A 144179-nucleotide genomic window follows, 5' to 3' on the forward strand; every position below is an offset into this window, starting at 1 on the left:
TACATTTTTTGAGAGCTGCTTGTTAAACATTTACCAGCACACCCCTCTGAGCACACCCACAGTTAGTGGGCATTGATATGAATGAAGAACCAGCAATGAAAGCTGAGAAGGAACAACAGATAGGAAGAAAGCCAAGAAAGAACAGTGTCCTGAAAATCCATAGAGGAGAGGATATTCAGGAAGAGGGAGTGGTCAACAATATTAAATGCCACAGAGAAGTCAAGGTAGGATCAAAGTTGAGAAAAGGCTAACAGACTGGACAATTAGGAGATCATTTTGGAGAATGTGGCTTGTTGAATGATGAGGGTGGGAACCAAATTGAAGAGGGTTTAGGGGGAAAGTGAGAGGAAAAGAAGGGGAGGCAACAAGAGAGAAGTTTTTCAAGAAATGTGGCTGAGTTGGGAACAACTAGGTGGATAGAACATCGGCCCTGAAGTCAGGAAGACCTAAATTTAAATCTGACCTCAGACACTTAATGAGTATGTGACCCTGGGCAAGTCATTTAATTCTGATTACCTACAAAAGCAAAAAACACACAAACAAAAACCAACCAAACAACAACAACAAAAGTTTGGCTGAGAAAGGAAGGAGACATATAAGGTTCTAACTAGAGGAGATGGTCAGATCAAGTGTGAGTATTTGAACAATGGAGGAGATATGAGTAGGAGCATATTTGCAGTCTATGGCAGGAGCTAATAGACAAGTAGAAATTGGAGGAGAGAATGAAGATGATAGTTGTAGCAACTTGCTGGAGAAATCAGAAGGGTAAATATCACATGGGGAGGATGTTTGTCTTAGCAAGAAGGGCCATGTCTTCATATGAGACCAGTATGAAGAAAGAGACAGTAAAGAGGGGCATTTGAATGATGTCAGCTGAGTGGCAGGAAAGAAAGGGGTGCTCTCAGTGAATGGTCTCAATTTTTTCCCCCAAAGAAGTAGGACTCAGAGATGAGAAAGCAGAGCATTCTGGACATGGAGAATGATCAATGCTGAGGCAGAGATGGGAGATAGAGACTCACGCATGACAAATAACAAGCAAGAAGACTGTTTTGGCTGGAACATAGAGTGCAGGAAAGGGAGTAATGTATAATAAAGGTGGAAAGGTAGGTTGTGAAGGTCTCTAAATGCTAAATAGAGGAGTTTGTACTTGATCCCAGAGGGACTAGGGAGCCATTGTAGTTTATTGAGGAGGGGAGTGACATTGTCATATTTGCACTTTAGGAAAATCGCTTCGGCAACTAATCAATTGGAGTGAGAGAGATTGCAGGAAGACAGGTGAATTTGGACTAATTAAGGCAGAGACCATATTATTTTGTCTTTATATTCTCTAACAACTAGTTCTATGTCCTATGCAAAGTAGTTCTTAATAATGTTTGTTGAATTGTATTAAAAATATCTCCTATAGCGTATGGATTTGATTTAGCAAATTCTTGTATTTTTGTTCTGTTGCATTGGTGAGTATTTCCCAACCAGTACATACCTACTATGAGTAGCAAAGACTTAATTGGTCCATTACAGTGAGTTAGGCTTTTCCTCATTGCTTCAGTAGTGGCTGCACACCCAAAAACCAATTTTTGTCAGTTGGCCTGAGATAAAGGCTTCTTCCTCCACTAAAATGCATGGATGTGGTAAATTGGTTGTTGTTGAGCCATTTCAATTGTGTCCAACTCTTTGTGACCCTGTTTGGGGTTTTCTGGGCAGAGATACTGGAGTGGTTTGCCATTTCCTTCTCCGGCTCATTTGACAGATTTTAGAAACAGGGTTAAATGACTTGTGCAGAGTTCCACAGCTAGCAAGTATCTGAGGCTGGATTTGAACTCAAGAAGATGAGTCTTTCTGATTCTAAGACTGGCGCTCTATTCACTGTGCCACTTAGCTGCCCTTCCCTCCCCCAAAAAGTACAGCAATGGCTTACTTTTTCGAAGAGAAGGGAGTGGATGATCACTTCAAGTTTTTCACCCTTCTTGGACTATAGAGTCATTTGATACTGGGTTTTTGTTTTTTAGAAATCAAAAGAGGCCAAGGAATATGTCTCTTAAAGTTGAATTATTAGCTCTATAGTCAAGAACCTTGGTGAGGGGATCAGACAACAGGAATCAGTAAAGCAAATCCTGGAAAACTTGATGTGTTCAAGGAAAGTGACTTGAAATGATTTAATCATAAAAGTCTTTTTGTCCATTAGTGCTCCCCATTATAAATCTTCCTATTCCATTTACATAACCTATTCGTTCTTCTGGGGACCCTAGCATAGCACCAAATATTTCCTGTGCTCCCCCCTTTTCCCCACCTGCTTTGATCATGATCTCGCTTGTTAGTGTGAAACATCTGGTTGAGTTAATGAGGAAGTCTCAATAAAATGGAGGTCAAATAGGGAATACATGTTGACAAGAAGTGAGGCTCAAGAGGGCCTTTGAAGGCTATGGAAATCAAAAAATGGTCAGCTAGGTGGTCCCATGGATAGAGCACAGGTCCTAGAGTCAGAAGGACCTGAGTTCAAATGTGACCTCAGATGCTTACCAGCTGTGTGACCCTGGCAAGTCACTTTAACCCCATTGCCTCAAAAAAAAAAAATCAAAAAGAAAGTAATGGAGGGTTTCAGAAGCATAGTAAGATGCAAAGGATAGGTAGGGAGGAGTAGGAAAGATGACTGGCACTTACAAGCTAATTTATTTAGAGTCTTGAGAAAAATCAGGGAAAGAGGAAGAACCCAGAGCATAAGATTATCAATTACTCCCCATGCTGACCTCTCCTGACAGAACTCCTGTAACAATTATTGACTATCACTCATAAAAGTTTCATGGTTTCATGAGCTGAAGGAGAACTTATAGGTCATCTAGTTCAGCCCCTTCCTTTTACACAGTGGGAAACTGAGACCAAGAGAGGAGAAATGTCTTTTGTAAGGGGCTGATTTGGTTTCTGCATCCAGGTAATCTGGATTCAAACATTCATTTCCTTGAACCGCACTGTCTCACTCCTTTGAACCCTAGCTTAGGTACCATCTCTCCTACACAGCCACCTCCCCATCTCCTGCCCAGTTTCTCCCTCTTCAGAGTACCCTATATTGTATTTCTCTATCTACCTGTTGTACCCTCCAATAGGAAGTAAACTCCTTGAGAGTAGGGACTATTTCCTCCTTGCCTTTGTCTTCTTTCCCTCCCCCCACTTCTCTAGCACCATGCCTCGTCCTTATTGTTTAATAAACATTTGTTGAATTGAACTCTCTCAGCTTATAGATGAAGTACATGGGTCCAAAAGACATCAAGTAAATTGCCCAAGTTTTTACGTGGCGGTAACAGAGTTAGGATTTAAGTCCAGGTCCTCTGACTCCAGATCTGGTCTTCTTTCCATGACACCACACTTGCCTCAACTTTGATACTTAGCATGCTGAATTGTTATTTATATATATTTTTTATTCCCAGTCTCTATGACTAGACTATAACCCCTTAGTACAGGAACTGGTCTTACACTTTTTTATAGGCTGAATGCCTAGCATATAGTGGATACTTAAATTCCATTGGATTCAATCCAAACTTGTATTAAATATCTACTAGATGATGGGAAGATAAAAAGTTTGGATAAACCATGGTTGGGCTCTAAGATATTACACATTGATATAAATATGACATAAAATAGTATAAAAGCGCTCTAAAGTAAAAACCAAACCACTATAAATATCAGTAAATCTTTGATGGTCATTATAAAATCCTGCAGTTTGAAAAGATCTTGGAGGTCACCTAGACTGGCTTCTACCTGAAGCATGAATCCTTTAGATTATAGCCAGTTCAGTTATAGCAGATGGCTCTGCTCCTGTGTTGAACTGGGCTGCTGAAGTAGTAGTACTGGACTTTTTCAGAAGGGACAGAGATCCTGAGCATGGGATTTACTTTTCCAGTTCTGCTTGCCTGACTAGGCTCTGAGGGATTCCAATCTCCCAGGCAGCAGGTGGTAATGCAGAGAGAGAAGGGTAAAACTTCCTTCTCACAAGTCAGTACGTCACAAGGCAACAGGTGGCAGCTTCTGCCAGTTACCTCTTCAAGACAGCACAAATGTTGTCTATCTTCTTTTTATTTATTTTGGTTTTCAATTAGCAAATATTTATTTTTTAAAAAGAAAAACCAAATCTATATAACTACAGTTAAGCAAAACAAATTTTCACATCAGACATGTAAAAACCTATGCCTAATTCTATGTCTTCAGTTCATCACCTCTCTGAAAGGAGGTGAGCAGCAGGCTTCATCATGGCTCTTCTGGAATCATGGGTAGTCACTGTGTTGGGCAAAGTTTTTAAATCTTTCAAAATTGTTTTTCTTTACAATGTTGATATTATTGTCTAAATTTCTCTCCTTGGTTCTCTTTACTTCACTGTGCACCAGTTCATAAAGTCTTCCCAGATTTCTCTGAAACTATGCCTTTTATAATTTTTAGAACATAATTGTGTTTAATTACATTTATATGCGATAACTTACTCAGCAATTCCCCATTTGATGTGTACCCCTTTAGTTTCCAGTCTTCGCCACTACAAAAAAATGCTTGCTGCTACAAATATTTTTATACATATGAGTTATTTTTCTCTTTCTTTGATCTCTTTGAGGGTATTATTCTTATAGTGGTATCATTAGATCAAAGAAAATGCAAAATAAGTACTTTCTTTTGCTAATCAGCCCTTCTAGGCAGCAGATGGTAGTGCCTTCCTTCCACACTGCTGAGGTATGTTTTTGGAGCAACCTTCCTAGGCCAAAGCAGGTTTCCTTTAGTTAGAGACCTTCCTTCTAGCTAGCTAATGCTGTTTAACCAAATACTCATTTCTGCTGGCTTATCAATAACTGGCAATATACATTTGTCCAATAATCTCTAAACGGTTCAGGGGTCCCCAGCTTTCAACTCTAAGTTCTCCTGCTGGTCATATGAGATTTAGATGTTAAAAAATAGAACACTATATTCATTTTATTACAATGAGCAAGTCCCTTTCTCTTCAGGCTGCTTTAGTAGGCTTTTTGGTATTCAGATTTCATATTTGTATTTGTTCTTGCTTCTTTCATTTAGCAAAACTGATCAAAATTAAAAGAGACACCTTCCCCTTTACATTAGATTCACACCTTTTCAGTACTATGGTTTCATAATGGGCCAAAAATAAAGAAGACTGCTTTCATTATTTAATTTATTCTCCTCTTGTATGATAAAAGTAGTGTTGTATAGTGGAGAAAGTAATAGTTTTGGAGCCAGAAAGACCTGGGTTCAAATTCTGCCTCTGATACACTCCCTTTTCTAGGCCCTCTTCTCTTTTTTTCCCATATTTTCTTTCTTAGTAACCTCATCAGTTCTCATTTGTTTAGTTACCATCCATATGAAGATGACTTCCAGAACAATCAATCAGCAAGCATTTATTAAGCATTTACTATTTGCCAGGTACTGACTGGAAATACGGAGACTAAAGTACACTCAAGAAACTTACATTTTAGTGGGAGAGACAATGCTGATATATACAGATACATGCAAATTTTATACAAAATGAATATAAGATAGTTTGAGGAAATGCAGAAGAAGTTGGGAGGGGAAGTGGACAAGAAAGACTTCATGAGAATGACATTTGATCTGAATTATGAAAGAAACCAAGGATTCTAAGAGGTAGAGAGGTGAGGAGGGAGTGAATTTCAGACGTGGCGTACAGCTAATGCAAAGGTATGAAGTTGGGAGATGGAATATTGTCATTAGATTTGACTATTGGAAGAGCATTGGTAGCTTTGGAGAGAGCAATTTTATTTGAATGATGAAATGTGAAGCCAGATTGCAGGGGATTAAGAAGAGAAAGAGAGGAGATAAAGTGCAGGCACCAAGTGCCAATATTTTTTTTCAAGACACTGATCTATGTATTTAACGCTGAATCTGAAGTCTCCCATCACCAAATACCTATTGGACATTTGGAACTGGGTTTCCAAGACATCTCAGACTCTAGAATAGAATTCTATAATAGAAGATGATCTTTCCTCCCAGACCTAATCCTCTTCCTAACTTCTTTTCTATCAAAGGCACTATCTTCCTTACAATAACTTAGGTTTGCAACTTTGGAGATGACTTAAACTCCTCCCTTTCCCTTCCCCTCCCTTCCTCCGCATAATTAATTAGTTGCCAAATCTTGTCAATTCTACCTTTGTGACATATTGCTTCTGCATAGCTAGCCTCACTAGCTCACCACCCCTCACTTGGTCTATCTTGATAGCTTTCTAATTAGTCTCTATGCCTCAAATCTCTCTCCAGTCCAAACCAGCTGCCTGTGTGATATTCCTTGATTACAGGTCTAACTTATAACATGTCTCTCTCCTGCTCAATAAATTTTAGTGTCTCTGTATTATCTCTGGGTTTTCTTTGATTAGTGCTATGTGTGCTTGTTGTGGAACTCGCATGTGGAGAAAGGGAGTCAAACCTTGGTTGGATAAAAAGTTAAGGGTTCTCCTTCTCTCTGAATATTGAAACAGAGATCAAAAGTTAGCTTGTTTTTGATCACATTCCTTAGGCTAACAATATTTAAGAGAGCAGATAGATATATTTTGAACCTGTTACTTCCTCTCCAAGCATTGCAGATTGGTGACATTTGGTCCCAACCTCTTGCTTCTTCTGACAGGAATTAAAGTCTTCTTTGGAGGGGGTGGGTGGGAAAGAAGAACTGAAGATGTTTAATTTGCTTCCCTTCCATGCATACAATGATACACCTATGCTACTTATGGGAGACAGGCCCTTGCTACACATGTGCTTGCTACACAGTAGTAGAGATAATAAGTGGCAATCCTCTAAGCATCTGGACTGGGGCACTAGCCATAGACCTGAGCCTCTTCTGTGATTCAAGTTCTTTGGTTGGGACATTTCTTGAAGTCAGGCTTATTTTCTGGCCACTTCCTTAGAAAATTGCTTTGATTCAGCACTGAAGGAATTGTACTTTGGGATGATACAGAGACCCCTTGTTGGCCCCCTAAGTCCCTAGAATGGGAAGGGGGGGGAACTGTGCTAAAGAAAATTGACTCCTGAGCCAGGAAGAGGCACTCACTCACTCACTCACTCAATCACTTCAGAGTCTTTAAAAGAAGTTACTCTGTCCTCTTAGACTCTCTCTCTTCCCATCTGTTGAACCTGTCAGTACTCTTTGAACTCTCCCTTAGATTTCTGGGGGGGTTGGGCACAGAAGCTATCCCTCCCTTGCTCCTATTTTGGCAACTGTGGCTGCTACTTACACAAGCCAGAGAACATATCCTTATCTAGGTGAGCCTGAGACTGGAGTTCAAATCCTGACCTGACTCTTTTGTTTTTTGTTTCTTTGAGCACAGGTGACTAAACAGCCATCCTGAGATGGATGTTCCTAGCCTTGATGGTCACTTTATAAATTCAAGGGATTAGGTACTTCTGGGTCAAGTGGAAGTGATCTCTGAAACAAGTTCTCAGAGGAGATGTAATGACCACTTCTAGGAGGTTGCTGTAGGTCAAAGAGCTGAGAAAGCCCAAGGTCAGTAAATATGGAGCTTGAGTGACTTTTTGGGAGAGTGCAGATCCCAGGTGAAAGTGAAATGATTATTCATCAGTAACATATAGAGTTTTAAGTACTAGTATCAACTTCCTGGTTGTAAGACTGTATTACAATCTTCCTCCTGGAAGACTATATAGTATGTGAAGGGTTACTGTATCATGTTTTAAGTGCCAATGCTTGCTAATAAGTCTTTTGTGTTGGTTAGAAGCATTTCCTTTGTGATGAAGGAAATAAATAGCTATCTTATACCTGATCTATTTTATACATAGACTACCTTTCTAGATGGAACCCTGTTAACCACTTTTGGGGAGTGTCTCAACATGAAATATTCCTAAGCTTTTCTAAAAGAGATTTTCTACACGAGGTGATATCTTGACTCAGGGAAACTGGATATAAGTGGGACAGAGTTGCCCAAAGCTATCATCAGTCTACTTTATCTTCCAGAATTATCAATGTAGAGTTGTACAGTGGGAATAATGAGCTAGAAAAGTTGGAGAAAAAACCTGATTTCTACTTTTTGTAGGTCAGGCTCTCCTAGGACCAAACCTGGTCTGCATTAGGTCAGATTGGTGTCCCTTGGTGGGAAGAGAGTACTTTCTCTCCCCAGGCTGTGTGACTGTGAGTACACATATTCTTGTCTGATAAAAATGGAAGCTTCTTTTGTTTTTGCATCTGTAGCACAAACTAGACAATTAATAATTGCCTGGTGATTGACAGTTTCTGAGTGATCACTTAACCTCTTTGAGGCACAGAAAACATTTTATACTCCTTTATTAAGTTATACATGGGTTTCGATATGCTACAGAGGAGGTAGTTTCCTCATGAAATCAGAGACCCTTGACATAACTGATACATGTGACAGTTGAAAAGGCAATTTAAAGAATTATGATCTAAATTTATTGAAGAGAGGGGATGGAAGGCAGGACAACATAGCAATAAAAAGTAACCTAAGAAGAGGAAGTTTTAAGGCATGCTCTGGTAGGCATTTTTATTTAAAGAAAAACAAACCAAGGGAAATAGGGAAGTATGAAAAAATCAACAGATATATGTAATGCTGATTTAGTCACAGGGATCAATGGCTTCTTTGTCCACGAGTGCCAAGGAAAGGACTGCATGTACTTACGTTTATATAGCGCTTTAAAGTCTGCACAACACTTCCTCATACCAGCCTGGGAGGTGAGTTGGGTCATATTATTACTACTATTTTACAGCTAGGTGACACAGTAGATAGAGCACCAAGAATCAGGAAGGCCTGAGTTCAAATCCAGCCTTTGATACTTACTAGCTGTGTGACCTTGAGCAAGTCACTTAACTCTGCCTTAGTTTTCTTATCTGTGAAAAAAAATGAACTGAAGAAGGAAATGACAAACCACTCCAGTATCTTTGTCAAGAAAACCCCAAATGGGTTTGACAAAGAGTCAGACGTAACTGGAAGATGACTGAACGGCAACATAAGTGAAAAGCTGAGGCTTGGAGAGGTTGTGACTTGCTAGTTTGAACCTGGGTCTAGCTGACTCCTTGTTCAGTTTTTTCTCCACTATATCATTCTGTCTTTCAGTCTGTGTGCAAATGTTGTCTCTGTCAAATTTAAGGCCTGAGCAGGGGAGGAGGAAAAAAGAAGAAAAATGAAGGGAAGAGGTAAGAGAAAGAGTGAAAAAAGAGAAAGAGGAGAGAAAAGGAGTGGGGTTGGTGGAGAGTGTGGAAGTACCACTAATTATTATGCCAGGGATCACAGGGCTGCCTATCCTTAATCTAACCCAACTGGTGCTCAGTCACTGCTCAGAAAGTGAAGCCCAGCTCACGACAAATTGTGGTTCATGAATGTAGTAGAATTTGACTGTGCTTTAAGAAATGATGAATATGGGGGAGGAGGGCAGAACCAAGATGGTGGAGTAGATGGATGGACTTGCACTAGCTCTCCCCCCATAACCTATAAAATACCTGTAAAAAATGACTCTAAACAAATTCTAGAGCAGCAGAAGCCATAAAATGACAGAGTGAAACATATTTCCAGCCCAAAACAACCTGGAACACTGACAGGAAAGGTCTATTGCACTGGGCTCAGAATGGAGCATAGCTCAGCCTGGGCCACAAGGCATAAACAGGACTGGAGCAGGTTTCAAGGCATGGAATCATGGGTAGCAGCTGCAATTCCCAGATTTCTCAACCTTCAAACACCAAAGACAGCTTCAAAGGTCAGTAAGAAAGCTCTTTCACTTGAGTAAAACGAGGGTCTGGCCTCAACTCTGGCCCCAGGGCTGCAGCGGCATCCACCTTTGGAGCCCTTACCTAAAGACCCTGGGGGAATTGAGCAGCTGCTCTGAGTCTCAGTCCTGTCTTAGAGTGAGGAGGAATGCTGGCCTGGTAGAGTTGGTGGTAGCTGTGGAGAGGGAATCCTACTCACAAATCCTGAGCAGAAAAGACTGCTTGTGATTGCTCACAGACAAGAGCACACGCCAGGAAAGGAGGAAATTTCTCTCCCTTGATTGTGCCACCTTGGAGGAACTGAGAATTTACAGGTCCCTAGAGTCCTCTCTACTTGACAAAGGACTCAAAAGTCAAGTAATTGGCTGGGGAAATGCCCAAAAAGGGGAAAAAATAAGACTACAGAAGATTACTTTCTTGGTGAAAAGCTATTTTCTTCCATCCTTTTGGATGAGGAAGAACAAAGCATACCATCAGAGGAAGACATCAAAGTCAAAGCTCCTACATCCAAAACCTCCAAAAAAAAAAAAAAAACCCCATGCAATGGTCTCGGGCCATGGAAGAACTCAAAAAAGATTTTGAAAATCAAGTAAGAGAGGTGGAGGAAAAACTGGGAACAGAAATGAGAACAATGCAAGAAAATCATGAAAAGTGAGTCAACAGATTGCTAAAGGAGACCCAAAAAAATGCTGAAGAAAATAACACCTTGAAAAATAGACTAATCCAAATAGCAAGAGAGGTCCAAAAAGCCAATGAGAAGAATGCTTTAAAAAGCAGAATGGGCCAAATGGAAAAGGAGGTTCAAAAACTCACTGAAGAAAATAGTTCTTTAAAAATTGGAATGGAGAAGATGGAAGCTAATGACTTTATGAGAAACAAAGAAATTATAAAACAAAACCAAAAGAATGAAAAAATAGAAGACAATGTGAAATATCTCGTTGGAAAAACAACTGACCTGGAAAATAGATCCAGGAGAGATTATTTAAAAATTATTGGTCCACCTGAAAACCATTATCAAAAAAAGAGCCTACACATTATCTTCCAAGAAATTATCAAGGAAAACTGCCCTGATATTCTAGAATCAGAGAGTAAAATAGAAATGGAAAAAATTCACTGATCACCTTCTGAAAGAGATCTCAAAAGGAAAACTCCTAGGAATATTGTAGCCAAATTCCAGAGTTCCCAGGTTGAGAAAATATTACAAGCTGCCAGAAAGAAACAATTCAAGTATTGTGGAAATGCAATCAGGATAACACGGGATTTAGCAACTTCTACACTAAGGAATCAAAGGACTTGGAGTATGATATCCCAGAGGTCAAAGGAGATAGGATTAAAACCAAGAATCACCTACCCAGAAAAACTGAGTATAATACTTCAGGAGAAAAAAATGGAATTTCAATGAAACAGAGGACTTTCAAGCATTCTTGTTGAAAAGACCAGAACTGAATAGAAAATTTGACTTTCAAATACAAGAATCAAGAGAAATATGAAAAGGTAAACAGGAAAGAGAAGACTTAAGGAACTCATTAAAATCAAACTGTTTACATTCCTACATGGAAAGATGTTATTTGTAACTCATGAGACCTTTTTCAGTATTAGGGTAGTTAGAGGTAATATGTATATGTAGGTGTGTATGGGTATGTATATATGTGTATGTAAGTATGTAAGTATATATGTACATGAGTATACATGTGTGTATGTATGTATGTGTATACACACACATAGAGAGCACAGGGTGAGCTGAATATGAAGGAAAATATCTAAAAAAAATAAAATTTACTGTTGAATGGAATATACTAGGAGTAAGAGAAAGGGAGAAGTAGAATGTAGCAAATCATCTCACATAAAAGAGGGAAGAAAGAGTTTTTCCAATGGAGGGAAAGAGGGGGGAGATGAAAGGAAATAAGTGAGCCTTACTGTCATGGAATTTGGCTTAAGGAGGGAATAACATTCAATTGGGTATGGAAATATATTTTACCCTGCAAGAAGGCAAGGAAGAAGGGGTTAGGAGAGGGATGATAATAGAAAGGACAGCAAACTGGGGAAAGGGATAATCAGAAGCCAACAATATTGTGGGAGGACAGGTCTAGGGAGAGAATGGAATAAATGGAAGGCATGATAGAACAGAGGGAAATAACATAAATATTGTGGAAGTGCTTTGCATTGTTACACATGCATGACCTATATTGAGTTGCTTATTTTCTCAATGAGGATGGGTGGGGAGGGAGGAGAGATTATGGAACTCAAAGCTTTATGAATGAATGTTAAAAATTGTTTTAGCATGCAATTGGAAGTTAAGCTATACAGGCAATGGAGTATAGAAATCTATTTTGCCCTATAGGAAAATAGAGGGGAAAGGGGATGGAAGAAGGGTGGGTAATACAAGGGAGGACAGACTGGAGGAAGGGGTGGATTGGGTGCATGCTGTCCTGGGGTAGGGATGGGGAGAGATGGGGAGAAAATTTTGAATTCAAATTCTTGTGGAAGTGAATGTTGAGAACTGAAAAATAAATAAATTATATATTTGAAAAAATAAAAAAGAAGAAAAGATAAACATGAAGAATACAGAAAACATGGGAAGACTTATATGGACTGACACAAAGTGAAGGAAACAGAACCAGGAAAACAATTTAAACAATGATTGCAACAATTTAAGTGGAAAGAAAACCCCCTACAAAACTGAAGACTTTGTAATTATAATGATTATGTTTGGCCCAAAGAGGAAATGCATTATTTTGTTTCATTTTCTTCTTTGAGGAGGCTGGGAAGTCTAAGCAAAGAAAATCACATACACTATTGTACTTGGTTGATTAGTTTTGCTGAACTGCTTTTTCTTACTCCTCTCCTTCCCTCTCTCTATCCTTCCCTTCCTATTTCTCTTGGTTTTTCCTTCCTTCCTTCTTCCCTCCCTCCTTTCCTCCATCCCTTCCTTCCTCTCTTCCTTCCTCCTTTCTGCCTTTTCTCTTTGTCCTTCCCTCCTTTCCTTTTCTTCTTCTTTCTTCCTTCTTCCTCCCTCCATTCCTCCCATATAATTTCCTCTCTCACTCTCTTCCTTTTTTCTTCCTTCCTTCCTTCTTTTTCCTCCCTCCCTTCCTTCCTTCTCTTCCTTTCTTCCCTTTTGTTCTTTGTTATAGGGAATGGCTTCTTGAGGAGAAGAAGAGAGAAGTAATGTATTTAGAGTGAGTTGACATAAAAACAAAAGTTATTGATACTTTTTTAACAAAGAAAAAAAGTGAAACTCTAAAAAGGCAATAAGGAGACTAAGGATGGCCTACAATCACTGCTTAACATCCATCTATGGACTACCTTCCACATATGTTCCCTAACATTGCTGCAGTTTCCCACAAGAATAGTCATAATATACAAGGCCTCTTCTTTTATCTAATCAAAAGTGAACTAAAGAGGAATTTTGGCAGCAGCTCTCTCTGTGCATTAATAGGATTATGAAATAATAACTGTCAGCGGTGTCCTTTCTTAGAAAGCTTCGAATAACTCTCCACTTACTATCCGTTTCTTTCTTCCCATTTCCCCAGAGTGACAGTTAAAAGGTAGATTGCATTCATTTCTATTACTTACTTAGGTTGTGATGAGGGAAAAATCTGCCTCCCTTACTCTCCACCATTAGATAGTGATTAAATAGCCACCTGGTGAACAATGAAGGTTGGAGGTGGGGAGAACAGAAAGACCCCTGCTGGTCTCAGGTCTTTGAAAGCAAGAACTTTATAATTTTTCGTTTTTGAACCCCCAATGTTTAGCGTTGTACACAATGCCTGGGAGCTGTTTGTGGTACTGAATAGGGTTAAGTGATTTCAGCTCAGCTACTTTCTACACAAGGCAGTTTGGCAGTGCAGTGGTTAGAGTGCCCAGTCTGGAGTCAGGAAGACTAAAATAGACCCAAATAGAAACATGAAGAGTTAGACAGGACTGAAAAAATGAACACACTCTGTATTTGTGTGACCCAGAGCAAGTCAATAATTCTTGAGTTCACAGAATTACTGAACCTCAGAGGCCATCTAATCTGACCTGTGAGACAAGACTCCCTTCAGCAACATACCTGACAAATAGTCGTCTAGCTCTCTGCTTGAAGAACTCCAGTTATGAAGAATCTGCCATCTCTCAAGTCAGTTCATTTCACTTTTGAACAATTCAAATAATTAGAACTATGACTCTATGCAACTGCAACCCTATTGCTCTAAGTTCTGCCCCCTAGAGGCAAGATGGAATACTTTTCTCCATGGTAACCTTTCAAATCTTTGGAGACTACCCCACCATGGTAAAGAAGTTGGGGCTGGTTTTTCAGCATTACAACCTTTGTATTTATTCATAATTCATCTATAGTTATTAGCAATACTATGTTTTTTGTTCAATTGTTCCCGTTTTATCCAACTCTTCATGAACCCATTTGGGATTTTCTTGGCAAAGGTCCTAGAGTGATTTGCCATTTCCTTTTCATCTCATTTTACAGATGAGGAAACTGAGGCAAACAAGGTGAAGTGACTTCCCCAGGGTCACACAGCTAGTAGTCTGAGGCCAAATTTGAACTCAGGAAGATTATTTCACGGCCAGCACTCTATCCACTGCACCACCTAGATATCTGGTAACAACTTTATGAAATTCAGTAACCCCAGAAGCAAGATTATATTGAACCAAGAGCTTGAAGACATGGGTTTTACCCCATTATTTTACAGAAAACTGAGGCTGAGATAGGTTAAATGATTTGCTTAGGGTCACACAGATAGTAGGTGTCTAAGATGGGATTTGAACTTGGGTCTTTCTGATTTCAAGCCCAGGGCTCTGGTCACTATGCTACCTTGCTGCCTCCTCTATACCATGCTCAGTAAACATTTATTAGGCACTTACTGTGGTGCTGGGGATACCAAGAGAGAAATGAAATAGTCTCTGACCTTAAGGAGATTACATCCTATTGTGTGGATAAGGCATGTACACAGATGGGTAAATACAAAGTATGCATATATGTGTGTTTACATAGGGCAGTTCGGTGAAATAGTGAATAGAGTGCCTGAAGTCAGGCATAACCTGAGTTAAATTAAAATCCAGCCTCAAGTTACTCACTAGCTGTGTGACCCTGGGCAAGTCACTTAACTCTGTTTGCCTCGGTTTCCTTATCTGTAAAGTGAGCTGGAGAAGGAAATGGCAAACCTTTTCAGTATCTTTGCCAAGAAAACTCCAAATGGGGTCACAGAGAGTCAGACATGACTGAGGACTAACATATATATGGAGAGAGAAACAGACAGATAGAGACAGAAGAGAAAGAGAGAAGTAATACAAAGTAATTTCAACAGGAAGAAAGCACAAACAAATGGGTAGGGAAATATGAGAAAAGGTTTCATGTAAAAGGTAGCACTTGAGCTGTATTCTAGGAAAAGCTTGGAATTCTAGGAAGCTGAGGTGAGGTGAGGAAGTATACAGAAATGAAGGAACCTTAGGAGGGAGGAACAAGAGGGGGCCACTGATATATGAGTAAAAGAAGGGGTTGTACTAGATGGTCACTAAAGTTCCTTCCAGTTCTAGTAGAACCCTATGATTTTAAGCAAGGTGAACTGAACTGTGGTGTATTAGGAAGGATATGGATTCTGAAGACACATTCTCTTTCCAACCCTTATTACCAATGAAGCCTATGTAATCTTTGGCAAGTTGCTTAATCCCTGGGCTTGTTTCCCCTCTTGTAAAATGAAGGAACTGGGCTAGATCTAGCTCAAAATCCACCATACTAAAATTTAAACCTATTTCCAGTTTCGAGTGGGCTGCTTACTACTTTACAAGGCCACCAGAGGGCTCCCTATCCTCTCTTTTGGCCTTTGTCTAGATCAGATGTTAAATCTTTACTTTCCCTTTTTGTCCCACCCCAGGTTTGCACTTGCCAAGGTGCTGATGATGGTGGTCAAGCTCCATTGCAAAGATTTGAAATGGTAGATGCCTGTTGGAACTTTCAGTCTAGGGAGGTTCTATTGCTCAAGAAACTCCTTTAACCACAGGATTAGAGGGAGACTTTGGAAGGATGAATTAACTAACTTGATGATTTCTTATGCAAGGGGAAATCACCTGATTAATAGGAAGAGAAAACGCCACCTTTCTAATAGCCTGATTCCAGGCTCTACACTTCATGTATCATTGTAAGATGAGAAAATCGGGTTAGTCAATCAATCATTCGTTCAAACAATTGTTGTGCATAGACTGCAGAGATTCAAGGCTTTAAAACTTGGAGATATAATATTATTTCTCCTATTTCTTCTAACCTAGCAGACAAGGTAAGTGTGGCCTAGCTATAAGACAGGTAGTTTGGGTGTAAATTCATTTACTTTTTTAAATTAACAAAATGCTATTTTCTTTCCTTTCCCCTTCTCCTTGTGAGAGAGACAAAGAAGGAGAAAGGGAGGGGGGCAGGAAGAACTTTGTAAGCTATATGCATAGTCAACCAAAATAAATGTCCACTTTGGCCAAGGCCAAAAAGTTGTATCTGCTTCTGTACCCTGAAGTGACTACATTTTTGTTAGGAAGTGGTTCACATGTACCATTACCTGTCCTCTGGAACTGTGACAGATCATCGAATTGCTCAACATTTTTAAGACTTTCAAAATTGTTGAGTTGATTTCCTTCACATGCCACATCATTACCCCAGCTCCTGTACTTGAAAACATTGGACAAACATATGTGCCCCCTTCATTTTCCCCTACCTGAATTTTGAATTTGTTAGCATCTTGCAACTGTTTCTGGTAGGATGCCTACAAGATGATCAGTGGGTATTATTCAGAGGGTCAGTGATCAGGAAGAATTTGAAGAGAATGGAGCCAGCTTTTAAATGTCTAGTTTAAATAGCATTCTCATGGCACTGGAAAGGAGCCCAGCCCTCTATGGGGCCCACAATACACAGTCCCTTTGCTGTCAGGCAAGAGACTCCTGCTCTAGAAATTACCAGAGCACTTGTGCTCTGACCCATCAGTCAGTGAAGCTGGTGAGCTCAAAGCAAAAGAGATGGTCAGCTCAGCTGTGCTGACAGTTAGTGATGCTATCCTGTGACCAAAGGAGATGAATCTAGTTCAGTTTTTTTTAAGAGGGAAGAATCCAGCAGAGGAAGGGAGGGAAGCAGAAAATACCACAAAGGAGGCAATAGCAGGCTGTGGGGTTATTTAACACTGCCACAGGAAGAGACTAGGGCAGTCTAGAGATTACTCTGAGTCTTATATGCTAAATTCTTTTTTCATGGACTTTTTTTTTCTATCCTGTGATCTTTTCATGGAACTGAATGGTTTTTATTTATTGCCTAGGCTGGTGGGTCAGCCTTCCATAACCATCTTTGAACAATTTGCTGATAAACTTGAGTGTGCAAAAAGTTAAATCACAGAAAAGGTTGTTGAACACAGACAGTCTCAGCTGCTGACAAAAGGGGTGCTAATATTTGCAATACCTATGTCAGAATGTTGCTGTCAAGAAAGAGAGGCAATTAATCAGCTGATTCCATGTTACCAATTCCTGGTGATCAGTGACTACATTTCATAGGTAGAAAGTGCCCTTCATCTCAGAAAAGACTAGAGATTACTATCACAGAGGTGACAATAAGAAGAATTAATGATAGTAATTAATATTTATATAGCATATCAGGGTATGCAAAGCACTTTGCAAATACCAGGTGTCCCAGAAGTCTTAGTGTAGTTGTAAGCTTTTTTAAAATCTCATTTTATCCTCACAACCACCCTGGGATATAGGTGCCATTATTATCTCCATTTTACAGATGAGAAAACTGAGGCAAACAGAAGTTGTCATTTGTCCAAGGTCACTCAGCTGCGGTAAGTGCCCAAGGTCAAAGCTGAACACAGTCTTCTTGGCTGCAGGTCCAGCACTCTATTCACTGGACCACATAGCTGCTTCTCAGCTTCTTGGCTGATCATGGAACATAGTGCGAGGCAGCAAATTTTGAACATTAGGTCATAGGAGAATGTATAAGCTATTTGGTTGGAGGGGAATTTTGTTATAATGAGTATATTACACATATGTTCTCTGAAGTGAAAGAAAGGATCTGAACCCAATGGAACAAGAGGAAAGAGGTGTCATCCACATCCCTTCCCACCCCTGTCCTCCTGGTTCCTGCCTCCTTTCTTGTGACATGCTTGGTTGGCAAGGTAGTATAGGAATTTAGGTAGGTTTTTCTGGAGGATGTGATGAAGCTGTTTAAGAAGTTGAGGAGGAAATTACAGTTTGATGATAAAATGTTAATGGTGTTAAACCACAGCACAAGTCACAGCCCAATTTAACTAATTACTCCTGATTTTTCACTCCTAATGGAAAAAGCCCAGAATCAGGTGCTTTTTACTACTTGAGTAAATAGAAGAAGTATTGTCATAAAGGATGATTCATTGTAATCAGATAAATGAAACCCCAGGACCCATAAATTTTAGGTGTAGAACTGGATTTCTTTGTCTTACCTCTCCAGGAATTTATATGGCTCTCTAGTTTTATAATATTAGCCTGAGTGTTCCCTGCCCCCCAAGTAAAAAGCACTTGGCATTTCTATAATAATAATATCTAGTACTTACATAGCATTTTAGGGTTTACAAAGTGCTTTATATATATTATCCTATTTTATCATCATAACAACCCTGGAAAATATATGTTATAATTATCTTCATTTTACAGATGAGAAAACTGAGGATGAGAGCAGTTAAGTGACTTGACCAGGCTCACACAGCTGAGTAAGTATCTGAGGCTGAATTTGAACTTGTTTTACTAATTCCAGATACAATGCTTTATCCTTTTTACCCCAGCTGCCTGTTAAAAGAGATGATTCCTCCTCTTCTTACCTGCTTTGTTGTTGTCAAGTCATTTGTTCAGTCCTGTCCCACTCTCCATGACCCCATTTGGGATTTTCTTGGCAGAGATACTGGAGTGGTTTGCCATTTCCTTCTCCAGCTCATGTTATAGATGAGGAAACTGAGAGACAGTGGGTTAAGTGACTTGCCCAGGGTCACACAGCTAGTAAGTGTCTGAGGCCAGATTTGAACTCAGGAAGATTCAGCTTTCTGATTGGCATTCCATCTACTATGCCACCTAGCTGCCACTTTCTCCCCTGCACAGTCCAAGTAATTTGTAGCAGCAAAGGAGATTTGCTCCCTTTGGTCCTTCCAGGCATCTCCCATACTCCTCTCACAAATGAAACTTACCTTGTAACAAAGAAAAAGAGTGAAAAGAAACACACAAATATACAGAAACCTTTAGCATCCGTAGTGCTCTGCTGTAGTAGCTCACTACCTCTCTGACCTGTGTGGGAGGAGATATTTTAAATTTCTTTCAAATTCTTTTCTCTAGGAAGTTCAATGGCATTTCTCTTGTTCAGAATTCAACTTCCTCTTAGTGACTTAAAAAAACCACTTCATTATTGAAGTCCTACAGTATATTGTTCTCCTCTGGCTTTGGCTTTTGCTGCTTCCCATATTTCAACTTCCAATTATCCTAAGACCAGTCTGTGGGTGCAAGAAGCTTGGTTCAAGAATTCTTCTACTTATTTAGGAAATTCTCTGTCATTCTGCCACTGCTTCCTCAAGGTCAAACTAGAGCTCTGGCCATGGCTGGGAGTTCCTCATCACTCTTTCACTACTTCCAACTTCTATCTCTGGTGCCATATAATTTTCTGCAGGCCTCTCCAGGAAACTAAATACAAATTTCTGTGAATTGCTCCTCTCTTTCTACTATGCTCTAACCTCTGATTCTTTCTGGCTATAGTCTAAACATGAACTGGTCTAAAATCAATACTCAATTTTAGACTAGTCCTAGTGAACATGGAATGTGGTCTACTTTGGCCACCACACCCCTCTTTGTGTGCTCATTGCCAATTCAAATGTAAGCTCTTTGAGAATAGGCACTATCTGGCTTTTGTCACCCAGCCCTCCAATTTAGTGAGATGAGTTTGTTGTTCAATCGTGTCAGACTCTTCATGACTCCATTTAGGGTTTTCTTTGCAAAGATACTGGAGTGGTTTTCCTTCTTCAGTTCATTTGACAGATGAGGAAACTGAGGGAAACAGGGTTAAGTGATTTGCCCAGAGTCACACAGCTAGCAAGTATCTGAGGTCAGATTTGAACCCAGGAAGATAAGTTCTCCTGACTCCAGCACTCTACTGCACCACCTAACTGCCCCACCAAGAGAAGTTTAAAACATACGTATAAATGCTTAATCCTTCATGTATGCAGTAACAATATCAAAAGTTAACTTACTTAAAAGTTCCTCTTTTCAAGGGACTCACATCTCTTTTGAGAGATTCAATAAGGTCTTTTTACAAAGTTCTTCTTGGACACATTCTACACCTACAAGACCTTTCTTTGGGTTAGGAAAAGCATTGTATATAGATAGGAATTTACCTTCTATCTCTATCTCCCCTCCCCCCAGTTTCCTTCCAGTTTTTAATTCTGACAGGGAAATTCCATTATAATACAGCTTCCCTTTCTGAATTTTAGGCTGTGTGTAAGGGCTAGGATGTTCTTGTTGGTTGCAGGTTTAGCAGAGAGAACTTTGGTTTTATAGCTAGGACATATGAATTAGTATTCTGGCTTTGCCACTTCTTAGCCCTTAGATTCATAACTTCTTCCAGTCTCAGTTTCCCTATCTGCAAAATAATAGTTAATAATAATAGCTAATACTTACAAAGTGCCTACTACGTGTCAGGCAGTGTGCTAAGTGCTTTATTGTTAATATGTCGTTTGATCCTCACAACAACCCTGGGAGATAAGTGAAGATAATAATATTTGTCCATAATAACAATGTAGTTAAAGCACCATATAAGGGTGAAATAATGTAATTCTTTGTCAAGCAGATAGAAAGCAGAGTGAAGCCAAAAGCTATCTTGAAGATTAAGGTGTAATGAATTTATACCCAAAAGTCATGGCCCTAGAGAAACTCCCTCCCAGCAACAGGTCTTTGATTTACTAGATAAGCCCTAAGGAGTTGTCTGAGGAACCTAGAGGTTAAATGACTTAACCAAGCCCACAGAAAATACTTGATTGATCATCAAAGAGTAAAGTGGTACTCTCATTCAATTACAATCAAGGAGGGAAGCGATAGATCACTGAGAGTTTGGGAAGAACTGATTGAATTTTAATTGAATTGATTGGATCAACAAGCATTTATTAAGCACCTACTGTATGCCCTAGGGACACTAAGAAAGAACTGAAACTGTACCTGCCCTGTGAAATTTACATTCTAATGGAGGAGACAACAATTTATTTCTGTTAAGTATATACAGAGTGTTGTTCATCCTTATTTTTGAAGAGGACTGATGCCATCATGGGTGATGCCTTGATTTGCATTTAATTGGATTTAAGTGAGTTGTACAAGGGCCTCAGTCTTACTCTCTCTTCCAGAGTTATCAAAATCCAGTGGCAGGACAAAAGTCAGGATGACTGGCCAAGACTTAGGATGCAATGGATGACCATGATGTCTGACCAAGCTCTAACCACTGGCCATTCAAACAGTTCTGTTCTACGTGCATGCAGGGGAAGTCTTCACATGTTTGGGGTAGATATCCCCCTAACTTACCAATAGGTTAGAGGCCTGTTGCTTACCCTTAAACTGGTTTAGTTCATCTACAAAGGCAAAATTACAGGGATGTGGCCCACTGCACATGCTACAGCTTCCTGGTGCCCTGGGTGAGGATTGGGAGAAGGTGGACATCAAAGGTGGATGAGCAGCCCTGATAAGGGCTCAGTAAACCCTCACACCAGAAGTGCCAGTCCTTTCTGAATAGCCCGCACATCCCATAAACAGAATAAACATTTTAAAAAATAGATAATATTTTGGGGGAGGGAGGGCACTAGCAACTGGAGGGAGCTAGAAAGTCTTCTGATAGAACTAGGGTTTAAAACTTTTTTGTGGGTCATGAATCCCTTGGCAATTGTCTGGTGAAGGCTATGGATAACTTCTCAGAATTTTTTTTTAATGCACAAAATATGTAGGGATTATAAGAAAAACCAATTATATTGAAATATGGTTATCAAAATGTTTTTCAAAACAAATTCATGGATCCTAGATTTAGAATCCCTAAGAGAAGGTGGTACTTGAGCTGAGTTTTGAAAGAAGCTAGGGATTTATTTCTAAGAGGAAGAGGTGAGGAAGGAGGTAGAATCTGGAGCTTAGAGACTAGTTTTATGGGTGAGGAGACATAGACCCAGAGAGGAGAATTGATTTCTGAAACATCACACAGAGAGCAGAGATAATTCAAACATACTTCTTTTGATTCCAGATGCATTAGCAATAGCCTGTCTTAGATTACCTTGAGAATTAAACAATATAGATTAAAGCTTTCCAATTTTTCTTTGACATATCTTAATACAGTCATCAAACATTAAATATTTCTCAATCCAGTCACTGGATAAACACTGGGGATACAAATATGAAAAAAGCAAGATGGTCCCTGCCCTTAGTGGGTTTATATTCTAATGGGGAAGACAGCACATAAAAGAAAGCTGAAAAAGTGAAGGTGAAGGTACAGTAACTGACTAGGGTGTTTGGGGAAGTCTGAGGTGTCCCAGAGTAGTGCATCCAGGTGAGAAATGAGATGTTCGGAACTGAACTCTCCACTTAAATGGAGTTTTGACATTTGGTTATAGTAGGTAGTTTATGTCTGATCCTAAATTTCCTTGCTTTACAGCTTGCTCTATTATTCTAGAAACTTCTCTAATTTAACACAATAGGCTTTTCTCCTTTTAATATAGCCTCTGCTTCTTCCTTATTGCAACCTCTACTGTGCTTGGCACCCGGTAGGTTCTTAATAGCTGAATATATAGAATATACATAATAGACAGGGTGGGTCCCAAAAAAGTGATAATATGCCCAGTAAAGCAGTTCATTCTTAGGCCTTGGATTAAGTTGGCAGAAGGTCTTCTTCAAACTGGACCAGACAAGATGAAGGTCTATAAAGAGCTTTACTTGAATTAGCTCAGTTGACTCTTACAACAGCTCTGAGATAAGTGCTGTTACCCTCATTTTACAGTGGAAACAAGCCTGGAATAACACAACTAGGAAAAGTCTGAGTAGGGATCTGAACCCAGGTGTTCTTTCTACCCCTAGTTAATAGCATTTTATTTTTTCTAATTACTATAATTTTCTAATTAAAATACATATAATATATATAATCTAATCTAATTATTATAATTTTATAATTACATGTGAAGATAGTTTTCAACTTTTATAAGATTTTGAGTTCCAAATTTTTCTCCCTCCTTCACTTCCCTTTCCCCTCCCCAAGATGGTAATCTGATATAGTATACACATACAGTCATGTTAAACATTTTTTCATAGTAGTCACATTGTGAAAGAAGAATCAGAACAAAAAGGAAAAACCATGAGAGAGAAAAAACAACAAAAACAAAAAAGAGAAAATAGTATGCTTCTATCTGCTTTCAAACTCCATAGTTCTTTCTCTGGGTTTGGGCAGCATTTTCCATCATGAATCTTTTGGAGTTGTCTCAAATCACTGCGTTACTGAGAACAGCTAAGTCTATCAAAGTTGGTCATCGAGCAATGTTGCCGTTACTGTGTACAGTGGTCTCCTGGTTCTGCTCACTTCACTCAGCATCAGTTTACGTAAATCTTTCCAGGTTTTTCTGAAATCCTTTGGCTCACCATTTTTTGTGGAACAATAGCATTCATTACATTCATATACCACAACTTGTTCAGGCATTCCCAACTGATGGGCATCCCCTCCAATTTCCAATTCTTGGCCACCACAAAAAATACTGCTATAAATATTTTTATACATGTTGGTCCTTTCCCCTTTTTTATGCTCTCTTTGAAATCGAGGTTTCGAGTTCAATACTCTTATCCATTATGTCATGCTACCTTTGCATAAATTTGTAACGCATCACTGTTTGTAAAAAGCCAGTGAACGATTTGAACTTTATTGTTTACTTCCTATGTGGACCTTGGACAAGTCACTTCCCTTCCCCTGGTTACAGTTTCATTCTTTATAAAACAGATTTGAACTAGATCTCTAAGATCCTCTTTGTGTGCTGCAGTTTTCTTCTGGCCCTTTAGGGTTACCTTCCAAGGATACACCAGGACAGACCAGCAGGGGCCCTCAGATTTCACTTTGAGAACTGGGACCCATTCTCTTAGCTCTTACCCTTTTATTTAAACAGAAACAGTAGTAACCAATGTTGTTACATAACCAGCCAGTATCATAAAGTGTTAAACTAATATGTGTCAGATGCAAATCGGTTACGTGTCACTTCACTTTAAAAGTATTCCTGAAACCTTGTAACAAGTGGGGATGATGGCCCCATTACATCTGCTTAGACCAGTGCTCATTATCACCCTTTTCTGGTTTAGGATTCTTTCTTGCCTGAAGCCATCACTGATAAATCAGATTTGGTTATTTGGCTCTTAGGATGCATCTGGGAATTTTGTTCATTTTTAGAGTTTCTCCATCCGAAATATGTTACCAATTAGGTGATGATTTCTACTTGGATAGATGCAGGTGGAAGGTGCAGATGGATGAACGGCAAACATTAATTCAACACACTTGTTAAACACCTACTATGTGCAAGCCACTGGGATAGGTGCTGGGAGCACAAAGATTTAAAAAAAAAATCAGTTCTTTTCCTTAAAGAATTTGCAATCTCCTAGAAGGGGAAAGAAGGAAGGACCATGTTATATAAGTTAGAATGACTGAACCTCCTATATATACTGATGCATTTTCCTCTAACCAAAATGATGATACTTATTTCATTGTTACTGAGAGAATGCCTTTTGGATTTTTCCAGTACTAGGGTTGGATTCTGTACGGATCTACCCACACTCTTCCCTGGACTCCTTCTGACCAACTACACATTTATGAGAAAGTAGAGCTGAGTTTTTATGACCTCATTTGTGCATACTGGGCCTAAGGAAATAAGAAGAGTATATAGTAGTAGAAAGAACACATTGGTCAGTGAAACTAGCGAGCTCAAAGCACCTAAGTCTGAACCCTGGCTTTGCTACTTCTGTGACTTTAAGTAAGAAATTTTATCTTACCTCTCTCTGGGCCCATTTTTCCCTTCTGTAAAATGAAGGCGTTGGACTAGGTGGTCTCTGCCAGCTCTAAATCCTACAATACTCTTTGAGTTAGGGGGTACACTTTGCAACATGTCACATAGGGATCTAACCCCAAAGGATATCATAGATAACAGAGCTAAGCAACCATATAGGTAACCCATATGTATGTCTGGTGCTGCAGCTATGTGCCCTGAAGTATCTAATACAGTTAGATTCATAGGCTGTTTGAATGTGATAGGACCTTAGTTATCATTTAGTTCAACTCTCCCATCTTAGAGATGAGAGAACTAAGATCTAAAGAAATGAATTGATGCGTATGAGAACACAGCAAATTAGTGGCAGAAGCATACTTGACTCTGAATCTCAGTCCCATGTTCTTTTTTTTAACCACTTAATCTCTGTGTCTTTTTAAACACAAAAATTACAAGGGCTTTGCAAGTAGGGCTTGCTATCCAAAGTTTCCAGGTTCTCTATGAATTTGTGGAATCTGAAACAAATCCCAAAGCTCTCTTTCTTACTCAGCCTTCTTCTAGCTTCCCTATTCCATGGGATCTATGGATTGCCCCCCTACAACATAACCCAGAACATCTGGTTTGCTCAGTCACAAGTCTTGTGACATTTCTTGGCTACAGGGGGTAAACTCTGGCTTATTGTTTCTTTACTTTCTTCCCCTTCCTAGGAAGGTAAATGAGAGACAATGAACAACATACTCCCAAAGCACAGATTTTATTAGCAGGACCGTTTTTGTATCATGAGAAGCTGCAATGCTTAAGACTTCCCTGTTATCTTGCTCCAATCTCCTTCATGACCTTCATCCTTCTCTTTCATCCAGTGTGGAGAAGGTAGACTGTGAGCTTGGGGAAAATATCTTCTTTCCAGAAAGAGTAAACTTAGAGGTCAAAGAAAGAGCTACGGATCAAGGTGGGAGGAATGAGGACTTCAGCAAGGACAGCCAATCCATCCCTCAGTGTCTTGCAAAGAGAGGGTTTGGAGTCCCTGACACGTGTTGCACCTTCTCACAGCCTCCTCTCTCTAAAATCTCTCTCTTTCCTCATCCCTCCCACCCATAAATTCCCAAAGAGGCAGTAGGGATGCCTCTCAGCAAAGCTGGGAGATTATGGCTACATCTATTGCTTCTGAAGGGCAGCATTCTGAGCCCTGCATCTGGGAGATATTTCTTCATAATGTTTTCCTCGGGATCATGGTCCTGAGAAAATTTTTACTTGGGACCTGGGCACCAACTAGGTTATTTTAGGGGTAGAGGAGGGACTGGGTGGGAATTAAGACTCAAGGGTGAAGGCCATTCTAGCTTGGCCTTAACTCCTACTATATTGAAAAGTCCACTGTTTCCTAATAGATGCATTTCACATACCCTTTCCTTCCCCCACTTCCCACCCCATACCCCTGAAAGTGCAGCTCTCCAGTGGCTGAATGAACTGGCACAGACTGGGGGTGCCTACACCGTGGATGTCTATTTCGCCTCTTCTCTAAAAAGTCTTGTCTTTGTAAACAAAAGTCATCCGCCGGTCAAGAAGGCCAGGGTATATACCCCAAATCTAAATAAACAATCTCCTATATGACGCTGAAGGCACACCCCAGCCTGATCACCTCTTTCGTCTGACACCTACCACCACCCTTCCCTGGGCCTTGATTCAAAGAGGCTGAGCCTCCCCGGCCACGCAGGACTCGGCCAGGACCCAGGGCCCAGGCTGTGTGGTCCTTAACTCAGTCCACTCTCCGCAACCCAACTGGCACGAGCTGTGGGGGCAGGGAAGAAGGGGGGGGCGGAGCTCCTTCTACAGCTGATTGGCTCTGCGCGGAAGGGCTGCGGCCACCCCCAGCCAACCGGCTGCGTGTTGCTATGTGCCGAGCAGAGGGGATAGGCGCGGGGGCGCGTCCGTCACCTGGCAGCCCCCGGCCCGGTCCGGGAGGGATGCGGAGCGGCGGCGGCAGTGGAGGCGACTGTGGCTTTAAGAGGGGAGCGCGAGCGGAGCCCGGGATCCGAGCCGGGCCGCCTCCTCCTCCTGCCGCGCAGCGGAGCCAGGCGAGCTGAGCAGAGCAGAGCTGAGCCAAACCGAGTTGTGGCCGGAGCCGAATCATCTGGTCAAAGCTGGGTGAGTGCTGGGACTGGGGCTCCCGGAGGGAGGCCCGGGCATCGGGGGCGGCGGCGGGAGCTGGAGCAGGGGTGGGCACGGCTCCGGACCCGGGCGTGGGTGTGGGCGTGGGGAGCGCTCTGGCCGCCGCCGCCTGCAGTGCTCCCCATCTCCGGACTTGCCCCGCTTGGGGCGCCAGGCGCGGGGGTCGAGGCCATCGGTGCCTCATCTTGCCTGGCTGGCTCCCGCACCTCCGGGTTCCGGAGCTGGGCTCGGGGCACTGAGCTCCGGGGGTTGGGGGGAACCGGTAGCCCGGGGCGCCACGTGACCAGTTTGTTTACAAACACAGCCGGCGGGACCCGAGAATTGCTCCTGCTGGCGCCGGGTCGCAGGGGACTGGGGTCCGGGCTGCGGGGTCCGGGAATGTCCCCGGCGGCCGGTCTGGACGCGGCCAATCTTTTGCGTCTCTTGGCCCGCTTCCTCCGGCGCCTAGAACCTTGCCAAGGTCCCCAGAGCGCGGCTCCGGGGCCAATAGCCCCGAAGTGGCCCGGGGAGGTTGGGGACCCAGAGAGCGAGCCCCCTTGGACTTGCCAGAAACCCCACTGCCTTGGCGAGCGATCGGAGCTCCGTCCTAGGTCTGATTTGCTGAGCTGAGATCATCCACCGGCCCCCGTGACTAGACTTGGGAGTAGTCGGGGAAAAGGGAGTAGGTGGGGAAGGTCTGGGCACCCTGCTGAGCTCTCTCCCTACTTTGGATGACTCTTGCCCTGGGCAGCTTCTGGGTCACCGTAGTAGCCGCACGCTCCTAGGGGGCGCTGGTATGTGGTGTTGCCTTTTCCCGTGGTGTAGAAGAGCTCCCAGGATGCAGGGACCTGGTCCACCTTCTTGGGACAGGGCTCACCAGCCTCTCCTTTTTTAGGCTACTAGTGGGAAAGGTAACTGCCACTGAGCCCCAGTTATTCTCCTATCCACAAAAGTGGATGAGGAAGAGAAGAGGGATGCTTTTGTCCCCTTTCCTCACCCAGCCCTAATACAGCTGGTGACCCCTGCTCCTCACCAGTGGTCAACCACCACCATCTCCCCTCCCGACAAGGATAGCACCTCAAGCTACCCTGGGAATCTTCAAAGGTAAAGTGGGGGGGAGGGGGCAGAGCAGGTCCTTGACTTTCTTTGGATCCCAGTCCTCTTGTTTGGACTTTAGCACTTTGTTTATCCCCCTTTCCCTTTCTGTTTGTTTTTCTCGAAGCTAGCCTGTTAACACTGTTTACTTCCTGATCACTGCGTCTGTGTTCTGGTATCTGAGGGACAAATGCCCCGGTTTGCCGATGATAAAGGGGCTCTTTAAAATCAAGGTGTTTCTCTCTTGGTTATTTAAACCATATTCCACAGCCAGTTTTATGCTTTCAGAAAGAGCATAGCTGCCAGGATCTTTTGGTTGAAAGAGGAAAGATTCTTCTGTGCATTAATTTCTTTTAGATATTTTGTCTTCTTTCTTTACCTGTTTAGATGATCTATATACCTTGATTTCCCCATAGGGTCCTCTCTGAATTACTTTCTGAAAAGTTAGTGAGTAGGGAAGCAGCTGTCTTCTCAGCTAAGTTGGATCACAGTCAGGCTGAGGGCGAGGGCGAGGGTGAGGGTGAGAGCTGTCTGGATATCTGGCCCAGAGAAGGTCTGGTGAAAAATCAGCGATTTGCTTCTTTCCTTCTCATAAATACATTAGAACTGGGTAGGACCTTAAACATCATCCAGTTCTATCTCTTCTTGTTGATTGTGGAGGAAACTGAGTCTCTGTATAGGGCAGTGAATTGCCTAAGATGAGGTATCTAGGCAGAAAGAACCTCTAGGCCAAGTTCTTTGTGTTTCTTGTTTATGGGAGTGGGGACTCTATTTTTATCTTATCTTTCACTGATATTGCTTCTGAGACCCTCTTAGAGAACTCTCAACTCCTTTCTCCTCCCTTCTCTGTTTCCCTCCACTTAAGCCAAATCTTGCTTCTCTGAAGTTTTTCTTTCCATTTTCTTCACTTTGTGACTATGATGTGAGTGGGCAGCCTTGGAGCCTGACAGCCCTGGAGGCTGAATTTCCATCCCTGAAGAACTGGTCCAGCCTGAGGAGCAATTGTGTAAGCATTCTCTCTGGGTACTATCCTCTGGCCCAAAGGGACTGAGTGTCTCTTGGTTAGAAAAGGTATAAGAGTATAAAGCAGCTCATTCCCTGCCTCACCTCGCCTTGGCTTTTGCTTGTCAGAATTCTTGAGTACAAGTCTCTCAAGTTTTTGTTTTTTAGCATGTTGATAAGTGTATTTCAGTATTAGTGGGTCCCTAGGTAATTCCATGTATTTCTTTTGTGCATTTAAAAACATTTATTCTGAGAAAAGCTAAGTGGGCTTTGGTTTCTCAAAGGGGTTAATGACACAGAAGTTAAAGAACCCTTGCTGTAGGTTATGAGAGATGTGCTTTGGGGTTTGCAAAGCATTTTACGGATATTATTTCATTTACTCCTCACTGTCCTTAAAGACAGGAGCAGTATTATTATCCCTATTTTACAGATAGGGAAACTCAGGTTCAGACAGGTTGAGTGACTTGCCCAGAGTCACAGAGCTAATAGGTAAATACAGTGGAAGTACCCCTGAAATGAATGTCTTGTTTCATCTCAGGGGTACTTCCATAGTATCTGTGACAGGATTTGAACCAGATTCTTTTGGATTGTCTTCAGTGCTATCCACTGTACTATGCTTCTGTTTAGAAGCCAGACTCCAGAAGGCCTCTCCTGAATGCAATACTTGACCTAGAACAGGGTAAATACTCCCAGTATCAGGGAGGCAACCTGTGGGGAGCTTTCTCCCTGAATGATAGTCAGACTGTCAGATAAGGATTAGCTCACCATGCTCTTATAATAGGACAGGGGTCCATGAGCAGATTTCAAGGGAGTCAGAACTTGGATGGGAGAACTTTTCCATCTTTATTCTACTAACCTTTAATTAAAATCTACCGTTTTCTTTAGTCATGAATGTAAGCAACAAAACTTTCTTTTTTTTTTTCAGGTATCTTTATTTTTTTTTTAATTTTTTTTTTAATTTTTTAATGTTTAACAATCACTGCCATACAATTGTGATTTTATCCCCCCCACCTACCCCCCACTCCCCCCCTCCCTCCCCACAACTGCATACAATTCTGTATAGATTCTACATATACTTTCCTATTGAGTATATTTTCACTATAGTCATGCTCTGTAGTCAGACTAAGATAAATGAAAGAAATCGTATAACAAATCAGAACATGATACACAGACACATACACATACACAAACATGATCTGTTACATTATGTGAGTGACTTCCATATTTCTCTCTCTGAGTGTGGAAGGCATTTTGCCTTGAGAACCACCATTGGGATTTTTTTTTTTGTAAGAAGTTCTTGTGTTATTACAAAAATCTAAGTCTACCAGAAAAAACTCTCGCACACTGTGGTTGTTGCTGTGCATAAAGTTCTCCTGGTTCTGCTCCTTTCACTCAGCATCAGGTCATATAAGTCCTTCCAGGCCTCTCTGAAGTCTTCTTGTTCATCATTTCTTATGGCACAATAGTACTCCATTACGTTCATATACCATAATTTATTCAGCCATTCCCCAATTGATGGACATCCCCTTGACTTCCAGTTTTTGGCAACTACATAGAGTGCTGATATAAATATTTTTGTACATGTGGGACCCTTTCCCATTTTTATGATCTCTTGGGGATATAGTCCTAGTAGCGATATTGCTGGGTCAAAAGGTATGCACATTTTTGTAGCCCTTTGGGCATAGTTCCAAATTGCTCTCCAGAATGGTTGGATGCGCTCGCAGCTCCACCAACAATGAATTAGTGTTCCAACTCTCCCACATCCTCTCCAGCATTTATCATTTTCTTGTTCTGTCATGTTTGCCAATCTTATAGGTGTGATGTGGTACCTCAGAGCAACAAAACTTTCTTGAGAAAGGGTCCATGTAACCATGACAAAAGGGGTCCTTTACACACAAAAAGGACTAAAAACTCCTGTACTAGAGTGTTGAGATGATGAAAAAAGTGAAGGGTCCTAGAAATGTGAGGCTCACACAGGGAGGGGAGAACTCCATTGTCAGCTTGGCTACCAAGCCAAGTATCAGGCTGGTGATGACCTAGGTCATGGTCAATGTGAGTGCAAAACATTGCCTTTTCCTTTTGTCTCCTGGGCTCAGGTGGTTGTGAAGGAAGCATGACTTCTTGCTTCTGAGCTGCAAGCAAGTCCTGAATTATAACATAGCATTTGTGTCAGGATTGGGGTGAGGAGTAGAGAGAAAGAATGGAGTCCTGCTGGCTGTGGTTATTGTTGTTATGTTTCTTGTGTCCTAGTGGCTTTTAGGGGGTTGTCCAGGCATGTGCTTGAGGCCATTAACAATTCCTGGCAGCCCAAAGTAGAAAATGTTGATTATGCTTATTTCAAAATCTCCCCTCTCCCGGGCTGTATAGCCTGGGGAAAGGGCAGACTCATAATAACTTTTTTGTTGGGGGGGAGGGTTGCATTGGAGGGGCAGGGAGGGTGACCTTTGTTTATCTACAAGCCTGTGTTAAAAAGCAGAGCAGAGGTTCTTGTTTTTCTCTCTGTGCCCCAGTCTCAGTTCTTGGACAGCTTGGTGTACCTGATTGTGTTAGAGTTCTTACCCTGCTGTCTTATCCCTTGTCTCTGAGGCTCTCTAACCCCTGGGGCTCAGTGTAAACCCCCTCCCTACACTTGATTTATCCATATATCTGCTTTTCCCATTGGTTACTGTGGTCTAGACACTTGTGTGTGGGGAAGTCTCTGGATTATCATTCCATTGTGAGCTCTTTGAAGGCAAGGATTGTCTTTTGTTTTTCTTTGTATCATTTGGTGCTTACCACAGAGTCTTGACTTGACTTAAATTAATCAAAGCTGCCATTCCCTTTTAGAAAGGACCTAAATGACAAAACTAGAATTCAAGTGAAATGTGCTTTATATGGGAACATTAAGTACAGTAGCTCTTCTCCCCCCCCCTTTTATCTTTCTGAGAAATTAGCTTTGGAAAACTTTGGATTAACTTTGGAAACTTATCAGTGTAGAAATGTCCTTCACCTAATTGGCCAAGAATCTCACTTGCTTAGGGTTGAGTTTTTGTTATTTTGTATCTTGGAGAAAAGACTTAAGGATAAAGGCAAGAGTGAGAATGTTCAAATGGTCTAGGCCAGTATAACACCTGCTTGGGTAGTGAGCTCCTTCTAGTGTGTGAGCCTCCCATTTCCAGTGCCCTCCACATCCTTTTTCATCATTCCAACCCCTTCCTAGATGGGATTTGTTAGTCTGATGGTATCAGACTCAGCCTGACCATGTCTTTATAAGGCCTGTCACCAAAGTCACTAGGTGCAGTTGACAGAGATCTGTTTCCTTAAGATGAAATGATGTAAAAGGCAAAGATGATTCTTCTTGGACTTCAGGTCCCTTGCATTTAGACTAATAGCTGGTAGTGGATGAGCCATGTGCTCACAGTAATGGTCCTCCAAGATGTGCTACTAAATCCTAGTCTAGTGAGTGGTTTGTGTTCTGTCATTTTTGGTCATGTTTGACTCTTGGTAACCCTATTTAGGGATTTCTTGGCAAAGATACTAGAGTGTCTTTTCCTTCTCTACCTCATTTTACAGATAAAGAAACTGAGGCAAACAGGGTTAAGTGACTTGCTCAGGGTCAAGTCAGGCATTTTCCAGTTGTGTCCCCATTTGTGGTTTTCTTAGTAAAGATACTAGAATGGTTTGCCATTTACTTTTCCAGTTCATTTTACAGATAGGAAATTTGAGGGAAACAAGCAAGTTAATTGACTTGTCCAAGGTCACACAGCTTACTTAAGTGTCTGAAGCCTGATTTGAATTCAGGGAGACAGTCTTCCAAGCCCAGTGCTCTATCCACTGTGCTACCTAAGAAAAGTCAACGAGGACTCAGGCAGGACCTGCTGTAGCCAGTTATTCTCAGTGGGAATAGTTGACCAAAAGCCAGAAGAGATAATAAACCTGGATTCTGGGTTCTGGGATGGAAGAGATTTTCCCCTTGCCTCCTTTTTTAAGGGCAGGAATTATTATTATGTATCATTATTAGATTATGAAGTGCTTGAGGCTGAGGACTCTTGCTTTCCTTGTGTCCCTGGTGCACCATGGCAATGGGGGTGGGGCAGTAACTGACCAAGAAGCAGAGCTCTCTTAAGCTTTTCCTGCTTTTCTTCCTTTCTATTTCTGAACCTTCCAAGCTTAAAAGGTTTGCAAATACATATATTTTACATATATTATCTCATTTGAGCCTTGAAACAATCCTGGGAGTGTTGTTGTTATAAGCACTCTCCCTTTTATAAATGAGGAAACTGAGGCTGAGAGGTTAAGGAACTTGACCTAGTCTCACACCCTCCTAATTTTTGAATTAGAGTTTACTTCACCACAGTTCCAGTGCCCTCTCTCAACAGAGGCTGAATTTTCTAGGTCATCTTCTGACAAACATTAGGGTAACCACAGGTAATTACACTTTTGGGTCAGAGGCTGAAATACAAAGAGATTCCTAATTTTAGGGTGAGGAGGTGGCCTTATCAGTAGAAAAGTACCCTCCCCCCTCAAATTAGAGGAGTCATGCCACTTAGAGCTGGAAGGGACCTTGGAGGTCAACTTTCAACCCCTTCATTTTTTAGACTCACTTCCAATTCTAGTATTTTCTGACTCTTTAATTTAGTGATTTGCCCAAGGTCAACACAGCTTGTTAGTGGCAATCTGGGACTAAAACCCAGGTCATCTGGCTTTCCAGCCCAGGGCTCTTAACTACATCACAGCCTGAAAAGATGCCAACTCCTGACCTAATTAAGTCTTGGTCATCCAATACAATTTCCTGCAACCAATGAAAAGCCAAAGCAGAGGGATGGGTCTCACTCTTCTGTGATGTGGCAGAGAGAGGAGAGTTCCATAAAGGGGCACCACCCAAATTCTGCAGCCAGATCATCCAGTTGGGTCAGGAACACCTTGGGGTCCACCCTGTGTGTCCTAAGCATTGGGGAGATTGAGAAAGATACTAGAGGCATTTAGGGCTCCTCTGTGGTTTCCCAGATCCCTAGTCTAGGATGGCTGTGTGGCTAGAGGGCCAGGATGTAATTCCTTCCTAGATGCTAAAGTTTCCCTAATATTTAAGTCTTTCTTCTTTTTGGGTGGTAAAGGCAGGTTAGAAGCCCATATGATAGAGGTATGGCGCTGAGGCTGAATAGATTGAAGTTCTGAAATGAATGTTACCATTGACTGAGTCACATTGTATATCCTGATAGAATGACATCTTGTATGTCCTGATAGAATGTGTTTGTTATATCCTGCCTCAATTAATGTTCTTCAAGAAGTCCAGGTAGGAGGGTTGAGATAAGGGTTCTCTATTAGGTGTATGAATAAGGGTGAGGATGATTCTTCTGGAGTCTTGGGCTGATGATATGCATATTTTAATTCAGATGGGGAACCACTCTCTTGTAGGCTGATCTGGCACTTGGCTTTGTATAACCTTAGGTATTGTGGCCACTGCTGCTGCTACTTCAGAGCCAGTGAAGAGCTGGAAAGAATAGTTAATTAGCATTGATAACTTACTAATGTCCACTAGCAAGGCAAGCTAATTGTTTACCTTATTAATATTTATCCTGGAACTTCCTAAGGTTTTTTTCCCCTTCCTTTCTCTACTTTTGGCTCTTCTTTTTTCCTGTGTGTGTGTGTGTGTGTGTGTCTTGTATTGTGAGCTTGGGTGTTAGCACATATGTGCATGTGTTCATAGAATTTCAGGATTGTCAGGGGCCTTGATTTCCCTCTGCCTATATCTCTTCCTCTGTGAATATAATTGTCTACTCCCCATCACTCCCTTTGCCTTTGTCTTTTTCTGTCTTTTCCCTTTCCTCTGTTTCATCTTCTCCCCCGATACAAACTATCCGTAATCTAGAACTAAAGCCCTCTTATTAGTCATTTGTTCTGTTAATTCAGTACAAAAGTTGGTAAATCATACTCTTTGCGAAGTTTCAAAAAAACTAAACATTTTTTATCAGTTCTTGATTAATTTCCCTTTCCCTCTTCTCCCTTCCCCTGGTGCATTAATGGGAAAAAAAAAAAAAAGATCCCTCCTTCCAAAATAGAGACCTCATTTAGGTTTTTTAGAAACAGGAAGGGGTTGTGAGGGAAAATGCCATTTCCTTGCGTCCAGACTTTGAATGGCCTTTCTCTTTCCCAGTCGAAAATGAAAACTTTCCCCTCTTTTGCTGTGATGGTGTTTTAAGAGAATATATACCTTTTGTTCTGCAGTTAGAACATAGTTTACTGCTATTCATAGTGCTTGCAGTTGAAGGAGGGAGCCCCTGGAGCAAGGATGGATGTTAATACATGCTTAACCAAAATCCTAGCTCCTACTGATGGTGTGGTCTGGGATCTTTGAGTCTGGCTGGTAAATCTCAAGCCAAAATGTGACTCCAAAGTTGCAGTGACTTCATACAAAAGTGTTAGGGCCCTTATGATTCTCAGATGCCATAACAAGAAAACCCTACCCATTTGCTTTCATTTAGGTTTTGTGGACTTCTTTTGTTTTTACATCTCATTTTCAAATATACTGCTCCTACCTTCCTCTGCCTCCACACCAAACCTTTACTTGGAAGAAAGACATGAGAAGAAAACAGTGAAACCAAACCACCCACTGAGCCTGACAGTGTATGGAAGTCTCCACCTGTAGTCTCCCATCCCTTAACAAATGGAGGAAGGTGCATTTTCTTATCTCTTCGCATTGTAATTACATAGCATCTGGTTTAAAGTGTCCTTTTCATGTGTATTATCATGTCCATTGTTTATATTTTTGCTTCTTTCAATCTGTTTCAATTCATGTGTCTTACTGTGTTTCTTAGAATTCCTTATTAGACTGCCTCACTTGTATGAAAAGCTGGCACACAAGAGGCTAAGACCTGGGCTCCAATCCTGACATTTACCAGCTATCTGACTTTGGGCAAGTCAGTTCACCTCTGAGCCTCAGTTTCCTCATAAAATGGTTATAAGTAGTACCTTCCTCACAAGGTTGATATAAGGCTCCTGTGAGATACTACTGTATAGGCAGAGCACTTTGTTCACCGTAAATAATAAAAATAGCCACATGATTCACCTTTTGATCCCTACCCTCCAACCCCATTCTGTCTACAGTGTACCGGCTCTGGAAGAGAAGAGGTTTTCAGCTTGAAAAATTGCCCTCTCATTGTTCACATGCAGAGGAGAAACTCAGAAATTTGCTGCATATGTGGGCTTTTTTCCCCCTTCTGTAAACAGTTTCTTAATAGTTTTTTGAGATGAAATTCATTTACCTCTGGCATTAGGGACAGCTGGAAAACCATAGCATCAGGGGAATTTGAGGCTAAAAAGGATCTTAAATATCATATAATTGAGTTCCTTCATTTTACATATGAGGAAACTGAGAGCCAGAGTCACACAGATAAGAAGTAGCAGGTCTGTGATCAGAACCCAGGATTTCTCCCCACCCAAATCCATACTTTTTCTCCCTTATACTAGATTGGCTACAAAGGCATCCTTTTTTTGAAAGAATCTTGTTTCTCTTTGTCTAGTTTTTACATTTACACATTCAACTTAATCTCCAGATTCTGTGTACAAAAAGGCAAGGATCCCAGCAACAGATGGAAGGGTCTGGAGTTTTGAAAACTTAATTTGAAATTGGAAGGTTAAAGTGGGACAGACTGAGGCAGTTGAGGACTGAATTGTATTTGCAGGTTATAAGATTGGTGATATGGTTGCCTTTGGCCTTGAGCTTTCTTCCTCTTCTTTTATGGGCTTATGGGAATCTCAATTGGAGCTTCTTGGGACTGGTGATATTGCCTGCTTTGTCAATAAGCACCAAAGAGGACAAGTCTGCATGATGAATTTACCTTGTTATTCTCCACAGAGGTAACATGGGGGATAAAGTGAATGAAGGCTCTGTTCTCTTGCTCTTTCTCTGAAATCAGCTGCTATTCTGTTATAGGTTTTTAGATAAGAAGCTATTTCTAAGGCTGACCTAGCAGGTGTCTGCTAGACCAGATATCTTAATTGATGTTCCACCTGTGCTTAACGATGAAAAGAAATGAAGCTCATGGACCCTATAGCTCAAAGAAACACCCAGGAAAATGGGCTATATTTCTTATTCTACTTGTGGCCTCTCTTGGGGAGGGTCTGTTTTTCATTTTAGGTCAAGAGTGGGCCTGATTACAGTGGAATGGATTAGATAGTCTCAGGCAACTTCAGAAATTTATTGTCACTTACCCCAAATGATGGACATCCTTTGGGGATGGAGGATGGGGAGAAAGTTAGAATAACATTTCAGAACTGGCAGGAAGCTCTCTACATTTTACAAATGAGACCCAGAGAAATGCTTGGGGTCACATAGCAAGTTGGTGGTAGAGCTAATTGCCACTCAAAAATAATAACTTGTATTCCTATTGTCTTTTAAAAGTTTGCTGTGAGGTAGATAGTACCTATCATGGCCAAGTTCAGAAAGAGCTGGGGTCCCAGGGAACTGGGAGCATTAAGCACAATAATTTTCCTTGTGATACTGGGGCCGCTCAAACAAGATTGAATAAGGCATGAAGCATCCCTTAACAGTCAATGTGACAGGCACGGTGCAAAGTGCTGGGGATACAAAAAGACGAAAGAAAAGTCCCTTTCCTCAAGGAGCTTACAATCCAATTACTGGAACTAATACCTAATAATTATCTAAACTATAAGCAGTAGCTTATACCACTACATGCAGGACATCTCTTTCAGTAGCAAATTGAGAGAGATGAATGCCTAGATCCAACTAAACTAGCTTACTTGCTGTTAAAAATATCACATCTCCATCTCTGTCTGTGCACAAGCTGTCCCTCATGCCAGAAATGCCCTCTCTCTTCACCTCAGCCTTTTTTTCTATTTCAGTCTAGTTTTCTTCAAAGCTTAGCTCAAATGCCACTTGAGAGGTAGAGGCAATGTGAACATGTAATGGATGAGCCATAGAACTTAGACACAGGAAGATCTGGGACCTCCAACTTAGGATCTTGTGTGGGTAGTTAATCCTTCATCTCTTCAAAGAGGTTTAGACAAGATGGTCTCTAGAATCCCTTCTACCTCTAAATCCTATTAAATTCTCATGAATCTTCATGTGATTTTCCCAGCTACTAGTGCCTTTTACCTTATCTTTATTTTATATACTGCGTAAATGTAAATGTTATTTTCTCTTCCCCTAGTCCCCCCTGAATGTAAGTTCCTTGAGATTAGAGACTGTTTCACTATATTTCCAGTGCCTAGCACAAAGTAGGTATTTAATAAATACTTATTGATGGAGTTCACATGTAGAAGAGAAATCTGAGGGACTTGAAGTTTTCTTCAGTGGCCCAACCAGTGCCCACTCAGCCTTACCAGAGGATCAAGTCTTAGAGGAAATTCAGGAAGATGCCCTGAGCACTTTATGAAGCAATAGAATGTATGTGGTCTAGAAGACAAGATGTAGCTACTTTGCTTGATGGGCAGTATGGTTCTAATGAAAAATTTCCATAAGTAATGGCAGATCAGAGACATAATTTTACCCCTATAGCTCTGAGGCTTAATATTAAATCTACCAGTACAGGGGATTCAGGCTCAGTTGCCCCCATGAGGCAGAATCTGCTGGCAGGAGATAGTTTGCCATTTAACCTAAATGCTAAACCAAGCCAAAAATGGTCTGTTGTAAAATATCAACCAATCAATTATGGATTTATTAAGCACCTACTACTGCTACGAGGCAATGGGGATAAATGAAATAGCTGAACAGAACCTATTTATTTATGTAAAGAGATTAAAAAGACTGGCCCAGAAGTGCTATTCAATTGCAGGGTCCTAACAACACATCTTTATAAAACCAGTTTTCTCTCTGTACCTGTTTTAGAGTAGGAGTTAAAACAACATCAATGGAAAAATCTAAGGTAGTCTTTTCACCTGATAAGACAACCAACCAGTGACCTCTAAACACCACAGAACTCCAGCTACCAGTTAATTAGATGCAAACAGTCTGGATGCTCCAGGAGAATTGCCTCTTCTCCATGCAGATGTTGTGACAGCTGTAAGTCCCACATGCCACTCCCCCCACCTCCCAGCCCCCAGCAAAGCCATGAATGAATGAATAGCCATGTAGTGAATACATTTACTTTGCTAACAGATGTTTCAAAGGCCTAAACCAGCATCCCCAAGCAAAACTCTTTGCTAGAGGACTACTCCTAGATCCTGCCCTTGGCCCATGCCACATACCAGACTGGTACATTTCATGATCTTTGAATTCAAGGTTTCTCCAAAGTGGAACCTGTTAGCTTGAGTGCCTGCTTTAGGGAAGGACTTGAATTTCACAGTCCTTAGAGTCTTCATCAGCTTCTTAACATATCTGTGAAATCAGTGCTGTCCTTTTAATCAGAGGTGGAGGGGAGGTCCATTTGATTTATGAAGGAGAATGTTTCCTCCATTGTGATTGTGATTTCTTGGGTGTTCAGATTAAAAGACTGGGTTAGTTTTCAGCCTCTTCTGGACCTGATACTAAATGATGTATCATTTTTTTTAAGTCAAAAGATAAGAACTTATATAATACTTCTAATTAAGTATTGTCCTCTTCAAAGCATTGTTTGGACAAAACATTGTTTCAAAGAACGATTTGGATTTTGTAAACTTTAGACAAGAGCTAGTATTTACCAAGAACCTATCTGGTTCTCTTGAACTTCCAAAATTGTCTTCAGAGTCTGCAACATATTCTTTGAACAATAAAGGGTTGATTTTTGGAAGGCTTCATGTTCAGTCAGAGCGAAGCTTGGCACATCATATGGGTGATCAAGCTTGCAATAATACCATTTTGTATATACCTATAATGCCAGGAGGTTGACTTTCTTGTGTAGTCTGGGCTCTGGTAGTTCTCGTAACAACATGCCAAGCATGTTCCGTTGATATTAATGGAATAAGTATTTAGCCTTGCTGGGTGACAACTAAGGAAAAGCAGCCTTTATTCAGATCTTTAGGTTTGGGTCTGTCTATCTTGAATATAACTCTAAAAATAACTTTTTTTAAATGATTGTTTGCCTTGTACATAATTAAAGAAAACTTGGGGATTTGCTTTTTCAGGGTGACAGTATGATATGTGTGCTTTGGAACCATAATTTCTTTCGGATGAGATTATTAGAATCATGGGATCATAGAGTTAGAGATGGAAAGAACCTTAGAGATCATTTAATCCAAACCCCTTTTGACTACTTTCTTTGGAAGAAAGCCACTTTGCTGCTTCTTGTCCGGAGAAAAAACAATAGCTTACCTTCACATTACCTTTAAAGTGATAAGTTTGCAAAGTGCTTTTGCGTTAGTTATCTTTTTATTTGATCACAGCAAAAAAGTAGATGCTAGATTTTGTTTCGAAAGTAGGAAAGAAAGGATCGTTATAGGTGTCTAACTTGCTGGGAGAACTCCTTTTAAGGAGAAAGATTGGAGCTCATGTTTTAGAGACAACATCTCTAAGGTGATAGTTTGGGGGAGGGATTGTGTATAGCAAAGCTCTGACTTGTACTCATGAGCTCCTTCCCCTAACCTCAACCCCTTCCTTATCAATAAAGCATTTAAGGAAGTCTCAAAAGGGAATTGTCACAAAGGTCTATATGCTCCCTGGGGAGTACTGCTGTCCTATGAGATGGATGGACCCACCCTGGTGTCTTCTGGACCCTTTAAGTGCTGATTACATTATCTATAAGGATCACTGCTAGGGGTTTAATCTCTTTCTTTCTGTCTTGTAGTTAAAACTAGCTTAGTCTCTGCAGGAGGCAAAGATGGGAGTTAGAGGGGAGAAGTGTTTTGTTTATTTTTGTTCATTTTTTTTTTAAATCCCTCTCTTTTCCTTTCCCCCACCCCCAATCCAAAAACTTGAATATTCAGGGAATGAGTCTGGATGTCTTATGGCTTAGTGTCATTAGCTTTTTCACCACCAGATCAAATCCTCCCAATCCTGCCACCTCTATCATGATGAAGGTTTGCTGGGGAACATTCACACAATTCCAACCTGGTGGCTCATGTGAATAATGAGCTCGGTTTTGGGCCTGGTAGTGTGAGGCTTTGCACTAGCCCATAAAGCCCTGGGCCTGCCAAAGTAAAATGGTCCTTCTCGGTTGAGATTATTGGGATTTTCCTGTTTTGGTTGTGGCTCATTCAGGAAAAGGCATCTGTCTGGGTGAAGGAGTTTTGGCCACACATGCTGGCAAGGTCTAGGGTGTGCTGCTGGTGGACTTTACCCTTGATAGGGTGTTGCCAAGTTCCTTGTTTTTAATAATAATATTTCACATCTTTATTTCTCTCTCCTTTGCTGATAGGAGGGAGCCAGCTGCTGGTGGTAGCAAATCTTTCTTTAATTTTCACAGTGATAGGTTATTACTTCATTTAAAATGGTGTTTAATTTGTACATGTGCCCTGAGGCTTTTAAATATTGAGCCTATTTGATTAGTTGGAAATCAATCAGGACTACACCAAAGCCCATGCCTCTCATTTGCAGAGGATGAAACAAAAGGCCCAGATGGTTGAAAGCTTACAGTGAGTTAGAAGCAGACTTTGCCCAAGGAGCGTTCTGAGCCCTTAACCTCATTCTTCTTTTATTTCCCCCTTCTGTCCGTCAAACATATTTACTCCTGTTTTTCACCTGAGAATCCAAAGACACAGAAAGGAGTAGTCTGGTTCCCCTTCCCCCTCTGCATATGGTAGGTAGTAGTTTCCTACTTAAAGCTTGTGTTTTTCATCTAATCCCTTCTTTCATCTTAGCCTTGCAGGCCTTCCCTGAGTCCTCTTGTGCTAGTCTCTCCTTTCCCCTTCCTCTCTTCTTTCTCACACACCTGAGACAGTGGCTTTCTTTTCTTTCAACAAGCTACCTTCCCCCCTTCCCCCAAGAGGAGTATGAACAAGATGGCAGCCAGCCAAGTTGAGATTCTTACTCAGCCTCTTAAAGGAGGTTCTCCAGCTTCTGTGTCTGAGGAGGGCTCCCTGAGTGCCTTTGGCCCTTGGTTGTTTTTTTTGTTCAATACTGCAATGAGGAGATTGTGTAGTTGTGTGTATGTGTGTATGCGTATGTGTATGTGTGTATGTGTCCATCTGCCAGCATATGCACGTTCCCATCTCTGAGAGAAGATATTAAGTCTTGGAACCCAGGGTTGAGCAAAACCAGAACCTCTCATCCTTTTTGATTTTCCTCCTCTTTCTGAAGAACAGAAGTGAAAGAAGAAATAATCCTGCTCCTGGTAAATGCATAATTTAGAATCTGCCCTGTATGGATAAGAAAACAGACTCTGCAGCTGCTGTACAAACCCAGACTGGCAGCCAGGGGCTTGTTTTCTTTTCCTCCCACAGTGTTTGCACAGGATGGGGGGTGGATGGGGTCAGAGCTTGTCCTCCCTTCCGCCCTGCCTTCCCTGTCCAGCCATCAAGACTGTGCTTCAGAAGCATTTGATCCAAAGGGAAACTGCTTGTCTTCTCTCCTCCTGCTCTTTCCAGTCTTCTGCAGACTTCTGGGAGCTCATCCTTCCAAGCTGCTGCATTTTCAGGATTTCTTGGGTCAGGGAATGAGGGAGGAGCTCAGGAAACCCCAAGTAGGTTATCAGGTTCTTTTCTACCAGGGACATTTCACATTTTCGTAATAACTGACCCACAGTGGTTCAATTTTAGCCCCCAAAGATGACCCATTTATCGACGGTGAGCTTACAGCTGTTAGGGTATGGCTCACTGGAGTGACTCTCCTGGGCTCTGTGTTTTGGGGAGGAGGTGTTGGGGAGGGTCACATAGAAAATGAAGGGAAGGTCTTCTGCTGGTCAATGACTGGGCAGTGACTTATATAGGACATTACCATCAGAAAATGTGGCATAATGTTAAGAACATTAGTCAGAAGACCTGAGTTGAGAATCTCAGTCTATGTGACTGTAGTAGACAAATCACCTTCTATAAAATGAGAGGGTTAGACTATATAGATCACTAAAATCTCAATCTAATGATTCTATACTCAATGGGACCTCATCATGATGAGGACACATAAAAGCATAAAATAAGAAGTTTCCACCATTGTCATTGACTGGCTGAGTTGGCATTAACCCAACCTTAAATTTTAAGACGGTATCATGCTGATTTGCCGTAATGCTGATTGACAGCTCAATCAGTGACAGGGAGGTTGGGAGTTCTTAGAGGGCCTTCTCTCACATAAAATCATGCCCCAAGATGGTTCTGAGGCAGCGCCTGAGGAGAAAACATTGTTAGCAGCCCTGGCTACTGGATACTACTGAGTCCTCTGGTTGCCCCCAGTCCCTTCTGCCTTCTTCCCAGGCATCCTCAAATGAACCTCTGCTTTGGTCCTGCCACCAAAATAAGGCCAATAAGACTGCCCCTTCTCCCTTCTCTCCCTCCATGCTTCAAGCTGCACACTATCCATTTGTGACAACTTTTCCTCTTCCATCTTCATTTCAACTTGATTTCACCCTTGATTAAAAATATGGAGGGGGGAAGGAGAGTACAGCCTGTGCCCTGGGCCCTGTCATGTAGCCATGCCTTCTCTAGGTCCATTTGGCAAGAGCTGGTTGTCTCAGCTTTAACCTTGTCAGACCAAAGGATTTTCTGGCTCAGTGCCCATGGAAGAGGAATACTCTTGAGCTCAGAATATTGGTACCTCAAGCCTGAGTGTTAATTCAACTGACATCTGTCTAGTTAAATCTTAAAAGAAGCATGTGGGAATTGGATGAGACTTATGTTTGAATCCTACCCCTAATACCAACTAGCTGTGTGACCTTGGGAAAGTCATTTGACATCTCTGATCCTCCATTTTGAGTTAAGCATATTTGTAGTACCCACATTACAAAGTTGTATGAAGGTACAACCGAGGTAATGTGTGTAAAATACTATGAAAGTCTTTATGTGCATTATTATCATCTGGGCATATATGGGGACTTTTGGTGACTGGTTACCTCTAGGGCTCTGGGGTAGGACAAGTGGCAGAACTGGAAGGACTCTCTTAGAAGATTCACCACAAAAGTGGTGGGCCTGGTAAAAAGGGGAAGGTGTTTTGTATGCTCTCTGCAAAGCCAGATGGATCCCAGATATAATCCAGTAAGAGAAGACTCGATTTTGTTTGTCTTTGTCTTCCTCCCCCATCTCTCTAAATAATTTTATCTTCAAAGCATGATGCAAGTGTTAATTAACACTCACAGCTCTCCTGGGAGGTGGGTGAGTGGGAGCACCCCCAATGAAAGGAGCCCAGGAAATAAACAAGACTCCAGAATAGCTGAGTGGGCCTGAGGGTGGGCTTAGAACCTGTGGATCTCCCCTTCTCCCTCTTGCCTCTGCTTAGCCCCTGGCTATTATCACCCAGTGTCACAAGCTGCCTTGTAAAGAACACACAGTCTTGGTGTAGAAAACTCCCATTGGAAGAGTTAACAGTTTCATGAGGATAGATGTTTGACCTCTCTATTATGTCCCCAGTGACCAGGGAGGGCAGAGAAGAAATTCTACTTCAGAAGCTGCCCCAAACAGGAGGGGTCTGGTATGGCAGAAATGTTTATTGAGCTTTTCCTCTCTGTAGGGCCTAGTGCTGCTTCATGGGAAATGCTTTTCTTCTGAATTAACTTCCACTCACAGTGGAGAACTTCCATTCGCAGTGGAAAATGCCAGGCCTGGAGTCAGGAAGACTCATCCTTCTGAGTTCATAACTGGCCTCAAGAGACTAGCTGTGTGACCCCAGTTGTCTGTTTCCTCATCTATAAAATGATCCAGAGAAGGAAATGGCAAACCACTCCAGTACCTTTGCCAAGAAAACCCCAAAGACTGAGTAATAATGCTGTATATATCTTATATGTACATAAAATGAGTGCCTTCAGGGTAGTGACTGTTTTTTGCCTTTCTTTGTGTCTCTAGGGCTTAGCATAGTGCCCTTTGCTAAATAAATAGATGCTTAATAAATACTTGTTGACTGACTGACTTCCTTGAAAGAAGTTGGCCAGCCAGGCTCCTGCTGAGGTTTAAAGCTATCCTGCTCTGCCCAATTCAATTTAATAAAGACCTATTAAAATAATAGTCTAATAAAGACTTGCCATGGTCAGTGTGTACTATACAGTGTGTAATGAGCTGGGGATGTGAGGATGAAAAAATGGCATGGTTCTTGTCCTCAAGAAATTTATGGTTCAACAGTTCCCCCGGCCCAATTTTAGGTTGATATCACTGCCTCTGTGATGATAGTCACTTTGGGGCTCTTAGAGGATTCTGGAGGTGTCATTTGAGGGATTAAATTCTTCTAGCAAGTGTTGGGAATCAGTGGTTCTAACCTTGGGGTAGGGCAAAGGCAAGGAAGGGGATTCCCTTAAAGACTTTTCTCCCGTGTGCTCTGGTCCAGCACATTTTGGAGTCTGACCTTTCCCAGCCCAAAGGGGTAAATTTGACTGGGATCCAGCTTTCTGAATTAAAAACAATTTTTGTTTCAGTTAACAAAAATCTGTTCTCCCATTTCTACCTCTCTTTCATAATAAATATGCATAGTAAAGAATAACAAAGTCCTGCACTGGCCAGGTCCAAAAGTGTCTCATCCTGCACCCTGAGCCCCCATCCATCACCTCTCTCTCAGTGTGTAGGTAGCATGTAGCTTGCTGGGTTTTAATGGACACTGGGTAGCTGTCAAATACACTTCCAGCTTGGGGGTTACAGTAGGAGGAGTGTCTGTCGCCATTCAGTCAAAGTGGTGGTATTGGGTCTTATACAATACTTCACTCTTCCATCTAATTTTCTTTTGGAGATATGACAAAGAAGAACATTTAAGAGACAAGACCTTTTGGTCCTAGAGAAGTACTTTGGGCTCTCCTTGTCTCCTGACTTACTTCATAGGCAGCATCTCTGACAGCTTTTGGGCTATGAGTCAGAAGCTTTGGTCCCATGGCTAATTATTTTTCCCTCTCTTGGCGCTGCAGGCTGCTGACAACGTGCCGCAGACCTCTGCCTGCAAGTTAGTCCTTCCTCTGAAGCCATCGCCAGTGTGTGGAGCCTGCCCCACACCTGCCACCTGCCAAAACCACGGCATTTACCTGCGTCTTTCGGTGTTTCCCCTGCGACCCGTCCTGTGGGAGCACCTCCTGGGCCACCCCTGAGTTTGGGCAGCATTCAGCGGCAGCTCCAATGGTGAAGATGACAAGGTCCAAGACTTTTCAGGCATATCTGCCTTCTTGCCACCGGACCTACAGCTGCATTCATTGTAGGGCTCACTTGGCCAACCATGATGAACTCATTTCCAAGGTAGGTGTCCTGCCTTGAGCTTCCCCTTTCTATGTGCCCCTTTTTGGAAGCACCTTCCCTCATTCATAAGCTCTTCCAGGATGACCGATGCACTGGTTCACTAAGGGACAGATCTCTCACTGGTGAGGCCAACTTCCCTTCTCACCCCAGTCACCTCCATTTTGATGGTTATAGACAGCCAAGAAGACATTTGGGGGATGGCGGGGACTTGGTGTAATTTACTTAAGTCTAAGGAAGTTGGACATCAACCAGCCTACACATGCCAATTGGGGTTATGTGCCAGTAAAAATAAACGTGGCCTGGACATATCATTGTATTCTTTTTAGAGCTAGTTTGGTATGTCAGATAAGGTCGAGGATAATCGCTTACATTTAAGGTTAGCTCAACTATCCTGAAAACTATTTTGTGTCACATACTTAGTGTGGTAAATCCTTGGACCCTTTCAGGGTATTGTTTTAAAATATGTAAAATGTACAGGATTACAAAGGAAACCAATTCTACTGAAATGTAGTTGTGTGTGTATTTCTGTCTGTTTCTGTCTGTGTCTATGTAACAAGTTCACAGGGCCCTTCCCCCAACTTAAGAACCCCACCTAAGTCAGATGATCTGCTGAAGTGGCCATTCTAAAGGGAGAGTCAAAAGGAAGTTAGTTGAAGAGCTGATTGACGGCACATGGGATCTTAAGATCATAGGAACATGGATACAGAGCCAGAAGGGATTATTCTAGTTCAAACTTTTTTGTTTTATGGATGAGGAACCTTGGTTTCAGGGGAAGTTAAATGACTCACCCAAGATGTTCCATAGATATTAAGAATCTGAAGTAGAGTTTGAGCCTATATCCTCTGATTCTGGACTAGGCATCCAGGCCACTTGCCCCTGGCCATCCAGGACAAAAATGGTGCTGTTTTTGGTCATATACAAAAGCAATGGCATCCAACTTTACTTCTCAGCCAGAACCCCACTCCCATAAGATCCACCCAGAAGGCTGTCCTCTCCTTTTCTTTGTCTCCTCCCACCCCCACACCAATTCCTGCTTGTCCTTTCTTAGGCCATAGGCAGACCCTGGCCCCTTAAGGGCTCTCCAGGTAGTTTCCTGGATTTTGGAATAAGAAGTACAGGGGTCATCATAGAAAGCAAAATAGTTTCCTTCTTTTTTTATTTAAATATTTAATTATTTATTTTCAGTTTTCAACATTTACTTCCATAAGTTTTAAATTCCCCCCAACCTTCTTCCCCCTGAATAGTTTCCTTCTAAAAGCATCTCATGCTATTAGAGGAGAAAAACCTCATTTAAGCCCTGGTTACATTGGGAAGTGGTCAGTATTGCTGGGAAAAAAAAAAAATCTACCCAGTCACATGGTTTTCCTGGTGTGTCAATGGGAAATCCCCTGAATCCCCTGAATTCATCTGGAATGCTCAGGAGGCAAGGACTGGGAAGGGAACTGTGGAGGAACTGTGTGTGCTCAGTCTTGAGCCACAGGTCTGAGGAGTCACAGCACAGATGGATTTGTGGTTTGCCTTGACCAGGAGCCATCTGGGATAAGCTGCTGGGGCAAGGGGACCTTGAACTTCAAGTGTAGTCCCAAGTCTGTACTTGACCCATTGCAGAACACCACAGGATAAAGACACAATTATCAGCTTACTAAACTGAGCTGCACTGGGGGAGTTGGTTAATCCTGGCAGAGTAGGGAAGAGCTTCCCAACTGACTGACTTTCTAGCATGGTCCATGAAAAAGGCTACTGGAGTAGGGGAAATGATGGGATATTGAACATGGGTTCTTAAACTGGCCCTAGATAGAATTCAGCAAGTTTATGAACTTGGATGGGAAAAAAATGACATCTTTATTGTAACTGACCTCTAACTGAAATTTAACTTTTCCTTCAGTTATGGATTTTTAAAGAAACATTCTTCTGAAAAGAGGTCCAGTCACTAGATTGCCAAAGGAGGGGGGCAGGGTCCGTGATCCCCGAAAGGTCAAGAATATCTAGGAAAGTGGAATCTCAGAAGAGCAGAACCAGAGGAAATAGACAGAGCCTCCTCTGCCTTCTGGGCCTGAGCCAAGGGTTTCCAGTTACCAGTGAGCTTGATCTAAGTTTCTCCCCTGCTTGGAAAGGCTCCCATCTAGCCTAGGAGGTTTAGTTTTTGGTGCTGCCATGGAAGGAAAAGATGACCCTGATGGATTCGTGTAGCCCTTAGTTAGCTTGGTCTACCTCAGTTTTCAGTGAGAAAGGGTATCTGGCTACAGGGTCTCTTGTAGCACCTACATAGGATTCTCATCTAAATAGGAGGGAGGCAAGAGTTTACTGGTAACTCCTGTTCTTTTGGTCTGCTTTCTTTGGTCTGCTTCCTTTCCATTTCCTCTACTTGTTCTCCATAATGCTCCTTCATTTGTTTAGATGACCTTTAGATCCAAGTCAATTCAACCGGCATTTATTAAGGGCCTTGCAGTGTGCACATCAGTGGACAGATGTAGAGTCCCTGTCCTTAGGAAGACTAATCTGCTGGAGCCTCCTCCTCTGACTTGTCTTGGCTCCTCTTTGGATTTTCTTGTAATCCCTTGGCCCTTAAAACCCTTTCATGAAAAAGTAGGGGGAGTTCTGTTTTCTTCCCCCTCTCCAGCTGAGAACAGCAGTTTTAGCCAGAGAGGAGGAGAATGACTGAGAAGGTAACAGTGATCAGGAGGGAAAGCAACATGTCAAAAAGTTGTGAGATTTCAGTATTTTTCATAGTGCCCTTGTCCTTTAGTTGTCTCAATTCCAATCTCTTAATATTAGCCCAGTATTCAGATTTCTTAGGATCTTGCTTTTTTCAATTTTCCCCTATACCTTAGGATAAGGCAGGGGTAGTGGTGAAAGACAGTTGGTTTTTCTGATAAAGCATTAGAAGAGGGGACTGATGTGGGAATGGCTCCTTCCCTCTGGGAATCTCATTACTACCAAGAAGGGTGCTATTAGTCATGTTAATGGTGATGTGATTATCAGTCACATAAGATCTGATTGGTTAAAGTTGAAAGCTTTTTTTTTTTTTGGCACCTCTTCCACCTCTATTCATGCCCTGAACAAAGTAGGGGACAGTTATTGCTGTGTTATCACACTCATATCAGTCTGAGCAGGAGACAATAGGGAGCTTACACTGTAGCTCTCATTAAACTTGGGTTGAAAGAGCATCTAGTGTTAAATGAACCACAGCAAAGGGGCAAAATGTTTCCATGTTTTTCCTCCAACTCCCAGTTTTTTTGGGCTTACAACAACAATTCATGTGAAATAAATTAATGCTTTATGTACATTATCTTATCTGATATTCATAACCACTCTTTGAGGGTATGGATTATTATCCCCATTTTATAAATGAAGAGACTAAGGCTCAGATATGAAGAATAACTTGCCAGTAGAGAGAGAGAGAGAAAGAGAGAGAGAGAGTGTGTGTGTGTGTGTGTGTGTGTGTGTGTGTGTGTGTGTGTGTGTGTTTGTGTTTGTGTGTGTGTGTGTGGTGACAGACATTCAAAGGTAGGGCTCCTGAGTATGAGCCCATTTCTTTTTCCATTATACTGTAGTGCTTCTCCAAGGTGCAGTGTAAGACACTTTCCTTGAAATGTACCATAGGTCATATTTTATAGATGGGACCCCCAGTAAAGTCCTTCTCTAATGCCTACTCCTCATGACATGTAAGTGAACATGAGTTTTCTAAAGCTATGCCCACAGAGTACAAATTCACTTACAAGGTCCTATTGAGTCGGAAAGCCTTTGGGTATAGGCCTAGTGGGAGACCATGGCTTTTGTGTAAGGACTACCCTTGAAAGGAAGCTCAGGTTGGCTATAGGCTGAATATAGTAACTCTTAAAGACCAAAAGAGGTTGTGTTGGTGGAGGGAGTATCCACCCTAACAAAATTATAAATCTTTGAAGTAACAGTAACCTTAAACAAGGTTTACAAAGTCTATCCTTCTGAGGTAGGTGTTGTCATAACCCCCATTTTTACAAATAAAAAAATCTGAGGTTCAGAAACATTAAGTGATTTGGTCACAGTCACCTAACTAATAATTTTTTTAAAAAATTATTTATTTTCACACTCTTTTTAAGCTGAGTTCTAAAATCTCTCTTACCCCTTTCCATCTCCACTATAAAGGCAAACAAGATAATATTAATTATACGTGTGAAATCATGTAGTTTTATTTCCATAGGTGATAAGTTTTTAAGACGGGGGTTTGAATTCAGGTGTTCTTGGTTTTAAAGTCCATTGTTCTGAAGCACAGATGGTGAAATTGAGGTTCAGCATCCTAGGCTTGTCTGTGGGTCATGTAATAAATATCAGAACCAGGATTTAAACATAGGTCTGATACTATAAGTTCTTTAACTGAATGGGAATCTACTCTCCTAGTCTTTAGCTCTAGGCCAGACCAGAAACATTGGAGGGGAATGGTGGGAATATGTAAGGCTTTTCTCCACCACCCAATCCCTTCCTGCCCATTGGTTGTAAGAATTTCTTCCAGAGTTCCCAATTTTGGGGGCATGTGTTGGGATGACATGAACCTGGAGGGATTGTGGATTGCTTCCCTGCCTCCACCTCCCTCCCACACCCACCTACCCCTGCCCCCACCACACTGAGGACATTTAGGAAGAGAGAAGTCTTCAAATGGCTTGTCCTAGTAGGTCCAGAATTATCTTCTTTCCAGTCTTTTTCTCTTCCTTAGGTGAAGAAGGCTGCTAAAAGAGGTTATTTTAGATTTGTGAGAGAAAGCTAAATCTTAATTAAAAAAAAAAATCTTGGATACATTCTCTGGCAGTGACCTTGAGACTTGGGGATGAGAAGGCTGAATGCTGAATGAATGAGTCTGGGTGGAGTACATAGATCACCTTACCCTAATGCTGTTCCAGCCCCTTCTACTCTTGGAACCCAGACTTTGCTGGCTTCAGGTCCTCCTTCCTCTCTCTTTTTCCTGCAGAGAGAGTTCTATTCACAAGCACAGGCCAAATTTAGCATAAGCTTCAGTTTCCTTGCTTTTCCAGTGCTAGGATAGATGGGTAGACAGATGGGGGGGGGGGGGAGCATTATAAAGCTCTGTATTTTAGAAAATTGAGTAGAACTGGCTGTTGTGAGAATGAGGAAACTGGCTGGCATTGTACAAAGATTCCTTTATTTTGTTCCTTGGGCAGCCCCAGCAAAAAATAATCCATAGGTTCTTTTGGAGGTTTAGTTAATGGAAAGAATAGTTTCTCCCCAGCCACCTTCTTGGTAAACAGACTGTCTTTATTTTCATTGTTTTTATCCCTCCTTTCCTCTCTTCCATTTAAGAAAGCCCCACTGGAGATATGTCTCTCTTTTCCCAGTCTTGACTTCATCTCCTTGGTTTTGAAGTAATGTCCTGGGGGGCATGGGAGTTGAAACTGATAGATTGAAGCTGGGGTAGTTAAGTGATACTTTGTATTCTTAATAGAGCCTTTATCTGCAGATTGGAAATTGTTACACTAACTTTTTATTATTATTTTGGCCAATCTCCATTATGGAGATGAGGAGAACTGAAATGCTGAGTTCAAGGTCCTCCTGGGAGTTAGATTCCCAGGAAAGGGAAAGTTAGATTTCTGGCTCCTTTTTTTGCATTATAACTTGGATCCTAGACTTCAATGAACTTGCAATAGTGTTCTCTATCTCTCTTTCAGTTGAATTTCTTACCATCCAAGTCAGGTGGTTCTCTTTTCCCCACAAACTCAGCATAGTTAGATCTTACATTAGCTGTGTCATTTCCCCCTAGAACCAGAGCACCACAAGAGAAGATGACCCTGGAAGGGAAGAGAGAGGGTGAGCTGGGAAAGCCTGGTATGGCTCCAAGACTATAAGCCTGCTTTTGTTCTGGAGGACAGGGAAGGAAGGGTGAAGGAAGCCCACTGAATTGATAACTGAAATATCTAGAGAATGTGCTGAGGCATCCTTCAGCTTCTTATCCAGGGGGTGTCATGGCCCAGATGTTGGAGTGGGCATAGGGAGGCGGCATTTTGAGTTGGCACAAGGAATGGCTTGCATTGTGTTTCTGTGGTGGAGAATACTACTGTAAAAATGTGCTTTCAGGATTATAAAACAGTAAAAACTGTTTTTGGTTAGCTAGGTGGTCTAGTTGATAGATTTCTGGGCCTGGAGTCAAGAAGACCTGAATTCAAATCCAGCCTCAGACACTTACTAGCTGTGTGACCGTGGGCAAGTCACTTAACGCTGCTTGTCTCAGTGTCCTTATCTGTAAAATGATCTGGAGAAGGAAATGGCAAACTCTAGTATTTTTGCTAAGAAAACCCCAAATAGGGTCATTAAAGAGTTGGACAGGAATGAAATGACTGAACAACAACAAAAACGCTTCCGTAAAACCTCCACAGGCTTATTGCTTGACAGACCTAGAATATTTAGTTTGGAAAACTTGAGATTTTTGAAGGATTTTTGACCATGGGGATTACACTTTCCCTTCCATCTTCATTACTTTCCGTGAAGAATTTTGTATAGCACTTGCAAGGTATTGCTGGCCCGTCAGGAATGTATTAGAGAGACCTATTTAAAAATTCAACATTCATAAATTTATTCATTCTTTCAACAAATAGAGCATGCAAGTCACTGAAGGTACTGGGAGAGACAGAAAGCTGATATAAAGGCATAAGCTTTGCCTTCACAGAGTTTCTAATCTAGGAGGTAGACTACAAACACAGATGAACATAATGCTCAGAATTATATGAGAGCATTGGAAAAATATAAGATTGTGTTATTTGATGTTTGACATAGCTAAGTATCCATTTTAGGGATAAGTAAAAGGTCTGTGGATGACCTGTTGGTATTAAAGAAGATTAGGAGTTTAAATGGTGAAGAGCATTCTAGGTACGAGGAGAAGAAAACCATTAACTAGCAGTGATAAGTAGTAGTGCTGAGGCAGGAGAGCAAAGGGCACGGGGAAGAATCAGCAGTTCAATCCATCTGGAAAATAAAAGGGGGAGGGAGGAGTGATAGAGGATAAGGTTGGAAAGTACAGATTGGCATCAGATTATGAAGGGCCTTGAATCTGGGGCAAAAGATTTTGAACTTTACTGGTTAGGCAATAGTGAGCCACAGAAGGTCATTGAGCAGAGGAGTGACATGACTAGATCAAGCAATGTGTAATATGAAAGTAATATGAAAGGCTGCAGAGGGGGAAGGAGGAAAGAGGAGAAGGGGACCATTAGAACGCTATTGCAATAGTCTAGGCAAAAAGCAGTGAAGGGCCTATATCAGGGTGGTATGTCAGGCATTTATTGAGAAGAGGGGAGAGGGAAAGAGGAGACAAAGTTGACACTGGGATTGTTATGAACATAGTAGAAATGGTGAATGGTGGGATCTTAAACAAGTAATGAGTAAGAAAGAAAAGATCAGGTGAAAAAAGATGATGCTCTGTATTCAGAATATGTTAAGAGCAAGGTGTTGATGGGTCATCCAGATAGAAATGTCCAATCAACGGCTGAATTGGAAATCTCAAATACTGAAGAAAAGCCAGGATTGGTGACATAAAATTTTGGAGTCATCTTACTTTTGTGCTTTGAGGAAGGGGTAAACTTGCTCTCTGGTTGGATTTGGAGATTTGAGTTTTTCTTCTAATGGATTGACCATCCATTAGTGTGGTGATGAAAATTCCTGGGCTCCTCATTTGGATAATAGATGGCCTGACTGGGTGAGAAGCTTCACTTGTATCTCCAAATCTTTGATCCTCTCATCTTCTGTACCAGATCTTCCAAAGTTCAGTATTCTTTGTCTTCTAAAATTGACCTGGAGGGGAACTTGACTGGACAGAAAAGGAAGGTTAGGACATCAAGGACCAAAGACCCACAGAGAATGTCAGGTGCAGTGGGACCTGAGAGCCAATAGAGGTCAACCATCTCATTTTACAGGAGGTGAAGTGACTTGTTCAGAGTGATACAGATGCTACGCAGCACAATGATTCCAACCCAGGTCCTCTGACTTCAAATACAGTTCCCCTTCTACTTCCCTGGGCTGCCTCTCCGCTGGTACTGATTTCTTCAAAGCACTTTGACATGTTAGCTCCATTTGCTCCTCACAGCAAGCCAAGAAGGAGCTGGTATTGTGATTTCCATTTTATAGTTGAGGAAACTGAGGCTGAGAGATGTTAAGTGACTTGTCCAAGGTCACTTGGCTAGTAAATAGTATGTGGCTTGGTTTGAACATAGGTCTTCTCTGACTTCATACCCTGGAGGCTCTCCACTGCCACTTAGCTGACCATTCTCCAGACTATTGTTTCTTGGAACCATATGGATTCTACACAATCACTCTGTGTGTGTGTGTGTGTGTGTGTGTGTGTGTGTGTGTGTGTGTGTGTGTGTCCTAGGCTTTCTTGGTCCCCTTGTATTTTACCTATAGGACAGAAATTCAGCTACTCCATGGTGAGGAGGGCCCTAAAAGGAGCCTGCCAGGAATATGGTACTCATAGTTTGTGGAGAGAATGGTTATGGTTAGCCCATAACTATTCTATATGATTAGTCCGTGGATATGAATGAGAGAAGGGGAGGGGCACTGGCTACCATTGAATCTCATCTGATTCACTCTGAAATAATTTCTCCCTATCTGGTTTCCCCTGGCAGAATATAAGCTCCTTGAGGACAGGAACTGTTTCATTTGTCTTGGCTTATGTGGCACCCAAGAAATGCTCATAGATTGATTTGATGGACATGAATTCAGGACAACTCAGTATTCAAAGGGGGTTTGAAAGTCACTTTCTCTCTTTTTTTTCCTTTTGGATGGGAGGCAAGATCTGTCCCCATGGTGGCTCTCGCTTCATGTGAAAATTAATGATCTGGGTAGAAGGAAGATCACTCCCCAATTTATTATCTAGAGAGCTGCCAGGGACGAAGGCTGGTGAATCATCTTTGTGTTTTTGCTACAGACTGCAGACCACTGGAGCATGAGGCTGCTCAAATATGATCCTCTCTCTAGTTGCTTTGAATACCAAAAAAAATGTTGACTAGGTCTCTGAGATGTGCCCTAAGAATGAACTTGGGGGGTTTGTAAATGCTTATAATCAGGAGACTTCTTCCTGGGATTGGGGAGGGCATTAGGGTCTGAGGATGAGAATAGGTTTTGAGACGTATTTGTCTCTTACATAGTTGCCTATTGCCCATGATGATAATTATGAAAAATTAAGAAAGAGGCCCTTCCTGGTGCCATTAATTGGAATTACATCTATTTGCAGCCATGGGCAAATAAATACCCTACGAAATTTTCCAGCCAGGCTAGGCCAGAGGATTCTCCCTGAACAAGAAAAGAAGTTCCAGAAAGCACATCTGCTCAGAGGAGCTGAACTCATTTTGGTTTTGAAATGGCTAAACTTGTAAGGAAGGGAACGTTCCTAGAATAAGAATAATCCATCTTGAGTTACAGGGTGGAAGCCAAGGAGAAAAGGAATTTAAGGTCTCTGCTTGTGTAGTTGGTATTACAGAGCCCCTTCCACCAATAGAGACAGCCTTTAGCTAAGCATCTCCCTATAGGCAAGTGGGATCACATATCTTTTCCTTCCTTTGATTTTGCTCATGGCACTCCTGTAATTGGAATATCCTCTCTTTCTCCCCTTCTCTGCCTCTCAAAATCCCACTCACAGATCTAACATTGGATGGGAATTCCTTAAATACTCGACTCAAATCCTTCCTCAAGTCTTCCCTCATTCGATCATTTTTCAGGAGTGTGTGACTTTCTGTGACTTCATTTAGGTTGTGGGTTTTTTTGTTTTGGTTTGTTTTGTTTTTTTAGCAAAGATATTGGAGTGGTTTGCCATTTCCTTCTCCAGCTCATTTTATAGATGAGGAAACTGAGGCAAAGAGGGATAAATGATTGGCCCAGAGTCACACCACTAGGAAGTGTCTGAGGCCAAATTTGAACTCTGGGAGATAGTTTTCCTGATTCAGGCCCAGCATTCTATCCCCTGCACTGCCCCTCATTTCTAGAGGCTGCCCAGTAGGGTGGGTTGGGCCCTGGACTTGAAATTAGGAAGATATGCTTTTAATCCCACCTCAGGATTTTTGCTATCCATGTGGCCCGGGGCAAATCCCTTAATCTCTCTTTGATTTCTTCAATTTCTTCAGATTTAAAATGAAGGGGTTGTATCCAGAGCTGAGCTTTCTCATCTGAAATCCTACAGCGTTTGTCTATATTGTTCATTAGGCAATTAATCATATACTTACTTTATGATGCCTTTTCTATTATTCATGTCTCATTTTGCCTAATTTTTCATGTGTTTATATCCTTTCCCCTCCTCCAATTAGGTCATAAACTCTTGAAGATGAAGGACCTTATATGTATTAATAAAAGTAGATAGTATTTACATAGCACTTTTAAAGTTTGCATCTTCTGTCTCATCTGATCTTTTAAACCCCTACAGTAATCAGCATAGTGCCCTTTCACTAATAAATACTAGTCTGATTCAGACTATGTTTTTCAGAAATGAAAAATATTTAAGGGATTTTAGTAAACTGCCACTCAGTATGAGACTATGGAGTGCTAGAGCAGCCAAAAGTTCCTTTTATCTTGGGCTGCACCATTTTGCTCTGCCCTAGGCAGACAGACATCTAGCATATTGGACTCACTTCTGGGCACTGCATTTTTAGGTGGGATATTGACAGGCCTGAGAGCAGAAATGTGGGGGCCTTCTATACCGTTTTAATTACACATACTCTATTTACAGAAATTTTTGAGCTTGTACCCCTGATATGTATTGGTATTATATTATTACATTATGAAATTTACTAAAATATCAATTTAAAAAAGCTAAGGTAATTAATACTACATTTAACAGGGAGCCACTGGAGTTTATTGAATAGGGGAGTTAACATGATCAGATGGGCATTTTGGCAGCTGTGTGGAGGATGGTTTGGAGAAGGGGAAAGACTTGAGGTAGGGAAGCAGTTGCATTAGTCCAGGTGAGAGAATTAGGGTGGTGGTTGTGTGAGTGGAGAGGAAGGGACAGCACAGCTAAAGAATTGATAAGATTTGGCAACTTGATATATGGGGTGAGGAAAAGAGGCACCTGGGAGACTGGGGCCGTGGTCCCCTGCACAGTAATAGAGAAATTGAGGGGCAAAGACAGTGAAATCTGCAATGACAATCACATCTCTTTCATTAACCTACAAGACTTACCCTGTCTTGCCCTTCCTTCCCCCAAAGGTTGTTTTGCTTGGTGGGAAGGGGAAGGGTATTCCAAGTGATGGGGGGAGGAGGATTCCAAGTGATGGGGGAAGGGGGGGTTTCATGGAAAAGGTAGGAATTTTCCCAGTGGCACATGAGCACTTGCTGCTGTGGGTGGCAGGGAGCCAGTGGCAATGTCATAACTTCTCTGAATTGAGCCTTCCTAGACTAGTTTGGGAAGTTAACACTGGGCAAAGAGGGGTCAGAGTAGGGTTGGGAAAGAGTGTGGTTGTCTTGGAGGTAAACGCCACCCATAGCTATGGTGGGGAGGTTAGGATACAAACTGTTCTCTTCCCCTGTGAGTGGTTGTTCACTCACACCTGAGGGGTCAGGCTTCAGCCTCCTCTTCCAAGACTACGGCTGTAGATACTGTCATATCAGGAGCAGTTGAAAAAACTGGGAATGTTTAGTCTGGCAAGTGTGTGTGTGTGTGTGTGTGTGTGTGTGTGTGTGTGTGTGTGTGTGTGTGTGTGTGTGTGTGACACAGACAGACATAAGGTAGAACCTGTAGTTAGGCAGTTTCAGTTTGATACATCAAAGGTATTCAGAAGCTAAATGGACTGCCTTAAGAGGTGGTGAGTTCCTTCTCCCTGGAGGTCTTAAAGCAAAGGCTGAATTACTTTTTGGCAGTTGTAGAGGGAATTACCATATAGGCACAGATTGGTTTAAAGAATGGCAGAATATAAACTTCCTGAGGGCAGGGACTGTCCCATTTCTGTCTTAGCAAACCAAGCACAATCCTACTACATACATACTTAATAAATGTTTGATTTATTAATTTGATGACCATTGAGAGCTCTTCAGACTCTTGTATTCTGAAATTTTGTAGTTCTGTGCTGTGAGATTCTGGCTTGCATCCTGACCTGTGCTGCTTCAGGGGGATGAGGATATTTAGCAGGATTAAACTTCCACCAAAAAGCCTGCTTGCTGCCCAGGAAAAAGGAAGGATTTAATTTGAGGATTGGCTAAACAAAACCAAACTTTGACAACAGGTATACATTCTGTGTGCGGGCAGTAGTACCAGAATTATTTCTATGGGAATATTTCCCTGCTCTCTCTAAGTTTCTTAACTGGTTATCCTTTTGTTATAGAATTTCCTGGGATGATTTTAGTAAAAATCCTTGTAAGGTTTACTATGCATTTTCTTCACAATAACCTTAAAAAGGAAGGCAGTGTTCTAGGGTAATATTCCCATTTCACAGATGAGGTAACTGAGGATCCAAAGGGTTATATAACTTGCCTCTCATCCACATGGCTAGTAAGGGCATGAGGTGTGGTATTCTAATCCAGGTCTAAGTCTAGGGCTGCCATTCTTGGTAATGCCTGAATCTCCTGTCCTCTGTGTGAAGCCCTTCAATGCCTAGGGGATCCTCTGTGTTCTGGAAGTAATTAAATAATAGCTGTGGGAACTTCTCCATTCAGTCATCTCCCCTCTCTGGGGTTTTACTAGGTCTAAAGGAACACTGACATTAAAATGAAAAAAAGCTGCCGCAGCTGTCCCATCCCTGCCCCACCTTGTCGGCTTTCATCCCAGTAATTTTGGTTACTGTGGTTTCAGTCTCCTTAACAGCAAGGTACAAAAATGTGGAGCTAGGCTAATAAAGGTGGCCTAGGCAGCCCAAAGTGAATTCTGAGCCCTCTATGTAAATTGTAGTGGCAGTGGGGAGAGTCTCACTCTTCATTTCAGGGATGAGGAACTTCCTCTTTCTTGGAAAGGTGTCATTTTGGTAATCCAAAAGCCTTAATTCTCTCTGATGCTTTTTATACCCAAGATCTTTCCCTAGTCCTGATTCCTTTAGCCACTGAGGAGTAATGACAAGTCTAGGGAGAGGAGTTATAAACCACTTCTTTCTAGGGATTAGAATCTTTCTTTTCATTGCTCCAATCCTGAACTTTTCTTTCTAGTCATCATTCCCACTCTACCCTCAACTTATTGATCCTGATGGCAGCTAGGGAAGCTGGATTGGGCAGTAACCAAGAAAGGACAAGAAGGTAGCCTGATTAGCTAGTGCTTTCAACAAATCTGCAACATTATTTTATTTTTTCACCATACCTGTGATTTTACTAGTATAGAGACCTCTGATTGCAAGAGGAACTATCTACTACAGGGATACTTAATATTTTGTGTATGTCATAAATCCCCTTTGGCAGACTATGTATGATCCATACATACATATGTATGGGTTCTGGAATACCACTTCCTAAATGTATAGAGCACAACTCTGTGAAACCTATAGGTCCAAGAAGGTCTCAAAATAATTTTTTGAAATGCATAAAATGAAATACATAGGAATACAAAGGAAACCATTTAATAATGAAATAGTTGTCAAAATATTGAAAATCATGTAGTTCCTAAAATCTATCCATGATCTCCTTTGGGGCTGGGAAACCCCAGATTTGAAGCCCCAGATTTATTGATCCATAGTCTTAGAGACTTGTCTGGGAATGCTGAGAAGGTACTTTTCCAGGGCAAGACAGCTAGTGTGTGTTACAGGTGAACCTTGCCCTCATCTTCAGTATCATCATCATCTTCATCTTCATTATCACTTCATTTATATAGTTCTTAAAGGTACTTTTACTTTTTTTTAAATGTATATTGTCTTTGAACCTTCTAGCCACCTTGAACAGATATTGAAGGCATTAATGTCTTCACTTGCCTGAAAGAAATCCAAGGCATGAGAGATGAATTGATTTGCCAATAATGACATAGTGGGGATCATACCCAAGTCTTCCTGAATCCAAAACTAGTGCTCTATCCACTACACCACACTGCCTCTATTGTATTCATATATTTGTAAGTTCTCATTCACCTATATGTGGTCATTAGCCTTTCTCCCATAAATTACCATCTCCTGGTTCCAGTAGTCAGGACTACCCTTTTCAATTTCATGCTTCCAACATCCTTCCCAGTCACCTGTTGATTTTCAAGCTTTTCCCTCTTGTGATTTACCCATGACGTTTTTTAAGATTGGGGGCAGTATGATTTGCTCAGACCCCTCAGGGATGGTCCTATTAAAACATTCATTGTAACACCAACATGCTAATTAGATGAGAGAAAGTTGTGCTCTATATGTTTAGGAAAGGGCATTCCATTACCCAGAACTAAACGTAACTGGGCCAGTACCTCTCTGAGGAAGGGTCACCTACATTGAGGGCAGGTAGGTGGTGCAGTAGGTAGAGCATTGGGCCTAGAGTCAAGGAAGACTTATCTTCTTGAGTTAAAATCTGCCCTCAGATACTTAATAGCTATGTGACCCTGGGCAAGTCACTTAACCCTGCTTGCCTCAGTTTCCTCATCTGTAAATGAGCTGGGGAAGGAAATTACAAACCACTCCAGTACCTTTGCTAAGAAAACCCAAAATTGGGTCCGTTAGAAGTGACTGAAACAACTGAACAACAACATCCATCCCTACGTCATGCCAAAGGCCACCAGCTCACTTAGCAGGGTTAAGCCATCTTCACTTTTCCAATATCATTGCAGCAGAAATTCCTGCTTCTGGCTTGATTAGGGTTAGAATGTTAGGAGTTGTGGTTGGAGAGTCAAGGAGATGAAGAGGGCTTGCCATAATATTGACTTTATAACAATACACATTCTTAGGATCATAAGAGTTTGAGGTGGAAGCCCAGAAATAAGTTTTATATATATGTAGTATATAATATATATAATCGACTGGGATTCGAACTCAGGTCCTCTGGCTCTAAATCTAGGGGGCTCTTTCTTTGGTACCATTCTGTTTCTCGTGTTATTTACATTTAATTTTTATGTTAATCATTAAAGATGAAAGGGATACAAATCCTTCCAGCCCTTGTTTTTCTCAATTAAGTCTCCCTTACCTTCTCCCCCTCCCAATGTTGTGTCAGCATAGGCTAGCGTAGCCTAGAAAAATGACTCTTGGGTTTCTTCAGAGCTAGGCCTTAATTGTTGCTTCCTGTGTTTGATCAGTCTTTTCCTTTGGTGTGGCTCAGAAGAAAAGTTTGTAGAAACAGAGCCAGAAAGTTGCCTTCCCCAGGGAGAAGGCTTATAGGGGTTTGAGGTTCTTTTTTTTTGGACAATTTTGCTCTGCTTCCCTGTGTTACCTGGAAAGGTCCATTGGTAGCTTTTGTTCATGGAAGGATTGAGAGAGGAGCATAGAGGAATTCTTTCCAGCTTGTGTCTTTTCCCACAGTGCAGAAACCAGAAGATGGTAGAAACAAGATTAGTCTGACTGTTAAATCGTTAAGTAACCACATCCCTTGGTTCTTCCTTCCTCAGAAGAGAGATTAAGGCAAGGTATAACTGGGGGGAGGAGTTTTCCCTTCAGACTAGTCAGAGCTGGGTCCTGGGGCAGTAGGTGCTGAGTAAATACTTGAGGAAAGAGATAAGATAAAGTCTGAGAAATCTAGGTCACAGGATTGGAGCCAAAGCCCCAGTGTAACTGGTCACCTTGAAATAGACTCACAGCCCTTTGCTCAACAGGGTCATGAGTCAGAAGTACTAACCCTTTCCTAGATTCCTAAACAACTAATCTGTGTCCTGGATGTGTATATCCTGTAGGATCAGTCTCTTGAAGACCCTAAACCTGGGGTGGGTAACCTGCATGCTATGATAAAAGTTTCCAGGAATTCTGGGGTTGGGAGTTCCTTACAGGGCTTAGGCCTTAAGATTACACGTGGCCCTCTAGGTCCTCAGGTGTAGTCCTTTGACTGAATCCAAACTTCACAGAACAAACCCCCTTAATAAAAGGATTAGTTCTGTAAAACTTGGACTTAATCAAAAGGCTGCACTCAAGGACCTAGGCCACATGTGGCCTTGAAGCCTCAGGTTCCACGCTCCTGCCCTAAACCCATCCCTTCACCATACATCCTAACCTTCTGTTCTGTGACCAGCGCACCTATGACTCATGTGGGGCCTCCAGAGCTCCTGCTGAAGTCAAGTCAATAGCATATTTCACAATGCCAGGGACTGTATTTGGTGCTTGGGATAAAAAGAAGAGTAAGAATAGGCCTTGAGGGAGCTCACAATCTAACTGGGCTAGGTGAGGATGTTCCGATGAAACCACTAAGTACCAACAAGACAAAATATACAATAAATTGGAGATAATCTCAGGGAAGGCACTAGCATAGCAGTGAGGGGTATCAGGAAAGGCTTCTTGTAGAAGGTAGAATTTCAGAGACAGAGATAAGGAGGAACTGCTCTGGGGCACAACCAGGGAAAAGGCACTGATGAGTCAGAAAACATGAAGTGTCTTGAGGAACCACTAGGAACCTAGTGTCAGTCATTGGATTATAGAGTATCTGGGGGAGGGGTGAGGAGAAGAAGAATGGAAAGGTAGATATTTACAAAGGACTTTAGAAGCTGTTGGCATTGGAGACAGACAACCCCTTTCACAGGCAGAGGGGCTGTATGGAATTTTTCCTTTCTCCTTGTGCTGTGAATGGTTAGCTTTGTTTCTCTCCCATCCTCTCATTATATCTCTAGAAGCAGATGATAGTGCTGATTCCTGGGAAATAGAAGGTGGTGAGATCATTCCATGTGATTTCAGAAGGAATTATGGAGGGTGCATGATGTTTGGGGGCTGGTTAGCTTAGTAGCTGAAGCTGATGAAACCATCAGTTTCCAAATCTTTGCCTCCTTGGCAGCTCTGCAGCTGGAGGTATACAGAGCCATTGCCAGTCAGCATTGGTAGGGGGAGTTTCCCCACAGGGTTCCCTAGACCAATGAAATCACAGGTTCAGGTACACACCCTCCCCACAAAGCCTTTTATGCAATATCGTTTGATGGGTAGGAACACTTGCTACACTTATGAATGAGCTGAGGCTCAGAGAAAAATGACTTGCCCATGGCCACGTAGTCAATAAATGTCAGAACCAAGATTATGGATGATGATCTCAGAAACCTGCTTTGATATACATGTATGCATTGGGCTCTGCCTGTATAAGAGAGGATGCCAGACTGGTTTGTTGTTATGTAAAACATTTTAATAGCACTGGGGATGAGCATAGATAGGGGTGTGCAGAATCACAAGTGATGTCTTCACCAAAACAAGTATTCTGATAAGGGTTTGTGATGAAAAGAAAATGCAAAAACCCTAGTCCCTTAGTTCTGGGGCTTTGTTGGGGATGGGGACCTTCATTCTCTGTTCTGTGCCTGAGATGGGGCATGGGTCGGTGTAGATTCTCCCAGTGGACCTAAGCTCATTGAGTGCAATGGTGGGTAGAATCACAGCATTATTTAAATGGTTGGTTCTCTCTTTTTGCAGAGCAGGTATAGTTGAATTCACATAAGTTAATGTCCATATGATGTAATTCCTTTGAATTTCAATTACTTTTGTTATCCTAATTCCAAGTAAGTTCTACAGAGCTAAAAATTGACTGTACTATACCTGAGAAGATGCCAAGAGGGCAGGCTTAGTGGGGAGGTGAGTGACTTTGGCATCTTATGTTTTATGTTGGGTCATTAGGCTGTGTAAGACACTGGGCATTAGACCTTGGCATTAGAGCATTTTTTGTATCATGCATGGACCCCTTTGGCAGTCTGGTGGAGCTTCATATTACTGTGGTTGGTTACCTTTATTTATAAAAGGAGGAAATGCTAAATTTCATTTAGAGGTTAGTGAACTTTTTTCTCCAGACCCTTTGAAATTTATCCAAGGACCCCTTAGGAGTCCATAGTCCCCATGTTAAGGACCGACCCCTGCTCTAGAGGAATCATATCTAAAACTGGGGGAATATCTCTGCAGACATGCTCTTCCCCTCCTGCATGAACTTTCTTCCCTTGGAAGCTAATCTGTAATCCACCAGCTGACCTCTGTGTAAGCTGGTCAGCTGTGTGTGTCAATAACTTGACATAACCTGGATTTGATAATGAGGAAAACAGTTTGAAGGCCTTGACTTTATTGTGTGCACTATCATTGGCCTGCTGTGGAGCCAAGCCCAGACTTATCTCTGAGAATAGACTCAGGCGACAGGGCGGGCCTGGCTGACCTGCTGTCGAAATCAGCAGGTAAACCCCCTCATTTAACGTCCCTGTTTTAGTCCAGTGAACTTCATCTGAACTGTGCTGGATAACAAGGACCTTGGTTGTCCAGACTCCTTTTATTACCAATTCAGATTTCCAATTCAAATTCTGTTTTGAATGTAGGGATGGGGTGGGGGAAGAGTTTATTCCACATCTGGTTGTTTAGGTATTAACTCCCTTCTGCCCTGAAACTTAGAGAAGCAGAATTTAGGGATAGCTGGAGCCAGGCAATTGGCTGTTTCTAGTATCTCTTGCCCCAGGCCAGTACCCCCTTGGGGGATGGAGTAGGGTGGGGAGAGGGCCTTTGTATCTTTGGGGTCGAACATACACGTTCCCCTATCTGAGAGAGAGGGATTCTAGTTCTGTTCCAAATAACCTGAGAGGCAGCCATGATGGCATGCCAGGAGTTCTTAACCTGGCATCTATAAACTAGTTCAAAAAAGCAACAACCCCCAAATCAAATTTTAATTATATTTCAATATAATTGATTGATGTGTTTTCTTTTATGCATTTAAAAACATTCTAAGAATGGGTCCATAGACTTTACTTGCAGACTGCCCTAGGGATATAACACACACAAAAAAGGTTAGAAACTGCTGGTACCTCTAACATCGGTGTTCAAGATCCACCTCAGACGTATCCTTAGATGTGTGATCCTGGAAAAGTCACATACCTTCAGAGCCTCAGTTTTTTTTCATCAATAATAAGAATCTAATTCGCAGAGGTGTTGGGAGAATTAAATAGACCTGAATTCAAGTCTAGCCTCAGACTCTAGCTGTGTGATCCTGGACAAGTCACATAACCTCTGTCTGCCTTGATTTTCTCAGTTGTTAAATGGAGATGATGATAATAAAGGAGACTTAGCACTGTGTGCCTGCAACATAGTAGGAAGTTAATAAATGGTTGTTTCTCTCCCTTCTTCCCTCTCTCTCCTTCCTTTTTTCCTTCCCTCCTTAGGAAGAGAAGGATTCAGATCCATAGCCAGCCTCAAGAACCCAGCACTGCAAGGAGTGCCACCACTAGATCTCCTGCCAGTGTTATGCCAGTGTTAAGTTGTCCCAAATGCTTTGTCTCCTGTTTCATTTCTTTAGGCAGTCATCCCTCAACCAAGGTGCCCTTTGGGTTTAGCTTTCCCTAGGAGATTAGAGCAGAGCAGGGGAAAGAGGGGAGGATGCTGGAGGCACTGACCAAATCCTTTTCAATGGTAGGGACCCTATGGCTTACTTCTGCTCAAGGTATGGCATGCCAGGGCCCTGGGTTGTGGCTGAGGGGAAAGGCTGGCTGACTCTGGCCCTTTATCCAAGGTTGGAATTTGACTTGGCTAGGAAACAATTGTGCATATGCTCAGGCTTTACATTTCGGGTGGAAACTGGAGGCTGGAGGTTCATAAGTGTCAGGAGATACAAGGAAGGGCTGTGTTCAATGTGTGGGCTGGGGGAATGCGGGGTGGCCTCTGGAGCCAGGCTCCGTCTCTGTGGGATCTGCCTGAGCCAGGCTCCAGCTCTAGGAATGTTTTTTAGTGATGTGCATTCCCTGGGCTGGACCCAGCTAGGACATTAGCTGTGCTTTGGAGTAAGTAGAAGAAACAAAATGTTCCCAAATCTGGACCTACAGACTAAGAGTGGCAGTTTTTCTCACATACACATTATACACATCGTGTGCGCACACACACACACACACACACACACACACACACACACACAGCACACCCCACCATGAAAATCCCCCCAGTTATCAGACCTCACCCTTAGGTAATTAGGTAACTGACTGGGTGGACTGGTTTTTATTTACCTGACTGAAATGTGTGTATACACATGTAAACCAGCAACATGGCTATAACCAGGAAGTGAGAGCGTGAGACTGATAGGCCCTGTTGCTTTTTCTGTGTGTGGGCCACTCATTCCTAGGCCTGAATTCCTCTCAAAGGACACCCTGGTCATAACACTGTCTGCTCAGAGTAGCTTTGGCCATAAGGCAGGTACCAAGTCTGGACCCCACTTGGGGTGTTTTATTATTGATGGTCGTTCCCTAAGGACCTCACTTTCTGAGTTTCACCTACAAGGCGCTCTCCTAGAATTCCCATCTCTCTCCATCTCCCCCCCAACACACACACACACACACACACACACACACACACACACACAATGCTAGGCAGAATGAGCAAAAGTTATTTGTCGAGAGTCCAAAGAGCTGACTTCATTAAAACAAAGCACAAAGTGTAAAGAACTGTAGCTATTAAGTGTTTGTCTTGGAATGACCTCCTCTCAGGAGCCCCAGCTGAGGATTCTGATTAAAAATAGATCTGAGTAGCACTTCCTGCTCAACCGATAGAATGCCCTGCCTCCGCTTTGACCTCTCTTCTCTGAAATTTGCTCCATGTTTCCATAATGCTAATTGAGTTCTCCTCTAGGCCTAATCAAAGAATCTTTCTGCCGGCTGCAGACAATCCCTTCTGCTGGCTGCCTTCAGCCTTCATGGAATAGGCCAGAAAGTGCCAGGATTTGTGTGGAAAGTCCTCCGGAGGAGGCCAGCTGGCTGGGCCCTGTCATGTCAGAACTCTAGCTAGGAGCTCGGCTTTCTAACACCCTCAGGCCTCATTGCTGCAAGGAGGCTTTACCTCTATAAACCATCAATGAGAGGGGAGGCAAAGTAGTGGACAGGGAGGCGGGTGCCTATAATCCAGGTGTGAGTATGACAGATACTTATCACTGCCAGGGAGGCAGTCTCACCACACAACTAGGCAAGAGATGATAGTGAAGCAAAGCTCTGAGCTCCAGATTCTGTAACTTTGGACAAGTCATTTCACCTTTTCCCTTCCAGTTCCTCCTGAAAAATTTGGCACCTCTCTACCAGGTAGCTTTACTATCTTACATTTTGCACACAGCTACCACAATGCTTTTCCTAAATTATGTGTCTGACCATGTTAGTTCCCTGCTCTACAAACGCCAATGGCTCTCTGTTACCTCTAGGATCAATTACGCAAGATTCCTGGTTAACATTTAAAATCCTTCATTATTCACATTTTTTCAGTTTTATGAGACATTACTCCACTTCTCACATGCTTCCACACATTGGTTCACCTAGAATAGAGGTCTTATATGTTTTATATTCCATCTTCATGCCTTTGCACAGCTTGCCCTCCATGCCTGGAATGAACTCCCTCCTCATCTCTGCCTCTTGGAATCATCCCTAGGCTACAAAGCTAAGCTCAAGTGCTAACTTATAAATGAGGTCTTTAGTGGTCTGTGCCTCTCCCTCTTCCTTTTCCCTCCAGTCAGCTGCTGGTATCTTCCCTTCTCAAATTACTCTGTGTGCGTGTGTGGTGGTGGGGGTGTCCATGTTACCTTCTCTGCTAAGAGTGTAAGTTCCTTGAGGGTAGGGACAGTTTCATCTTTTGTTTTTGTAGCCCTGTCAGCCAAAGCACATCGATATATGAGGATTAAATGAGAGAATTTTGAGCATTTAGTCCAATGGGCTGATATAGAAAAATTCTTTGAAAACAGAAAGCAATGCACAGAATCATGTTGCTGTGATTAATCATGTGTTGTTAGGGAGTTTCAGGAGCCTTTCTGACTTCCTATTGTGGTGCTCTCATTCTTCAGGAAGGAAGCTAGGAGGTGAGAAGCCATGAGAAGTCATTGAAGAGTTATGCTGTTTTGTGGAAGTTCTTAATACCCAAACTTATCCTATAAGCTGTGGCTCACTATATATCTGATGGAGCCAAGAGAATGCTGTATTTTGACCAAGGAAACAGAGGTTCAGATCTTACCTTGGTTACTTACTTGCTAGTGACTTAATTTCTCTTGCTTAGTTTCAGGCAGTTGCTCAGGATTTATCCACTAAATCGTTTGAGGATTGTGATATGCTTTAGGGAAAAGAATTAGTTCTTTCTTTTTTGGCCATAAACTGACCTTCAAGGCCTAGCCCCACTCTCACCTTCACCATTAATAAGTCTTCTGACAATTCTGGAGAAGGCTCTCTTCTCCAAAGCCATCTAATATTTAACCTTTGTAACCTCTGATGCCCAGTTTAGAATGTAATAATAGACGGTCTTATCTTTTGTTTCGTTTGTATTCATCTTGTTTCCCAACTAGATTATAAACTCCCTTAGGGGTAGTAATCATGTTTTAGACTTTTTTATGCCTCACAGCAGCACCTGGCATCATATCATGTTGGGTACATAACATCATCTGATAAATATTTGCTAAGCTGGAGCCTTATTGGCTTGAGATTCATGCATACGCAAGGCATGCACGTGTATCAGGGTCATGTATGCCACAGTTATTAAAGTTTACATAGAGTCATCCAACTTCTCACATCACTTATCCGGTCAGTTATCAAGCCTTATTAATTTTTCTTCTGCAGTCTGCCCCTTTCTGTCTTCTAGTTTACTATTGTCTGTACAATAACTCTTAACTGGTTTCCTTGCCTCAAGTTTCTTCCATCTCCACTCACCTGCCAAAGCATTACTCCCAAAGCACAGGTCTGATCATTTAACTTCCCTGCTCTCTATTATCTCTAGGATCAAATATTTCCTGCTCCTCCTTATGAGGAGTCCTTTGACACCCAGGCTTCAACCCGCTTTCCAGCCTTTTTAAAACATTAATGCTGTTATGCTTCAACCGTATGTGTCTTGGCTATTCCACACACATGACCCTTCTTATCCTCCAACTCTCTAGTTTTCTTTCAAAATTCAGATAAAATTGATAACTTTCTATATGAGACCTTTTCTGACCCCCCAACTACTAGTTCTTTCCTCTTTGAAGTTACCTGATCAACTTTGCATATTTATGCGTACCCATGGTTCCTTTCATAAGAACACAAGCTCCTTGAGGGTAGTGACTGCTGTGTAGTTTTTGTTTTGGTTTCCTTTTGGTTTTTGTATCTCCATTACCTTGCTTTGTGGCACATAACACTTAATAAATGCTTTTGGGTTGACTGAAAACTAGAATCTTTGAATGGTAACTGTGTCTCCCATGCTTCTGTGCTCCTGGGGGCAGCTAGGTGGCGCTAGACCTGGAGTTCAAATCCAACCTCAGACATGAGCAATGACATCGTGGACTGAGATCTCTGGCTGCCTAGTTTCCTCAATTATAACAAATTGATAAATAGTGTACACCACCCAGTGTTATTGTGAGGATCAAATGAGAAAACACTGGTAAAGACCCTAGCACATTGTAGGAACTTAATAAATGCTTGTTTCCTTCCTTTCTAGGAACCCAGAAGCTTTCACCTTTCTTGGGGAAAGAGAGGAGCATTAGAATACATTGAAGTGATTTAGTTTGCATCTTTTGAGGGAAAAAGATCTTAAGTTGAGAACCAGCAAATGAAGCAGATTCATATTGATAAAGAAGGACTTTTCATGGATATAACAGGACCTTTTAAAACATAAGGGAAGAAATCTCAGAAGTATCTAAAGACTCCATTGAAGGAATTGAGGCATCTCCTTTCTAGAAGAGATCAATGGTCTGGGCTCCAGATCTGGAGCTGACTGGTTGTACTGCATCTCTGTTGTCAGAGCTGAAGATCTCTGCTCCCAGATTTTCTCTGCCTTAGGCAGTGTACAATTTTCTTATATTTATATTTTCTTCTCACCAGTTTTCCAGTTTGGTTTTTGTTCCTTTTTACATTTATCTTCAAATCTCACCCTGACTTTTTGCTTCCCCCTTGAACCTTACCACAATCCTGGGAAAGTAGGATATGATAACAGGTATTGTTACAGATAAGCCCAGAGGCACATAGATAATCCATGCCAGAGGTGAGATTTGAACCCAGGACTTCATGGCACCCTATCCAACAACCTAACCCCTGTATCACATTGCTTCCAGTTATCATTTCTGAGAGTTTTCCAGGTGGTAAGGGAGGAGGAGCTCAAGGTCAGTGGTGGCCCCCAGGGAAGTTGACTCACACTGACAAAGTCCACAAGGATTGTGAATAAGGGTTGTTGTTGTTAATGTTGTTCCTTTATGGGATGCAATATCTGGGCCAAGCAGAATGGATATTTATGTCAGCCTATCAGTTCTTTCTCTTCCCTGTAGGGAAGCAGATTTGACAAACTGAATTAAGATCAGAAGGTTGCTTGGTAAACCTGGAATCTTTAAGAACTGAACGATCTTTTTGGATCATTTGAGCATTTTTGGAAGCCTACCTAAGGGAGGTTCTGTATAGCCAACAGCACTCTAGAAAGAGGCACATTCTTAACTCCTAAGGTCTCCTTTTTCTGAGCTGTTTAGAGGGCTTTCCCTTTCCTGTTCTGCAGTCTTCATTCAATAGACTTTATAATTCCCATGTTTCCATAAAATTCTTCAGTAGATATCTTATCTGTACAACCAACTGAATTTACTCAGATAGTAAAAAGTATCAACAGTTTGTAGTCACTGTAAGCCAGGGGTTCTTAACCTAAGGTCTAAAACATTTTATCATGCCACAATACTGGATTTTTTGAGTTTTTTGTTTTTAGAAAATAAACATAGCAGTTATTCATAATCAGAATGTATATGCATAAACATAGCAGTTATTTGTAATCAAAATGTACATGCATTTGGGTTGGGGGAGACACCTTGTATTTTGATTAACTGTATTTCTATATAATTATTTTCTGGATTTAAAAACATTCTGAGGATCCATAGGCCTCAACAGATGAATGCATAAAAAGCTCAGGATTCTTTCTTCCTTCCACTGGAGTTTACTACCTTGCTTGTACAGGAGGCACCGATAGAGAAGAGAGAGCTGCCCTTTAAGCCAGAAAGATTGGGTTTAAGTCTTCCTTCTGACATTTGTTGTGGCTATGTGACTCTTAGGGGAAGTCTAAGCAATTCTCTCACATCTAAGTTGCGGAGAAGGCGCTGACTTGCATCTGTAGAGAGAGTTTTCTTACCTAGGAGTTTCCTATACCAATGAAATCACAGGTCTCTGTGGTCATAGTGTGAATTCTATTCGATTCATTTGCCATGATTTCAGATATTTAGAGCTGAAAGAGACCTTAAGAGACCACCTCATCTTAAAAAAAAAATCCCCTCCTTAAAAAAATTTTTTTCAAATGAAGAGCCACCCTTTCTCCTACCCGTACTCTTTACCCCTTCCCCAACTGAGAAAGCAAAAAAACAAAACAAAACAAAACAACACCCAAGTCACTTATTTTAAAAAAAACTAATATTTTATTTTCCCCCAATTACATGTAAAAACAATTTTTAATGCTTGTTGTTGTTTTTGGTGAGATAATCAGGGGATAAGTGGTCAGGGTTACAGAGCTAATAAATGTCAAGTGTCTGAGACTGGGTTTGAAACTCAGGTCCTCCTGACTCCAGGGGTAGTACTCTATCTACTGTGCCACCTAGCTGCCCCAACATTTGTTTTTTAAAATCTTTTCCTTTTTTCAAATTCTTTCCTTTGCTGCCTTCTTCTCTCTCCCCCCCCATTGAGAAGGCAGGTAATCTGATATAGGTTATACATATACAGTCATGCAAAACATTTCCATGTTAGTCATGTTGTGAAAGAAAATGCAGACCAAAAAACACCCAAGAAAAATAGAGAAAAAGTATGCTTCGATCTGCATTCAAACTCTGTCAGTTCTTTCTCTGGATGTGGATAGCATTTTTCATCATAAATCCTTTAGAATTGTCCTGGATCATTTTTTTTTGCTGAGAATAACTAAGTCATTCACAGTTAATTATCATACAATATTATTACTATATACAGTGGTCTGCTTCTGCTCATTTCACTTTGCATCAGTTTATGTAAGTCTTTCCAAGTTTTTCTGAGAACATCCTGCTTGTCCTTTCTTAAAGCACAATACTATTCCATTGCAATCATATACAACAGCTTCCTTTAGACATTCCCCAGTTGATGGATTTCTAATTCTTTGCCACTACTAAAAGAACTGCTACAAATATTTTTGTATGTAACTTTCTTTTCCTTTTTCTTTTTTTCTTTTCTTTTCTTTTTCTTTTGCTCTCTTTGGGATGTAGACCTAGTCCAACTCTTCACTCATTTTACAGATTAGAAAATTGAGGCCCAGAAAGACTAAGTTATTTGCCCAGTTTCACACAGCTAATAAATGCATGCAGAAGGAATATTTGAACCCAGGCCCTCTGGCTCCTAATTCAACACAGGCTTTCTCTAGATTTCTTTGTTATACTTCATACTTGTTTAAAATTGCTTTATAGCATTCCATTACATGAATGGATCATACTTTATTTAGCCACTTACCTATCGTTGGATATTCAAATTGTTTCTAGTTAGTGTGTTGTTGTTTTGTAATGGTATATTCTATTATGAAAATTGTTGCATAGATAGCACTTTTCAGTGAAACTTTTAAAAGCACGTTCCCAGCAGTAAACTATTTGGTCCAGAGGGATTATTATTATTGGTGAGGCAGTTGGTATGAAATGACTTGCCCAGGGTCACATAGCTATTAAGTGTCAAGTGTCTGAGGCTGGATTGGAACTCTTGTTCTCCTGACTCCAGGGTGAATGTTTTATCCACTGCTCCACCTAGCTGCCCCAGAGATGGTTATTTTTTGCAAAACTTGACTCTGTATTCAGGGCCAGGGCCTTAATATGATCAGTAAACAAGGATGGATGTCTCCAAGAAACACGGTTTCTTATTTAAAAGTTAGCTCCATTAGTCTGCCCCATCCCTTAAGGGATAATGACTCTTAGAGGCTTAGAGTGTATCATTTAGAATCATAGAAAACAAAACTGGAAGAGACCTTAGATTCAGAGAATATCAGAGTTGAAAAATGACTCTAGAGATTATCAGATCTGACCCCTTCATTTTAAGACTGGGGTCTTAAGGGGGAAAGTGGCTTGTCCAGGTTCAGACTGGTGTCTAGTTCTTGACCTTTTCTGTAGATTTGGAGTTTATCTCATCTTTTCAGACCACTAACCACCTGGGAAAGGCAGAAACCATTTGCTTGCCAGTATCCTCCTTGTAATCAGTTGCTTTTATGTGTGTGTTCGTCCTTCGTTGTCAAAGACTATGCCATCAGAGAAATGATGACATGACTTGCACTTGACTTTGTTTTGAGTGAGGGAGGGCTGTGCAAGTCACCAGCCTCACTTCTCCTCCACAGCCATCTGAATCCAGTGACCACATATTCATCAGGGTGACTGGAGGATGAGGCAATTAGGGTTAAGTGACTTGCCCAAGGTCACACAGCTAGTGAATGTCAAGTGTCTGAGGTGAGATTTGAAGTCAGGTCCTTCTGACTCCTGCGCTGGTGCTCTGTCTACTGCACCACCTAGCTGCCCCATTGCTCTTAGATGATAGCTTTTCAAACACTAGCTTTTATGTAGGAACTGATTTGCTTGGGGACTTTCAGTGTCAACTGAAATATAATTCATTAAAATTTGATAAGCATTCTTCCTAGTTGAATCCCCCAACTCCATTATGAGGTTGCTTCAGTGAATTGTTTAAGTTTTATTGACACTTCTTGCTTTTATGTCAGCCATTTATAAATAAATATGTCCATACTCAGGGAGCCTTCCCTTGTAATAAAGAAGAAAAAATGTGAAGCAAAACCAGTCTGCTTCTGACAATATAATCAGCATTCCACTTCCCCAATGCAATGAGGGTAATGAAATTTCTCATGTTTTCTCAGTTAAGATTAGTCTTTATGATTACAGTTTGTTTTAAAAGTTAATATAGATTTTGGGGGAATTTACAGGTCGTTCTCTCCTTTACGTTTCCATTTATATGCTATGATGTGATACCAACTACCTTTAACAGCTCTGTGGGATTGCCTCTTTGATCTGGTAACTCCATTCTCCAAAGCACTGGCCATCTTTTTTCACTGCAATACAAGATTAAGTATTGTCGACCATAGCAAGATAAGAATTTAACCGAAGAAGTTTAGCCCTTCTCAAGAATAATAGACGGTTATATATGGTTTTGGGGTTTCTCCCTTTTTATCCTTTAGGGAGATGTCAGCTTTTAGTATCTCTTTTTCCCTGGGTGATTAGAGAGCCTGGGAAGGATGTTGAAAGTTGGCAACCTGAGTTTTCCCACTGGCTGACTGTTTATATTGGCTTTCTCTGCTCCTAACCCTTTGTCACAGATTTGGAGAGGTTCTCTTTGCTTTTGGTTCAGTCGGTGGCAGCAGCATTGCCTGGACCTCAGCTGAGTGAGGTTCCTAGAACTCTCTGGAGAGGTAGTTTTTTTAATTTTAATTTTTGGTCAGTTGTATCTGACTCCTTGTTTCCCCATTTGGAGTTTTCTTGGCAAAGATACTGGAATGGTTTGCCATTTCCTTCTCCAGCTCATTTTACAGATGAGGAAACTGAGGCAAGCAGGGTGACGTTCTAAGGTTGTTCTCTAGGGGACAGAAGGGAAATGTAGAGGGACTCCAAGCCACAGGAAAAGTTTTCACATTTTTTCTTGGCTTAGTAGAGTGTCAGATCTGGGACTAAATCTAAATCCTACCTTAGATATTAGCTGGATGTCACTTAACCTCTAAGAAACTTATTTTCTGCCTCTGTAAAAAGGGATGGTAATACCCATTTTATACAGGCTGCTTTAAGGAAAGTGCTTTAAAGAACTCTTATGGAGACAGGTCTGGATCCAGGTAATCTAAAGTGTTAAAAGAATAAAGTAAGGGTCCCCTCCTGGGGAAATATAATCAACTTCTGTTATAGATGCTCTAAGACAATCAAAGTACATAAGCACCCATTTGGGAGCTAGTTACACTGAGGAGTCTAATGATTTGGTTGCCCAGGTTGAGTTAGACACACCGACATATAAATGTGAATTGCTTAGTTGTGTGTGTGTGTGTGTGTGTGTGTTCCTGAATTCCCTAAACCTGGCCTTGGCCACTCCAGTCCTCAGGAAGGATAAGATTTCTGATCTGAGGATAAATGACTAAATTCCCAGCAGCCTTTTCTTTTTTTTTTTTTTAAACAAATAAGCTACGGCAGTTCCTTCCTCAGTTTTTGTCTGTCGGGTTCTTAGAATTTCATGTCATTCAAATGCTTCATTTAGACGTTTCCTCCTTCTGCCAGTTCCTTCTCCGTTTGTCTTGTCTGCTCAGTGAATGTACAGAGAGATCTGTAAGTCACAGAAACATGGGAGCATGTTAGCTGGATGAAGTGTTGGGCTTTGACTCATCTAATAGTCTTTTCATAGAAATGAGGCTGAGAGAAACTAAGAGAAGTTGACCAAAGTCACATACCTCATTAAGTTAAAGAACCCAAGTCACTTTACAAATGCAAGAAAGGCTATCTCTACCCTTAAAAAAATAGCCACCACTACAAGTCTTTGCTTAAATTGAGACTATCTTAGAAAACCTGAGATATCAAACAAATATTTGTCATGCGTCTACTTTGTGCCAGGAGCCATGGTAGGTATTATGGATGCAAACACAAATGAAATATGGTTGTAGTGGTCCTGGTGCTTTTATTGCCGAATATCTTTAATCTTAGGAGCAAGCTGAGGTAAAATGCATTCCAAGGGTAGGCTGTGGAACCCAATAACAACACAACATTGGGTGGAAGGGTATAGAATGCTAGGCTTGACTCAGGAATACCTGAGTTCATAGATATTTCTTTAATTGCATGACTTTGGGTAAGTTGTTTAATTTCTATCTGCCTTGGATTTCCTCATGTATAAAATGAGAATGATAATAGCAGCCACCTCTTGGTGTTATTGGGATAAAATATTTTTCCCAATAATTATTTCAGTGTAGCTCCCAAATAGGTGCTTATGTACTTTGATTGTCTTAGAGCATCTGTAATGGAAATTGATTATATTTCCCCAAAAGGGGACCCTTTACATTTGCTTTGTATTTCTAAATACAATTGCTTTGTATATCTAAAAGTGACATAATAAATGTTAATAAATATTACTACTACTAACTACTACTTCTATTACTGCCACTGCCACCACCAAGATCATTTTGTCTACCACCGTGCCTCAGGATACTAATACATGGATTTTTGTCTACTTCCAAAGAAATTGGGCCTGGGGGGGAATTCCCCGGTTTCCCAGAAGACTTGTGTTATCTACTGTGCCCTAGCACTCCCACAGTTAGGAAATGTGCTCATGGCTAGCCTTTTATTTCTTTTACTTTAATGTGTTAATTTCCTCTTGATCCTATTTATGTGAAGAAGAAAGAAAATTCTTTTTAGACCTCCCCCTCCCCCCAGCCTTTTTTCCTCTTGCTAAGTAATTCCATTTTCTTTAAACAGAATTTAGCTTCTAATTGTGGAATTCTTCATCATTTTCATTGTTCTCCTCCAGTCCCCCTCCCTAGTTTTTCTCCATGTGCTTCCTTAAAGGTGGTTTCCAAGCTGGATCCAGCTCAATTGGTTTTACCAGGCAGAAGCATTGGTTTAGATTCCTGTGGCCAGGAATGTAGCTTATTTTGATTCCAAAAAGGAGATTTCTGCAGATAACACCCCCAACCCCAAAGGAATTAATTAGACAAGGATGGATGCTTGTAGAATATGAAGTCAACCAGTGCACCAGGGTCTATGTTTGCCATTGTTAACCCCCATCTCTTGACATTTGTTGGATTCTGGCCTGTCTCCGATTCAGGATGTTTAGATTCACTTGACCCCAGGTAGGCAGGTAGGTAATTTATTGGACAGAATGTCTGCTCCAAATCAGTCCTAGGGATAGCTCTAGAAGGGGCCTTAGTCATTTAACAGGTGAAGAAACTGATACCCAAAGTTACATGGTTAAGAAATTGGGAAGCCTGGATCTGAAAGTATGATCTCCAGCTCCAAATTCAAGAGTTCTTTCCACCACATTATTTGGCCTCTGGGCCTAGAACAAGTCTGAAGCAGACGGCCAGAAAGCAAGTACTGTGCCACTGGTTTTTCTTTCTGTGGCTTCTGTTATGGCTTCCTCTACCTCTGTTGGGCTAAAGCAGTTGCCTTTCAAAAACAAAACAAAAGCAATCCCACCCAAGCTTCTGCCATAGACCCTTTTTTCTTATCAAAGAATCCATCTGCATGCCCCCAATCTTGTGATGGCCACACTCGAGGCAGGGTCTGCTTACCTGTTCGTACATCTAAGAGGACTTGGTTAAACCTGTTTTCGATATTACATTTATCTCCTTTTGCCATTACAAAGCCTATTTTGCATTTCTGCTGTGGCTCTTAGGAGAGCTTTGGATTTTCTTCTTGTCAAACCTCTCCTATGGTCTCTGGAAGAGGTTGGATAAATGTTGTGAATTAGACCTATTCAAAAATGTAGGTAATCTCTTGAAAAAAAAGAATACACTTACTTCACATTAGGATATATATAACCAACCTTTTTTTTCATAAGATCATAGGATTTAGAGTTGGAAAGGACCTTCTAGATCATCATTCTTTTTACAGATGAACAAACAGGCTCACAAACTTGTGACTTGTCCAAGGTCAAAGAACCAGGTACCCGCATAGGCAGGATTGGAACTCAGGTATTCAGTTCCAAATCTGTGTTCTTTCCGCTACATCACAGCTGAACTGAAGGAAACCAGCTTCAAGGCCCCCATTTTATAGGTGACAGAACTAGGAGAGAGTCAAGTGACTTGCCCCAAGACCATATGGGTGATAAGTAACAAAGAACTGGGATTCAGACTCATCTTCTATCTCCAAATCCCCACCATATCAAGTTTTTCCTAAAAGCAGGTTTTAAGTTAGAGAGAACATGTGGGTCTGGCTGCCCAGAGTGTATAAAGATGATTATTATATTATTAGAATATTCTTTGAATTCTTTGTAAGTAGGGGTTGTTTCTTTTTTTGTATTTGTATCTCTTGAACTTAGCATAAGGTCTGTCTGATAAATACTTGTTGATTGAACAAAGGAAGGCACTACCTAGAGAGAAGGCCATCAAATAGGAAAAAGTGGGAATGGAAGGGAGCAAAGAAAAAGGTCTGTAGAGTGAAATTTATTTAAGGAGAACAAACCTTGCCTGCTTTCCAGTATTGCTGTTTCTAGTCTCAGGGATAGCAAGGACACTCAGGGCAACTTTTTTGAGTTTGGAAGTCTTTGGAAGAGCAATGTTGGGTGTGGACCAGGAACCCTGGGGCCTATTTGGACTTGCCCCAAGATGACTGTGACCACATTCCATTTTTTGTCTTTGCATCTGCAGTACCTACCATGGTTCCTTGGCACAAAGTAGACACTTGATAAATATTTGATTATTTGAAGATTTTCACGATAGCCTCAATTTTAAGGAAAGACTTGCGATGGTGGTTGTTTTTTAAGGGTAGAGATATCTTTTCTAGCATTTAGAATCTGACCTGGGTTCCTTCACTTCATGAGGTATGTGACCTTGGACAACTTCTCTTAGCCTCTCTGGGCCTCATTTCTTTGTAAAATGAAAGGATTGGATTAGCTGTCTCTGAAGTTGCTCTTGGATTTGTTACCCTGGCCTGGCCTCCCTTCTCAAAATCTCACCCTCCCTAAACCCCACTGTGTACATCTCAGAAGTATAGAATATTTAATATTGGGGATAATTGTCAGAAGTCTAAGTTGCTGTTCATTTGTTTCAGTCGTATCTGACTCTTTATGGCCCCATTTGTGGTTTTCTTGGCAAAGTACTGGAGTGGTTTGTCATTTCCTTCTCCAGCTCATTTTACAGATGGAGAAACTGAAGCTAACAGGGTTAAGTGACTTGCCCAGGGTCACACAGTAAGTGTTGACCAAGTGTCTGAAGTCAAATTTGAACTCGGGTCCTCCTGGCTCCAGGTCCAGTGCTCTATCTGTTATGCCACCTAGCCTGCCCTAAAATTTAAATTATTGTGTATTTATTTTATATGTAACTATATATGTATATGTCTCCCTTGAGAGAATGAAGACTCCTTGAGGGCAGGGACTGTGTTCACTTTAGTCCTTAGCACACAGTAGGCCAGATGCCCAAATTTGTGTTTTAGGAAATGATGGTCCTCACAACTAGGATAAAAACTATCCAGGATTCTCTGGCATGGGGAGTGGAAAATAGAGACTCTTTTGGAATAAGCAGGCCCTCTAAGAACAGAACTGAGGTAAAGAGTGGGAACTTGGGAAGAGCAGCCAAGATATGGAAGGGAATATGTATGTACTTGCTCCAAGGCTCCTTCCCAACCTGAGCATGGACTTTTAAAAAAATGGTGCGGCTGCTGGTAATGAGAGGTGCTACCAATCCAGGCTTTCCAAGTGGCCAGAAATAAGTAATAAGTAGCTTGGCTACCAAATAGGAAAGCCATTTCTCCTTTCTATTCTTTTTAGAGGGCTGAAAGGGTTTGGCCAGGAGCTACTATTTTCGAAGGTATAACATTTTGAGTTATAAAAATCCCTTTTCCTGAAGGCTTGAAAGCCAACCTCAGTTGGTGTTTCAAGACCTGGAAAAGAGCCACCCTGGGGCCTGGCAATATTGACACCAAACAAATGGGCCTACAGTCTAGTCTTGTTGGAGGAGCTCTCTCCTGGTCTGGAATTCTGTTTGCTTAACTCTAATTGCTTCCTTAACTTCCTCTGCTGGCTTCTAACTGTCAGTTTGAGGCTGGCCCAAAGAGAAGGCTTTGTGGGGAGCCCCCACAGTGACCTGTCTGAAAGGGAACCCACCCTGGGTTCTTCCTGACAGTGTTGTTTGTAAGATCCCCATTCTTCTCTGGGGCTGCTTTTTCCTTCATAAATGTTGACTTAGTGCTAGACCCCCAGGGTGAAAGCCAAAGAGTGAGAAAGGCCTTGCCCTGCAAAAATATGATCTGTCTTCTGATGTCAGGCGGGAGTATTAGAGATTCATACAAGCACTGCCCTGGTCGCTATAATTCATCTCCTGTGGGTATCTGAGGAGTGCTTCCATATTATATCATCATAGAATGGTTTAGCTTAGACTTGCAGAATATAAGGGGCCTTTCTTGGGAATTCTCCATTCTCTTCCCTCTTCCTCCTAAGGCTCAGAAGCCTTCTAAGAATCAAAAAAGACTAAGGAGTTTTATTTCATAATATACTCAAGCTGATTCATTCTAGGTCCCAGCTGACTCCTAATCACCTCTATACTCCAGAGGCCCTCAGCACACCCTGGAGCAGATCAGAATACCAGAAAGTTTCTAGAATGTTTCTTCTTTTCCCCAGTAAGCCTGAGTCAACCCTGTTCTGACCCACATCCCTGGACCTTGGGATCTCAAAAAAAGCCACCTAGGGAGTTTGGCCTGCATGCTGGCTAAGACTGCCAGGCCCTGAGCCAACATGTGCTTGACATCTGGCCCTACCAGCCAGACCCTGGGAGAACTAGACACCAGGTGTTCACATGTAATTCTTGTAACCTGACCTGTACCCTGGCCACTTTGGATTTTCCTTCTTTATTCCGCTACCAATTAACCTGTCCATGCTCTGATTCAGTTAATTTCAACAAATATGTATTGAGTGCCTACAGTGTGCCAAACATTGAGTGGTAGTGGTGTATACACACTGGTAGACCAGAATGAATGTATATGCCCTTACAGAAACAGTGGCAGTTCATATTATAAGTATCATGTTACAAAATGGGGCTCAGAAATGGCACAAAGTGTTGGAAAACAAGGAGTTGTCATCTTGGCTTTATTTCCTGGTCTCTACCAGCTGCAATAGTTTAAAAAAAAAAGCTTTCTCTTTCTCAGCCCTGTAGCAATTTTTCCATACACACGCCTCCCTCAATGTCTTCCTACCCCAGGAGGGTTGGTTAAAGCTATATTAGGCTCCCCAATTGCTTTTAGGCTGCCTTTCCCTCTTTGCCCTCTAGGATCAGTTTTCACATGCTGTGGTGAGCCATGGATGTAGAAGTCTAAGAGTAGGTGTTTCTTGGACAAGAGGACTCTGGGACCATGGAACTAAAAGTATTAGAAGAGACCTTATAGACTAACCCCTCTGTTTTAAAGGGGATGAGCTCAAAACCTTAACTAAGGTCACATAACTATTTAGGTTCCTAGTCCACAAATCCTTTGTCCTTGAAGTTATTAATTCATTGGAAACCCCACCTCCCAGTATGAGCATTCAACAAGTATTTATTCAACTTTCACTGTCTCCCTAGCACTCTTGCTAGCCACTGGGGATACAAAGAATGAATAAACCTCAGCTCAAGAAGCATATAGACAGTAAGGATACATACTTAGTATAAGCAGGAAGTGAATAAATGCAAACATTTCAAAGTAGTTACATACAAGGTAGTTTGGAGGGAGGGCACTAGATCAGGAAAGGCAGAAGGTGATGTTTGAGAGGGGCATCATGTGGAGGTAAGGAGAATACATTCCAGGCATGGGAAATGGTCATTTCAAAGGTATAGAGATAGGAGATGGATTTTAAAGGCCGATTTGGCTGGGTTACAGATGCTCTCACACACTGACCAAGTTAAGTGAAAGGGCAAGAGGACGACACTAGGAGGAAGGTTCCTTCATTTTAAAGAGCACACGTGGGTGTTTGCCTTTGTGTATGCATGTACACACACAGACATAGGCAAGTTACAGTTTCACATTTATGTAGAATTCAATTCAAAAAGAAATATTACACATCTGCTATGTGTCTGGCACTGGGGTGGAGAGGGGAAGAAATGATGCAAAGACAACAATGTTCTCTCAAGGAGTATTCTATTGAATTCTATCATGGGTGTCCTATCTTAGAAGTACTGGGATGATTCTTTGCAGAAGAGCTGTGGTTTGGGCTGCTGAAGATTCATGATAACAGTATCCTGTATCCAAGGGGGGCTTAATTTACAAAGTAACAGCTTACAAAGATCCTTCCAACAGCCCCTGTAGTATGGGCCATGCTGGGGTTTGGTTTTGTTTTGTTTTTTTAAATAACCCCCTTGGGGCAGTTGAAGCAACAAGCTCAGGTATAATGATTCTTACCCAAGGCTGCATGGTCAGTAATAAGTGGCAGAGCTTGAGGACTTATTTTCTTCCTCTCTCTGTTGGTGATCAGTTAAGTCATGGCCCTACTCTTCATAATCCCATTTGGGGTTTTCTTGGCAAAGTTGCTTGAGTGGTTTGCCATTTCCTTCTCCAGCTTATTTTAGATGAGAAAACTGAGGCCAACAGGGTTAAGTGACTTGCACACAGTTGCACAGCTAGTAAGTATCTGAGACCAGATTTGAAATCAGTCTTTTTGACTTCAACCTCACCACTTGCCACCTAGGTGCTCCTTTCCTCTCTAGTCAAGATTTTGATGCTGTCTTCCAAAGGGATGTTGGCAGGTCCTGGATCTTCTAGGCTTGGCATTTGAGGGTGGGGATCAGTTATGGCAAGTGATTCTCCCCATTGCTCTTGCTTAATTCCTTCACCTAAGTTTCCTTCAGAGCTCAGTTCAAGCTTTTTTCCTGATTCTTTCCCCATCTTCTACTGCTTTCTTCCCTAAGGTAGTCTTATCTTTATGATTTTATTTTGTATATGTTTTGTGATTACATATACCTATATACATTCTGTAAATTCTCCCTGACTGACTGATTATAAGCACTTTGAGGACAGGGACCTCAAATTTCTTTTTGTCTTTTGTTTCCCCAGCACCCTTACACCATTCCTGGCACCTGGAAAACAATTAAATGCTGCTTGCTTGCTTGATTGGTAGCTAGGACTCGAAGCCCAGGGGCATTCTCTTTCTCCTCTCCACCAGTCTCACCCCCACCAACACCCCCTAGTAGCACAGGATGTTTAATTCAGGGGATGGTTGTCAGAAACCATTAAAAATGCAGGCAGCAATGCAGAACATTAGCAGTCTCATGTCAGCAAGACATCCCAATGTAACCGGAGCCAGGGAGACACGAATGGGGCCTGTGTTCACAGAGGGAGATACCAGATCACCCCATAGATTCTAGTGCCTGCTTTTCCCATTCCCTACAGCCTCAGGCTCGAAGAAAGGTACTCCTGTGTAGGACTGGAAACAAGACCACTGTTTAATGAGCTGTTCCGGGCCTTGGAGAGGTCAGGAAAGGGCTTGTGGCTCCACATGTGTGCACATACAGCATGGGCTGGGGGGTGAGTGGGAAGCAAGTATGACAAGGTGGTTTGGGTGGTTTGTTCTCTGTTCTGAAACCTTGACCCTTCTTCAGCCCTAGGCATCAAACAGGTTCTCTTCTGGTGATGTTTTGAGAACCGGGAAGTGAAACTGCCCTAGCTGGTTGTCACGCCCTCTGTGGCTATAGGAAGTGATAGATCCGCCAGCACAGACCATCCTACTGGCTTCTTCTCTCCCCAAAACAAAAACAAAAACAAAGGCTTAAGAGAAGAGCTGATATAGACTGTACCAGGTAGCCTTAGCCATATACACACAGGCAAAGACTGTAGTAATGACTATTTTTCTTTTATCTACCATCTCATCAAACAGGAACTTGGAAGCAGCCAACAATGCTGGCTGGCTGGCCCAGCTCCTCTCTCCAGACTGCCTCTGGCTCTGTGCTTTGCATTATCCTGCACGCAGAACCTCAGCTTGCTGGGGTCATTTGGGTGGTTGTTACCTAGCTAGGTCCAGGTTGTCCAAATAGGTGGACACATGCCATTTGTATCTAACTATTGATTTGTTTTCTTGCATTTCAGTCGTTCCAAGGAAGTCAAGGACGAGCTTACCTCTTTAATTCAGTGTGAGTGTCTCTTTTGGAAGTGGTATTAAATTGTTCTTTGCATCTTTGGAAGATGGAAAAAGCAACCCTGGAGGATAATTAAACAGTAGGAGCTGCCTCCTGTTCTGATGAGACACTGCCTAGGACATAAATTAAAAAATACAGTCCATGGAGGATTATGTTCCCTGGTTTGCTTCTGATGGTCACCTCAGGGATATTTGTTTTTCTATTTTTGGAGAGGGTGGTGGGAGGGACTACAGAGACTAGTGAAATAGCTTCCAAATTAAAATGTCATCTCTACATTTGTTCTCTCTCTCTCTCTCTCTCTCTCTCTCTCTCTCTCTCTCTCTCTCTCACATACACACACACACCCTTAGAACTGCAGGCTGGTGTAATGTTTTCTGAGATCTTTGCCTCTCCCCTACCCACACATCTCTCCCCCAGGGGTATTTCCTCAGTCTCCTCAGGTTAAAAGTTTTAAAACCAAACACAGATCTCAGGATTTATAGAAGTCTAGAATGTCAAAGTGGGAAGGGACCATAGAGTTCTCCAGAACTGGAGCTTTTGGAGCTCCCTTCTCAGAATTATGCTTTAAAATAAAAAATAATATTTATATGCATATGTATTATGCTGAGGCCCATTGGAGCAGGCAGAAAAGGAGGAACCCAATCAGGGCTGAGCCAAGTCCAACCCACTCAGCAGGACAATTAGACTCAGCAGGCCAGGTTGATAGAGCAGCTCTAACCCCACCTCCAGCCCCTCACCCTCCCCAAGTTCCCCAATGTGCCACAATTTCCCTGGAGAAGAAAGTTCTGAGTAACTGAGAAGTGTTGGGATAAGACCTACTACATCTGGACTCATTTGGGAGGTGTTCACTGACCCTGCGTATGTTTATGATCACCTACTGTTGGATTCAGTCTCCCTGGAGGAGATCATTTTAAAAGAGAATTAAATAATGACAACTGTAAATTGAATGGTTTTTATCATTACTTAAAGTAATGCTTTAATTTTTTTTGTAGTTTATAAAAAAAAGTGAATTTGATGCTTAAGAAGGTTTTTCAAAGATCTTAAAATAAATTGTGGAACTCAGTAAACCAGGGTTCAAATCCTACCTGTCACCTGCTGCCAATGTGACCTTGAGCCAGTCACCTTATCCTTTTGGGCCTCAGTTTCTTAATCTTGAAAATGAGGGGTCTAGACTAAATGGACCCTCTAAGAGCCTCTCTGGTCTACAAAGTGTCCTTGCCTGATACCCATTACATTCATAAATTCTGTTGAGTTTGAATCTGAGTTTGAAAGAGAATTGACTAGCAAAAGAAGAGGACATGAACAGCAAGCCAGGCTTTAGCCAGAAAGACCATTCTCCCCAGCAGGCACACTGGAGCAGAATGGAACAGTCTGAAATCACTTTGTCCCAGGACTTTCCTTTTTCCTCTCTTGGATCCTGAGTCATTCTTCTCTCTCCCTACCCCCACCACTTCCCCAGGAGCAGCTGCTTTTAGGGAGTTCTTGCTGTATTCATTTTTGCAGGTAGCTCAGCTCAAGGGACTAAGGATGCAGATGTCCCTGGCACTCATCCCCCTTTTCTCTCCTCCCCCCCCCCCCCACCTCTTTGGCACAGAGTTAATGTGGGCTGTGGACCTGCAGAAGAGCGAGTGTTGCTAACGGGGCTACATGCAGTTGCAGACATCTACTGTGAAAACTGCAAAACCACTCTGGGCTGGAAATATGTAAGTACGATGGTGTTTGCCCAATGGGGGTGGGGGCGTGGCTTCTGAAATAAACACTAAGGATAACTGTGTGCAGACCGCATATTAGAACCGCAGAATGCTTTAGAAAAAGGACTGATAATTATATGGTGCTTTTAAGGTTTTCAGACCGTGCATTTGAACCCCATTTTCTCCTCACAAAGAGGTCTGTGGGCTAGGTGGTGTCCCTGTTCTACAGATAAGGTAATTGAAGTTCAGTGAGGTCATATGACTTTCCCATGGTCATATGGCTAGTTAATGTCAGTCAGAAGCAACATTCAGACCCAATTCTCTCTTGACTCTTTTGGGCCTTACAGGTCTTTGAATTGCAAGGCCAGTGATTTCCTACTATAGTCTTCCTGAAGGGGTAGCAGAATCTCAGCATTTGAGGGTTGCAAGGAGGGACATCTGTGGTTGTCTAGTCTGACTCCTGTCAGCAAATGGGATTTCTAGAGTGACTTAAAAAAATACAAAAACAAAACGCCTATCCCATCAAGCTTCCAAGGAGGAAGAGCTGGTCCTCCATTGCACTTTGAGGTCACCCTAATTGTTAGGAGGTTTTTCCTGACAGCAAGTCTAAATTTGACTTTGTAACTTCCATCCATTGCTTCCAGTTCTACCCTCTAGGGTCAAACAGATCAAGTCCAACCTCTCTTCTGTATGATGGTCCTTCAGATACTTGAAGGCAGTTCTCATGTTCCATGTTCTCTTCCCCCCAGCCCCAGTCTTTTCTAGGCTAAATGTGCTCACTTCCCTTAATAGACCCTCACAGGACATGGACTCAAGATCCTTCCCCATCCTTATTCCCCTTCTCTGTATACTTTCTAGCTTGTTCTTAGTCAAATAAGATATAGTAGGACCAATAACTCCTCTTCTCTATTTGCCCTTTGTTGTAGTCTCACTTAACACTGAGATCAGAAGACTAAATCTTGAAATCAGACCCTGCCTTCTCCCTACCTTCCTATGGAGCCAACTTTGGATGCCCTGTGGTGTAAATGGTTATTTTCCTGGGGTAGGATGAACTAGCAACAGTGACCTACTATCCCTGGAACTCTAGTTGCCTGGTATCATGAGGATTTTTCTGGCTTGCTTTGTGGTGGTAATCCAACCCCAGATGCAGTTGCCATGGTAACACTATCCATTGGTTGAATTTTTTCCTTTTCATACTGCGTGTGCACGCGCATACACACAGACTGGCTATACACACACACAGCATATATCCTCTCAGTCAGCCCTCTGACCCACTGGAGGATTTGAATGTTAGTATAAAAAGAGCAACCTCCCTGTCTTCCCAAAGGACAGTTTATCTTTTAGGAAATGCCTCAGGCTGCTCCTAAAGGACAGCTCGTATATCAGTTGCACTCTTCTTCTGTCCCTGCCAGCCCATATAATCTAGTTTTGATTAGATCATATAACTAGAGTTGGAAGGCATCTGAGAGGCTAGCTAGTCCAAATTCCTCCCACCCCATTACCCAGATGAGGAAACTGAGGCCCAGGTTGTTTTTGTTCCATGTCTGACTCTTTGTGACCCCATTGGGTTTTCTTGGCAAAGATCCTGGAGTGGTTTGCCATTTCCTTCTCCAGCTCATTTTACAGACTGGGAAACTGAGGCAAACAGGGTTAAGTGACTTGCCCAAGGTCACGCAGCTATTAAATGTTTGAGGCCAGATTTTAACTCGGATCTTCCTGACTCCAGCTTTCTAGCCACTGGGCCACCTCGCTGCCCCAGGATGGTAGGGCAGGCCCTAAGGATTTTCCTAAAGTTATGCAGGTAGTGAAAGCCAGAGCTGAGATTTGAACCCAACTTCTCTGACCCAGTGCATTTTCCATTATATGACATTATCTTTCTAAGGAGGAAAAGTAATGGTAGGCCTAGAAGCAAGAAACTGCAAGAGAAGTGGGGAGCAGGAAACCAGATTCAGTTTTCCCCCCATATTAACCTTAATATTTGGAGTATCAGAATTTTGTTTCCATTTGTTTGGGCCCCATATAATTTTGAGCCTAGTCTGAGAGCAAGCATTGTCACCCTGGTCAGACTGATGGCTTGTCGTCTTCCCTAGTATTCCAGTCCAACCTCCTCAAGGATTGAATGTCCAAGTTCAGGCCCATTTTTACAGAGCCACATCCTTCTAGAGCTAGAAGGGGAGAACTCACAAGTCATCTGGCCTAACCTAATCATCTTGTAGATTTTTCTACTACGTCTTTCCTCTACCCCCTTTTATTCATCAGTTGGCTACCCAAAGTCAGTTCATTTTGACTTATGGTTCTCAGAAAGGGTTCTGTGGGAGAGGAGTATAGAATTAAAAGCAAGACTAAGCTTTTTGGGGGTTATTTAGTGATTTCCTTTGTCCACAATTTCTCCATCCTTCCCATTTCTGTGACGCCCTGAATTGACTCATTTTCTCACCATGCTGGTTCAATTTTGAGATTTTCTAGAGGGGTCCAGGTAACTGTAGTGTTGGTTTTTCTCTTTCGTTTTGTATTGTCAGTTTCAGAAGGAGCAGGTGATAATTCTTCATAAGTGTTTTTACCCACCATCCCAGCTCTCAAATCCCCTACAAACACTTAAGGTGGAATGCAACTTGTCCTCCATCTTGTCCTGTTTTTTTAAATTTTATTTTTCTTAGTAGTATTTTATTTTTTCCAATTACATGTAAAGATAATTTTCAACATTCATTTTTGTAAGATTTTGAATTCCAAATTTATTTCACTCCCTCCCTTCCCACCTCCCCAAAACAGCAGGAAATCTGATCTAGGCTATGCATGTACAATCATAGTAAACATATTCCCACGTTAGTCATGTTGTAAAGAAGAATCAGAGCTAAAGGGAAAAACCGCGAGAAAGAAAATAAAATACACCAAAAAAAGTGAAAATAATATGCTTCCATCTGCATTCAGATTCCATAGTTCTTTCTTGGAATATGGATAGCATTTTCCATCACGAGTCTTGGAACTGTCTTTCATAATTATATTACTGAGAAGAGCTAAGTCTATCACAGTTGATTATAGCACAATGTTGCTGTTACCGTGTGCAATGTTCTCCTGGTTCTGCTCATTTCACTCAGGATCAGTTCATGTAAGTCCAGATTTTTCTTAAATCAGTCTGCTCATCATTTTTTTTAAAAATTAATTTATTTGTTTTTAGTTTCCAACATTCACTTCCATAGAATTGAGTTTCAAATTTTCTCCCCCTTACTCTCCTCCCCCCCCAAGACAGCGTGCAATCTGATGTAGACTCTACTTATGCATTCATATTAAAATTTTCATATTAGTCATGATTTAAGAAGAATCAGAACTAATAGGAGGAACCACAAGAAAGAAGAAATGAAATAAAACAACAAAAGAAAAGGAGAGTAAATAGTATGCTTCTGTCAGCATTCAGACACTAAAATTCTTTTTCTCGATGTGGATAGCATTTTTCATCATGAGTCTATTTGGAGTTTTCTTAGATCCTTGCATTGTCAGTACACAATGTGGTTGTTACTGTGTGCATTGTTCTCCTGATTCTGCTTATTTCACTCAGCATCAGTTCATGTAAGTCTTCAGGTTTTTCTGAAGTTCGCTTGTTCTTCATTTCTTATAGCATAATAGTTTTCCTTTACATTCATATACCACAACTTGTTTAGCCATTCCCCAATTGATGGGCATCCCCTCGATTTCCAATTCTTTGCCACCACAAAAAAAGCTGCTATAAATATCCTATTCTATTTTTTAAAAATTATTATTCTTCTGACAGTTATTATTCTGATATTCTGACAAACATCATCAAATATGAGTACTGTACATAAAACAATGAAACTCTTAAGTGGCACTTATATTATTTTTGAAAGAATATAGCAAATCCAGAATTTTAGTTATTTCTGAATTCCCCAAACCTGGCCATTAGTTCAAAGCTGTCTTGCTTTGAATCTCCTACTATTCTATGTGTTTTCATCTTTCTCCATTCTAAAATCTTTCCCACACCTACACAAATATACAAATACCTAAATCCAGAGCTATGGGAGAAAGGGAAAACAAGCATGGAGTTGATAGTTCTTAAGCTGTCTGCCTCTGTGTCTATATCTTGTTTGTGGGATGATTTAGCCCTCAAAGCAGTAGACCGACGATGCAACGCAAATCATAGATTGAAAACTGGAAGGGACTTACTCAAGGTCACACAGTAAGGTGAGATTTTTAACTCTTGTGAAACCTAGAAACACCTAAACTGTAGTCTCACCCATCTGCAGGAGAAAGGAAATTTCACACAAAACATTTGTGTACCAGTCACCAGTGCCAGGACCTGGAAAAAGACACACACACACACACACACACACACACACACACACAAATATCAATTAAACACTAACCTAACCTCAAGGAGCTTACATGGGGGGGGGAGACACATCAATGAGCAAAAGGTTTTGGGGGAGAGAGGCACTCTATAGTGTCTTAGAATAAGGATAGTTCCAACCAGCAACTAGCAGTGCCAACAAGAATAGGACTCTTCCTTGTTGATTTTGGATGTAAGTCCGTGGGTGACTCCATGGATGTAACTTATGAGTACAGGGTTTAACTATATTTATTTCTAGTTCTCAATATTCACTTGTATGAGTTGCAAATTTTTTTTCCTTTCCTCCTCTCCCCTACCCCCAGGATGGCAAGCAATCTGATATAGGCTATACATGTACAATCATATTAAATATATTTCCACATTAGTTATGTTGTGAAAGAAGAATCAGAACAAAAGGGGAAAAACATGAGAAAAAAAGAGAAAATAGTATGCTTTAATCTGCATTCAGACTTCATAATTGTCTTAGATCACTGCATTGCTGAGAAGAGCTAAAGTCCGTCAAATTTGATCACTGCACAGTGCTGCTGTTACTGTGTACAGTGTTCTCCTGGTTCTGCTCACTTCACTCAGCAACAGTTCATGTAAGTCTTTTCAGGTTTTTCTGAAGTCTGTTTTTTATGCAGGTTTTTAGCCATACTTAGTAACTTTGGGACTGTTCTTTTATTCATTCAATTAGCCAAGAGAAAGAAAGAAAGAGGAAGCAAGGAAGAAAAGAAGGAAGGAGGGAAGAAATTTGTGATTTCATTGGTAGAGACAACTTCTTCCTCTTGTAGATTGGTACCTGCTCTTACAGTCTTAGAGAGACATTTAAGGGCACCGAGAAGTTAGTTAAGTGACTTGCCCCAGGTTTGCTTAGCCAGTATGTCAGAGAGAGGTCTTGAATCCAGGTCTTCTGGAATCTGAAGATAGTATCCTATTCATTATGTCAGGCTGCCTCAGTTGTTCTTATATCCATGATACTAAAATTTTCGTCTCTACCCTTGTCACTTTTCCCCTCTCCCTGCCCCCTACCCCACTATAGGGCTTTTTAAATGAGACTTATTGGCTAGAATTTCAGAGAGTAACCCACCAGAAGTATGGGGTTTTCCTTTGGGAGACCTGATAACTGATGTTGCTTGGCAAAAGTGTTCTCCCACTGCATGGTTTGCTATAGTCCATGATTTCTGTGGAAGAAAAGCAAAGTAACAGGATATAAGTAATATAAGTGAAGTTAAAAGGAAAATTTCTTGGCCCCACAATGCTTTGCTTCTCAGGTCAGTGTCACAGCACATTTCAAAAGGATTTCAACCCTAGCATGCTTCGGAGATGGTGAGGATGACATGGACAGCCTTGTTAGGGAAGAATCCTGTGCAGTTTGAAAAACTAGAGGTTCCCTCAAGTTAACATAGCATATTAAAGACACTCTTTTTCCCTTTTAAAAATATTTTATATAAATTTACATTTATATATTTTAATTATAAATGTATATATAAATATCCTGTAAATATTTGTAAATCTTTATATTTATATGTAGACTTTCTATCAATGACCTCTTTGGCATATATTTGCAATACCAAAATGGGCTGAATGTAATCATCATATTTTTACTATACTAATATATTTGTTAATTTTCCCTAATTACTTTTTTTATTTTTATAAGTTTATTTATTTATTTTTAGTTTTCAGCATTCACTTCCACAAGATTTGAATTTTCTCTCCCTCCTTCCCCTTTCTCCCCACCAAGACAGTGTGCAACCTGATATGGGCTCTACACATACATTCCTATTAAACATATTTTCACTTAGTCATGTTGTATAGAAGAATTAGAACCAATGGGAAGAACCATGAGAAAGAAAAACAAAACAACACACAGAAAAGAAAATAGTCTACTGAGTGCGCTGTGTGTTCAGACTCCGTGGTTCTTTCTCTGGACATGGATGGCATTTTGCATAGAGTCCTTTGGAAATGTTTTAGGTCATTGCATTGCTGTAAAGGGCTGTCTGTCACAGACAGGCCCTGCACACTGTGGCTGTGTAGAATTTTCCATCACGAATCTTGGAACTGTCTTTCCTAAATATATTACTGAGAAGAGCTAAACCTATCACAGTTGATCATAGCACAGTGTTACTGGGACTGTGTACAATGTTTTCCTGGTTCTTCTCATTTCACTGAGCATCAGTTCATATAAGTTAAAGACATTCTTTTGATAGCAATTGTTGAATAGTGGATAGAGTGCTGGAATCAGGAAGACCTGGGTTCAGATCCTTTCTTGCCTCAGATGCTTAGTAGCATTGTGATTCTGTACAAATTATCTAACCTCGGCTTGCCTTGTTTTCCTCATCTGTAAGATGGAGGTCATAATAGCACCTGCCTCCTAGGGTTTTCGTGAGGCCAAATGAGATAATTTGTAAAACTGCTAAGCATGGTGCTTGGCACATAGTAGGTGCTGTATAAATGTTTATTCCCTTCCCTTTCCCTGTAATAATGAGTATAAGGATAGTAAAGTTTAGGTATAGTCTACTTTTTGTGATGAGTTAATGAAGGATTTGTTGAGTTGTTTCAGTCATGTCTGACTTTGTTGACCTTATTTGGGGTTTTCTTGGCAAAGATACTGGAGTGGTTTGCCATTTCCTTCTCCAGCTCATTTTACGGGTAAGGAAACTGAAGTAAACAGGGTGAAGTGACTTGCCCAGGGTCACACAACTAGTAAGTGTCTAAGGCTGAATTTGAATTCAGGTCTCCCTGACTCCAGGCCCAGCTCTCTGGGCCTGTACCATCTAGCTGCCTTTACAAGATAAAATGCTAATTATTGAAGTTAACTTAGTCCCTTTGGTTAAGCTGAGAAGAGAACCTCCAAATTCTAATTTCTGTCTTGTATTGTAGTTCCTAAGATCACAGATTAGGTCTATGGGAACTAAAGGGAACTTTAGTAGTCAGTTATTCCAGCCTTCTCATTTTTAACAATGTGGCATACAGATATATAAGCAGGCAGATATGAGTTCAAGTGCTACTTACTTCTAAAACACACTAGCTTTAGGACCCCAGGGAAGTTGGTCTCTCATTAAGCAACCCAGAAGACTCTAACTTCCAGAGAATTTGTCGCCTATACTGTTAGAGGGAGTTTCCTCACCTGGATGTTCTACGTAGCAATGAAATCTTAATCCCTGTCCCTCTCCTACCTCATCTTGGTTTTTTGTTTTTACACCAGTTTTTATTTCCTAATGTATTCTTCCTGTCTCCCTCCTCCACCCAAAAACTCATCTCTTATAGCAAAGAATATAAAAGGAGGGAGGGGAAACATTTCAGCAAAGCCAACCAGCAGACCACTGAAATCCCACAATAAGTACCCGCAACATTCCATACCGGTAGTCCCCTACTTCTGCAAAGCAGGGACCGTGGAGTGGTGCGTTCTTAGAGCTTTTCTCCAGGGCTGAGCTTGATCATTGTAACTACACAGTGCTTAATTTAAAAAAAAAAAAGTATCACTTTCCATTTATACCATTGTATACATTGTGTGCATTTTCCTGGTGTTGTATCGGTTCATACAGATCTTCCCATCCTTCTATGTAGACTCCATATTCGTTATTTCTTAATGCACAGTAAGATTCCATTTCATTCATGAATCATAATTTCCATTCCCCAATCAATGGGTACCTACTTGGTAATGCCCTTGCTTCTTATAGATGAGGAAGCTGAAATCCACAGAGATTCAAAGTGACTTGCCCAAAATTGAGTAAAAGTAAGTGAAAGAGCTTGGATTTGAACCTGGGTTCTCTGAGCCTTCTGCCACCACACTATGCTATTTCTTTTCCTCCTGCTACATATGTTCCCAAACCAATATGTGACTTCCATGGACATGATCTCTCCCCCTTCTCTTTTTCTGTTGACCAGGAACACGCCTTTGAGAGCAGCCAGAAGTATAAAGAAGGCAAATACATCATTGAACTGGCACACATGATCAAGGACAATGGATGGGATTGAAAGGAGGGAGTACCCCTTACCCAGTGTCTGAATGAATGCCATCCAACTGAACATTATATCCAAGAGGGGAGAAAGTGACTGAACACTTGGTTCCATCCCTTTAGAGGCTTTGGCATCAGGAGCATCCTCCCACCCTATCTCCATCTTTATTGGTGACTGGCCTCTAAATTGCTGTCTCTCTGTTTCTTTGCTTTGTATCTGTTTGTGAGTTGACCCTGGCTTCTCTCTCTGTTCTAGTGTTGGCTAAAAACAACGGATGCACCGAGAGCTTGGCAGCATTCTACTTTAAGGAGAGTCCCAGGGACCCCCCAGAGCAGGCAGCCTTAGCTGCCTTGCATCAGAATAGCAAGGGCATGGGGGCGTGAGATGGGAAAGAAACCCTGAGTATCCCCAGGCCAGGGGTGGGCATGGGAGGGTGGAGGTAGGAACTTCTGCTCCTTGAAAAATACTGGGAACCCTAGGAAGCTTGAAACTATCAACTTGTCCAAAAGGACAAAAAGAAGATTTTAAAAATACCTCATAACTGAATTCTCTTTGAAGCTTCTGTTCCTGACACCCAACAATGTGCCAGGTCAGCATGAGAGGAAGGCTTAACTCCTGTGGTTCATGCAGTTGCAGGGGCAGGAGTCTGATAGCCCTGGGCTGATTTGGAGGAAATCCTGTATTAGCAACAGTCGGTGACTGTGGGGAGCTTGTGATAGGGTCTCAGTGATTTGTTCCCTAACTGTATCTACCTATACCCACCCCTACTCCTGGTTCTCCCTGTCATGGCAAGTAGAGATTTGCCCTTCACCTAGTATTCAAGATCCTGTGCTCCCTGGCAAGTGAAGAGGCCAGCGACCTTGACCTGTGACCTATAAGTCCCATAGTTACAGGGACAGCAAGTTGACAGTTCCAATATCAGCAAGGAAACCATAGGAAAACCAACATAGTTTAAAAAACTGCCTGACCCATTACCTGACTCATGACCTTTAGCTGAGCACAATAGATGGGAGTTGGAAAGGGAGGATTTGGGGGGATGGAGGAAAAAACATCTAGTGTCAAGACCTCCCCACTTCCCCAGGGGATGGATGGGTGGGGAGCCTGCTTTTCAGGAGCAGGGATGATTCACATCTAGAGTTTGACTGGGCTTTGATTCCAGCCTATCTTTTAAGCTATGGAAGGTAAAAGCTTTGGAGATTATCATTAATGTTTTCTGCAGGTGGATATTTCAAGCCCCAGTTTTATTTCCCTGAATTTGAACGGGGAAGAAGCGTAGTAATTAACCAAAGTGGCCCAGTGGTGGGGACTGATTCAATTTGATATCAAACTAGGAGTAACAAATTCTAATCTTACCTTTTCTTTTTTGGAGGGTAGGAATGAAGAGGGGACATGCTTAGGGGGAGTTGGAGGGGGAAACTCAAGCCAGCCAGGCTCAGGAGTAAAAAGCTTTGTCTCTCATTTAATCATCCACACTGTGATGTCTATTCTACAGCAATCCAGCCAGTACCTGGTGCATTATGTGAGTCCCACTCAAACTGAGTTCATTTCATTTCTCAGGCCTAAAATACTCTTTATTTTTTCTGCTGATCTTGTATCTTTCTCAGCATCTCATTTCCCAAGGATATTGAACCTGAAAGAAATTCAAGTGTCACTTGTCACAAGTGCTTAATTCAGGAGCACAGGGGAACCTGTGCGATGGAGTGGGCTCTGAAGGCAGCAGACCCAGGGAGCCCTCTGGGATGCAGTCTGTGATGGAAAGAGAAGGTGGTTGTGGGAGGGCTATGAAGGGGGTGGAATCTCTGAGTTGCTGTCAGGTAGCAAGATAAATTCTGAGTCCAGGAGGTTCTAGCTCAAGGCTGATCTAGGCCTGGAAGCACCCTTAAAACAGGACTTTTCTTCCTATTAAATAGCTGCTACAAGACAAAAAAGGACTTTTTCCTGATAAAATCTAGTTTTTGGTTCTGTTAAAAAAAAAAACAATTAGAAGGGAAAAAACACCCCAAAACCATTTGGCCAGTCAATTCTCAAAACAGTCTAGAAGATGAATAAGAAGGGAAACTGAGGCATAGATTACTTTATGAGAGTCTCCTAGAGGAATATTCTTTCCACTTCCTCTAATTCTTTAGATTGCATCAGAAAATAGCTTCAGTTTTCACATTCCCAGGCTAGCTTCCCAGCCCTGAAATAGCTGGATTCCCATTCTCTCCCCATTAAATTATGGGCCATGGGCCGTTCCTTTATAGATTTGGCCTTCTCCTTAAGGAAAATTTCACCTGGTTTTTGGAACTAAAAATGAAATGGAAATCTGGCAAATTTGACATGGCAGGATACACGATGAGTTTGCAGAGATCAAACCCTGGCCCCATCCCCTTTTTGCCCTGGGAAATCTTCCACAGCTCGCTCGGCGAATGGTATAGACACTATTCAAACTCCTTCTGGTGCCCCGAGTAACCCTTCTGCAGTGTCCCAAAGGTGCACGGCACCAGCAATCTGAAGGAATGGCTCAGAATGATCAACCCCCTTCATTAGGTTTCCATACATGTTGACTAAACCATAAGTGCTTCTTACAACTTCAGTTCCATCCACAGCTTGTTTCATGTCTAGCAGTATTGGAGACCACAAACGAGAGCTCAAACCTTGTCAAACTTGTGGACTCAATTCTTTTTCTATTTGATTTTTTTCTCTTAAAATTATCTCTTCAGAGCATAACCAAAGACCTCACCCCTAGGCCACTGGCAGGTTCAGCCAACTGGGAACTGGTGTGGGCATGGCTCAGAGGGTGGGAGGAGAGAGGAAGGAAGGGAAGGGGGGGAGTTCTTTACCTCAACCAGCAACTGCCTTCATTTGGAACTGAAAAATCGTTAGCAGAATCTCCAATTTCAGCTCACTAGGCTCCATCTTAGAATTGAGCTGAGACCCTGTGTGATGGGGCCTGTAGGCTCTGTGGGCTGCCCCTGGCACCAGCATGGAAGCTGGATTGGATGCCCTTGGCTTGAGTTGGTTGGAGCAAAGTAGCCGCAACCCAGCTTGATGAACACAGGTGTCCATCAGGGTACTACATCCATATTTAGACATGGCAAGGTCAGTCTGTGCTGGTAGGATCAGCATGCACAAAGGAAGTATCCCCCTTTCAACAAATTTTTAAAGGGTAATATATATAGAAGAAAAAAACATTCTCTTGTGAAATATACTTTTGTAAATAATATTTAATTTTTTTAAATAATATATTTGGTGCTGTTTTCTCAGAGCCCCTGAGAGCACTTTTTGTTTTTGTTTTAAAATTTTACTGTTTCCTCTGCATTTTTTGAAGTATGTTTGAAGGGAAACATATACTTTTTTTAAGTCTGTCATTTAGTCTAGGGAAGGCAAGAAAGCTTTGCTTTTGCCTTTTCCTGGTAGAAGTGACATGTAGTGAATCATTAGGTTGAATTGAAATGTTTTTCTTGCACCAGTATTGGCTAGAAAAAAAAATTGAGGTGAAGTGATGTTAGTTGTGGCTTCAAAGACTTCCTCTCATTGGAAGGCCTTCAGGTCTATTGTTTTTAATTGTGCATTTTTAAAAGAACATTTTCCAATGGCTCCTGCTTTTCTTTTTACTGGGGACATTATGTAAAAGTTTACACGCCTCCTGCAGCAAGGCTTTTCTTTTCTCCCTCCCCCACCTTTGTGTTGTTGTGGGTTTTTTATTTAATTTTGTTTGCACTCTGTCTCTTAAGTGGACCAACAGCACAAGCCATAGAGAATGCATTTTACCATGCCATGTACAGGCAGGTCTGTTTGCAGTGCCGGGTCTCTGGTGCACCCTCCCCTTCTCCTCTGTGGCACAACTTGGATGAGCTACAAATGAATACTATTGTCCTTGTAGAAGTCCAAGAGTCAAACCTCTTGTATGTTTTCTCTTTGCTAATGTGAGTGTATTAATCGTGTATTCTGCGGCTCCCAAGTGTTTTAAAAGAAGTCTCATCATAAACAGGAACTAGTATTGGTTGAACAGATCTGAAATGTGCACATGCCCGTAGGCAAACAAATTTGTGAGGTCAATCCCTCAGGGGTCAGGAAAAGGCCTGGGAAATCAAATCCTGGAAAACAATCAACTTATATGTTTTTTAAGTCAGTCCAAAAATGAAAAACCACTATGGGATGGAGGGGTGGGGAGGGACGAAGAGACATTTAATTTTCAAATTAAAATGTATAAAATAATTTGTTAAGATAAAAATACAAAGAGTAAGATGTAAGCTGTTCCCAACATTACCAAATTCTTAATGCCCCTTATGTTTTTGTATAAAATTTTGGTAAGAAAGTGGGAGCAAATTCCCTTTTTTCCATTTTGCAGAGACTATCTTTTCAATACCAGTCTGTCTATTGATGCTTATGTTTACAAAACCGTATTTGTTGGGTTTTTGGGGGTGGTTTTTTGGGGCATATTTTTTCAGGTCACTTTGCTTCAACAACAAAGGCAATTGTTTTCAATAATTTGTCTTCACCTTTTTTTCCTGTATTTGTACATAGTGATTCAGTATTAGAAGAAAGTGCAGTTTTCTCTCATTTCCAATCTGTGTTGGTGCTCATTTGAGAAAATAAAGTTTTCAGATATTGAGTGTGTTGGCTTTGTCTATTCTGACTTTAATCTTCCCATCCTTTTAATAAAAGCCCTAGCTTAATTCATCTTGACATGTGAGGCAAACCAGTCTAGATTTAGGAGGCAACTCTCAAGGGATCAAGTTTTCTGCCTTGCAGGGATGAGGGGTGGGTGGAGGCAGGGAGAGATCAGCCTCGGTATCACCACCATTTTAGATGCAACTGAGGATCATAGAATTGACTTAAGCAAGGTCATGCATCTGATAAATGACTAGCAGGGAGGACCTGGAGAGGTAGCATAGAGCTTAGATCCCCTGCAAGTATCCCTTCCTCTAGTCAGACATGCTTCCTATCTAACATTAACAATAGGTATCCTGAAAATACATCTTTAATACAATATTAAAGGAGGTAGTTCATTCCATGGGAACAGTGGTCAGTGGATTAAAGCTGGAGCTATCTGTGTAGAGTGTGGTAGAAGGACCCAGGGGAGCAGAGGCAGGTAAACCTAATGCTATTAACAAGGGGCTTAAACTCCCTGGGCATCTGGTTTATAGGGTATAAATGATATTGAGAACATAGACTGAGGTCAAAGTTATATGGGCTACATATGCTGTAGGTTGCTGTCTCCTGATGGTTGGCCATTTCCCAAGTTCATGGACTCAGTATACAAAGGGGTTTGTGGCACCGTGCCATTCCCCCCCGCCCAGGTTAAGAATAGCTTTAAAACAATTCCTGACCTCCATTAAACCCTAATAGGAGATCTTAGTAAAACCAAGACATTGGAGGAAACCCAGAGCACTGGGCACAGAGATTGTACCAGAAATGCATGAGATTTTATTTTTTAGCTGACTAGCCCTTAAATCATCCTCTTCCCCGTTGAGTTCCATCTCTTTGAGAACCACGTTAACAAGATGGAAAGAATTCTTCCAGGGAGAATGTGATATTTGTATGTTGTGCCCAGGAAGGGAAGGGCCTAGAACCAGAGGGGTCCACGTGAATGTGCTCAGGAGGGGATGGAACCTTGATTAGCTGGCTGCTTCCCTCAATGCCTGAAGCCATCAGCAGCCCCACATGCTCTCTCATGCCAGTCCTTTGCTGGCCAGTGCCTTCCGATTGATGCTATCTCTAGAACCAGCAGTTCACATCAAGGCCAAGTCTTGTTGAAATACAGACTGATGGGTCTGCAGTGTGAGGACGAGGAATAATTTAACCCTTAGAAGGCTACTGATGCTCAGTGTATTCTCTATGCTCTGGGTTTCTTCCAGTGTCTTGCTTTTAGTAAGATCTACTGTTTAGGGTTTAGGAGAGAAGTCAGGGATTGTTTTAGAGCAGAGGTTCTTAATGGGGGAGGTGAGTAACAGATCCCTTTGCATGTTAACTTCAGGGAGTCAATGAACTTGGGAAATTAAATCTTAATCTCAATTACAAATTTTAAAAAAAGCCATTCTGAGAATGTCACAGTTTTTACCAGACTGCTAGAAGGATCCATGACATTAAAAAAAAGTCAGCTGTAAGCATTTACATCCTTATTTCTCTCTGATGTGTCAGCATCACTTGGATGCCTTGCTGAAGATACTAGGCGCTACAGTTGCAGAGTCTAATGTATTTAAGTCTTTAGAAGAAACTGTCTTTCACTCTGTAAAGCATTAAACCAAGGCTTTCTGCTGAACTAAAGCAGGTGACTAGGTTTAAATGAGTATTTTTTTACCCAGTGGCCCATAGACTGGCACTGGGCTGTGGCAAATTTTTGTTGATATACAAAATCTTTAGCCTCAAAGGGCCTTACTTCTTAAAACCTATGAATTTCAGGAGACTGACCCAGCTCTCCTTGGACTATTTTCCTAGGCCCACGTTTTTGAGGGCAGCTAGGTGGTGCAGTGGATAGAGCTCTGGGCCTGGAGTCAGGAAGACCTGAATTCAAATGTGACCTCAGACACTTACTAGCTGTGTGATTCTGGGCAAGTCAATTAACCCCATTGGCCTCAGTTTCCTCATCTGTAAAATGAACTGGAAAAGGAAATGGGAAACCACTCCAGGATTTTTGTTAAGAAAACCCCAAATGGGGTCTCTAAGAATTGGACAAACCTGAACAACAGTCTCTGAGGCTGCAGAGGGCGCTGTCCAAGGTAAAGAGGTTGAATAATTCACTAGTCCACAATGTAACAATTTTTAAGAGACTTCAAAATTATAGATTATGAGCTAGGTAGGATCTCAGGTCATCTAATCCAATCTCCCTTCCCCAGTTGATGAGGAAACTGAAGCTTAGAGGGCAAGAGGCAGGCTTTAAAACCCAGGTTCTCTGATTCCAGAGCTAGTGCCCAGCTAATTTAGACCAGGTAACACTGGTCCAGTTGGAAAGGTGAATTTCAGGAATTCTGCCTATAAAAAAAATCTGAAGTTGTGAAAAGGTCTCTATGTGTAATTAGCCCAAACTCAGCTCAGAATAAGAGTAGGGAAAGATTCTTAGTCATCTTTTGCTGTTTTGTCATTTTTTAAATATCCTCTCCTGGATCCAATCTGGTCATTCAAGCACATCCCTGGAAATGATACATTAGAGTCTAAATAGCATGAAAAGGCTCATGCTAGTATCTTGCTATGGTACATTGTTGTGTGGGAAACAGTGATATGGCAAATCCACCCCACCCACCCCCTGAAAAAAATGATTTTAGGATGAATTGAGGATGAAGAGAGATAATGTCTAGGAGAAGAATGCTGATGTATTCTGTCAGGCCACATCTGATGTGTTTTGTGTTTAGTCTCTGACACCATATTTTAAAAAGGACATTGACAAGCTAAAAATCATCCAAAAGAAGGCTACCAGGAGAGTGAAGGGCCTCAAGGTCATAGTCTATGAGGAGTGCCCGAAGGAACTGAGGGGATTTATTTAGAAAAATGTCAAGGGAAAATGTGAGAGCTATCTTCAAAGTATTTGGAGGGCCATCAGGTGAAAGTGGGATTAGATTGGTGCCACTTGGTTCCAGAACATAAAACTGGGAACACTGAGTGAAAATTGAAAAAGATATAGGCCTGATGGTAGGAAAAAACTTCCTAACAGTTACAGGGTTCCAAGGGGGCTTCCTCAGAAGTTAATGAGAAGGTCTTCTTCATCAGTGAAGGTCTTCACAGTCAGGTTGGAAGGGCTGAACTGGATGACTCCTTCCAGCTCTGAGTGTCTATAAAAACCAATGTTAATTTAGGGAACTGGTCTTTGTTTAGAAAATTCCTGATAATGTCTGCTAAGCCTTACCCTCATTTTGGGCATGAAATGAGTTCCTTCTGTCCTCCCTGCCCTGTCTCTCCTATTGTGGACCAAGCTTCAGTCAACTCTTCCATATCCTATTGTAAATTGGTCATCTGCTTCAGGGATTATGTGTCTTCTAAATTATTTCTGGTCAGGGTTCTGACATTTGTCCCTTGAAGACATGCCTGTTATCAGTCCATTCTGGCTTGTCTGTTTCAGACAAAAACCATGATGACAGATGTGTGCTTGGGCAATACCAACCAATCTCAAATAAGCACTTCTGCCTCCCATCTCTCCTCCAGAGTGGACTTGCAGCCTACAGTGAGCTTTGGGAAGATAAGCCATCTTTGCCAAGAGTGATTCTAACCACCCCAGCCCCTACCCCCCATCCTTCATTCTCCACACTCCACCAGCCCTTTAGCTTACCTTGTTAATTCTGGGGTAGCTTCACCCAACTCTTTCCCAGTTTGTCCACCTTAACTGCTTAGCAAGTCCAAAGAATGCAAATTAACCCACTAACCTTAATTAATTGATTAGGAAAGAAAACTACCACTTAAAAATCATCGACTGTTCCCTAGAGACAAAAATACTGATCTTGGGGGATAATCTGGTATATTGAATTATCTATGTCCTTCTTCTCTTCCATCATTGTGAGCGTTAACTGCATGTAGAATTGTGGAAAATATGGCTCAGCTGAGAAGCAACAACTTGTCTTTACCTGGTTTAACAGTTTGAGTAAGGAAAGGACAGACGATATAGGATATGTCATGACTCTACCTGTGTGGCTTAGGGCAAGCCACTTAAAATTATCTGAGCCTTACTTTCCTTATTCATCAAATGGGGAGCTTGAATTAGATAGCCTTGATCCTAAGTCACTTAAATCTATGCTGGCCTCAATTTACTCATTTAGCAAATGAGCAAGTTAGACTATATAGCCCCTAATATCCCTTCCAACTAAACTGATGGACCTACATTCCTCATAAGCAACTGATCACAATACCAGTGATCAATTACTTTTTTTTTTTTTTAAGATTCAGTCATTGAACATTTTTGAGTTCACTGAGACATGGTTTTTGTTTTGTTTTATTTTAGTGGAAGGAAAGATGGATATGAATTCAAGAAAGACCCAGGTTTGAATCTTACTTCCAAACTTACTAGCTATGTGACTAGGGGATTTGTTATTGTATAGCTCACATTTTAAGATTTTCTCATGGCCACCTTGGGAGGTAGATAGTGATTGATGGCAAAATGGATAGAATACTGGTCCTCAAGTCAGGAAAACCTAAGTTTGAAGCCAGCCTCTGACATTTACTAGTTGTCTGACCCTAAACAAGTCACTTAACCTCAGCCTGTCTCATTTTTTCCAACTATAAAATGGGGATAATAATAGCACCTTCCTCCCAGAATTATTGTGAAGACCAAATGAGATAATATTTATAAAGCATTTAGCATAGTACCTGGTTCATAGTAGGTACTTAAAAAATTCTTGTTTTCTTCTGGCCTTTCCCCTACTCTTTTGCAGATGAGAAAACAGAGATGTAGTGAGTTTCTGATGAGGTTATGGATGTAAAACATGTTTAAAATCTTAAAAATACTAGAAATGTTGGTTAAAATTATTACATACTATCTAGTCAATTTCTTGGGGGAATGAATTCCAGGGAACAAAAAGTAAGTGGAACTTAGGACACTGGGTAGCTTGAACTATGCTCTCCTGTAAATTATTCTCCCTAACCTTCAATTCACTGGACACATCTCCTAAGCTCATCCTGGTGGGTGGCCCCAGCAAGCAGCTGAGAAATGGTGGGTGAATTCCTGAAAGCAAGCCAAGTTCTTAAATGGCTAGTGTCTCACAGACAGCTCATCCAGTTCAATAGAACCTATTTTTTTTTTGTCTTTTTTTCCTTTTTTTTCATTTTTTTTTCCCTTTTGAGGGAAGAAGATATTTAATGAATAATTAGAGAAGCTCACATTTTTAGAGCACTCTACTTTACAAAGCATTTTCCTTACAACCACATTGTCGGGCAGAAAGTAAAAATATTAACCCCATTTTACAGATGAAAAAGCAAAAGCTCAGAGAGGTTAAGGTACTTACCTAGGGTTAACCAGACAGCAAGTATCTGCACTAGCTTCAAACCCATGTCTTCTGATTCTAAAAGTATTGCGTCTTCCACTCTGCTAGAGTTGGAAGGGACTTTAGAGGACATCAAAGGTCAATCTCTTCCTTTTGCAGATGAGAAATCTAAGGCTAAGAAAGCTGAAGTGACTTGCCAAGAGTTACACAACAAGTAAGTGTCTGAGGTGGGATTTGAACCCAGGTATCCCTAACATTATCCGCCAAACCCCACTACCTCGTAAATCTGAGAGTTGGGTTTTTGAGGGGTTTTTTTGGAGGTGGGGAGGAGAAGAAGTGTTCATCCTCTTTCTCACTTTTATAAATGCACATCAGAAACAACTCATGACTATTTTGGTCTCTCACATTTAATTCTGCTGAGTGAAATAGATATCTTGAACTTTCAAATATTGGATAGACTTTCTGTTCTATTAAAAAACTATGGCCTAAAAGCATCTATCCAGGCAGAGCTCTGGATCATCAGAGAAAAATGCCTTTTCTCCTACTCTAGGGAAGCACTTGTCCTCATACAAATTACTTACAAAAAAGTGCCTTTGGGTTTGGTGTCTATTTGGTTTAAAAGCAAGGCTGAACCTTTAAAAGTTCTGTTTTTTAAGAAAATTCCTTTGAAATTCAAAGGTGAATTTTTTTTGTTTTTAGAATATTATGATACTCATGGGTTATTTTGTTGTTTGTTTTTTGACAAGGGGTAAAGAGGATATTGTGTCTTTCCTGCTGCCATGTAAAAAAAATAAAGCCATGCATGCATTAAGGTGACCTCCCAGCCCTCATTCAAGGTTCTCCACAAGTCTGGTTCCCAACCAATCTTTCCAGCCTTATTTCTCACTACTCTTTTTAATGCAGTCAACATTCTAGTCAAATTAGACAGCTGAAAAGTCAAAGTTACTTGCCAATAGCTCTAACAAGGATATCGGTCTCCTAGGTTTGTTGGCACAGTGGCGGGTCTGGAGTCAAAAGGATCTCATTTCAAATTTGGCCTCAGACACTTATGACCTGTATGAGTGTTTGTACTCTCTGATATTGTTTGGATTCCAGGGTAAGTAATGTGTACTGGGCTACACTACAAGCTTGAGGTCTTAGGCACAGAAAACATTGAAGGATCTGGGCAGTAATAATCAAGTTATGAGGTCAGCAAGAGTGATATCGTCCACCATACCTTGTACTCTATTGTCTCAGTTGTGACTGTGTTAAAGGTTGTGGGAGTCTAAAACTCGCAAGGTTTTAGAAATTAAAACCTACCACTGATCATTAATTTGAGTCTTATCTAGATGGACTCACTATGAAAATAATGTTAATGATTTAACCTAAACTGATGAACCAAGAAATTAAAGGCTAAGACATTTAACTCCTTGTTAACTTTTCAGCTTTGCCAACCTCCTCGTGGTTGTATACATTCTTAGAGGTCATCTAACCCAACCTTTTCATTTCATGTGTGAGGAAACTGAAACCCAGAGAGAGGAAATCCAGGGGAGACATCTAGTTAATGACAGCCAGGACTAGAATCCAGATTGTCAAATCTCTTGAGCTGGTTCATTTCCCACCATGGAAAAGAAGAGCCATCATGATGGCCAAGGAGAGAAGAGAAGAACCTTTATCATGAGAGAAGAGGCAAGGTGAACAGTTGTCAAGAAGGATCCACCTGAGATCTGTGTTCACTACCTTTCATTCATAGAATTTAGAGCTAAGAAAGCATTTTGAGTTAATCTAGTCCAATTCATTTAACAGAAGAGGATGTTACAGTCCAGATGGATGAATTTTCTTGCTCAAGGTCACATAAATAGTAGCAAAGTCAAGATTCCAATGTAGGTCTTTTAACTCCAAATTCAATGCTCTTTCCACTAAATCATGCTGCCTCTCTTAAGTCTATACCCAGGAAAATGTGTGCCCCACAGATCTGGATTTGCTGTACAACCTGAATAGGGTTGATTGACTAGGTGAAATTCGTTCAGGTGCATTCACTGGCAGGACTCCCCTGGGGGATGTGTGTCGGTATTTCTAAACTGTTTTGGCAGCGTGGGTCATGCAGATATAGCAAGAGCAACTCAGCCAAACTCAGGGTTGTTTTATTTATGGTTTTAATAATGGAATCTTGGGGAGTAGGGAAGGGGAACAGAGGGAGGGAAGGAATTTCATTACATATTCCCAGAAGCCAAAATGTAGCTTCAGAATGTTTATTAAATTTATGACTGTTTATGGTTTGTCCTAAACTTATTCTTTGAACTACCTTAATAAATATAGTTTAAATGCCCTTTCACAAAGAAGACAGGATAATCTGAATTATTGTTTGGAAGCTCTGTTTGGTATGTTCCATAATCATGCCCAGCACATTGTGGGAACTTGGGGCTAGGCAGAGGGGAAGCCTTAAAGCTGGGGTCCCAAAGGTTAGAGTGATGATATAGGAGGATGAGAAGGGTAGAGGGAGGCATCTTTTGGGGCTTCAATTTCCTCCTTTGTGATAATAATAACAAAAATAACTCATCTACTAAAGCTCTACTCTGCTTCATCAAAGCTTAGAGACCCTGGGTTCTCGAAGATCTGGCACAGGCCTTGGCAAGTGCTACCAAGCACAGGAAGGGTTCAAGTTTGGGCCCTGATGATGGCTTGTGTGTGTGTGTGTGTGTGTGTGTGTGTGTGTGTGTGTGTATTTGTCATTCACAGACCAGCCTGTAAAGAGGCTCATCACTAGATGCCTTGTAATCTAGTGGATTTTTTTTCAAGCATAACAACTCATGAAGACTTTTCCCTAAGGTGTGGAAAGAGTTGCAGTTGGCATTTGGTAGTTTAAAAAATGAATTCACTACAAGGAGTACTCATACCAAAGCAACTACACATTATTGAAAATTCAATTCAACAAACATTTTAAAAGTGCCTATTATGTGTTAGGCACTGGTTGGGTGCTGGATATATGAAGACAAAGATGGATGCTCCTAAGGAATTTACATTCTACTGTGGAAAGAAGGAGGATAAATAGAGAAATATAGAATATATACAAAGAGAACATAAAGCAATTGGAAAAGTCGTAACTGGGAGCTTCAGGATAAGTGTATTTTTTTAAGGAGGTTATATTTGAACTGAGCCTTGAAAGAAAAAAAACTAGGAATCCCAAGAGGTAAAGTTGAGGAAGGAGGCATTCTAGGCATGGGGAGACCAACTGTGCAACCACAGAGGTAGATAATGGAATGTCATGTATGGAGGAAAGCAAGTTAGCTAGTTTGGTTGGAAGACAGAGTATATGACAGGAGAGTAATATGAAATCAGTCTGAAGGACAGATTAAGACCAGATTGTGAGGGGTGATAAATGGCAAATGGAGAAGGTTGTATTTGATTCTAGAAGCAATAGGGACCCAATAAAGTTTACTGAGCAGGGAATGACATGGTCAGACCTGTGCCTTGGCAGTTGTGAGAAGGAAGGATTGGAAAAGGAATAGACTGGATATGAGGAGACCAACTAAGCGCCTACTATAATAGGGCAGGTGAGAGATGACAGGAACCTGAACCAGGGTGATGGCTGTGTGAGTAGAAAGAGGGGATAGAAAAGAAAAATGAAAAAATGTTGTGGAGATAAAAGCTTTGACCTGGCAACTGATTGGATTTGTTGGGGGGGGGGGTAGGGGGCACAGTGAGGCTTACTCAGATATCATAAACCTGGGTGACTAGAAAGATAATGGTTCCCTTGGCAGAAATGGGGAAGTTAGGAAAAGAAATGAGTTTAAAAGACCATCAATCAATCCACAAGCATTTATTAAACACCTACCATATGTCTAAATTCTAGGGATTCAGTGATAAAAGTGAGTGATAAAAGTGAATCAGTTCTTAATCTAAAGAAGCTTACACTCTAATGGGGGAGGTAATGTGTGTGGGTATTTCTCTCCCTCCCTCTTCTCCCCCTCCAAACCCCCTCAAGACTCCTTTTTTAAAACCACAAATAAATATATCTGCATCTATCTCTCTATCTCTCCATACACAAAACACAAACAAAGTAACCTTGTGTAGGAAGGCAGTAACACCTGGGGAAACCAAGAAAAGGACTTTTGTAGAAGATGCCACCTGAACTGAGTCTCGAAGGAAAGTCGGGATTTTAAGAGGCAGAGGTGAAGCTGGAGACCATTTCAGGTATGGCAGATGGCCAGTTTAAAAGCAGGCATTGAGACAGAAGATGGAGCATTGAGACAGTGTGAGAAACAGCAAATAAGTGGGTTCACCTGGTGTACAGTATGTGTGGAAAGAAGTAATGTATGATAAGACAGGAGGGGTAAGATGAAGTTAGCTTGTGAAGAGCTGTAAATGCAAAACAGATAATAAGGAACCTCTAGAGTTTATTGAGTGGAGCAAGGGGGGACATGGTTAGATGTGAGTTAGGAAAATTGCTTGGGCAGCTGAGTAGAGGATGAATTGAAGCAGAGACAGACTTGACATGGGGAAGTAATGAGGGCCTGAACTAAGGTGGTAGTTTATGAGGAGAGAGAAGAGGAGGTATGCAAGATATGAGGAGATGAAAATAGCAAGATTTGGCAACTGAATGGTTCTGTGGGGTGAGGGAGAGTGAAGAGCTGAGGATGACTGAACCTGGGTAACCAGAGAGATGGTGGTGACCTTAGTAAACTTAGAAAAGATTGGGAAAAAGAGGTTTTTTTTTTTTGAGGGGAGGGAGGGAAGGAGAAGAAGAAAAGGGAATAAGCATTAACTAATGTGCCAGGCACTGCACTAAAGCAAATATCTCATTTTATTCTTACAACAACCCTGGAAAGTGGATGCTATTATTATCCCTATTTTACAGTTGAGGAAACTGAATTAGACAGCAATTAAGTGACTTGCCCAGGATCAGGCTGCTAGTAAGTGTCTGAGGCTAAATTTGAAAAACATGAAAGTTGTTCCATGGAACAGATTACATATAGAAGACCCAGGAGCAGTTGAACATAGTAGCATAGTATTATTCAATAAATTTCTGGGGTAAGGACTCATCATTTGCCCAAAATTTATGGGAAAACTGGAAAGAAGTCTGGGAAAAATTAGACTTCCATCAACATCTCACATTATACCATAAATAACTCTAAATGGACATGTGACTCAGATATAAAGGGGCTTATAAACATGTTAGAGGAGAACAAAAGGATATATTTTTCACAATTATGAACAGGGGCAAGATAAAATGGACCATGTTGGTTATACAAAATTGAAAAGGTTTTGCACAAACCAGATTAGGTACTTTGAATTAGAAAGGAAACTGATGGGAAAAAAAAATAAATGAAGCAAATTAATGAATGTCTGCTATCTAAGATATATTAGGAATTGATGCAGATATGTAAGAACAAGAGCCATTTCCCAATAGGTAAGTGGTCAAAGGATGTGAACGAGCAAGTTCTCAAAGAAATGCAAATTATCAACAACCATGTGAAAAAAAAGCTACAAATCACTGAAAAGAAAAATACAAATTAAAATAACTTTGAGGTTCTTCATACCCATCAGATTAGTAAATTAGACCCCCCCCCCAAAATGATAATCATTGGAGGGGCTATGGGAAGAGAAGCATATTAACATACCATGAATGTTGAACCATTTTAGGAAGGGGTTTAGAAATATTCCCCCAAAAGACACTAAACTGGACAAACAACTTTGACCCAGTGATATCACTACTAGTCATATTCCCCCAAAAGAAACAGAAGGAAAGGATCCAGATGTACAATAATATTAGCTAGCATTTTTATAGTACTTTAAGGTTTGCAAAACATTTTCCAAATATTATCTCATTTGATCCTCTCAACAGCTCTAGGAGTCAGGTGCTAAAAATGTTGATAGCAGCACGATTTGTTGTCAAAAAGAGTTGAAAACAAATTAGGTGCTCATTGATTGGGGAATGTCTGATAAAACTGTAGTATGTCAATGTAATAAAATATTACTGCTCCACAAGAAAGGGATATGTTCAGGCACAGGTTAGACTTTTATGGACTGATGCAGATTGAAGTGAGCAGAGCCAGCAAAGCAATTTATACAATGACTATAATACTGTAAAGGAGAGCAACTTTGATGGACTTTAGAACTCTGATCAATGCTTTGGTCAACCATGACTTGAGAAGAACTGAAAAGGAAGCATACTTCCTACCTGTTGGCAGAGACGTTATACAGTTGCTCCTTGCACATCATGAAAGTTAGGAGTGAGGCCCCCCTCTGATGTGGAAAGACTGCATAAAATTTTTTGGCCCCCCATTCATTCCAGAGATGTCTGAATTTTTTTTCTTTTATGGGGTATTTATAGTACCTTATTGTAAAATTTGGGTTAAGTATTTGGTCATAGGTTACCTATAGGTCAATGTTAAGTAAAAATACTGTGACTTCTGCAAAACTCCCCTCAAATTCCCATTTACAGTGATTTATTGTGTTGATCTGTGAAGTATCGAAACCATGATGGGGAAAGTTGCAGAGTGAAAGGGATATGTGCGGGATGAGACATACTTTTTCAGATATAACCAATATTTGAATTTGTTTTGCTTGACTATACCTAAATTTATTTGTTACCAGGGAGTGGCTTATTTAGGGGAGGAGAAGGTGAAGATTTGGAGAAGGCAGGGAGTAGTGATAGTGATGTCCAAAAAAAGCATCAATGACCAGATAGTGGAAGAAAGTTCAAAAGTGCACACAGACAAGTAGGACAGTATTGGTGTTACCTACCATATTAAATTTCATATATGTTATAAAAAATTAAAAATGTACTTAATAAAGATTCATAATTTCATATATAATTCTCTTTGTTTTTGTTTATATATGGAAACGTTCATATTTGTTGATGTTTGTCAGATTCATAATAAAGAATAAATAAGATAGGTAAATGATTGGCTGAGGGGCAGGTGACAAGGTTCAGATTTCTCATCCTATCATGACGTGTCTCTCAACCTGGGGAGCTCTCACACTTAAGCTGAGTATCTAGCCAAGAACTTACACCCAATAGGTACCATTGTTTTGGTTATTTTTGCTATTTTTTCATACCCTATGAGAATACTTTTTGTTTAGTTGATTAGTCATATCTGACTCTTTGTGACTCCATTTGGGATTTTCTTAGCAAAGATACTAGAGTGGTTTGCCATCTCTTTCTCCAGGTCATTTTACAAATGAGGAAACTGAGGCAAACAAGGTTAAATGACTTGCCCAGGGTCACACAGCTAGGAAGTGTCTGAGACCAGATTTGAACACAGGTCCTCCTGACTCTAGGGGCAGTGCTGTATCCATTGTGCCACCTTTTTGATAATATAAATTTCTCCAAACTGCTATTGATTCTATGGTTCCAAGTTCTGGCTGCTGGGATCATGGTTGTCAATCACCTCTGAGTTAGAAAAGATCTTAGAGGCCATCTACTCCAGTCTCCTTATTTTACAGATGGGGAAACTGAGACTCAAAGAAATTAAGTGATTACTTTGCCTGTTGGCATAGAGCTAACAAATGGTAGAGGACTTGAATCCTGCCCTTCTTGACTCCAAATCAAGATAAAATGAGATAATGTTTGTAAAGTGCTTAGCACATTGCCTGGCACACAGTAGGCAATAAATGCTTGTTCCCTTCCTTTCCCATTCCACATATAGCACTTTAGCCACTACACCAGAGAGATCTACAATGGTTTCTTCAGATCTGAGTTCAGGGCAAAATTTCCTTCTCCCTCTAATTTTTTTTCTTTCTTCAGAATTGGAAGCAGCAGTAACTGACATTCCCAGCATGCTTCTAGGAATGCAAAGCGATTTCTCCACAAAATGTCTGTGAGGTAGGGAATACAAAAATTATCCCCATTTTACAGATGAGGAAACTGAGGCCCAGAGGCATGAAGTTATTTGGTCATGGTCATGCAGCTGTTGGAGCCAGGGCTGGAGTCCAGGTCTTTGTAATGCTAACAAGATTAAAGATCTTCCCCACCCATTAATGGACCTGCCCATTAAAGGGAGTTTGATAGGGGAGATTTGTAGGAAGGTCCACATCTTTTGTTAATGAGGCACTGGTTCTCAAGAGTTGTGATGCCCTCCAGCTCTAAAAAGTGTATAAAGATCTGAGGTGAGATTTTACTTTGAGGCTTAGTTTTTGGAATAAAGTTTGTGTGCCAGATGAGACTCTGGGAAGCTGCTAAGAAGAACCCTAGCTTTGAAAATCCAAATGTTGGTGCTTCTCTCTCTGGTAACTATGTATGTATGGTCAGACAGTTGGATCTATCTGTTGATCTGTGATGTATGTATTACTTACAGTTAGGCAGCTGGACGCCCTGTCTGTTGATCTTTTCTTCCCTGTATTTTCTCTGAAGTTCAGAGTGCTGACTTTTTCCCCTGAACTAAGTGAATGATACATGTGTTTGATTAAAGTGATTGTTGACCCCTCAAAAGTTGCCTTTTCTTTTAGAAAAGCAGATCTAAGAACCTGTGATAGCAGGCTCTCCTGTGTATGTTGGGGTGCTTATAGTCTTCTAGAGCTCAGTCCTATAACTGTTCCCATTACACCTTGCTGCAAAATGAAGAGGTTGGATTAATTGGATTGGAAGGTCTTGTGGTCTATGGTTCCATGATTCTCATTCAGCAATATTAACTGATGATGACAACCATTATTCCCTTTCTATGATGACTGTCCAATAATTACTACCTAAAAGCTATTGATGACCTGTCACGTGGTTCTTCCTTTTAGCCTGGAATCTTTAATCCCCAGGAGATCTTTGTGTTTTTTAACTTGGTCCAGTCTCAAGGTCCTATTTCCATTACAATTCGATAAAAAGTCCTCAGATCTCCTACAGGGACTCAGACTCATAACAGTTTCCATGGTGAAGAGAGATACCCAGGGTTCAAATTCCATCTGATTTTAGTTGGAAACTATATGACAAGAGAATCTATTCATCAGGAAGAATGATGGGTAACTGAGAGGTAAACCTGGGTGATGGGGTGACTGGCCGCTTTCTGGGGTATAAACTGCTGGGTGCCCACTGCACATTTCTGTCCACTGTTGGGTCAGAAAGATCTTTTCTATTAAGAGAACAGGTAACTCATTCCCACAGAGATTATCACATAATATCAGCTAGCTCAAACCTGTATGTTTTGTCTTGTCTGAGATAGTCATGGGGTCAGCCTGAGGGACAACTGCCTAGAATATCAGAGAAGCCACAGAAATGTTGGCTGGCTTGGACTCAGTGTAGAAAATTACTTCAACAAATGTGTTTTCTGTTTACGATAGCCAAGTAAAATAATGAAAGAAGAGCTGAATCTGAAGTCAGAGCACCTGGGTTCAACCCCAGCTGTGATTACCATTGTTACTGTTGTTGGGCAGTGAGGTGGCATGGTAGATGGAGCTCCAGGCCTGGAGTCAGGAAGACTCATCTTCATGAGTTCAAATCCAGACATTTACTAGTTGTGTGACTCTGGGCAAGTCACTTAACCCTGTTTGCCTCAGTTTCCTCATCTGTAAAATGAGCTAGAGAAGGAAATGGCAAACCATGCCAATATATTTGCCAAGAAAATCCCAAATGGGGTCAGAAAGAATTGAGCATGATTGAAAAATGACTGAATAACATCTGTTATCTATTCCTTGGGCAAATTATTTAATCTGTCTGGGCCTCAATTTCCTCATTTCTAAAATAAATGGGGCAGAATGGATTAAATGACCTCTGGGGTCCTTTTCAGCTCTAAATCTATAAGCCTATGACTGCTGAAATCTCAGCCTTAAATGCATGATTTAAATAAGTTATAGTATAATTTAACAGGAGATGCTAAGAAAGGCACCTTCCAGACACACATTTTACTTAATTGATTATTATTTTTCATTCCATCTCTTCTCAATAAACACTTGCTTCCAGAGAAGTTGGCAAACTTGTGACAAGCCCAAAGGCAATCATTCACCCAGTCACTTGGTTTGGAAAGGCAAGCAAAGCTATGGATCGGAGAGATTATCAACCCCTAACTCACCTCAATCTCTCCTCAGAAAGGAAATGTAGTAAACCAATCAGTTGGATATGAGGAAAAGGGTGGGGTGGGGTTGAAGATAGCTCAGAAAAGTTAGCGTTTTACACATTACATCAGGTGTTCTGAATGGGGGCAGTGGAAGGATTTGGGGAAAGGCAATGGAAAATCACATGCACCTGGGTTCAAATCCCAGCTCTGTTCCTTACTGCTGAGTAAGCATGAACAAGTCACTTCCCTCCTCCCCCCAGACCTTAGTTTCCTCTTCTGTAAAATGGAGGAGTTGGATTAAATAATCCCTCCCAGCTCTAAACCATACAATACCAAAACAAGAGAGGTAAAAGGGGAGAGAAGCAAAAGGAGGAATAGGAGAACTGAGGGAAACAAGATGGTAAGAGGTAATAAGATGTAAGCACAGTAGAGTTAAGCTCCCCAGAAAAGTATGAATTCTTTGAGAGCAGGGACTGATTTTGTTAAAATTTGTATCCCTAGTTCTTTGTAAGTAGTAGGTGCTTAATAAATGCTCATTGAATAACATGAGGTCAATCAAAAAACATCATTTATTAAATACCTACTATATACCAAATAGGGGCAGCTAGGTGGTGCAGTGGATAGTTCCAGACCTGAAGGCAGGAGGGTTCAGTTTGGTGAGTTCAAATCTGACCTCAGACATTTACTAGTTGTGTGACTCTAGGCAAGTCACTTAATCCTGTTTGCCTCAGTTTCCTCATCTGTAAAATGAGCTGGAGAAGGAAATGACAAACTACACCAGTATTTTTGCCAAGAAAATCTCAAAAGAGGTCAAGAAAAATTGGGCAGTACTGAAAAGACTGAACAACAACAAAATATGCCAGAAATTTTGCTAAACACCAGGGATGTCATTACAAAAGTGAGACTGCCCCTTCCCTCAAAGAGCTTACTTTCTGTTAGGGAGAATATGACCAGTTAATTGCAAAGGAAAAACAGGATCAATTCAAAATAAATATAAAATGATGGAGGACAGGGTGACAATTCACAAACCAACTTGGGGCATCCAGAGAAACCCCTTGAAGACAGTGACACTTGAGCTAAGTCCCAAGGCATCTAGGTGGCTCAGAAGATAAAAAGCTGGACTTTAAGTGAGAAAGTCTTGAGTTTGAATCCAACCCCAGACACTAGCTGTGTGACTCTGAGCAAATCATTTAACCTCTCCTCCCAGTTTCCTCAACTGTAAACTGGAGATAATGGCACCTATTTCCCAACATTAAGATCAATTGAGATAATATTTGCAAAGTGCTTTGCCAACCTTGAAGCACTATACACATGCCAGCAATTATCATCATCATCATCATTGTTATGATTCACTAGTGATCCAAGGTGGATAGTGTAGTGGATGGAGCGGGAGCCCTGGATTCAGGAGAACCTGAGTTCAAATCTGACCTCAGACACTTGACACTAGTTGTGTGACCCTGGGCAAGTCACTTAACCCTAATTGCCTCACAAAACAAAAACAAATGAAAAAATAAATACAGGGATTCCAAAAGGCGTCTATAAGGAGGGAAAAGCCTATGGAAAGACACAAATTAGGAAGCTGGAATGTGTCATGTGTAGGAAACAGCAAGCAGGGAGATTTAATTGGAGGGTAGAATTCATGAAGAAGCAGTGGGGAAAAGCTTGAAAGGATAGAGCCAGATTGTAATGGTCTTTTGATATCAAGTAAGGGCTTGTGGATTTGATCCTAGAGGCAATAAGGAGTTAGAGAGGCTTCTTGAACAGGAACATGACATGGTCCATTCTGTGCTTTAGGAATATCAGTTTAGCAGTTGTTTGGAGACTGGATTGGAGAGGAGGGAGACTAGAGGCAGGGAGAACAATTAAGAGGCTACTGTAACAGATCAGGGGAGAGGGTGGTGGGCATGCAAGTAGAGAGATTCCCAGATGGATCTGGGAAGTGGGATCTGGGCGAGATCTTCTCCAACTTGTTTTACAGATAAGGAAACTCAGGCAGACAGGATTAAGTGATTTGCCCAGGGTCACACAGCTAGTAAATTCTGAGGCCAGATTTCAATTCACAAAGATGAACTTTCCTGCCTTCAGGTGTGGCACTCTATCTGGGAGAAGATAGTGGAGAGGACATCTGGTGACTGATTGGATGTGAAGGATGAGTGAAAGGTAGGATCCTAGATTTAGAGCTGATCTAAGCTTGAAGGCTAAGAGGCTCCCAAGTCCAACCTCCTCATTTTACAGATGAGGAAACTGAGGAATGACTTGTTCAGTGTGAGGTAGATTTGAGCCCAGGTTTTCCTGACTTCAAGTCCTTTAACCTTATGCTTTAACCCTTTATACCATTCTGTCTGCCTCTGAGGTTGTGAGCCCAGGTGCCCAAAAGGACAGTGCTCTCCTCAGCAGAAATCATGAAGATGCAAGACGAGGAAAAGTAAGAAATCCAATGATGACTTTAGCCCCCAGCTATTGAGTCTAGCTCCTTCATTTTACATATGAGGAAACTAACACTCAGGTTAACTGTGTGTCTGAAGTCACACAGCAAATTAGTGACATAATTCTGGGTTCCTGACACCCAGTCCAATAGTCTTTCCACCACTGCAGGATGCGTTGCTGTTCTCCACCATGCCAGAGGACGCTATCTCCTACCAAATATTACTGGCTGGCTCATTTACCACTTCTGTCTAATTCTCTTTGCTTAGGGCACAAATTTGGGATGCTTCCAATTATTCAACCCTTTCCCCCATGCCCCAGAACAATCTCGATTAAACTCAAAATACTCTTAGAGTGATGCCAGTTATCAAAGAAGGGCTGCAGGGGAACTGGCATTACTGGTACATTCATGCATTTCATAGAAGTAAAAAAATACATTCCCAAAAGGCCTTATCCTTGGTCAGAACTTCAATGTCATATCTTCCTTCTTACAGAACTCCTTGGGACATAAAGATTCTCCCTCATCATTTGAAGAATCATCTTCCCCTGTGACCTTTGAATGCCCTCCCTATCTCCCTCTTCCTTGACCCATAGGCTTGTAACAGAATTTCTGGCAGTAGTGGTCTGGGCAGAGTAATCTGGGGCTCTGATGACACTTCTGGCAGAAGCCATATGGCCATGACAAAGATTCAGGGCCTACAGGAACCTGATCTGTCTCAATCTCAGTCTTTCTCTCTCTCTCTCTCTCTTCCTTTCTCTCTCCTCTTCTTTTTCCTCCCTCCCTCCTTTTCTTTCTTCCTTCCTTCCCTCTTTTTCTCCATTTCTTTTCTCTTTTTCTTTTTCTCTGTCTCTCTGCTTCTCTCTGTCTTCTTTCCCCTCCTTCCTCTCCATCCTTTCTTCCTTCCCTATTTTCTCTTTTTTTCCTTTTCTCTGCCTCTGCTTCTCTCTGCCTATTTGTCTTCTTTCCTCTCTCCTTCTTCCTTCCTTTCTCCTTTTCCACTTTTTCCCTTTCTTTTCTCTCTTTTTCTTTTTCTCTATCTCTCTCACCATTTGTCTCCTTCTCTCTGTCTCTGTCTCTCCCACTCTATCCCTCCCTTGTTCCCTTCATCTGTCCCTTTTCTTTCCATTAAATTTTTCAGGAAACAATCCTAGAGACATAAAAGAAAGCAAGATTTCACCCAGCTTTACATGTGTTTGTGTGTGTATGTCTCTATGTGGGTCTGTAGTAACCCATTCTGAGAACTCTGTCCACTGACCCTGACCTAGCTAACTAAATAACAGGAGCTGCTGAAGCTGACCATCCTCCTGGCCTCCCAACTTTCTTCATGTTCAATTTTCATTTCTCAAAAGATGAAATGTTTGCATGCGTCCCAAACTGCCAAACCACATCGTCTCTCTTTCCCTGGGTAGGAATGATGACAGGAGGTATTGGGGGAGTGAGGAGGGAAGAGGGAATAGTGGGAGAGAAGAGAAGGAGTTGTGTTTCTGCTGGCTGGCTGGCTGGTAATATTTGGTTTAGGTTACCAGGCAATAAATCATGACTTAAGAGTGAAAGGCCACTGCTGGTTTCAGACACCATCTGGTTCCATATTCCCTAGGGCTCTGTATCCAGGGTTACCCAGAAAGATGGCAGATACAAAGCCCACAGAAATCAAGGGTCGACATTTCTGTTTGGCTCAGAGTTCGAATGGAGATATTTTATTCAGGAGGTGATGATGACAGAATAACTTCTTCTAACAACAACTCCCATTCACTGTGTGAGTTTGACATCATATTTTCCCCACCATGACCTTGGAAGGTAGGGCGTTTCATGGGTTGCTATAGAGAGAGACCACTCTACTTAGTGGTCAGGCTACTGGTGATGAATCTCTTCCTATTTAGTCAGCCTGATCCTCAGACACACTCAGGCTGTAACCTAGGATGTATTCAAAGCCCTTCACTAAGTCACTTAGCCTCCTTGCGCCTCAGTTTACTCATTTATAAAACAAAGGGATTGGATTATATGGCCTCTCATGTCCCTTCCACCTCAAAATCTATGCTCCCATAAGTCTGTGATCCTATGTGTGACCTTGGATAAGTCATTGACCATCTTGGGCTTCAGTTTTCTCATTTGTAAAATGAATGTTTTAATAGATGGCTTCTAAGGTCTCTTCTAGCTTTAAATCCATGGTCCTATGATCCTTTGAACTTTTCCAGATTGTGCTTAGCTATATACAACAAGGTGTAGTTGATAAAATTCTGGACTTGGAATGAGGAAAACCTGGGTTCAAATCCTGCCACTGGCACTTACATATTATCTGATAGTGGACAAGTCATGTTACCTCTCTGAACCTTAGTTTCCTCATCTATAAAATGGGAACAATAATTTCTGTAGTACCTACACTATCCCCAACAGAGCAGTCAATCATCTTTCTCAGGATCCTACCTCCCCATCCTCTGCCTATGCAGATGGGTGGCTCAGTCCACAGAATGCTGGATTTAGACAAGAAGAGCTTAGCTCAAATCTTGCCTCAGACACTGAATGCAAAATGGGATGGGGGATTGAACTTGATGGCTTCCAAGGTCCCCTTTAGTTCTAAATCTAGGACCCTTTGAACAAGATTCTGCTTAGATTATGAAAAGGCAGGTATAATAAGGGACAGATAGGACCAAGGGATAGCCAGTTAGTTACTTATACTTAAGTTAGAGAAGTAATCAATTGATTAAACAAAAGCTTATTATGAGCTTCTTGAGGGTAAGAATTGTTTTTCTTTTGGTGGTCAAAGTATAATAATAAGTGTTTAATAAATGTTTGATGGTTGATTCTATCAAGAAGACCACATTTAATCACATAAGTACATACAAAATACATAGATGACAAATACAAGGTAATTTCAGGAGGGAGTCACTAACAGCTCAGATGACTCATGTAGGTGGTTTGAGTTGAACTTTGAAGTTGTTCTTCTTTGATTGTTTCAGTCATATTCAACTTTTCGTAAGCCTGTTTGGTATTTTCTTGGCAAAGATACTGGAGTGGTTTGCCATTTCCTTCTCCTTTTCATTTTATAGGAAACTGAGGTAAACAGTGACTTAACAGGGTCACACAGTTAGTAAGTTTCTGAGGCCAGATATGAATTCAGGTCTTTTTTTTCCTTCCAGATCTTTTTTACTTATTTTTATTTTACAACATTCACTTTTATAAGATTTTGAGTTCCAAAAATTTCCCTCTTCCTTCCCTTCCCCTCCCCAAAGCAGCATGCAATCTGATCTAGGCTATATACATACATACATACATACATATATATGTATATGTATACATATATTTATACACACACATACATTCATAATAACGTGTTTTCACATTAGTCATGTTGTGAAAGAAGAATCAGAACAAAAGGAAGAAACCATGAGAAAGAAAAAAAAGGGAAAATAATATGCTCTGATCTGCATTCAGACTCCCTAGTTCTTTCTCTAGATGTGGATAGCATTTTCCATCATGAGTCCCTTGGAATTGTCTTAGATCATTTTATTGCTGAGAAGAGCTAAGTCTATCAAAGTTGGACATTGCACAATGTTGCTGTTACTATGTACAGTGTTCTCCTGGTTCTGCTCACTTCACTCAGCATCAGTTCATGTAAGTCTTTTCAGGCTTTTCTGAAGTCTGCCTGCTCATCATTTCTTATAAACAATAGCATTCCATTCCATTCCCATACCATAATTTGTTCAGCCATTCCCCAATTGATGGGCATCCTCTCAATTTCCAATTCATGGCCGCCACAAAAAGAGCTGCTATAAATATTTTTACATGTGGATCCTTTCCCCTTTCTTGTGATCTCTTTGGGATACAGATCTAGTAGTGGTATAGCTGGATCAAAAGGTATGCATAGTTTTATGGCCCTTTGGCCATGAACTCAGGTCTTCTTGACTCTAGGCCTGACATTATCCACTGTGCCACCCTAGGTTCAAATCTTATCTCTTACACTTACTACCTCTGTGACTTTGGGCAAGTCACTTAACATCTAGATAATAGCCCTCGATAATCCTAAAATTAAAAAACTCCCGAACTGGTGTAGATCAGCCTTGGTAGAAGGAATTTCCTCATTAGGAATTCTCTACACCCATGGTATCAAACTCAAAAAGAAATGGGGGCCACTAAACCATCCATAAGGATGTAAGGACAGACACAAGGAGACAGCACACAGAGAGAAAGATCCAGAAGTAGTAAATTTTCCTTGGAAGGGAGGATAGCAAGGTCCAGAGGTCCTTAATTAAGTGGGTAGGTAAGATGGCAGCTCTGGGGGTCTTCATGGTTTGGTATTCTAGTAAAAAGAGTCTCAGGGTCTCTCATCTCCCCAAAACAAAGGAAGTATTTACTACCATGTCTATCCTGTTAACAATGTTAGAGAGCCCGCAAAACCATCCATAAGAATCCCTGTGGCACACATGTTGACTTGAAAAACCACACAATAATATTATCTATGTTTTATTGCATTTTTATTCATTTTTGTTAAATATATCCTTACATTTTAATACATTTTTATTAATGTCTTCTGCTTCTTATACCATCGTAGTTATTCCAAATATTCTTACTCCTCCTCCCAGAGAGCCATCCCATATAACAAATAATAATTTTTTAGAGAGGAAAAGAAATCAGGATACCTGGTCAATACATTAGAAAAAGTCTGAAAACCTGCATAATGTGTAACACTTGTAGACCGCTAATCCTCATAAAGGGGTAGGTTGGGGATATCTTCTCATATTTCTTCATCTGAATCCTGCTTGATCTTTTGTAATTTTGTTACTTTCACTTTTGATGGTTTGGTGTTCTTTCCAATTACACTATTGTAGTTACTGTGTGTATTGTTTTCTTGGCTCTGCTTACTTCAAACTGTATCAGTTAATATAGATTTTCCTATGCTTTTCTGTATTTATCACACATATCATTTCCTGTAGCACAGCAATATTCTATTACATTTATGTACCACAATTGTTTTAGCTATTTTTCAACTGATGGGCATCAACTTTGTTTCCAGTTCTTTGCTATCACAAAAAGGATTACTACAAATATTATTTTGGAGAATATAGGGACCTTCTTCTTATCAATAACTTCCTTTCCTAATTACATTTTAATCTAGTTCAGTCACACTCAGTTGTATTGTGGACCACTTGTGCTCTAAATCAGTGAACTCACAGGTCTGGTTCCCCTCCCCTCAAAAAAATTAATGCCAGCAGTCGCCTCCATTCTACAAAGAGATGTTGAATATTTTTATTTTTATTCTTATTTTTATTGATGAGTAAACTGAGACTTAAAGACATAAGGTTAGGTGTTGGAATAGGAATATGAGTATTTTTATTCTCATTTTACACATGAGGAAACTGAAACTTAGAGACATGTGGGACTTACTCAGGACAGCTAGTAAATGTCAGAGCCATTTCTTGAACTCAGATCTTCTGACGCTTAAGACCCCATCTCTCCCATAACAACTTTTTGGGGGTGGAGTTCTCAATCAAGCTAGAGTTAGGCTAGAATAGAAGATTTTCTCCTTAAAATATCCCCTGCCCTGGGGGGTGGAATTGGGATGATTTGGGATGAAGAGATCATGGTTGAAGGAATAAATCCCCCAGATTCCAGAGTCTATTATGACCTAAGGCAACTGGGTAATTCTCTCCACAATGCTAGGTCTAGGATTTAAAGGGCTTATTTACCTATGGAATAAAGGGGATGAATGATGCTTGCTAATTGCCCAGAGTTCTAGATTCCTTGTTGGCTTAAACCAATACTTCCCCCTGGCTTGGTGAAAGTTCCCAGGAAATAATGTTCAAAGGTCACTGATATTTCATGTGACACTAATGCTCTTAAAGTAACCAAATCTAAGATCAGTTAATAGAATGAGACTAGAATAAGAGGAAATGCTTCTTTGCACAGATGAGCTTTGGTTGTTGTTCAGTTGCTTCAATTGTGTCTGACTTTACATGACCCCCTTGGGGGACTACTGAAGTGGTCTGCTATTTCCTTCTCCAGCTCATTTTACAGATGAGGAAACTGAGGTAAATAGGGTTAAGTGACTTGCCCAGGGTCACACAGCTAGTAGGTGTCTTGAGGCTAGATTTGATCTCAAGTCCTCCTGACTCAAGGACTGGTTCTCTATCCACTGGTACTATCTCACTGTCCCATGTCTTCTTGCTTCCAAGCCCCACTCTCCCTGCTTCACTTGCTTCCCATTTCCTTGCCCCCACAAAACTTTTGAATTATGAGTTAGTTCTTAAATACTTCTGATTGCTAAGGCTGCCTAGATGTGCATAAAGATGGGAATTTCTGTCTAGTGTCCCCAGTCCCTTAGTTTTTCCTTCAACTTCAATTTGTCTCCATCAGAGTACTGGTGTAAATACACAAGGAGCCTAGAACTCTCATGGGTACGTGAATCCCTTCAACCTTAAAGCCCAGTTTTGTGGGAAGAATCACCTCACTTCCCTTCATGAGTAAATGTAGGACCTGAAATCTGGAGGACTTTTCCCTTCACTTCTTTTCCCTAGCTCCTTCACCCCTCTAGAGTTCTAAGTGGGCAATGGATAGTGCAATGGATAGAGAGGATCAGGCCTGGTGTCAGGAAGCCTCATCCTCCTGAATTCCAACCTGGCCTCAGACACTTAGCTGTGTGACCCTGGGCAAGTCACTTAACCCTGTTTGCCTCAGTTTCCTCATCTATAAAATGAGCTGGAGGAGAAGGAAATGGCAAACCACTCCAGTATCTCTGCCAAGAAAACCGCTAAATGGGTCATGAAGAGTTGGACACAACTGAAATCACAGAACAACAAAAACCTAGTATTTGTGGGGATTTCTCTGGGAGATATGGATGTGGAGAGCTGCTGAACTGCCATGAAGCGATTTATGAAATTTTGAAAAATAGAAGATGCTTCCCTTAAATCTGGCGTATCTGATATTTTGGGGAGGGAATAAAAGGGGCAAGGGGAAAAGAAGAGGGGGAGTTTTCAGAGGTGCAAGCAGATCATGGCTGCCAGAAGAAGAAATGAGTTACTCATATTTCCTTAAATGCATTTATCAAATGAATGCTCATTTCAATGAATAATTTAAAATGCTAGGGAAAAAGAAGCTTCCCATCTGTCCAAAAACATGAAAATATGCATGTCTTAATTCCTGTAAGTCCTCATGGGTGAGCTAGGTACCCAGTTCTAGGACTGAAAAAAATACACTAGCCAGATAATGTTTTCTGGCAAGTCCATGACCACTGCTAATCATCTCAGAGTCTTAGAAACAATCCTCCACAAAGAAGTCAATCACCTTCCACAGTATCCCACCTCACCTCCTTATATCTAGGTGGTTCAGTTAGTAGAGTGCTAGGTTTTTGTTTCTTCAGTCATTTCATATTTAACTCTTTGTGACTCCATTTGGCAGACACTGGAGTGGTTGCCATTTCCTTCTCCAGATTATTTGACAAATGAAGAAACTGAGACAAACAGGGTTAAGTAACTTTCCTAGGTCACACAGCTAGTAAGTGTTTGAGGCCGGATTTGAATTCAAGAAAATCAGTCTTCCTGACTTCAGCCTGGTGTTCTATCCACTGTGACAGATCTAACTTCAAATCCTCCCTTAGACACTACATATGTGACCCTGGGCACCTCTGTAGACCTTAGTTTCCTCATCTGCACAATGAGGAAAGGGAACTTGGATTGGATGATTTTCAAGGTCTCTTTTACCTATAAATTTATGATTATATAACCAAGATTTTGCTTAGATTATGAGGCAGGAGGTATAAAGGGAGTAAAGAACTAAGGAATAGCAGGAAATTGAACTTTATTTTGGGAAATAATAAATTATTCAAGCAACAAGCATTTATTTTGAGCCTACGATATGTTAGGTGTCCAGGTGGACTAGCACCTCTGGCATGAGGGCTTGCTGAGCCCTTTTCAGGGCTGCTCATCTACCTTTGGTATCTACCTTTCACCCAACTGGCACCTCCACCTCCAAGAAGCTGTAGCATATCCAGCAGACATGCCCTGGTAAACTGTCTGGGACTAAACCAGGTTAATGGTGACTCGATAAACCTCAAACCCGTCAGTGAGTTAGGGGGTTGACTCCCCCAAGCATGTGAAGACTTCCTTGGGCAGAATGGGTGGATGGGAACAACTTGTCCAGTGGAGCTATGGAGCAGAGACACTGAAAATACTAAGGTGATGCCCACTGCATCCAGGCCCATCTCCAGTCCTCTTGACTTTTTGAATGACTCTGGAAGAGAGAGCCATGTTGATGACTTTGGGCAACTCTGCCTCACTTAAATCCAATTCAACCACGAGTCAAAACAACAACTGTGATATCACTGGTCCTCTTTGAAAATGAAGTACAAACAATACTATATCTTAAGTATAGGGCACAATGGATGTAGTGCCAAGCCCAGAGTCAGGAAGACCTGAGTTCAGATTTGACCTCATACGCTTATTAGCTGTGTGATCCTGGGCAAGTCACTTCACCCTGTTTGCCTCAGTTTTCTCATCTGTAAAATGATCTGGAGAAGGGAATGGCAAACTACTCTGGTATTTTTGCCAAGCAAACCCCAAGGGGACCACAAAGAGTTGGACCCAACAACAACAATAAATAATATATTAGGTATTAAGAGTACAAACAGAAAAATGAAATAGTCCCTGTCCTCAAGAAATTTTCACCTCCCCTTCCCTAGGTCCTGGGGCCTTCTGATGTAGGACTACTTTCCATTTTATTCCATAGGTATATGTTGCCCCCCCATTACAGTGTAAACTCCCTGAGGACAGGGACAATTTTGGCCTTAAAAAAATTTCCCTCAGGAAAAAATTTTCCACTGTGAAACTTATTACAGTGTAAGTACTTAATACAAAATTATTGATTGTTCCTGTCAAGAGAGACAACAAGTACATGCAAAATAAATATGAGGAAATTTCAGAGAGAAGACACTAGCAGCTGGTGGAGGTGGTCGGGCAAGGTTTCACGTAGGAGGAGATAGTTGGAGTTGAGTTTTATGAAGAAAGCTAGAATTCCTAAGAGGTGGAGGTGGAGAAGGAAGTAACAGAAAGAGACAAAGAGTCCTAGTAGCCAGTGGTAAATAGTCTGTGGGTGATGTGAGCCCAGCCCTGTGCTCAGAGGCTCAAGAGGAATTCAGGGAATCCTGGGAAAAAAACTGCATTCATACAGAGTGATGCCCATGAAGGATTTCTCTGTCCTGTGCCAGGGAGGGTAATCTCCTCGTGGTGTATATAGCAAACTGTTGTCAGGAATTGGCAAATGCTTGTGAGAAAACAGGTGCACCTTGTGAGAAAATTGAGCCAAGAATAGACTGTGATAGAGAATATGCTGGATGCAGTGGGGAGGGAGCGAGGGGAAGGATGGGAAGAAGAGAAAAGTGTGAAGAGTCCATGGGGGGAAAGAAAGGAAATGTTTGGAAGGAAGCAGTTGTAGACTCTTAGTATCAGAGATTTTGAGTTGGAAGGGACCTTAGAGGTCATTGGGGCTAACCTCATTTTACAGATGAGAAAACTGAGGCCCAGTGAGGCTCAGTGACTTGCCCCTTTGGATGCTCAGCTGGTCAGTATCTGAGGTGCATTTAAAACCCAGGCCTTCCTACCTCTACGTCTATTTTTTCATGCTGTCCCCACTACCGAAACCATAATGCCTTTTATGATGCCACCTCCTTCAGCCCAGGGTCCCTGTCATTAGGGAAGAAGGAAGCTTTTCGATTGAGGGAGGAGGAGCCACTATGTCTGAGGACAGTGAGCTCACCAAGGGTGTGACACCTGCATGTTTTGGAATGCAGTTCAGGGAAGACACTGGTTCTAAGAATCTGAACTATCCCTGAAGAAAGGAAGTGTCTAGGGTTACCCCTAGCAAGGTGTGATAACAGGTAGAAAATACCACTATGGACTCAATATCCCTTCCTCCCCCATCTCCTAATAGACATATATTAATCCAGGTGAAATCACATTGAAATGAATATCAAAGCAACCTCAAAAGGAAATAAGAATTAAATTCAGTTGAGCAAGTGGATCAAATGGCTACTGTGTGCTAGGTGCCCATACTAGATACTGGTGATGCAAAAATCAAGTTACAACTGGGAAACCTAAGCAGGGCTGGGGAGAGGAGAAGGATCATTCCCAGACTTGGCCTTGTGTACCATATGGGAGCTTAAGAGGTGACTGTGTGGGTCTGGGTGTGTGCCACAGGCCATTTTTAACAACAGCTGTTGCAGTCATTCCTCCCTCCTGCTTCCTTCTCCCATCACTGTCTAGGCCAATGGGGCAGGGGCTGGGGTGGGCAGAAAACAGTGTCCTTTTCTGTGGACTATCTGGGCTGCAGCTCTGGGCATTAGTGAGATGCTGAAGCAAATTCTAGGCAAGAACACAAGCCCTCTTCCCAGATTGGAACATATGGATAGAGAGATAGGAATAGATATGTAGATATAGATACACATACAAGTCACCATACCTGTAGAAATATGCATGTATGTATACATATATGTATACACACATATACAAATAGACACACACACTGAGAGAAGCCAGCCAGGCTCCCTGTCACAGGAATAATATTTGCAGTCCAATAACCATATTGCCATTTGGGACAGATTCTTTCCCAACAGTCTGGGGAACCACAGCTAGAATGAATAACATTTTCTGTTTTTCTCTAGACTTTGTTGATGACATGGTTCTCTATGAGATCTGCTCAGTCTAGTTGTTTTCAGGAGAAAGCTTAAAATGGATATGCCCATGTGGTTTATTTGACATCACCTGTTTCTCTTCTCCACTGATGGACAGACTTGTTAATAATATGGATTATTTTTTAGACAATTTGTTGTTGTTTTTTAAAATAGATTTGAATTGATACCTTTTTTCTTAAAAAACAATTACCTCAATTTCCCTCTTTATCCTTCCCCTCCTAGAGAGTCACACAAAAAAATTTAAAGATGAAGAAAAGAAAAACATTCATCAAAACCAATCAACATATCAAAAAAATCTGATGTCATATGCAATTTTTCACATCCGTGGACTCCTCCTCCCTCCCCAGCAGAAGAGCATTGCGAGGTAGAGGCAAAGAATTTGACAAAGATGCCTCTACTGGGGACCAAGCTGCCTGAGTTTTGGATGATCTCCCCTTTTCTGGATTTCTGAGCATGGCAACCTCAGGAAAGGTACCTTAGATTTGAAATGGAGTTATAATATATTCATATTATTTAATGGTATTATTTTATAATTTTTAAATAATTTAAATACATATAATACTTAATATAAATTTAAATATAATTTTATATGTATGTTTTTTATGATTTTATAATAAATAACAAGAGAAATTTGGAAACTGAGATACCACCCCCTAGGGGGCACTGAAACGATCAGGGAAGGGGAATAGGAACCTGGGGTGCAATTGGGGAGTGCTGAATAAAAATAAGAAAAAAAGAGAAGATAAGAAAAATTTGAAAAACTGTTCATACATGTTTTATTTATTGTGTGACAATTAAAGTCGTAGTGATTATATTATTTTCTAAATAAACACACAAAATGCAAGTTAGAACTGATCAGTGGTCAAGTCTACTGACAGGTCTTAACAAGCAAGTGTTGGCAGGCAAGTGCATCCCACGTTGTCCAGAAGTCCAGTATGCACCAGCAGAAAACCCCCCACAAGTTTACAATAAATTATTAAATTTAAGATGTGTCATTTAAAAATATATATATTTTCTATTTTTTGAAATGATGCAAATTTCAAAAAAAATTGAAAGGTTAAAGGAGGACACAGTAATTTTTTTCAAAGGGAATGGGAGACCAAATAAGTTTGGAAACCTCTGTATTATTATATAGAGATATAGCTTACAGGGACAGCCAAGTGACATAGAGCTTAGAGCACTGGTCCTAAAGTTGGAAAGACCCTAGCTCAAATCCATCCTCAGATACTTACTAGCTGTGTGACTCCGCTGCAAGTCATTTTACCTCTGTCTGCCTCAGTTTCCTTAACTGTAAAATGGAGATGATCATAGCGCCTACTTCCCAGGGGTATTGTAAGGATCATATGAGGTAATATTTATAAAGCACCTAACACTGTGCCTAGCCTAAAATAGGCTCTTAATAAATGTTTATTTCTTTCCTTCCTTACCTTATCCTCCTGAGTTTTTTGCTGTACTCTGGAAGCCCCAGGATTAGAGATCTACCGATAGAAGGGACCTCAGAGGCTATCTAATCAATGCCCTTACTTTATAGTTGTGGAAACTGAGGCATAAAGAGGCCCGAAGTCATACAGGTATTAAGTATCAGAGATGGATTTTGAACCCAGGCCCTCTGACTCAAGAGCCAGTGTGAATCATCAGATTTATTCCCCTGGGCACACCCTTTCTTTTTTTTTTTTTTTTAAATAGATAAGGAAACAGAGGTCCAGAGAGCCAATTTAATTCTCTGAATCGCTGTTAACGAGTCAGGCAGGCGCTGTGCTAAGTGCTGGAGATAAAAAGACAAAATTCACAAAGTCTCCCTTCGTTCAAGAAGTTTACATTGTACTGAGGGGACCCAATATAGACACAGACAAATCCACATAAAGTAGATTAAAACAAAACAAAGTAATTTCAGGTTACTTGGGAGGGGGCAACACTGACGGAGCAGGTAAGGAGAGACTTTGGACCTCTGTCTGCTGATCTCACATTCAGTACTCTTAGATTTCCCTTTCACCCAAACATATTCCCTACTTTTCTTTCCCAGTTAGGAAGATAGTCACCTTGTTTTGGCCTAGCCTGAAACAAGGTGACTTTAGCTCCCTACCTCAGCACTGTCTAATCCACCAGTAATCCAGACTAGCTGCCTGGCATGACTGGGGAATCCTCATTAACAGATCAGGGGAAACCATGCTTTTCTAGGGTGTTCCCCCCAGTGCTTCAGAGGAGCATATGTGAGGATCTGGGTTCCACTCTGAAGGAGGAAAATGAAAGAGAGCTTTTGTGGTACTGCCAGGGTGGAACCCTGAGGGGGCTCAGCAAGAAGGGAACCTGGAGCACCTGTCTCTGCGCAACACACTAAGCTTAGTTTTTCCCCAACCTCTCCAGGGCTGCACCTTGTGAGGAAACTGATCCAAGGTCACTGGTCTCCAAGGCTGAGAATGTACGTGCCCTCCCCAGTCTAGCTCCAGGAAGTTTGCTGTGTGCTTGTTTTAAGTGTATTATTAAACTGTAATCATACTCTGCACAGAGCCAGCCAAAGCAGTGGCTATTTATAGAGAGGTGAAGAAAGCTGACTCAGACAGGAGCTGACTTGGGGTTTAGCAAGGGAGCTTGGCTTCCTGGCTGCCACCTTGGCCTGCAGTCCCAAAAGGCTAGAGGTTAGAGAGAGAGAGGAAGAGAGGGAGAAGGGGAAAGGAGAGAGAGGGGGAGGAAAAGGGGAGAGGGAAAGGGAGAGGGAGAGAGAGAGACAGAGACAGAGAGAGAGAAAGACAAAGAGAGAGAACAAGCCTGCTTTCTTTGTTCCTTCCTCTCCTGGGGTAAGAGTCAGCATCAAATTCTATTTCACAACATTGGAAGTTGAAACCTGAAACAGTTTGGATTAAAGCAACATTTAGCCATCTTACCCTGGTCCCTGGAGAGGCTCAGAGTCCTGAGGACCAAACTGCTGGACTGTAGATAAGCAGGCTTCACATTGAAAGGGTTTGAAAATACCATTCCCAGGGCTGGAGAGACACACCAGTTTGGCCTCCCCTTGCTTCTGAGGAGTGACTTCTGGAAGCCCTTAGCATGTAGGTGCTTCCCTTATTAGCACAACACTGTAAATCCATCCTAGAGCTGGAAGAGACCTCAGAGGTCAGCTAGCCCAACCCTCTTATTTTACAGATGGGTAAACCGAGGCACAAAGCAGTTAAATGACGGACCCAAGCACAAACTGGCACTAAAAACAAAGGTGGTTTTGAGCTTAGGATCCTTTGCTTCTAGAGTCAATGTCCTTTGGTCCATTCTCTGTCCTGGTTGGAGCACATCTGGAGTATTGCGTCTAGTTCTAGCAGACTACATTGTAGGCAGGATATTGATAAGCTGGGTGGCATTCAGAGGAGGGCAGTTAGGATGGTAAAAGGCCTTGAGTCCTTAACATATGAGAATCACTTGAAGAGAGAAGACTCAGGGAGGACATAATAATATTAATAATAATGATAGCAACAAGCATTTATTTGGCACCAACTATATGCCAGGCATTATGCTAAGGGCTTTACAAATGATCTCATTTGATCCTTACAATAACTCTGAGAGGTGTTATTATTATCCCCATTTTACAGATGAGGAAACTGAGGCAAACAGAGGTTAAAGTGATTCACCCAGGGTCACATAGCTAATAAGGGTCAGAGGCCCAATTTGAATTTGGCACTCTAAGCTAGGCACTCTATCCATTGTGCCAGCTAGTAGGACATGATTGTCATCTTCAAGTATTGGGAAGGCTGGCATGTGGAAGTATGATCAGTCTTGTTCCGTCTTGTCCCAGAAGTCAGAGCTAGAAATAACAGAGGGTCAAATTTAGGCTTAACAGTAAGAGAAATTTCATAACCATTGTTGATGTTGAGTCATTTCAGTTGTGTCTGACTCTTCATGACCCCATCTGGGGTTTTCTTGGCAAAAATACTGCTGTGGTTTGTCATGTCCTTCTCCAGCTCATTTGACAGATGAGGAAACTGAGATAAAGAGCATTAAGTGACTTGTCCAGGGTCACTCAGCTAGGAAGTGTCTGAAGCTGGATTTGAACTCTGGAAGATGTGTCTCCCTGACTCTAAGCCTGGCACTCTATGCACTATGGCACCACCTAGCAGCCCCTGATATCCTTGAGAGCTCTCCAAAAGGAGAAATGGCAGCCATAGAAAGTGGTGCGTTGTTCCTCTATGGAGTTCTTGTTGCACAGGTTCCATAATCCCTTGTTGGGTATATTGCAAAAAGCAGTAATTCTTCAGGTACAAATTGAACTAGGTAGCTAGTGGGATGACTTTCTAACTTTTGAATATGGTAAAATTTGGGTCAGGAACCATCTGTCTGACACCAATGTTGTAATGGTGATTGTCAGGAATGAGAGTGGGTGATATAAAGAAAAGTGTGATAGGCAGAGGTGAGAGGTGAGACTCTGAGGGGACAGAAGGACAAATGGGAGGAGCTAGTGACCAGAGAAAAAGGGGTTTTCATTTCTCTAAAGTCCAGTGCATTTTGAAGCAGTTAGGTGGTATAGTGGATAAAGTGCCAGACCTAAAATAAAAAAGACCTGAGTTCTAATCCTGCCTCAGATACCTACTAGCTGTGTAACCCTGGGCAAGTCACTTCACCTCTGTTCGCCTCTGTTTCCTCATCTGTAAAATAGGGAAAATAATAGCACCTATCTCTGAAGATTGTTGTGAGGATCAAATGAGATAATCTTATAGCACTTAGCACGTTACCTGACGTATATAGCAAGTGCTATGTGAACATTAGGTAATATGATTTTTGGGGGGAACACATCTGTTTCTTCTTTTAGACTTGCTACCCTGAAGTATTGCGAAGAGGTAAGAAAGAGCTCTGGTCTTACTGTCAATGTAGGGTCAAATCTTGGCCCTCCTGCTTACTTTCCTATATGACCATGGGCAAGTCACCATACCTCTCCAGGCCTCTCAGTTTCTTTTTTTCTAGAATGATGGGGATAGACTAAGTGGCCCGGGAGGTCGCTTCCAACTCTAAATCTATGATCCTATGAAATATTAGGAGACCTAGGGAATTAATCAATCCACAAGCATTTATACAGAGCTACAAGCTGGTGGTGCAAAGAAAGGTTAAAAACAGGTCCTGCCTTCAAGGAGGTTACATATTGATGAGAGAGACACATGTAAAGAAATAGATACATGCAAGATACATAGACAGCAGATGGAAGTTAGCCTCAGAGATATGGGCTCTAGCTGCTGGCACAGGACGTAGGGTACAAGAAAGCCCTCCTGCAGAAAGCTTTCCCTCTTAATTCTTGTGCCTTCACTCTGTTATTTATCCTGCATATAACTTGCTTTGTTTCAACTTGACTGCTTGTCATCTCCCCGATAAGACAAGTTCCTTGAGGGTAGAGACTGTCTTTACCTCTTTTTGTATCTCCAGCCCTTAGGACAGTACCTGCCACATAGTAGGCACTTGATAAATGCTTATTATTTTATTGATTGGTAACTCCCTTGCCTAGACTACTATTTCAGAGGGACCCATCTCACTCTTCAACTCATTCTCTGGACTTCTCACTAGCTGACCTGCCCTAAAATGGATACCCTTCCCCCACCTCATTTCTGGTTACCTCTTATACATTGTTTTCCCCTATTGGAATGGAAGCTTCGTGAGGGTAAGGACCATGTTATTTTCCTATAGTTCTATCCTTACTGTTTAGCACAGTTCCTGGCATTTAGTAAACAATAAATGTGTGACCTGTCTACCTAGCTCTGTTGTCCATCTAGAAATGCCTAGATTCAGCAGCTGATGGAGAAACGCCTGTAGCACATTTGATGGTTTCTTCAGATAGGATACATGTAAGAATGTAGCCAAGAATCACACTACACCAAAAAGTAGAAAAGGCAAGACCACAGATCCATGGAAAATTTTCTAACAGCTCTCAACAAGGAACCTTAAAGCTTTTCCCAGCTGTTTTCCAATTATCCTCAATAGTTTTCAATGCTAGAGACAGCACCTCTTTAGTAGATGAAAAGCTGACCTCTAAGTCAAGAAGACCTGGTTTCAAGTTTTTCTTTTGACACATAAGTACTGACTCTGTGATCTTGTGCAGGGGGCAAGTCCCTTCATCTCTCAGGACTCTCAGGTAACTCTCTCTGACAGCAGAGAAGCTGTCAACCTACATGAACAAAGGGAGTTTCCCAAACCAGCGAAATCCCCAACTTATATTCCCATGATAATTCCTAACAGCACTATTAGGTAGGTAGTGAAAATATTATAATCCCCAACCATCGGATGAGGAAACTGAGATTCTTAAAGGGACTCACCTACTGCACTTGCAGGATCACAAAGAATTTCAGAGTTGGCAGAAAACGAAATAGCTCTCTAGTCCAATGCATACTTGACCAAAAAAAACTTCTTTATAACATATTTGACAAGTGGTCATGAGGCCATTTAAACCTGGATATCAATGTTTTATCTGCTGTCTCATGTTATTTTGCCTGCCCTGAGATTGGCATTACACACACTAGTATATGCATACATCTAATTAATTTTCTACCATTCATTGACTCATAAAATCTCAGATTTGGAAGAGACCCCAGAAGACACCTAATCCAGCCCATCCATACCTGCACAGGAATCTATTCTCCACCATTCTTGGCAAGGGTTCATCCAGTATCCAGCACCGAAGATCTCTGGTGATAGGGAACTCACTACTTCCTTCAGCAGCCTTGAGTGAAAGACTAAAGGGCAGCTGATTTTTTGCTACATTGGTTATACAAGATCATAGCTACAAGGGGCCTTTGAAGTCATCTAGTCTAACCACCTCCTTTTACAGATGAGGAAACCAAGGCCCAGAGAGTTTAAGAGATTTACCCAAGGTCACACAGGTAGTACGTGAAAGAATGGGATTTGAACTCTCTTCTTTTAACTATAGATCTTTAGTCTTTCTCCTGGTTGGGGGAAGGTGGGGGGGCGGGTCAATGATAGGAATATACCAAGGTCCCAATTAGTGTGAATAATGAATCCTGTAAAGTGGTTTCATTATTTGAATTTTTACTGCATAATTCCATTGGGCTGGAACCAATGACTATATTTAACATAATTATAACTTCAAATTGTAGGAATGCAAATACATGAAACCATTTCACAAGACTCATTTTTTGCACTAATGGGGACCTAGAGGTAAGACCCCCTCTCCACCCAAGTCTTAATGCTATTTCCAGAGCCCCATATTATTATATAATAGTCACCTGCCATCATCTAACTGTGAGGCTGAAATAGAGGAGTGATGATAAAGTAATGAGAATCATCGCTTGCGTGTATGTGTGGCCTTTAAAAATAAATGTTGCTACTTTCTGATATCACCATGTGCTACTCTGAATGTGCTGTGCCTCTTCAAATGCTCATTAGAAATCTCCTGGTCAGAGAGGAATCCAGGCTGGTCCTTGTGATTGGGTCCTTTGATCAATCACCTTTTTTTTTTCTTTGTCCTGCTCTAGAAACAAATAACATAATAGCATTAGTTTCTAAAGGGCTTGTGGGAAGCTGCCAGGCTGCAGACAGCTGTCTCTTCTCTTAGTCAAAGTTCAGTAATTTTCACTGTACCTTGAACTAGGTCACTGTAGCAGGGCCTTAACTCGCAACCTGGCAAGGTCAGGCTTTCCGTGTCTATTTCTTAATATGCTTGTCTTGGGAAATGGATTCTATTTCACCTTTGGAGTGGGGAGGGTGTGTGTGTGTGTGTGTGTGTGTGTGTGTGTGTGTGTGTGCGCACGTGTGTGTGTGTGTATGTGATGGGGGGAGATGGTGTGTGTCTCCTTCACTCCTCGGGGAGGGCCATTTTTAGACCAGTGAGTGGGGAAGAAAAATCATCTAGGCCAAAAATAAACCCTTTCTGCAGTAAGCAGGGTTTGAAACTGGACTGATATGCTCCAACTATTTTTTTTTAACCAAACTGGCATTTCAGGGTGTAAATAGCACTCAGGCTGTTTTCTCTAGGACTGACAGCAAGGCTGGGCTTCCTATATAGATGGGGCCTTGTGACACTGGGAAAAGTGGAAATGTCAGTCAGGAAAGCTTGCCCTGGAGCTCACGAGATAAGGCCGCAGTCCCTCAGTCAGTGTTCAGGTCTGGATTGTATCTTCCAGGGTAGGTTGCTCTAGGACATTCTGTAAATACAAACACAGCTCTTTTAAAGGAGCACAACAAAGGAAAAACAGGATGGACCCTGTACATATACACTGAGCTATTTGGGGGCACAAAGCAGAACAATTTTTTAATATTGAAGGAATTGGAACTAGATGGGACCTCAGATGTATAAACCAACAAAGGATGTTCTTAAGGTCACCCAGATTTGTCAGCAGCAGAGCAGGAATTCAAACCCAGATATTCTGGTTCTTTTTACAAGACCATAGCTGCCTCTAAGGCAGGGATCCTTGAAATTTTTGTGGATGTCGTGGACCCCTTTGACAGTCTCATAACACCCATGAACCCTTTGTCAGAGAAACGTTTTGAAATGCATAAAAATACATAGGATTATAAAGAAAACCAGCTATATGGAAATATAGGGTATCCCAAAAGTCTAGTGCGATTTCAAGCTATAGAAACTTTCAAAGCTTAAAACCACTAAGACTTTTGGGATACCTTATATAGTAATCAAAATATCAAATTACCAAACAATTATTCAAAACATTTTAAAAACAACTTCACAGACCCCAGGTTAAGAATTCCAGTCTATGGAGTTCCAAGTGCCAGAGTCTTCCTCCCTCCTTCTTTCTCTTCTTTCCCTCACCCTCCACTCTTCCGATGTACCTTCTCCATTTGCTGATGCTCTCACCTGCCCCTTTGGCTCCAGCCTTCTATCCTGGCACTTAGCAGAGGAGAAATTTTGACAGACTTCCATTAAAGGAAGCCTGGATGAAGAAGCATCTCAAAATATGTGAGGTGGGGAGTTCGCTATTCGTGGGACTACAGGTTTCTGCAGCATTTCTACACCTGCTAAAGTCAGTCAGGGGCTAAAGTAAATAGAGTGTTGAACTTAGAATCAGGAAGACCTGAGTTCTAACTTCCTAGCTGAGGGACTGCGGGTAAATCAGAACTTTTGGGAGCCTCAGTTTTCTCATCTGTAATATAGGAATAAGCAGTATCTGAAGAGTTTTTCTGAGGTTCAAATGAGAATCTATACACACACACATATATGTATATGTGTGTGTGTGAATATCTTTGCAATCTTTACCTCCCCAGAGCCCCCAAGCTCTTTAATAGACTTTAAATTTGTAAATTTAAATTTATGTGACTTTAATAGATCAACTGCTGAGTTGCATTGGTGAAGGGGATATTCCAAAGTGGGAGTTCCCTACATCTTTGAAATCACAAGGAATTGAAATCACAAAGGGAAAATAATGAAAGTCCGTGGTGGTTCCTGTTGTTTTGTTCATTATCTTAAGAGGAGACCTACGTGGAGCCTTATTCCTATCTGACATGTTAAAAAAATCATGAAACATCCGTCATGGCCCCAGACCATGACTGTATCCAGCTTTAAGGTCCAGTCCATTCCCACATTGGGTCTCTCCCTGTTTACTGTCAGTCAAGAGGAGAGAAGCAGTATAATCTAGTAAAAACAGAGCTGTGCTCATCTTAGCTGGCAATTTTTCACTACTTATCTTTGAGAGAACGAATGGACTTTGGTCGCCTATCTTTCCAACCAGGTTGCTTACCTAATCTGTCCCTTGTGTCTGGCATGAAATAAGCAAGGTGTCAGCCAGAAAATAGCCCTTTTTTATGACCTGCTGAACAACCCCTGGTGGAAATGATGCTCGCGTCACTCCACAAGGCCCCATCCATCCATCAGGGGGTGTTTGCTAACCTGCTGCACTGTGCCCAACCCCCCTCACATCTAGACATGGTGCCTTTCCAGTCTTTTTTCCTGATATTCCCCTTCATACACTTTCCACTCTCATAAAACTGATCTGCTTCTTCCCCATCCATGCTATTTCACCTTCTGCCTTGGTATCTTTGCACAGGTGGTTCCCCACCTCCAACCTGCAGTGCTTTCTTTCCTCACTTCTACATGCTAATAATAGCTAACGTTTATATCATGCTTACTATGTACCAGGCACTGTATTCAATACTTTACAATTAGGATCTCATTTGATCCTTACAATAACCTTGGAAGGTAGGTGTTATTATTATCCCCATTTTACAGATAAGGAAACTAAGTCAACAGAGATTAAATGGCTTACACGGGGTCATATGGCTAGTAAGTGTTCAAGGTCAGATTTGAACTCAACCACCTAGTTGCCAATGCTAGAATCCCGAACTGCCTTTGAAACACAATTCAAGTCCCCCCTCCCACACAGGACCTTTCCGGACCTCCCTCTCCCTCAGTTATACTATTCTTTCTCTTGAAAATATTTTGTATTGCTTTGTATATATTTTGCATTTACTTGCTTGTGTAAATGTCATTTGTTCCAAATAGAATATAAGGTCCTTAAGGACATGATTTGTGCTGGTTTTGTCTTTGAATCTCTAGCACTTTGCATCATCTTTGTGCTTAATCGATTTGTTCATTTGAATTGAAATGAAATTAATAGTGGGCAGCTAGGTAGCACAGTAGATAGAACACCAGCCCTGGAGTCAGGAGGATCTGAGTTCAATTATGGTCCCAGCTACTACTAGCTGTGTGACCCTGGACAAGTCACTTAATCTGGATTGCCTCAAAAAAAAAAAAAAAGAAAGAAATTAATAGAATTGATAGCCAGGCTGGAGAAGAGGTAGAGTGAGTGAAGAAACAAGAGGTTGAGAAAATCTCCTGCCTCTTCTACCTTTTAGAGGAAATGGGTCGTGAGCATCATCTTTGGGATTGACTCCTGGCAGCTGTTTCTAGCAAAACTCACCATCAGCTATTGATGGATAAAGTAGTGTAGGAGAGATTATAATGGTAAAAATAGGTCCAAGTAATAGAAGGGAAAATGGTTTTGCATTTGAGATGAGGAGATGGACACAAATTGTATTAATCGGCTAGGTTGAGAGTTTCCATTATTAGCTTCTGATCTCTTCCCTCATTGGCCAACAAGTTCTGTTCAATGACCTCTAGCAAAAACAGGTCCCACTCATGAGATAAGGGGAGCTTGATAAAAGCTTTCTATTAACAGCCTCTCCAGATAACAGGAACCACTGATATGTGTGGGACAACTTGGCTCTCTCTGTACACACAAATTTAGCACTGAGTTTTCCAATAGAATCACTTAAGGGGCATAATGTAGTGGAATGACTGGACTAGGAGACAGAAGGACTGGGCGCAGATCCCAGCTCTACCTTTAACTTGCTGCATCATTGTGGGCAAGTCACTCCACAACTCAAGGCCTCAGTTTCCTCATTTGTAAAATGAGGTTATTCCTCTCAGTTTTGAGTTTGAGTTTGAAATCCACCATTAGGTAACTCAAATAGAGAATTGATTATTTGATACTTCTAGAGCTCTCCTCTGATAACTCATTGGGGCATGAAAGTGATCATGATTCTTGGAAGCTAAGCCAGGATAATGGAAGCTCTGTTAAGTTCAAAGAAATCAGAAAAGCTTCGAGAATAGACTCGCTGATAGACAATATGTATCTATCATTCAAGAGCCAACCTAGTTAAGTACAAAGGGGGTCTACAATGGGGAGATATGTGAGGATTAGCTATAGCAACTTATTAAACTGTCTTGTCCAGCAAAGGGTGTGACCTATATCCATGAAGTGAGCATCGTTTGGGATGAGATCATGCATCCCAGTGCCATTATTGGTCCATCGGGCAGATAGCTTTGCCTACTAAACTTCTAAGTAAAACACAAACAAAATCTCATAAATTCATTGACTTAGGGCCAGAAGCTATCTAACCCAATCCTCTCATTTTATAGAGGGGGAAACTGAGGCCAAGAGAGGTTAAATGAATTGTGCAAAGAATCCTAGATTTAGAGCTGGAAGTTACCCGGGGGTCATGTAGTCCATGACTTTATTTTACAAATGAGGAAAGTGAGACCCAGACAGTTTACATAACAGGTCTAGAGTCACACAGCTAATAAGTGACTGATTTAGCCTTAGAACCTAGGTTTTCCTAACTCCACATCCAGTGCACTATCTACTATACCACACTGCCTTTTGTGTTCTTGGAAGACTTTGGAAACCTACATAATAATTGCTTACCCAAATATCAGCAAGCCACTTTCTTAATAAGGTAAAGGACAGCCACGCTGCTGTCCCCTTACCTTTGTTTGCTTCCTGAGCTAGCATAGCTGGCATGCCCTGGCCGTCTGCCAAAACAAATGGACAACATCTAAGGTAGCAGGTTCTTCATGTTGAGTATTCACCTGGATTATCTTGAATTCAGCTGACAGACTGACTTTTCCCCATACCACCAAGGAGTTAACATTTTTTTGCCCTGCTTTCCTGGTGACTAATGCATTGTGTGTGTCAGAGATCAGTGAAGCAAGAGACTGACAGTCAATGTGGGAAGTGGATGAGATTTCAGCTCTCCTTGTAATGCCTTTGATGGGTACAATGAGTAAGGAAAGGGATTATTGATGCCTCTATGGTGGCCAGGGTTGCATAATTTTGTCTTGAATGCCTGCTTCTTCCTTTGCTCCGTGGCTTGCGTATCACATGACTTAAAGTGGATCTCCCTTTCCAGCTTGTTTGGGATCAGGATAAAATGGTTTATAAATAGCCCCTTTCAACGGGTACTTCGGCTCTTGAGCACATCCCATCACTTTGAAAAATGACCTGTTTTGCTGGAACTGTAACTGACAATGACCTCACCAAATCACATGGATTCTCTGCACATTTTTCTTTGTTTGAGGGCCTCCAGAAAATATACATGGTCTCCTGGACAGCTCATCCCTGCTCATCATAAAGTCATTGTGGCCTAGCAGACCCAATTTTGGCATAAGAATTGGGAGATCTGACTTTCAAATTTTGCACAATATCATATTTTGAGATCTGCCACAGAGACACTTAATACATTCTTTATGGTTGATTAATTGATAGGATCACAAACTTAGAGTTAGAAGGGATTCTATGGGTCAGAGGATCATAGATTTTGAGCTTGACAGGACCTCAGAGGTAAGTCATTCCAGAGGTATCCAGTATAGTGGGTTAGGCAAAACTCTGGAAGCAGATTAAAATGTAATTGGGAAATATTTTTTTTAGATGCAACATAGACAAAATTACATTTTAAAACTAAATCAATATTCAGCCCACAGAGATCTTTAATATGGAATGATAACCAGTGGCCCCCATTTCTATTTGAGCTGGACACTACAAATCTAGTCCAATCCTTTCATTGTACAGAAGCTCCAAAGAAGTTAATTGATTTGCTCAGGGTCATGTTGTCGTTGTTTAGTCATTATAGTTGTGTCTGACTCTCCATGTCCCCATTTGGGATTTTTTTTTTAGCAAAGATACTGGAGTGGTTTGCCATTTCCTTCTCCAGCTCATTTCACAAGTGAGGAAACTGAGGCAAACAAAATTAAGTGACTTGCTAGTAAGTGTCTGAAGCTGTATTTGAACTCACAAAGAAGAGTATTCTTGATTCCAAACCCAGGGCTCTATCCACTGCACATAGAATTAAAACCAGAAGATACCTCTGAGGCCATCTGGTTCAATTCCTTCAGTTTACAGTTCAGGATATCGAGCCCCAGAGAAATTCAGTGGCAAAGTAATATTGTCAGAGGCAGTGTTTGACCCCAGGTCCTCCAACTCTCAATCCAGTGTTCTTTCTGCTGGAATGCTCTCTAGTCCAATCTCCGCCTTTTACAGATGAAGGGACCAGAGCCCTAAAAGGTGAAGCGAGTCACTCCAAGTCACACAGGTAGACACTATATCCATGATTGTAGTTCTTCATGACAGTAATGATGATGGATTCTCTTCTTAGGTCTGTCTGCTTCCTTGCTGGGTGACCTTAGGCAAGGTTTCTTTTTTTTCCCTTTCCTGTAAATGGTTTAGTTCCTCTTCATGAAAAATGAGGAGAGTAATATCTGCCTCGGAGGGATACAGAAAGGATTACTGAGGTGAGAGTTGCAAGATGTTTGGCAGACTCCTGTTCCTAAATAAACACACACTGTCTATTTAACTGTCTTCATTATTCTCTCAGATTTAAGGACACTCAGCCCAGTGGTTTATTAACTAAAATGGAATGGAGCAGTACTACAGGTGCTGTGAGCCATGAAGGGATAGGACTTGGCTGGTCTTAGTTTCAGAAATCTGGTTGTTACAAGACATACCTTGAGTGAGAAGAAAGGGGGAAGCTGGAGGTGGGGTTTGGGGATCTGGGAGTAAATAGAGAGGGATGGAGAGGAAAGATGGAGGAAATTGGGATCTGGGGGATCATGCTCAAAGATGGAGGAAGAGGAAAGATGGAGGGAATTGGGATCTGGGGTAAACATACTAAAAGATGGAGATAGAGGAAAGGTGGGGGAAATTGGGATCTGGGGGGACATACTCAAAGATGGAGATAAAGGAAAGGTGGAGGAAATTGGGATCTGGGGAATCATGCTCAAAGATGGAGGAAGAGGAAAGATGGAGGAAATTGGGATCTGGGGGAAACATACTAAAAAATGGAGGTAGAGACACCACTTCAGGTCATCAGCATGGTTCTACTTGAAGGTCATATGTATTTGTCAGATAAATAAAGGCCCCACAAACAACTTATACAGGATAGTACTGATTATTTCCTCCTCAATTCATCTGACTTTTATACTTTCTTATTTCTTTCATGGATACCACCATCTTTCCAGGTTTACAAGCTTAGACTCTTCCGTGTTGCCTTGTTCTCCCTCACTCCCCTCCCCAAGTCTATTCAGTTGCCAAATGTTATCCATTCTACTTCTAAAATATCTCACAACTATTCTCTTCTTTATACTAGCACAACCAGCTCCCCTTCTTCATATCCTCATCGCCTGAACTATTACAAAAGTCTCCCATTTGGCATCTCACTTCCAGTCTCTATCCTCTCTACACACCTTCCTCCTCACAGCAGCCAAATGGATATGTCTGTAGCACAAATCTTATGCTCAAAAAGCTTCAGGAGTCCCCCATAGCACTTGGGATAAAATAGAAATTCCTCTCTTTGTCAGTTGAAGCCTTTCATAATCTGGTTCTAATAGTAATGATACAGCTAACATTTTTATAGCATCTACTTTATGCCAGGCACTTTACAAATATTATCACAATTGATCCTCACAACCACCCTAGGAGGTTGGTGCTATTATTCACGCATTTTATAAATGAAGAAACCAAGACAAACAGAGGAGGAGTGACTTTCCCAAGATCATACATGTATTAAGTGTCTGAAGTTAGATTCAAACTCTCTGAGTCCAGATCAAGCACTCTATCCACTGAGCCACCAAGCTATTCTAATCTAATCTGATATCACATTACTAGAGACAGCTAGGTGTCACAGAGGATAGGGTGATGGGCTTGGAATCAGGAAGGCTCCTCTTCGTGGGTTCTAATGGAGACTCAGACATTTATTAGCTGTGTGAACCTGAGCAAATCTCTTAACCTTCTTTGCCTCAGTTTCTTCATCTGTAAAAATGAGCTGGAGAAGGAAATAGTAGACTATTCCAGTATCTTTGCCAAGAAAACCCCAAATAGGGGTTCATGGAGAGTCAGACACAACTAAAATGACTCAACAACAACACATTACTTTTTGTTCCAGCCAAACTCATCTACTTGCTATTCCTTGCACACAACATTCAATCTTCTGCCTCCATGCTTTTGCATATGCTATGCCCCAGGCCCCCTGAATACTCCCTCTCCTCACCCCTACCTCCTCTGTCTCTTAGAATTCCAAGCTCTCTTCAGAGCTTCAAAGCTCAGTTCAAATGACACCTTCTACTTTGTACATATTCCTCACTTACATATTTGTGTGCATATTGTCTCTCACTCCTGACCCATGGACTATAAGTTCCTTGGGGGCAAGGACTATTTAATTTTCACCTTTGTATGTCCAGGGCCTAGCACAATGTAATAGTACACAGTAGGTGATTAATAGGGCAGGTAGGTGATACAGTGTTGGACCTGGAGACAATAAGATCTGAGTTAAAATCTGGCCTCAAACACTTACTAGCTCCATGACCCTAGTCAAGTCACTTAACCCTGTTTGCCTCAGTTTCTTCATCTGTAAAATAAGCTGAAGAAGGAAATGGCAAACCTCCATTTATCTTTGCCAAGGAAACCCCAAATGGGGTCATGGAGAGTCAGACATGACTAAAAACAACTGAACAAAAGGTGATTAATAAACACTGAAATGAATTTAATTGAAAGAGCTCAAGAATATGTGTGAAGCCTGAACATAACCTAGACTCTTTTAAGATGAATCTAATTTGTCACCAGCATGGGGAAAGATTTCACCAGTATGGGAATTCTCTCAGCTATCATAGGTTGCCACTTGTGTAAGACTTGGTAAGTAGGTCCTAGGGAGTTGTCTGAGCCTCTGAGAAATTAAGTGACTTTCCCTAGGGTCATATATCCAATAAGTGACAGAGGCTGGATTTGAACCTATCTTCTTGATTCCAAATTCAGAACTTTAATACCATGGGGAATTTATTTTAATAGTTTATATGCAAAAGTTAAATTGAATTATTTTCCCGTCATATAGAAAGTAAAACTAAGTACAGGGAGGGTTAGACATTGTATTTGGGTTTATCACATAGGATTTATGAAGGAATGAATGACAAAGCATTTAGTAAGCATTTACTATGTGCTAAAAATTACGCTAAACACCAAGGATACAAATAGAAAAAAATCCCTGGTCCCCAGGAGCTCTTTTTCTACTTAAGGAAGATAACATACAACAAAAAATTCAGGTGCAGATCAGATAGAAAGATCCAGATATGCTAAAGATTCTTTGGATGAGAGGATGGCAAGGCTCATGGATCTTTAGTTTAAGTGGGTAGGTGAGATGGTAGTTCTGGGGGGGTGGTCTTCAGGCCTTGGAGGTAAGGCAGATGGAAAGGCCTGCTGGTTTCTCATCTCCCCAAAGCAAAGGAAGTTTTTGCTGAGTGTCTATCATGTTAATGATGTAATATTCAGATTGAAATGGGGCCACCAGATACCTATTGCCTTAGAAAAACACATGTTAACATTATCTATGTTCTAATGTATTTTTATTTATTTTATTAAATATTTCCAAATCATATTATAATCTGGTTCTTCTGGGAGAGTTGTGGGAATATAACCATCTAGGTTGCTTGTTTGACCTCTCTGTGTTAGCTACCCAACCCTAGGCTGGGAAGTCTGGATTACTGTGATGTCCACCAGAGCAGGAACTGTCTTTGTACATCAACACTTAGCACAGTGCCTGGGATATAGTAGGTGCTTAATAAATGCTTATTGATTAATTAAGGAACAGGTG

The 144179-nt window shown here is 41.4% G+C and overlaps 1 protein-coding gene across 2 annotated transcripts; it reads left to right on the plus strand.

The window, feature by feature from the left end:
* The first annotated feature begins 26739 nt into the window (after positions 1 to 26739).
* On the plus strand, positions 26740 to 97044 carry YPEL2 (yippee like 2). 2 transcript variants are annotated; one of them, XM_072646873.1, is made up of 6 exons: positions 33845 to 34243; positions 42127 to 42155; positions 45852 to 46173; positions 83833 to 83876; positions 85477 to 85585; positions 93804 to 94022. In XM_072646873.1, the coding sequence occupies exons 3-6, from the start codon at positions 46057 to 46059 to the stop codon at positions 93891 to 93893; spliced, it is 360 nt and encodes a 119-aa protein (XP_072502974.1). In that variant the 5' UTR covers positions 33845 to 34243; positions 42127 to 42155; positions 45852 to 46056; the 3' UTR covers positions 93894 to 94022. The 2 variants fall into 2 exon arrangements, with proteins under 2 accessions (XP_072502973.1, XP_072502974.1); XM_072646872.1 differs by lacking the exons at positions 33845 to 34243; positions 42127 to 42155 and adding an exon at positions 26740 to 26871 and having other exon boundaries at positions 93804 to 97044.
* Positions 97045 to 144179: the final 47135 nt, after the last annotated feature.

Source organism: Notamacropus eugenii, chromosome 2 (assembly GCF_028372415.1).
Source record: "Notamacropus eugenii isolate mMacEug1 chromosome 2, mMacEug1.pri_v2, whole genome shotgun sequence".
NCBI lineage: Eukaryota > Metazoa > Chordata > Mammalia > Diprotodontia > Macropodidae > Notamacropus > Notamacropus eugenii.

Bases quoted from the DNA above. Each gene is read 5' to 3' on its own strand.
- YPEL2 (XM_072646872.1), top strand. From the start codon at position 46,057: ATGGTGAAGATGACAAGGTCCAAGACTTTTCAGGCATATCTGCCTTCT. The intron at 83,877-85,476 runs GTGAGTGTCTCT...TCTTTGGCACAG, and splicing joins GCTTACCTCTTTAATTCAGT to AGTTAATGTGGGCTGTGGAC. The intron at 85,586-93,803 runs GTAAGTACGATG...TCTGTTGACCAG, and splicing joins CCACTCTGGGCTGGAAATAT to GAACACGCCTTTGAGAGCAG.